Source organism: Loxodonta africana, chromosome 9 (genome assembly GCF_030014295.1).
Source record: "Loxodonta africana isolate mLoxAfr1 chromosome 9, mLoxAfr1.hap2, whole genome shotgun sequence".
NCBI classification, from domain to species: Eukaryota; Metazoa; Chordata; class Mammalia; order Proboscidea; family Elephantidae; genus Loxodonta; species Loxodonta africana.
The window spans coordinates 121,564,816-121,706,089 of NC_087350.1; the positions used below are offsets into that span (position 1 = coordinate 121,564,816).

Below are 141,274 nucleotides of genomic sequence, written 5' to 3' on the forward strand. Positions count from 1 at the left end.
GACGGCTCTGTCCCTGCCCCGTGTGCACTGTAGGCTGGCCCAGCACAGTGGCCCTGCGTGGTGGCCCTGTGTGGTGGCACAGCCACAGGCAGGCTCAGCGTGGGCCTCGGGTGGAGCCACTAATTGGAGCCAGCAAGGGACTGGAGGACACTCCGGACTGCATGGTCTCTGGAAGCCACTAGGTTATTTGGAGATGAGGGTGGGTCAAGAGTGTGGCTGGATGCCCAGAGGGTAAGACAAGACTGGGGACCGACTGTTTGGGTTTGGGGCAGTTGTGAGAACTGGTGACATCAGGGCCCTGGGATGCCTGCGCCCACCACTGTGGCAGCTTTGAGGACCATCCCCGCACCCCTCACCCTGGCCAGGCCTAGCTCTGACTCCCCACCGTGACACCCCCTTGGTACTGCCTGCCAGTCATGTCCACCTGGAGGCCCAGACCAGGGCCCAGACATGCTCAGTACTCCATGGTGGACTGTGTGCAGGGGTGCTCCTGACTTCCCCCACCCCTTGGGACCTGCCTCCAGCATCGGTCTGCATCGCTCTCAACTATCACTGGCCCCCTGGGAGTGTCCCTGGGGGTTTCCCCGTTTCCCAGTCCCCTCCCAGAAGAACACCTCAGGTCAGATGCTCCCTCACACTGGGAGACAGAGGCCACGCTGCCCCAGGCTGGCCAGCCCTGCCTGCTCTGCCCCACTGCACCCCAGCAAGCTTGGTCCGGCCCCTAGGCCACGGCATTTGCTGTCCCCGTGGCCTGGGGTTGTGTCCCTGTCTGCCCACCTCCCAGTCCACTCCCTCAAGCCCTCCTGCTTGACCCACTAAGGCATCCACACCCCCCTTGCCTAGTGGTTCTCCATCCAGCACAGCGTGCATCACTCCGGTAGTTGTTGGTTTTTGCAGTGAAATATACACGCCAAAACAGTTACCAGCACCGTGTCCCCATCTATGATCCAATGATACTGATTGCATGTTTTCAAACCTCGGGTAGTTGGTTCTTTACCGTCTGTCTCCCACTAGGAGGGAAGCCTGGGGAGCAGGACCCAGGGCGGAGCGCTGTGCCTGGTGATGGAGGGGCTGGAGGGGGTGCTGGGAGACTGCTGTCCTCGGAGGTTGTGTGCTAGCTTCTCGTCTGCAGAGGAGGAAGCCTGGCTGCAGCCCCCAGACCTGCTACCTCCTGGGCCTTTGGGCTCTGCCTTGCCGCCGGACCCTTACAGGTGTGGACTAGAACGCCTCCCCACCCCACCCTCCAGGGCCATGTCCTGCCTGCCCTCCTCTTGCCCCAGGAACGCACTGGACTCCCATATGCCACCAGGCAAAGTGTGAGTCGGGGCAGCCTCCCTGATGACCTGGCTGGAGTTCACTGCCAAAGTGGTTCCCAGACAGGCGAACCCAGGTGCAAAGGCCCAGTGGCAGGGATGCCTGGCGGGATGGGAGGGACAGGCTGGGGGCCTGTGGCTGCAGGGAGGAGGGGCAGGGGAGCACTGAGGCTGCCCAGCGGTGGAGGCAGCCACCCGGGTCCTTGGTGCCATTTTAAGGGACCCTGGTGGTGCAGTGGTTAAAGTGATCAACTGCTAACCAAAAGATGGGTGACTCCGAGGGAGAAGATGTGGCAGTCTGCTTCCATAGAGATTTACAGCCTTGGAAGCCCTATGGGGTCGCTGTGATTCAGAATGGACTCGAAGGCAGTGGGTTTGGTTTGAGTTTTTTTGCTGCTTTCTTCCAAGAGCCACCCCGGAAGTTGCCGAGACCTGGAAAGGGGGCCCCACCCTTCAACTCATTTCTCTCCCCTCCCCCCAGACTCTTGACCCACAAACACTGACATTTAGCAGCCCCATCCCTGTGGGGAAGGCCGGGGCAGAGGGGTGTGGGGAGGGCACAAAGCTGCTGCAGGACTAGCTTGGTCCTCTCCTGCATCCTCACAGTGGGAGCCCCTCTCAACTGGTTGGTGGCCAAGGCCCCTAAGAATGGAAATGGCCAAGGGTGGAGGAGGTTGGGCAGGCCGGGTCTGCCTAGGGCGAGCTGGCTTCCCAAACCCCGCCTCCCATTGTCCTCTGAGCCTCAGGGGCAGGACCCACATGGGGGAGTCAGCAGGGCCACAAGGTCCTGAAGATAGATGGGGGCAGGGGGAACCTACCAGAGATGGGTTCACCCAGGAAGGAAGCCCCTGGCTGGGCACCCCCGGGGCCATGACAGACCAGGAAAGGCGCCAGCCTGCACCTGGGTCTGGCTTTGGCCCAGGGTGCCAGGGATGGCTGGGTGGCAGCCCCAACCTGTGCCTTGACCACCGGTTCCTAAGTTCTGTGACCTCAATGTGTGATCCCCTCCAGGGGTCCTGGAGGAGGGCCCCCCTGCCCCCGTGTGCTGCAGGAGCAGTTTTGGTGTTAAAAGAGGCTGTGGCCTGGATTTGAACCCCAGGCTGGGGTCCGGGTGGGTAAACACCCAACCACTAAGGCCGGGGCCAAGTTTGAGGCTAGGACTTGGGGCAGCCTCTTGCACCTTTTCGGCACCAGGCCCCACCAGCCTGGGAGGGACTCCAGGCTCTCACCCCGCAGAGCAGCTCACCCTGTGTCTCTAAGAAAGGCACTGTGCACCTGAGCACCCAGGTCACCAGTCCACAGTTCCCTGTGACAGAAAACACCAAAGGGCGCCTGACAGGTGGGGCAGGAGGGAGGCCCAGAAGATGGGAGCTGAGGGAACATGTGGCCACAGGCAGGGGGCCCCAGACAGAGGAAGAGTGTGCCAAGGCCCATGTGTGAGTGAGGTGGGGGGAGCTGGGAGCTGGGCGGGCCCTGCTCGGGGTTAATAAGGAACTAGACAGGGCGGCAGTTACACAACGTGGTGAGTGTGCCACATATCCCTGAATCATGCACTTGAAAAGGGTTAACTTCATGTTTTGTGAATTTCACCACAATAAAAAGAGGAAGCAAAAATGAGAGCCCACCTGCATTCCATTTGAGCCCCTTCACACCTGCCAGCCCAGAGCATGCTGTCACCTGGGGAGGTCTTTCCTGTTCAAGGCACTGTGAGTCCTTAGGGGCCAGGCTCGTGGGGGTTATCGGTGACTCAGGGACGGGCCCCCTTGATGGAGTGGTGGGGAGGGTGCTCGGGAGCCCTGGGTGGCAGAGGGGCTGGGCCGAAGCCCCCACCACCATGTAGGCCCTGGTCTTCCTGGCTGGCTGAACAGGAGCAGCCATGGGACATTCCTCCTGCCTGTGGTGGATGGTCACTGAGCTTCCATGAAGCCCTGGATGTAAACCACGAAGCTGGGCCCACTGCCCGACAGCACCTGTGTCCCTGAGGCAACAGCACCCAACCTTCCTAGCTTATGCTTGGATGCTGATGTGCCTCAGGCTTGCAGGAAGCCCCCACCGGTGCAGTGAGGCCCAGGAAATCCCCACCTGGGGGCCAGCTGGGGGGATGCGGACGTGACTTCTGTGGGTCCCCCTGCCCAGTAAACTGCTCTTCAGGCAGTAAAAAGTGCCGCCTCCTGAGAAGTGCCTTTGCTGTCTGGCTCACCAGCGGCTTTGTGCTGGCAGGCAGGTGCAAAGCGGAGCAAGCGGGCAGGGAGACCTAGTGATCCCACTCCCTGGACAGGCAGCCCTCTGGAAGGAGTGGGGGGCCCGCCAGCTTCTCTGGGACCTGAGCCACACACAGGAGCCTGCTTGACCTCTCGGGGAGCGTGGCGTTCACGCTTGGTCACTAGTGATGCCCCAGGGTCTTCTTCCAGCCAGTGGTCAGCCGTGGGTCTGGGCCTGCAGAAGCACTGACCAGTGATGCCCTGGGGCTCCCATCTGTGACATCCCTCCTTGCCACCAAGCACCCAGCACTGAAGACCAGAAAGCAGGGTCAGAACTTGGGCAGGTGGGAGTGGGCTCCAGGTCCCTCTCAGCGAGGCCACAGCACCCCTCAGCAGTCTCAGAAGATGGGGCGAGGTCAGTACTGACTAGGGAACCCTTGATGGCCCCTACTCTGGGGGGACAGTGAATGTGAGGGGTGATCAGGGCTGGGTCAGGGAGGGACCCTGGCAATGGCCCATCCAGGAGGGTCAGGGAGGCCTTGAGGAACAGGAACACCTAATTGGATACCTGACCTGACAGTCAAAAACCAAACCCACTGCTGATGAGTCGATTCCGACTCATAGTGACCCTATAGGCCAGAGTAGAACTGCCCCACAGGGTTCCCAAGGCTATAATCTTTACAGAAGCAGACTGCGTTGTGGCTGGTGGGTTCGAACCGCCAACCTTTCGGTTAGCAGCCGAGTGCTTAAACCACTGTACCACCAGGGCCCTCTGACCTGAGTGCTTAAAGCACTGTGCCACGAGGGCCCACTGACCTGAGTGATGAAGAACTCCCCGGAAACATCAAGCAGGAAGGTTCAGGCAGCAGGAACAGCTGGTGCAAAGGCCCTGGGGCAGGTCCACCAAAGGAACCAGTGTGGCTGGAGCTGAATGGGCCAGGGCCTGAGCAGGGGTGAGGTGGGGGTGTGGGCAGGTCTGAGATGCGGTGCTGTTGGGGGGGACTCCGAGCACGGGTCATGACCTGACATGTTTAGAAGCACCTCTGCCTCTCTAGGGGTAGCCCAGGGTAAGGGTAAGCGGGGAGCCCAGACATGAGACTGCAGCAGGAATGAGGGAACACGGTGGTCTGGACCAGGAGGGGTCAGATGTGTCAGAGGAGCTGTCAGGACTGGGGACAGCTTGGACCTGGGGTGTGAGAGTGTTGGGGAGGACCCCAGGGTAGCTGGCCAGAGGCAGGGAGGGACTGAGCTAGGAGAGAGGGGGCCAGGAGAGAGCTGCATTTGCTGAGGGGAAGTTAGGAATAGGGAACAGCAGGTCCCGGATGTTTGGGGGCCTTGTCTGGCTGTTACATCAAAGGTGTCCAGCCCTGGAGGCGGCTGGGGCTGGGGTATGTTTGATGGGCCTGTGAGCTTCGGGTGGAGGCAGGTAGCTGCACACAGGTAGGCAGACCCACCATTTACATTCCGTTTCTGAGTATCCCTGGTCCCCAGAAGTCCACACACATAGCCCCGAGGAACCCGGCCCTTGGGGAAGAGCGCCTGATCACATGCAGCCAGAAACACTAGAGCTGGGCGAGCAATGCGTCGGCCTGTGGTGGGGGTGGTCTCTGACCGCTGTTTTATGTGGACACGGGGCCTGGTAAGAGAGGTGTCCACTCAGCTCCAGGCTCAAGGAAGCGGCTCCATCCAGTGCCTCTCCCCACAGGTCTCCCCGAGCTGTGAGGGCAGCAGGCAAGGTAAGCCAACGGCACCACCAGAGGCTTTGCCCAGGTGGGCTGGGTGAGCCCACCCGAGACCTTCCCCAATGATTCATCCGTTGGTTTTCGAATTTACCTCCTGTGACTTCCCCTCCCTCCAGCTCTCCGGATAAAAGGAAAAAAAACATCCAGCTACAGGCCTTGGAGTCCCCAGACCAGACCTGCATCAGAGGGTCTCCTGGGACCAGGGGACCTTGGTGGCAGCTCAGAGGTGCTGCGGGGCTGATTCGGACACCCAGAAAGGGATGGTGCCCTAGCCCACACATCAGCAGGCTGGCCTCATACAAAGTCTCAAGAGTCACGAGGATCAAGCACCGTGAAGGAGCCGACCACCACGTCTGAGTCCTGTCCTGCCGCGTCCCAGCTGGCGCACCTTGAGTGAGTGACCCCCCAGCTCAGCAGCACTTTTCTTCCCGAGCCTCATTTTCCTCACCAGCAAGGCAGGAACGAGACAGCTAGCCTCAGAGGTTGCTGTGAAAACCCCATTAGGTCACGCGCACGGAACACAGCACACAGCCCTGGCGTTTAGTAAGCGTTCAGTAAACAGGGGCACCAGCAGGAAGTACGCCAAAGCCCTGTTAGCCTCGGGAGGCGGGTTTCTGGATGATCTCTGTTGTCTTAGAACCTCAGTGTGATGAACAAAACGTGGCCCCTCCTTAGCACGGGGTGTTACTCAGCAATAGAAAGATACGAAGTTCTCATACCTGCCACCCCATAGGTGAACCTCGGAAACATTAAAAAAAAGAAAAGTTGCCATGGGGTTGATTTTAACTCACGGTGACCCCATGAGGTCAGAGGAAACTGTGCTCTATAGAGTTCTCAATGGCTGAGATTTCGTAAGTAGGTCACCAGGCCCTTCTTCCGAGGCACCTCCGGGTAGACTCCTGCCTCCGACGTTTTGGTCAGCAGCCAAGCACATAATAACCTTTGTGCCACCCAGGGACTTGTTGGAAACAAAGAGTGAAACAGCGAGACACGAAAGGGCAAATGATGTATGCTCCTACTGACATGAAATAGCTTGAAGAGGCAAATGCAAAGAGACAGGAAGGAGGCTAGAAGTTACTGGGGGCTGGGGGTGGGGGGGCGGGAGTTAGCACTTAAAGGTACTGACTTTGTGGTGGGGTGCGGGAGTTAGTGCTTAAAGGGTGCTGAGTTTGTGGTGGGGGCGGGAGTTAGTGCTTAAAGGGTGCTGAGTTTGTGGCGGGGGGCGGGAGTTAGTGCTTAAAGGGTGCTGAGTTTGTGGTGGGGGCGGGAGTTAGTGCTTAAAGGGTGCTGAGTTTGTGGTGGGGGCGGGAGTTAGTGCTTAAAGGGTGCTGAGTTTGTGGCGGGGGGCGGGAGTTAGTGCTTAAAGGGTGCTGAGTTTGTGGTGGGGGGGCGTGAGTTAGTGCTTAAACGGCACTGAGTTTGTTTGGATGATGAAAAAAAAAAGCACTGATATGTTTTCCAAATCCCCTTCATTAAAGAGGAATTTCTTTAATGTGTTCTTGGAAAATAAAAATGATGAAAGCAGTCAGAGTATATAAATATAAGACAGCCCCACCGGCCAGCAGGCTCCCCCAGGACCGTGCTGAATGGCCGCCCTCGCTGCCTTCATCCACTGCCCCCGAGGTGGTCACCTCCAAGCCCTTCCGGGGGTCCTTTCGCAGTGGCCCATCCTTGTGGATGGCTACTGTGGCCTGTTTCCAGGGCTGGAACTGGCTAGAGACCTCTGTGTGTGCTCACAAGTGTCATTCTTGGGTGAAGGTAAATGCCTGCTTGTAAGCCTTGGACCCCAAGGGGGTTCTGGAGCACCCTTGAATAGCCAGGACCCCGAGACTGCTGGTTCCAGCTTCTTCCTGTTCACAGGTGTCTCTCGCCCTGCACCTTGCCTAGGGCCAGGCTCATGCACCCACACGCCCATGCTCAGTATGTCTGGGTCCTAGCCTGTAGCCCCCGGAACATGCCAGGCTGCCCTGTGGTTGGGAAGTGCAGTGGGTTGGGCTGGGGGAGGATGCCCAACTTCTGATGACCTCCTAGTGATGAAGCCTCACTGGCCAGTCTCCATGGTGGGTATTGTGGTGTGTGGAGTACCAAAGCCCATCACAGGAGAGGCTTGGGGGGTGAGGGGAGGTGAGATGGATGATGGAGCCAAAGGCCAGGGCCAGTCAGGAAGAGAGAAGTTCCCTCTCCAGGTTCTGGGACCCATGTCCTCTTCCTGGCCATGGTGTGTGTGTGTGAAGGCTGGGAGAACCCAACCCTGGTGAAGGTAGGCGCAGCTCCTGAGAGCAAGGTGGGTGGGTGGCTGGGAGTCTAGGGGGGTCTGGGACTGCCCTGGGTCTGAGCAGGGTGGGGGGCCCAGAGAGTCCCTGTGGGGTTCCATACCCACCTCCACCAGGGGGCAGGGCAGGTCAGGGCAGGAGATGGGAGTGTTCCCAGCAGTTGAGGCTGCTTGGCGCAGAGCTTGGGGTTGGGGTCAAGGTCAGTCTGTGGCCAAGGTCATGGACTTGGCCTGAGGCTGGGGTTACCGGCCACTTGCCTCAAGCTTCTTATCCTTTGTGTTAGGAGTGGACGGTGGGCTGAAACGTGCCCTGGGAGCGAGTGGGCCGCCTTGCTCATGGTAACCCCTCCTGTGGATCACTGCCCGATGGCTCTCCGTTCTCCAGCCGGGATCCTCGTGGGTGTGCGGGAGCCAGGCGATCCAGGGCCTTCTGAGACCCCTCAGTGTCTGTGGCCAGCTTATTTCCAAGCGCTGGTTTAAAACCCCATCTCTGTCCACGGCAGACAGGCCTCCCACAAACGGAGCCTCGAGGGCGCGCCGGCCTCTGGGAGCGACTCATACCGCCTGGGGCATCCGGATCACGCCGGGCCTGAAGCAGCCCGGGCCGCGTCCACACGGCTCGCAGTTCCTGGGGGCCGCGCCGGGGAGCCGGGCAGCGCCCAGTGCGCGGTCCGCCCAAGGGCGGTCCCAAGGCCCGTTTTCCGAGGCCGGCGGCGCATCCCGGGGCCACACCGTGCGGGCGCGAAAGGTCGGCTCAGCCCGGCGGCCGCCGCAGAAAGGACGCGCCCAAGCCCGGGGGAGGAGGCTGGGGGGCTCCGGGGCTCCGAGGGGCCGGAGGGGGCGTGCGGCGCGGCCCCGTCCTTTCCGCACCGGCCGACCAGCCAGCGCAGCGCAAGGCCCGCAGCCCCGAGCGCCGGAAGGTGGGGCGGGGGGCGCACGGCCGCGCCCCTCCTCGCCCCAGCCCCCCGACCCCGCCCCGCTCCCGCTTGACCCCGCCCCGGCCCCCTCCCCTGGCCCCGCCCCGGCCCCCTCCCCTGGCCCCGCCCCCGGCCCGGGGCGCCCACCTGGCGGGGGCGGGGAGGGCGCCCGGGGCGGCGAGTGCGCGCGCGCGGCCGGCGCGCTGTCCCTTTAAACGGCCCGGCCCGCCCCGCCCCCGCCGCGGTGCGGCCGCCGGTGCCGAGAGGCCGGAGAAAGTCCGCGCCGGAGCGCAGGCCGCCGCTTCCTGCCCGAGCGCCGGGAGAGCGCCGCCGCCGCAGGCCGAGCCGGGCCGCAGGTCGAGCCGGGCCGGGCCGCAGGTCGAGCCGCGCCGGGCCGCAGGTCGAGCCGGGCCGGGCCGCAGGTAGGCGCCAACTTCGCCGGGCGGGCGGCCGCGCCTTGTTTACGTCCCGTCCCCGGACGTCTGTCGGTCCCGCGCCCTCCGCGGCCGCCGAGGGCCCGGCGCGCACTTCCCGCAAACTCCGCCGCGCGCCCGGCTGCCCAACTTGGCGCGGGTCGGGCCGGGCTGCGGGCGCCCTGCCGCAGTGCCCTCCGCGGGCTGGGACCGGCCCGGCGTCCGCGGCCCAAGTTGAGCACCGGCCGGGGCTCGCGCGGGGAGCCGGGCGCGGCCGCCTAGCGGAGGTGGCGGGGCGCCCCGCCCCGGGCTGCACCCTCTTCCCGCCGAACGGGACCCCGGGGGGGCGTTCTGGGGGTCCCCCTTCCGCTGGGGTTCGCTGGCTCCTCGGGACACGGCCTCTCATCCTCCCCCTCTCGGACCCTCCGAGCCCCGCCCTCGGGAGCGGGAAGCCGCGGCGTGACCCGGCCAGGGTCGAGGGGACACCCCCCTCCCGGCCGGGGTCCGAGGCCCGCAACGCGCCGCCGCATCGGCCGGCACCCAGCCGGGCCCTGCGCCTCTGTCTCCTGGCCCGGGTGGGACGTCACTGCCTCCTGGTTCTCCTTGGCGGGACCAGGAGCTGCTGCTCAACTCCAACCTGGGAGACCCGGCCTAGGCGGTACTGGGAGGGCCTTCCGTCTGGCACTCCTCGGCCCTGAGATCTTTGAACCAAAGCCCCCGCCTCCAAGACCACCCCCCTCCCCCCCAGCCCTGAGCCCGCCTCTGCGTCGGGCTAGGAAGCTAAGCTTTCCTACTGTTTCCAGAAGGTCCTGGGGGTCCGTCCTGCTGCCGACTCTGTTCTGGGGTCGCTTGGCAAACCTAGGGCTTGTCACGCACTGTCCTGCCCACTGGAGCTGTCCTGACAGCTCATTCTCGTGGAACCCCCACACCCCCTCCTCCCGTGGGGGCCTCCAGGTTTCCTGTCTGGAGAGCCTTTGCTCACACCGGAGGTTGGGCCCCATCCAGTGGCGTTGCTTGGGACCGGCAGGCACCTGGGAGGGAGTCCCTGGCCAGTATTCTCTGATGGGGTCCTGTGTGTGGCGCCGGCTCTGGGCTGGGTGAAGCAGAGCCCGGTGGTGTGCATCACTGGGCGTCTGTGAGCATGCGTTGTGGGCATAACTGTCCCCACCCCCGAGGGGCCTCCTGCCTTCCAGGTGCAGCCCCCCCCACCTTGCTCTTCTGGCCTCGGTGTCCGTCTCCGGCAGGCCTACCTCCCTCGGGGCTTCCTGTCCCGCGCCCTCCCTATTTCACTCCACTCTGTGGGCCCCTGGTCCCTCTTCCTCCCGTGTGGTCTGCTGGTGACGTTTACCCAAACCAGTGCCGTCGAGTCAATGACGTTTAGGACATCATTATTTATGGTTCTGAGCAGCACACGTGTTGTGTATTTAAACCCAACAGCACCTGCACGAGGGGTAAAAAAAACCAAAAACCAAACCCAGTGCAGTGGAGTCGATTCCGACTCATAGCGATCATATAGGACAGAGTAGAACTGCCCCATAGAGTTTCCGAGGAGCACCTGGCGGATTCGAACTGCCAACCGTTTGGTTCGCAGCTGTAGCACTTAACCACTACACCACCAGGGTTTCCATCTTTCAGATGAAGAGATGGGGCCAGCAGGCAGGAGTTAAGGTGAAGGGTCTCCCTACCCACCTTCCAAGAACCGCCTTGCCTCTTTACCCAGGCCCGCCCCAGCACCTCCTCTGGGCCTCCAAAGTGCCCTTTTCTGGCCCCTCAGCCTGAGCAAAGGAAATAAAAGGAGGTGGCCTGGGGTGGTGGGCCCCCCGTCCTTTCAGTGAGAGGTCTGGACTGACACAGAAGTAGAACAAGGTGTCACTTGTCACCGCAGTGGCCAGGCCAGGAGGCGCTGGGTCAGCCCTTCCCTTCCAGCTGTCCAGGTGTCGGTTACTGAACTGATTGTGGAAGCCCTCCTCCTGTCTGCTCCAGCTACAAGAAGTCTTCCTCTGAAGAAGGCTCCAGGACGGAAAATGCTTAGTTCTAATTAGTGAAAGGAACCCTGGTGACGCAGTGGTTAAGTGTTTGGCCGCTAACCAAAAGGTTGACAGTTTGAATCCCCCAGCAGCTCCTTGGAAACTCCGTGAGGCAGTTCTCTGTCCTATAGGGTTGCTATGAGTTGGAATCCACTCAAGGGCAATGGTTTTTGTTTTTTTAATTAGCGAAAACCCCTGCTGCTACTGGCTTGCTTGGGACTTGTTTCAGGTTCTGGACTTCGGTATGACAGGAAGGAGCACATCGGGCCCCCCCCCCCCCCGCAGAGTGGGCTGCTTCTCCAGGAGTGGGTGGCAGGCAACTTTTAAAGAGTTCTGTAAACCTCTGGGTTTTCCAGCTCAAACCTGAGCCCAGATATCCACAGAAGAGTCTCGAGCTCTGAACAGAACCTGGAGTCCTGGGTTCCCTGCAGATTGGTCTCTACTGCCTGGCGGGGCTGTTTGTGCTTCGGGGTGCGGGCCACGTGGTCTCTGGGGCCCTGCCCAGCCCTCTCTGCCCAGGGCTGGTCCTTCCCTGTGGGGTCACACCTGGCCTTCTGTTGTCCTGCGGTGCTGCAGTGGGTGGGGCAGCCAGGCTTTGGCTGGGGCCTTGTGGGGTCTGTCTGCATGGGCTACCAGCTCAGGAGTCCTCAGCCTGGATCACGCCCACGCGGGTCTCCGGAGAACAGGGGGCCTTGTCCCCCAGACTCAGTGTCATGTGCACATTGCGGAGTTTAACGGTGACAGGTGTCAGTGACCAGGTTCTCAACTCCTGAGTGGATGCCTGCCTGTGTTTTGATTGTCCATCTCTTTGGCCTCCTGCTGTGGCTGGGTTCTGGGGTAGGACAGGCTGCCTCCCAAAGCAGGGCAGTGTTAGCTGCTTCGTGGGCTGGGTCTGGCTCTTCCTGAGGCAGGGCCAGGCTCCCTGAGGGTCTGGAGGCTGGTCTTGAGCTGCCCCTGTTAAGCTGGGCTTCCAGGAGTTTGTAAAGGGACTGGATGTGCTGGGCTTCTGGCTGGGGAGTGGGCTCCATTGGTGTTCCGCACTCCCCTAGGGTGCCCTTTCCCTGGTATGCCTTCCAGCTCCATTTTCCGGCCTGCCCTGCCTGCCGGCCCTTGGGTACCTGCAGGCGGAGATGGGAAGTCTGGGGTCAGAGCTCACCTTTGTTTGTATGAGGCCCTCCACCGCACTCCTAATCAGAGCTGTGTTGGCACTTCCACCCCTCCCCTTGTTTTCCCTTCTGGATTTTCCGGAGGCACGGGGCAGAGATCCAACTGCACGTTGCATCCTTGCAGGCCCAGGGCGGCAGAGAAGGTGTCAGGACAGCCAGGCGTGGTGGCTGGGGAAGGTCCCCCTCCCTACTGCCCAGACCTCACAGGGCAGGCTCAGGGCAGGGTCGCAGGCTCTTGGTGACCTCTGTCTTCTTGCAGATCCTTGCTCTCACCAGGCCCGATGAGGTCATTTGCAAAGTATGCTTCCCGCTGGCCTGGCTCCCTCATTGTGCCACCTGCAGCTGCCTGGCCTCTGGGTGCGGCTGCTGTGGCCTTTGCCGTTCAAGCCTGTAGCCTGAGTGGCCTCCACAGGCCGATGCTGGGTGGGCCTCACTCCTGGGGCTGTAGGCCCACGGGGTTGCCTGAAGTACCGAGTCTTGTCCTTTGGGAACACGAACACTGAGAGCAGGGCGGCATCCTGGGGCGGGGGCGGGGGATCATGGCTAGTCCTGAGGACAGGCAGTCGGCCTGTCAGAGCCAATGGCCAGGAAATGGGAGGGGCAGGACATGGAGTGCTGTCACTCCCTTCTGCCCAGACCCAAGGGATTTGAGCAGGAGACCTGTGGCTTCTAAGGTCGGGGGCCTGAGTTCAAGTCCAGCCACAGGCTGTGTGACCTTGGATGGGTAAGCACCCTCTCTGAGCCTTGCCTGGGCCTGTGTGTTGCAGATGCTACAAAATAGCTTCTTTATTCCAGGCTGTCAGGCTGACAGGATCCAGACCTTGACACAGGGACTCCATGCAGGAAGCCCTTGGCCTCAGGGGCTGCTGGGATGGTGGTCCACCCTCTCCCTATGCCGCCTCCCGGGAAGTTGGGCCCAGATGGGGGAGGGTGTGTGCCTCTTTAAGGGGAGGTGGCTGTCCCTCCCTGGGAGGATGGAAGGAGGCGTGCATACTTCTTTGTGAGGTCCCCTGGGGAGCAGAGGCTGCTGGGTCTCTACAGGAATCTGCCCCCCTCAGCGCTGGGCCCAGGCATCGAGGAGGGCACGTCACCATGGAGGCCTGGAGCCCTGGACCCTTGCCCAGTGTCTGCCCGTGGGCCTGGGAAGCCGGCAAGGCCTGAGTGGAACAAAGGGGCCTGAAGGTGCCCATATATAGTCACTGGGGTGAGCAGAGCCTGCGCTGCTGGGCTGTCTCTGAGCCCAGGGCCAGCCCCCAGGCCCAGTGCCAGGCCAAGCACTGGGGGCCACTTTTAAAGAGTTCTGTAAACCCCAGTGGGCTGGCGGGGGTGGGTAGGGGCACTGGGTTTGGGACAAAGCCTCAGGTATAGCAGTAGCACAGGTCTGTGCTCCAAGAGTGTTTGTTGACTGAAAATAAAAATCTCTTGGCTCTTGGGCCCAGTGTACCTAAAGCTGATGTGGGTTTGAAAGTCACACTGTGGCCAGCCACGCTGACCAGAGCCGCCCACGCGCCTCTGTTGGGTTTAGGGCTTGATGCCTGTCCGGTAGAGACTACTCTGCAGCCTCAGCACTTGCCCCACAAAGAGCTAGTGTCCCCCCCACCCCCCACCCCCCGTGGCGACAGCCACTAACACCCCTCTCTGCCTCCACAGCACCACAAGGCTCCCAGCTCTGAAGATCCTGGCTGGAATTTTCTGGAACAGTGCCTGCTTCCCTCGCTAGGGCTGGTAGGGAGTGGGGAGGGTTGGGGGTGCTGCCCCCCTGGGTGTCCCCTGTTGACGGTAGTCCCTCTCCTGGCCCTCCACACCAGCTCCCCGTCTACCCCAGGAAGGGTAGGCAAAGCCCTTACTTGCCTTCGGAATTCTGTGCTGTTAGAAATCACAAAGTTAACAGTTTTGCTCATTTAATTTAGTTTCCATTGCTCTGCTACGCGCCTTTGTTAAGTTTTGTGTATTGATATTTTTTGTTGTTGTCAGCAGTTCTTTTTCTCTTTTTTTTTTTTGGATATAAAGCCATTAGGGTGAGAGAAGATTAAAAAGATACATTACAATTAAAATGTTAATGAAATCCGCATCATACAACTTTTGAAACCCTTTAGGCATTAATCTCGCCTGTGTCATGTCCATTAACTTGGGCTGTTCTTATTCCACACTGACCCCTGCTGAGAGATTCGTGCTATAATTGGATTTTTTTTTTTTTTTTTTAATAAAAAAGAAAGAAAAAAGCTTTTAAGAAAATAGAGGTTGAGTGGTGGGCGGCCTCCTAAATGAAGAGGATGGGAAGTGGGAAATGGAGTGACTGAGTGTTGTGGCTTGCTCCATCAGTGGCAGCCTTGGGTCTCGCTGTCCCTTCCCGGGGAGCTGGGCTGCACCCCTCCTGGGCCAGCGGCCTCCTGCCCCCTGAGCTCTGCCCAGCCTGGCTCCTCCCATTTCACTGCCAGCACTGTGATGTGGGACATAGGGGTGCTGGGGGAAGTCAGGGTGGCGGGGCCGTGAGAGCACGCTGTGCACGTGGCGGGCCGCCCCAGGGTCTGGTCTCCTGGACAGAATGCTGATTGGCTGCAAGGTGGGGGATAGTGGCAGTGGGGTTTGGGAGCAGGGGGGCTTCTGCTGGGGCTTGGGTGGCCCCATGGAGAGAGGGCGCCCAAGGGTAAGCTCCCCTCTGTGGGGAGGTGCTAGGGGAGGGCTGATGGCCTTCTGGCCCAGGGGTTGGGGAGACACAGATGGGAGCCAAAGCCAGAAGGTTTTTGTGTTCTCGGGGTTCTGCCTCCCCCAAACAAGAGGCCCAGCCTCAGTGAGCCCTGGAGTTTCTAGTGTGTGATGGGCATGGCTTTCAACCGGTTCGGTCTTATTCAACTCCCTGGTGAAAATTTGCATTTCCACCCAGATATTATAAATTTTAAGATACAATGTATACTTAAGAATCACCAGGGGATCTCGTTGAGATGTAGATATATACCTGAGTGTCACCTTGGGATCTCGTTGAGATGTAGATATATACCTGAGCGTCACCTTGGGATCTTGTTAAGATGTAGATTCTGATTCAGTTTACCTGGGATAGAGATTAAATCGTCAGCAGGGGGTTAAACCGTAAGGAACCAGTTCGAAGCCCTGGACTGTGAGGCCTGGGGGAGTGGGAGGTGGTACCCCCTTTCCTGCTTCCCAAGGTCCTTGGGACCTCAGAGGCAAGGGCAGTAGAAGGTGCTTATTGGCGCTTGAAGCTGGCCCTCAGCTTCCATGGATGGACTTGCGTACCCTTGACCTAGCGTTGGCTCGGAGGTGAGCATCCCCCTTGTGGGGAAGGGTCCCTGAGTGGTGGCTCAGATCTGGGCATCCCGCCTGCTGGGCAGGGTCCCTGGCATGGTGACTATGGGTGGTGAGGGGACAGCTGGTGGTGCAGGAGTGGTGCTGTGGCCAGGGAGCCCAGCCAGTGGGCCTCGTGTCTGCAGGCGCCACGCTGCGGCCACCCCGTCAGTGACGGGGGAGCCGGTCAGAGGGTTGGCAGTGGGGCTGTGGCAGGCGGATTCACGTCTGTGTGTTTTTGCAACACCTTTCTATAAAGGGAAACATAATTTAAACTATGATTACTTAGTGTTGTAACAGCCGCCTCAGCCCCGCGCGGCAGATCATTACCAGAGGCTGATATTAACTTGCAAAGGATATTATGCAAATTGCCGCCAGCTCTGCACAGTGCGGTTCTCCCAGGATGCGGGGTGCTGGGCCCTGGCGGGATCCCTCTGCGACGGCACCCTGGCGTCCTGGGTGCTTGAGGCCGGAGTCTGCTCTTCCTTGCTGCCAGCCCGCCCGCTTTCTGTCTGTGGTGGCGCCTTGGGGAGCAGTGCGGTAGGCTGGACCAGGTGGAGGCTTTGGAGTCAACCAGGAGCGGAAGGGTCCCCGTCTGTCACCAGCCTCAGGTGTTTGTTGATCGAATGTTGGTTGAACCAGTACACGGGGACACCTGCCCCAGGTGGTTACGTGATGCAGGAGGTGAGGGCAGTTGTGCCTGGTGGCTGTGGGTAGCTGTTACTAGCCGTGACATAGCTGAATCTGCGGACACAGGCGCTCCAAGTGCTTGGCAGGCCCCAGGAATGGAACGTGCCCTGCCCAGGCGCGGCAGCTTGTCCTTTCTGTCACCCCTGCCTTTGCTCTTCCCAGGGAGGCGACGGGAAGATGTGGACCATGGTTCACACTGTGGTTTGGACCGGGTCTTGGGGTGTGGACTATTGGCGCTGACCACCCTCCACTCACACCTGCTCTGCCCTCGGGGAGAGAGGCTGAGGGGGCGGAGCCTGAAGTGCCTCCCTTCCTTACACAGTGCCTGTCAGGATGGGGCTGCGGTCTTGGGGCTTTAGGCTCCCCTCCCCACAAATGCCTTCTCCCTCCCACTGTAAGGAAGACACAGGAACAGAGCAAGTTTGGTATAAATGCCCCGACCCCACACAGCGAAAGTGTCTGTTTATGCGTCTGGTAACTGTAAGATCTTTGTGGCGTCCTCAAAAGACTCTGAGCGTCCAGGACCGGGACTCCGCCAGCCCCTGGCCCTTGTCTATCCTCCACGTCACACCTGAGCCTCCAGTAAGGCCAGGTAAGTGGGCGCCGTTGGGAAGTGGGACCTTCTCAGGTGGACACTGCCTCCCTCTCCCAGGGCAGCAGACACCTCCTGCTGGTGGCCAGCGTGAGGCCAGGGCTGTGAGACAGCTGGGCCTTCGCAGGCCTCAGCCCCCAGTGTCCTGTCAGTGTCCAGGGGGTTCTTGGCCCAGCAGCCATGGCTATGGAGGGAGTGTCATCCAGGTGTTTGAACCTCCTTCCCCTGCTCTGCTGCTGTGGGGCCCTAGATGCCTGTGGCCGTGACCTTGCTTGGTGAAGGGTCTTTGCGGATGTCGTTAGGATCTTGAGATGAGAAAGTTGTCCTGGATTATCTGGGGTGCGGCCCTGCATCCCATGGCAAGTATGCTCATAAGAAAAGGGTGGAAGACACGTGGAGGGGACAGCCATGAGAAGATGGAGCTGCCGTGAGAGGGATGCGGCCACAAGCCTGGGGACTCTTGGTGTCTCCAGAAGCCAGGAGAGACAAAGAAGGCTCCTCCCCTAGAGCCTTAGGATGGAGCATGGCCCTGCTGACACTCTGATTTTGGACTCCGGGCTCCACGACTGTGAGAGGCTGAGTTTCTGTGGGTCTGAGCGCCCACCGTACAGTGCTGTGTGACACAGCTGAGGGTGCTGACATGGAGGCCTTAGGTGTCCCCCCACCAGCCCCTCCTGGTGAGGGTCCCGCAGACCTTACTTACTGCCCCGAGTGGCGACTGTTGTGTCCAGGAAGGCAGAGTGGCTATGGGGCAGGCGAGGCGGGCATGCTGTCGGTCCCCATGGACGCCCAGGCATGGACGTGAAAGGCCGTCATGTGGGGAAGTCTAAGGTGCTCTGTCGTCAGGAGCAAAGCCAGGAGGACGGCGGGAGGAAGTCAGGCCACCGAGGGAGCCCAAGAGCTACTCCCATGGGTTGGCTTTGGTTACGTAAGTTTGGGGGCAGGAGGCAGGGTTTGTGTTAATTGTTGTAACCCAATTCAGTTGGTGAGTCCCTGTCCCAGGGAGTGTCCCGGAAGCAAATGCATGGAGCTGCAGAAGGGTGCCCGACGATGGGACTGGGAGTGGCCGGGCCTGGGTCTCCACTCAGCACAGTCTCTGTGGCCCTGGGTTCTGGAGCCTCTTCTCTATCCATCTGCGTAGGATGAAAAGTGAACCAATAAACAGCGTGGGCCATCACAAGGACATTAAGGCACGGAAAACAAGAATGGGGGATAGCCGGGGGAGTGGGCCCCTGGGAGGGCAGCATAGGGGACAGCTGGGAGTGGGTCCCTGGGGGGGGCAGCATAGGGGACAGCTGGGGACTGGGTCCCGGGGGGGGCAGTGTAGGGGACAGCCAGGGGACTGGGTCCCTGGGGGGGCAGTGTAGGGGACAGCCGGGGGACTGGGTCCCTGGGAGGGGCAGAGAGGGAACAGCCAGGGGAGTGGATCCCTGGGGGGGGGGCAGTGTAGGGGACAGCTGGGGAGTGGGTCCCTGGGAGGGGCAGAGTAGGGGACAGCTGGGGGAGTGGGTCCCTGGGAGGGAAGCATAGGGGACAGCTGGGGGAGTGGGTCCCTGACAGGGGCAGTGTAGGGGACAGCCGGGGGAGTGGGTCCCTGGGGTGGGGGCAGCATAGGGGGCAGCGTAGGGGGCAGCTGGGAAGTGGGCCCCTGGGGGGTGGCAGAGTAGGGGACAGCCAGGGGAGTGGGTCTGGGGGTGGGGCAGAGGGGACATAGCCGGGGCGTGGGTTCCTGGCGGGGGGGGGCGAGTAGGGAACAGACTGTGGAGCTGGGCAGGGAGATGCCCTGGATGCTCTGCCGTCGCTGCTGGAAGCCCTGCAGGTTTATCTGAGGGTGGGGAGTGATGGCCACCTCCACAGGGGTGGCCCCCCTGCCCTGTTCACAGCCCAGGGGTTTTGGATGGCCCCGGGTTTTGGCTGTGGTGTGGCTGGGGGCCCCAAGGTGGAGTCCCAGGTCCCGTGTCCTCTGTCTGCTTTGAGTCCTCCTGTGGTACCAGGACAGCCATGCAGACAGCTTCTTGCCCTGTGGCCCCTTACGAGCCATGACTCCAAGCGTGTGTGTTCTGACCTTAAAAGCTTCCTCCTCCTCCGGCCCGTCTATCAACCTGCATGTTCTCCAGGGTGGACTAGCCCCCTACACCCAGACCCCCATACCTGGCACGGTCAGGGGTCCTGGCCTCTTCTGTGTGCAGGAGGGAGAGACAGATGAAGCAGCTGGAGGCCCGTCTCGTAGGCATTGCTTATTTATTAATTAATTTTTTATTGCCATGAAAATATACGCCAGGTTATTTATTTTTGAATTTAATCAGTTTGTCATGAGTGCTGGAAACATTCAGTGACCTCTCCTTGTCGTTCAGGCCTCATCACCCCAAAACATGCTCTCTGGGGGGCCACGGTGCCAACCTCATGCCTGGGGGCAGCTGTGCTCTGCTCAGGATGAGGCTGACCAGTTTGTGCCCAGTCCACCATGCCGGCAGCACCTCGGCTTTCCTTCTCTCTCGACCCCTACTCTGCCAGGCAGGCCCTTCACTGAGACCTGTATGACTGGGTCCCTGACCCCCCAGCACACCCACATTCCTCACTAATGTGTCCACGCCCCGCCATCTGTCCATGCCCCCTGTGTGTCCATGCACCTTCATGTGTCTGTGCCCCCCACATGAGTCCTTGACCCCCCATGTGTCCCAGTGTGTCCACGCCCCCCATGTGTCCTTGGTCCCCCACCAGTCCATGCCCCACAAAGTGTCCATGACCCCCTCATGTGTCCCCATCCCCCCATGTGTCCTAGCATGTTGACCCACCATGTGTCCCAGTGTGTCCACGCCCCCATGTGTCCATTACCCCCCCCCCAAGTGTCCTAGTGCATCCACGCCGTCCCCATGTGTCCGTGGCCTGTGGTGGAGAAGCCCCGTGTGCTCCCTTTTGGCCACACCTTCTGTCCCGAGCCCTTTGTCCCTTGGGGGTGATGAGGAAGCTGGTGCACGTCTACGCTGTATCACATACACCTGGTGTGACCTGGGTGAGACGGCAGCAGGGTGGTTGCAACGCAGTGATGTCCTGAGCTGGTGCCTGGCACTGAGCCAGTGCTGGGACCCGGAGCAGGGCTGGCCTACCAGGTGGCCTCGGGGGCTGCCGCCTAGCCTGTCTCCTGAGACCTGGGGTGGTGCGTTGAGTAAGCCACACCCCATCCCTGCAGCCCAGTCGGCCAGCCCTGGGCCCTCTGCACGAGGAGGTGGCTGGCTGGGGGATCCACAGCCCAGGCAGTCAGGCCCTGCACCAGACTTTGAGACAGTGACAGGGACGAGAGGGTACAGGCCCTCCTGAAGTTGGTAGCTCTTCGGGGGGCTGTTGGGAGACCCCCGCTCAGCTCCCGTCGAATCACCCAGGAGTTCTGAGATGCTTACAGGAGGGTTCTCTGCCTGGAAGCCAAGAGGCGGTGAGCCGCTGGCAGCAGACAGAGGGTGGGAGCTGCATGGTGTGGTGCTGTGAACTGTGGGGTGTGCCTTGGCACCCCAGCCAGATGAGGGTGGGTGCCCAGAGGTGGGACTCAGCACTGCACCCTAGACTAACAGCACGTGCTTTCTCAACAGCTGTGATTGAAGTCAAATTAGCAAGTTTACCTCCAGTGCTCCCACAGGGGCCCTCAGGAATCAGGAGGTGTGGCGGATGGTGGCAGCCCTGGCTCCCCAGCTGTGGGCTCCTCCCTGACGTGTTACCGCCCCCCCCCCACAGGGTCACCTGGAGAAGGAGTGGGAGGTACAGGCCCCTGAGCCCTTGGTCCCAGCAGTGGGGACGCCGCAGAGGGCTCAGCTGCAGGTGCTCAAGTAGCTGCTGGGAACCCGGACACAGGGCAGCCACCGTGCCTGCCCGCGATGGCCTAACCCCCAGCCTCGCAGATGCCCAGTGCCCTGAGCCAGGCCCCTGAGGTCTAGGAAGGCCTCCACCTGTCCCTGGCATCTGTCCGTCCATCCGTCTCTCTGGGCGGTGGGGCCCTCAGCAGGGCTGGGCCCTCGGTGTCAGCTATGCCAGTGTGTTATGCCCAGGAGCAAATACTTGGAGGCTTCACGGCAGCTCCAAGATGAGGCTCCAAGATGCAGCCTGCAGTTCCCGGGCAGGGGAGCTCCGGCAAGTTCTGTTTCCACTCTGAGCCTCAGTTTCCTCATCTATAAAATAGGATGATGGTATTTCTCCTCAGCTTGTTTTAATAATGAAATGGAAATGTCTATTTAGGAGTTCAGGAGCATTGGTGGAACAGTTAAGCGCTTGGCTGCTAACTGATAGGTTGGCGGTTTGAACCCACCCAGCTGGCTGTTCCAATAGGCGAAAGACCTGGCGATCAGCTTCCATGAAGATTAAAACAGGTAAACAAAAAACCCATACCAGTTGCCTTCGAGTCAATTCTAACTCATAGAGACCCTATAGGACGGAGTAGAACTGCCCCATGGGGTTTCCAAGGCTGTAATCTTTACAGAAGCAGGCTGCCAAATCTTTCTCCCCAGAGAGCGGCTGGTGGGTTCGAAACACCGACCTTTCTGTTAGCAGCTGAGCACTTAATCACTGCACCACCAGGGTTCCTTGGTGCACACAGGTTGTGCCTGAATGAGGATGCGTCGCTGTGGTTACCGTAGTTGTAGGTGGTTCTACTGGGGACACTTTGGCTGTTTATCCTGTTGTTGATGAAGTTGGGGGCTGTTTCCACTCTGGGACCATCGTGACGGCTGCCACTGAAACATTCCGGGTGGGCTTGCTAGGTGTACACCTAGGAGGGCAAGTGGGGGAGCTCGGCCATTAACCAAAAGGTTGCGGTTCAAATCCACCAGCAGTCCTTGGAAACCCTGTGGGGCAGTTCCACTGTAGGTTTTTGTTTTTTGGGGTATGTAGATGTTGTTGTTCCTGGCCTCCCCCTCTGTGGCCGCCCATTGTGTAGATCTTCCAGTCCTGCTGACTCAGGCGGGGTCTTTTCATATGAAGATGGCCTTTTGGAGAGTCCCCGAAGTGCTGGGCCAGGTCTTTGCCCTTCCCCCTCCTTTCTGAGTCGTGGAATTCGTCAGCGCTCTGACTGCACAGCCTTGGTGGACACTTGTATGGCATATCTCTTTCTCAACTTTTCCTTGTCTTTTTGTTCTCTTCATGCTGGGCTGAGTTCTCCATGTGAATGAAATACAATTTAGCAATGATTTCGCAGATGGTTAGTGCTGTTTGTATCCTGTTGGAGCCGGTTTTTTGCCAAAGGTCACAATGTTTCATTTCGTCCTCCAGAAGCTCTAACCTTTCACAGGTCTGATCAAAGTATACACATATTTTATTGTGGTAAAAATATATGTGATAAAACATTTGCCAATACAGCAATTCTGCATGTATGCGAAGTACAGCTTTTAAATAGTTATAAAGTGAGAAAGATTAGACAGGAAGCTTAGGGGCAGTGAGTTCATGTTAATGGGGGAGGAACAACTCAGAAAAGGAGGGTGAGAATGGCTGCACAACTCAAAGAATTAATCAGTGTCACGCAGTTGTACGTGTAGGAACTGTGGAATTGGCCTGTGTTCTGCTGTGTGTGTTCTCAACAACAACAACAAAATAAATTAATTAAAAAAAAAAAAAAGAAGTTATAGAGTGAGCCAGTGTCAAAGGCATGGGCAACGGTAGTGCGGGACTCAGCCTGACAGTGAGGCCGGGTCGGAGGGTGTCTGAGGGACTGAGAACCCCCAGTCATCGAAGAGAGAATGTTCGGTTAGTTACAAAACTGCCTCACGTCTCGCAGGACAAGAAGCAACCCCGTAACCCAGAGGTTCTCTTTTTCCACTGGACAGAAATCCTTTGTATAACTGAGACAGAAAACTAAGAGTCAACTGTTACTCACGGCCTGGGGCCTTGTCAGCATTAAGTAACAAAATCAGAGACGAACCCTTGCATGAGCTTGAAGCCACCTTTCATGGTATTTCAGGATACTTGAAGGAGCCCCTTTCCCTTGCTTCCAAGCTTTTGGTAACTGATATCAGCAGTGGCCCCTTTGTGATCATAAACATTGTTAGGTGCCGTCCAGTCTGTTCTGACTCATAGCGACCCCATGCACGACAGGACAGAGCACTGCGCTGTCCTGTGCCATCCTCACAGTCGTCGTTACGCTTGAGCCCATTGTCGCAACCACCATGTCAATCCATGTTGTGGAGGGTCTTCCTGTTTTTCTACTTTACTAAGCATAGTGTCCTTCTCCAGGGACCAGTCCCTTCTGATAACATGTCCAAGTACCTAAGTCTTACCAGCCTTCACGTCTAAGGGGCATTTTGGCTGTACTTTTTCTGAGACAGAGTTATGCCTTCTTCTGGCAGCCTGTGGTATGTTCAATATTCTTTGTCCAACACCATAATTCAAATGCATGAATTTTTCTTTGGTCTCCTTATTCATTGTCCATCTTTCGCATGCATATGAGGAGATTGAAAATACTGTGGCTTAGGTTCAGAGCCCAGGTGGTGCAGTAGTTAAGAGCTTGTTTGCCAACCAAAAGGTTGACAGTTCGAATCCACCACCCATTCCTCGGAAACCCTGTGGAGCAGTTCTACTCTGTCCTGTAGGGTTGCTAGGAGTTAAAATTGACTCAACTCTACCAGGTTTTTTTTTTTTTTTTTGGTCGTGTGCACCTTAGTCCTCAAAGTCACATCTCTGCTTTTTAACACTCTAAAGAGATCTTTTGCAGCAGATTTGCCTAATGTAACATGTGGTTTGGAAACCCTGGTGGGGTAGTGGTTAAGTTCTGCGGCTGCTAACCCAAGGGTCAGCAGTTCAAATCCACCAGGTGCTCCTTGGAAACTCCATGGGGCAGTTCTACTCTGTCCCGTAGGATCGCTAGGAGTCGGAATCGACTCGACGGCCCTGAGCTTGGTTTTTTTGAGTTTAACGTGTGGTTTGATTTCTGGGCGTCGATTGTGGATCTCAGTAAAATGAAATCCTTGACAACTTTCTCTCTCTATTGTGATGTTGCTCATTGCTCCCGTTGTGAGGATTTTTGTTTTCTTTATGCTGAGGTGTAAGCCATACTGAAGGGTGTAGCCTTTAATCTTCATCAGTAAGTTCTTCAAGTCGTCTTCACTTTGAGCAAGCAAGGTCGTGTCATCTGCATAACGCAGGGTGTTAATGACTCTTCCTGCAATCCTGAGGCCACATTCTTCTTCGTGTAGGCCAGCTTCTTGGATTCTTTGTTCAGCATACAGACAGGGTAAGCACAGTGAGAGGATAGGACCTTGACACACACCTTTCCTGCCTTTAAACCGTGCAGTATCCTCTTGTTCTTTTCAAACACTGCCTCTTGATCTATGTAGAGGTTCCGCATGAGCACAATTAAACGTTCTGGAATTCCCATTCTTCTCGGTGTTATCCGTAATTTGTTATGATCCACACAGTCGAATGCCTTTGCATAGTCAATAAAACACAGGTAAACATCCTTCTGGTATTCTCTTTTTTCAGCCAGGATCCATCTGACATCAGCAGTGATGTGACTCGTTCCGCGTCCTCTTCTGAATCTGGCTTGAATTTCTGACCGCTCCCTGTAGATGTACTGCTGCAGCGGCTTTTGAATGATCTTCAGCAAAATTTTACCTGTGTGTGATGTTAATGATATTGTTGGATAATCTCCACATTCTGTTGGATCACCTTTCTTTAGAATGGGCACAAATATGGATCTCTTGCAGTTGGTTGGCCAGTCAGCTGTCTTCCAGATTCCTCGGTGTAGACGAGTGAGCACCTCCAGTGCTGCATCCGTTCGTGGAAACATCTCAGCTGGTATTCCGTCGGTTCCTGGAGCCTTGTTTTTCCCAGTGCCTTCAGAGCAGCTTGGACTTCTTCCTTCAGGACCATCGGTTCCTGATCACGTGCCACCTCCAGAAAGGGCTGCACACTAAGCAGATCTTTTTGGTGTGTGACTCTGTGTATTCCTTCTAACCTCTTGATGCTTCCTGCGTCGTTTAATATTTTGCCCATAGAATCCTTCAGTATTGCAACTTGAGGCTTGAATTTTTTCTTTAAGTCCTTCAGCTTGAGAAACGCTGAGCGTGTTTTTGGTTTTCTAACTGCAGGTCTTTGCACATGTCATTGTGCTGCTTTACTTTGTCTTCTCAAGTTACCCTTTGAAATCTGCCGTTCAGCTCTTTTATTTCATCACCTCTTCTGTTTGCTTTAGCTACTCTTCATTCAAGAGCAAGTTTTGGAGTTTCTTCTGACATCCATTTTGGTCTTTTCTTTCTTTTTGATGACCTTTTGCTTTCTTCCTATATGATATTCTTGATGTCATCCAATAGCTCCATCTGGTCTTTAGTCATCAGTGTTCAGTTCATCATATCTCTTCTTGAGTTGGTCTCTAAATTCAGGTGGGATATTCTCAAGGTTGTATTTCGGTTCTTGTGGACTTGTTTTAATTTTCTTCAGCTTCGGCTTGAACTTGCATGTGAGTAATTAATGGTCAGTTGCCCAGTTGGAGCATTGCCTTGTTCTGAGTGGTGGTATTAAGCTTCTCTGTCGTCTCTTTCCATGGTTGCAGTCAGTTTGATTCCCATGTATTCCATCTTGCACGTACATAGTTCCTGTTTATGTTGTTGAAAAATGATATTCCCAGTAAATAGGTTTTTGGTCTTGCAAAATTCTATCATGTGATCTCCTGTGTCATTTCTGTCACCAAGAACATATTTTCCAACTACCGATCCTTCTTTTGGAAACCCTGGTGGCGTAGTGGTTAAGTGCTACGGCTGCAAACCAAAGGGTCGGCAGTTCAAATCCACCAGGTGCTCCTTGGAATCTCCATGGGCCAGTTCTACTCTGTCCTATAGGGTCGCTATGAGTCAGAATCGACTCGACGGCACTGGGTTTTTGGGGGATCCTTCTTTGTTTCCAACTTCAGCATTCCAGTCACAAGCAATCATCAGTGCACTGTGCACATTTGACCAATTTAGACTGTAGAAGTTGGTAAAAGTCCTCAGATTTTTCATCTTTGCATTCATTAGTTGAATAATAATAACAATTTGAAATAATAGTCTTACTTACTAGTCTTCGTTGTAGGCATATGGGCATTATCCTATCACTGACAGCGTTGTACTTCAGTATAGATCTGAAAAACATTTCTTATGATGAATGCAATGCCATTGCTCTTCGATTTGTCATTCTCGGCATAAAAAATAGTAGACCATAAAAAAAAAGAGTGTTTAATTCAAAATGACCACTACCAGTCCATCTCAGGCCACTAACACCTAGGATGTCTGTCTTCAAGCTTTCCATTTAATTTTTGACAACTTTCAATTTTCCTAGATTCATACGTCATAAATTCTACTTTCTGAGCATTAGTGGATGTTTGCAGGTGTTTCTTCTCATCTTGAGTTGTGCCACCTCAGCAGAGGAAGGCCCCTAAAGCTTTATTCCACCCGTGTTACTAAAGTCAACTCTACTTGGAGGGGGCAGCCTTCCGCAGTCATATTTTTAGCACCTTCTCTACCTGAGGGGGTATCATCTGGATGTTCTGGCGCTTTTCATAAAGTTTTCGCTGGCCAGTTTTTAAGAACTAGACTGCCAGGTCTTTCTTCCTAGTCCATCTGAGTCTGGAAGTGCTGTGGAAACCTGTCTACCATGGTCACCCTGCTGGTATTTGACATACCGGTGGCACAGCTTCCAGCATCACGCTGTGATTGTTAAGTTTGTCATTTTGGCTGGGCCATGGGTGTCGTTGGTCTGGCAGTTATGACGTAGTTTGGCAGTCGTATAGTGATGTGGTCATCTCCATGATGAAATTTGACGTAATGTCATCACTTCCGTGATGGGATCTGCTCTGAGCAGCCGTTCAGTTGAAGAGGAGTTTCCTTGTGGGTGTGGCCTGCATCCAGTGTGAGTTTGCTTTCTGGCAAGGCTTGCAGGCTTTTGCTCACAGTGGATCCTGCAGCTGGCTCCTATTCGCCTGACCTCCATTTTTTAGGACTTGAGCTAGCAGCTTACCTGCTGTCTTGTCTGCCAGTCTTGGGATTCGTGGATCTTCGCAGCCTGTGAGCAAGAGCACTGCTGTCTGACCTGCTGACCTTGGGTTTGCCAGCCCCTGTGGCTACGTGAATCAGGAGATACCTCCATCCTCCCCCATGGACTTGGGATATTCCAGCCTCTACAACTGTGTGAGCCTTTTTTTTTTTATATAAATCTTTATATATTTTTATACTTGTTTTGCTTCTCTAGAGAACCCAGCCTAAGACAACAGCAGTAGGCAAGCCACCACAGTACGACAAACGGACAGACAAGTGTGATCCTAAACCCACTTTTTTCCATGTATTTGAAGATTTTTTATGTGATCATACATAATCTCCAAATACATGAAAACAGTGGGTTTCATTGTGTTTTGTCTGATTCGTTTACTTGTTGCAGCAAGAGTACGGGATAGTTAACCACACGCCTGTGGGTGCAGCCAGCAGTTCTAGGCCCACAACCCGAGAGCTGCCAGTGCTGGGCGACCCTGAGGTGCAGAGGCAGCTTCTCAGGACCTTTCGCGAGGAAGCTCGGCTTCCGTTTCAGCGGCCTCTAGCGCTTCACAGGTCGTTTTTATTGCTCTTATTGGCTGACTGTTCTCAGGTTCCAAGGGTTTCACCTGCAGCACCAATAACTGTGGGTGAGCTCCCCGCTCCTGAGGCTCAGCTCAGCTAAGGGCGTTGTGTTCCCGGCTGTGGGTGCTGTGGGTGCCGTGGGCCTCGGAACAGCTTCTGGACCAGGTTCCTGGAGGGCTTTGCAGGCGTTGGCTCCTCACCAGAAGTACAACCCTGGCTCCTTGATGGTGGGCTTGTGGTGCTGCTGTTAGTTGCTGTCAGATCAGCTCTGACTTAAGGCGACCCCGTGTATGACAGAATGAAGCACTACCCTGGTTCTGAGCCATCTTCGTGATCATTGATGCAGCTCCTGTGTATTCTGAGCTCCTTCCAATCTAGGGGGCTCATCTTCTAGCACTATACCAGCGAATATTCTGTTGTGATCCATAGTGCTTTCACTGGCTAATTTTTGGAAGCGGACCCTCAGGCCTTTCTTCCTAGTCTGTCTTATTCTGGAAGCTCTGCTGAAACCTGTCCACCATGGGTGACCCTGCTGGCATTCGAAGTACCGGTGGCCTAGCTTCCTGCATCGTGCGACAGCAAGCCCCCATGGTGGGACACGCTGACGGACGGGCAGTGGCATACCGGCTCACAGAAGGCTTATTCTCAGTTGCGATGCCCAGGCTTGGTGTGGACATACAGTCAGTTTGCCCAGCCACATCCTAGGAGAAGGGAGGACAGATTCTCCTGAACCATTGCAGATGGCCACGTTGCCACAAAGGCAGTGACTCCATGCAAGTATTTGTTTCCGAGGTCCTGGGGAGGACAGGAGATGAGGTAAAGAATGTTGTATGTGGTTTGCAGAAGTGAAGGCTCCTATGTGAAGGGCAGAGATGGATCCAGAAGGTATGCCAGACCAGTAACCACAATTCCTGGCGGCACAGTGGTTAAGAGCTCGGCTGCTAACCAAAAGGTCGGCGGTTCAAATCCACCAGCCGCTCCTTGGAAGCCCTATGAGGCAGTTCTACTCTGTCCTATAGGGTCACTATGAGTGGGAAATGGTTCTGTGGCAGCGGGTTGAACCGCAGTTCTGTGTCCCTGTCATGGTCCTCTTCACGCTCAGGCTGTGTGTCTGTCGCAACCGGGAGGTGTCTGCCTCCAGACCTGAGGCGTCCGGAAGCCTGGCCCCGTTCCCTGGTGTGGGGTGACAGTCGTCTCAGAGTGAGCCTGTGCATGTGGTTCATGGGGACTGGTTCTTGGGACGAACATGGGGTGCAGGCAGCTCCACTGAGCCAGGGAGGCCTTCTTTATGACAACCAGTGGGTAGCCCGCAGCTTAGAGGGAGTCTCCTGGCAGGCTTCGAAGGAAGCAGAAGCCACTTGTTGATGACGAGACAGGGGTTTCTCCTTCTGTAGGAATTTGTTCATGTTTTACTGAACGGTCCTCCTGGAGCAGGGCACCTAACTATTTCATAAGGGTGCTGTTGCTGTTTGCCCTGAAGGGAGAGCTCAGGCCAGGCACGGGCACCCGTGAAGGCTATGGCTGGAGAAGTCAATTCCTGGTAGTAGCATTTCAAAAGAGGCTGTTGTGGTGAGAGGTATAGATAACATGAAATTTGCTGTTTTTACCATTTTTAAGTGTACAATTCGGGGGCATTAATTACAGTCTCCGTATTATGCAATTTGCATTTCCAGAATTTTCCATTTTTACCAGCTAGACACTCTGTGCCCGTTGAGCAGTGACTCCCCACTGCACCCTCCCCCAGCCTCAGGTGAGCACTAATCCCCTTCCTTATCTCTGAGTTTGCCTGTTCTAGAGAGCCCACCTTTGTGGAATTATGTAGTGTTTGTCTTTCTGTGTCTGGTTCATTTCACTTACTGTTTTCAAGGTTCATCCCTGTTGTAGCATGAAGCAGACCCCTGTTTCTCTTTACGGCCGCATGCCATTCCATTGTGTGGCCATAGCACGTCTGGTTTATCCATTCACCTGCTGATTGACACTCGGGTTCTTCCCACCTTCGGCTGCCGTGGAAAGTGCTAGTGTACGAGTACCTGTATGCGTCCCTGCTTTCAGGGTGTGTATACCTTAGAGTGGGGTTGCTGGGCCATACGGTGTCTTAGTCACCAAGTTCTGCTGTAACAGAAATACCACAAGTGGATGGCTTCACCGGGCACAAGTTGATCCTCTCACAGCCTAGTAGGCCGGAAGTCTAAACTGAGGGCGCCAGCTCCAGGGAAAGGCTTTCTCTCTCTGTCAGCTCTGGAGGAAGGTCCTTGTCATCAATCTTCCCCTGGTCTAGAAGCTTCTCTGTGCAGTAACCCCGGGTCCAAAGGAGACGCTCTGTTCCGGGGGCTGCTTTCTTGGTGGTGAGAGAGTCCCCTGACTCTGCTGCCTTCTCTCTTTTATATCTCAAAAGAGATTGATTTAAGGCAGAACCTAATCTTGTAGATTGAGTTCTGGCTCATTAATATAACAGTCTTTAATCTCGCATCATTAACATCATAAAGGTAGGATTTACAACACATGAAAATCACATGAGATGACAAAATGGTGGACAGTCACACAATCCAGGGAATCATGGCCTAGCCGAATTGATACACATTTTTGGGGGACACAACTCTATAACGTGGTAATTCTGTTTCACTTGTTGATGAACCCCAAACCCGCAGCGGCTGCACCATCTTACTGTGTAGGACGAACCTGGAAAGTCTAAGCTTCCGTGAGCTGATGCCTCTTCCTAGCAGCTCTTAACAGTGGTGGTGAGAAATCTAGAACAGATCAAACTAACCAAACATCCCTGTTTGTAAGTTGAAAATAGGCTTTTATTATCGCCCAGAGCCCTCTGGGAAACTACAGAGGATGAACTGTCTGCATTTGTAAAGTTTAGGGTCTGTTTTTGGGGGGAGCAAATTCAGTATCACTGAGAAGAGATGTCGCTTGGCCAGGATAGTGTCGTCATGCCTGAGGGCGGTGAGTGTCCCGGCCCCGCTGACTAGTAAAGAAGGGTCCATAGGATATTTTAAAGAGACTTAGAAATCAGGAACACCTTTGGAAGGAACCTTAGCTCTTTCAGAGGGGAAAATTTTAAATGTATTTTTTTAATAGTCAAGGGCATGACAAAGTCAGCACAAAGCACAGAAAGGTACTCTCGGGTGAGATTGGGTCTGCTTTCAGGGTAGATCACCCCAAAGATGAAGAATAACTCGTTACTGTCCGCATTTGGGGTCAAGTCTGTGCACTCAGTGGGGCCTCAGGGCAGACTCCATGCCCCAAGGGCAGTCCTCCCCATCTTAACAGAGAAACCAAACTCCAGTTTACAGAACGAATACTGTAAACTAAAGGGAATGCAGTTCACTTCCTGCAAGCCTTCTACATTTTTCCATATCCATTTGGGTTTTTTAAAAATCTGCCCCTATCCTCTTTCACATTCTGGAATAATCAGACATTTTGTTTTAGGATAAAATGGCTCCTTTTTTCCCTGAATGAACTGGAATGTTGCCCTTGATAGACTTCGATCCAAGGTGACGCCTCTCTGCCACTGCTGCTCCTGACAGCGTCCACGTTCTGTGAATCACACCTTTTGCCCACTCTCCCCATCTTCCCTCGCACAGAGTGCTGGGGGAAGGTGATCGGGGGCTGCTGGTCTCACATAAGCACGTCACACACCTGGCATAATGCCCTACAGTGTGTGCACACACATGCACACCACACACACCTCATGCACGCCACACACAATGCATACAACCACACACAACGCAGACACACCACACACAATGCAAACACACCACAGGCACACAGTATATGCGCACACACACACACACACCACACATGCATATATACACACCTCACACACCCACACTCTCACACACACCCCCACACATTCACACACACACCGTTTTTACACCTTGTTAAAATGGCCAGAAGGAGCGTGGTCATTAACACAACCCACGGGCTCAGCCGGTCCGTGATGAATAAGAAGCACATGTATATGTTTTAAAGCTCTGCTTATTGACCAATATTTTGATCGTCTAAAAAACGAACAAATTACCCAGATGTTTAAACATTATCCATTCATTAATTCATTTCAGTGTTAGTGTAGGGTGTGAAAGTTAACAAAGACTGTGGAAATTTTAAGCTGACGTACCACAGAGCAACATAATGGCTTTTTTGTTGTTTTTAAAACTTTATTTTGGGTTAATAATAGAATCCCCTGCAGTTATGAGAAATAATGCAGAATGAATGGATAGACAGAAAGTGGTATGTCCATACAGGGGAATGTTATTTATCTTAACAAGGAATCAAGTACGCTCAGTGGGCGAGTTTCACGCTGTGTGGATTATATCTCAGTAAAGCTGTTGTCAAAAATAATAATACTGGGAGATCCAGTGTCCCCTTCATGGGGGCCCCTTAAGTTAGCCTTTCGTAGTCCCTCACCACTGCCTTCCCCCACCCCACCCCTGGCAGCCACTAATCTGTTTCGGTTCTATACGGGATCCAGTTGTCCCACATCCGTGAAAGCGTCTGGTGTCATTTTAGCCATTCTGACTGGCGTGTAGGGGTGCTGCGTTGTGGTTGTGAGTTGCCTTCCCTGATGGCTAATGTTGTTGAGCATCTTTTGGCGGGCTTATTTACCTTCTGTAACTTCTTTCATGAAACGTCTCTTTGTATCTTTTGCCAATTTTCTAATTGGAGTCTTTTTTTTGTTTTTTAACTGTTGGGTTCTTCATGTAGTCTCAATACTGGTCCTTTGTCAGATAGGTGGTTTGCAAATGCCTCCTCCCGATGGGTAGCTTGTCTTTTCATGCCCATAACAGGGTCTTTTGCAGAGCAAGGGTTTTCCACTGAGATAAATTTCAGGTTATCAGTTTTCCTTCGATGGATCACACTTTGGTGTTAGTCTGAAGAACTGTTTGTCCAGTTCTAAATCTCACAGACTTTCCTCCCACATTTTTATCTAGTTTTCCATTTAAGTCTGTGGTCCATTTCGAGTTGATCTTTGTATAAGGTGTGAGACTTGGATCAAGGTGGTTTCTTTTGATTCATGTTTGCATGACGTATCTTTTTTCATCCTTTTATTTTCAGCCTTTTAATGTCATTGTACTGGAAGTTTCTTACCTTGCTTTTGATGTTGAGAGAAAGCATTAAATTTTTTCACCATGAGGTGTGATAATTAACTAAAAAACCAAACCAGGTGCCATCGACTCTGACTCATGATGACCCCATATATTTCAGAGTGGAACTGCCCTCCGTAGGGTTTTCATGGCTGTGACCTTTTGGATGAAGATTACCAGGCCTCTCTTCAGAGTTCCTGTGGGTAGGTTCAGACTGCCAACCTTTCTGTTAGCTGTCATGTAGCCAGTGCTTAACTCTTTGTGCCACCCAGGGGCAGTGTGATGTTGCCGGTGGATTTCTCCTATGGCCTTTTACCGGGTTGAAGAAGTTCCCTCCTATTCCTAGTCTGTTGAATGTTTTTATCACGAATGGGTCTTGAGTTTTTTGAAATACCTTTTCTGCATCTATTGAGATGCATGTAGTTCTTGTTTCTTACTCTTTTGATACGGTGTGCATTACATTAATTGGTTTTTGGGTGTTGAACCAATCTTGCCTTCCTGAGATGAAGTCTGTTTGTCATGGCGTCTAACCCTTTTTTAATGTGTTGGCTGGATTCAAGTTTGGTAGATTTTTGTTGAGGATTTTTTGTGTCTATGTTCATAAATGACATTCTTCTGTCGTTTTTTTTTTTCCTTGTGATGTCTTTTTCTGGTGTTGGTATCAGGATAATAGTGGTCTCATAGAATGAGTTGGGAGGTGTTCCCTCCTTTTCTATTTTTGGGAAAATTTGTGTGGAATTGGTGTTAATTCTTCTTTAAACATTTGGTGGAATTTACCAGTGAAGCCATCTGGGCATGGGCTTTTCTTTGTTTTTTGTTTTAAATTTGCTAATTGCTTTCCTCTGCTTGCTTCGGGTTTAGTTTTGCAGTGCAAGGGATCACTTTTGTATGGCCTTTCTAGCCATGATCTTGTAACTCCCACCAGATAATTGGGTGGGACTATGCAAATATGTTGCTTGTGGCCCACCAAAAGGATCGAATAGCTTGGTGATAATGTAAATAAGGTGTATGGAACCCTCGTGGAGGTGGGACCTTGCAAAGAAGGTGCATGGAACCCTCATGTGGGGATTGGTCGGTTTTGCCGTCCTGCTAGGCTTCTTCCCAGAGGCAGAAAGGGGGGACCTCACTACACTAAGAAATAAGAGCTAGGAGTGGAGCTCATCCTTTGGACTGGGATTCCTGCACTGAGAACTTCCTACACCCAGGAGAGAGAGAGAGAGAGCTGTAACACCAGAGACAGAGACAGTGAGAAGCAGCACCAGAGAAATGGCTGCAGCGGAGGCAACAGAACGAGGAGATCAGCCAGAGACAGCACGGTGGGCTTCGCAATCCAAGGAGAGAGAAAGCTAAGTGCCTTCGGGCCAAGGCTTACTGGCAGAGCAGGGTGCCTCCAAGGACTTAGCAGCTGAGCTAGAAGAGCTTTATAACACTTGTTGGAGCAGGCAGGGGCCGGATTGGCCTGCGGGGCCGAGGGGCCGAGGGCCAGGGAGAGGCCTGCCTGTGGGCATAGCCAAGAAGGCCAGCCTGTGGGCATAGCCAAGAAGCTGTCCTGATGGAAGAACTGTATCCTGAATGTTCCTGAACCAGAATTGTAACCTGTTACTTCCCTAATGAACCCCATAACGGTGTGGCCTGTGAGTTCTGTGTGGCCACTGTAACGAATTGTCTAACGCAGAGGAGAGGTAGAGAGTGCCGTGAGAGGGACGGCTGGTGTCAGAACTGATAAAGAGGTGGGGAGAGGAGGTGTGTGTGACTCCACCTCAGAGGAATTACTAGCCTCGTGCTGATGCTGCTGACGGTGGTTCTCATCTCTCGTGAACGCAGTGGAGGTCAGATGCCCCCGCCATCCCAATCTTACGTCTGCTTTTCTTCTTCCAGGATCTTAAGCTGAAAGTTTAGGTTATGTATTTGAGATATTTCTTCTTTTTAAACACAGGTATTTATAGCTATCAGTTCCTCCATATCCACTGCTTTAGCAGATCCCCTAAATTCATTTTTTTTTTTCACTTTCATTTAAAAGTATTTCCTAATTTCCCCTGTGATTTCTTCTCGGACCCCTTGGTTATTTAGGAGTGTGTTGCTTAATTTCCAAATATTTGTGAATTTCCCAAATTTATCTTTTTTATTGATTTCTAATTTCATTCCGTTGTGGTTGGAGAATGTACTTTGTATGACTTATCTTAAACTCGTTGCGGCTTGTTTTATGGCTTGGCATAGTGTCAGCCCTACGGAATGTTCCATGTGCATTTGAGAAGACTCTGTACTCTGCTGTTGTTGGGTGGAGTGTTCCGTAGACGTCTGTTAGATCTAGTTGGTTTATTGGGTTGTTCAGGTCTTCTACATCCTTGTTGATCTCCCGCCTAGGTGTTCTATCATTTTTGAAGGTGGGACATAGGAGTTTCCAACTGTGACACTGTTGAATGTCTCTGTCTCCCTTCAGTTCCATCAGTTTTGCTTCATGTACTTTGGGTCTCTTTTGTTAACTACATGTTGTTGTTAGGTGCTGTCGAGTCAGTTCTGACTCATAGCAGCCCCGTGCACAGCAGAATGAAACGCTGCCCGGCCCTGCGCTATCCTCAGAATCATTGCTATGTTTGAGCCCATTGTTGCAGCCGCTGTGTCAATCCATCTCATTGAGGGTCTTCCTCTGTTTCACTGACCCTCTATTTTACCAAGCGTGATGTCCTTCTCCAGGGACTGGGCCCTCTTGATAACATGTCAGGAACACTTGAGACAAAGTCTCGTCATCCTTGCTTCCAAGAAGCACTCTGGCTGTACTTACTTCTTCCAAGACAAACTTGTTCCTTCTTCCGGCAGTCAACACCGTAATTCAAAGGCATCAATTCTTCAGTCTTCCTTATTCATTGTCCAGCTTTCACATGCATATGAGGCAATTGAAAAAACTATGGCTCGAGTCAGGCTGACCTTAGTGCTTATTCCTCATGGATTGACCCTGTTATCCTTACAAAGTGTGCCTCTTTATGTTTAGTACCATTTTTTGTTTTAAAGTTTGTTTTGGCTAATGTCATTGTAGCCATTCCAGCTTTCTATGGTTGCTGTTTGCATGGTTATTATCTTTTTTCCATCCTTTTACTTTCAACCCGTTTGTGTCTTTCAGTCTAGATGTTTGTCTCCTGTAGATATTGTATAGTTGGATTTTTTTTTTTTTTAAATCCATTCTGAAAATCTCTGCCTTTTGATTGGAGTGTTTAATACATTCATATTTAATGTTATCATTGATATATATGGATTTATATATTGCTGTTGGATTTGTATCTGCCATTTTACTTCTTGTTTTCTATAGTTCCATGTCTTCTTTGTTTCTTTCTCTTTTACTGCTTTCTTTGCATTAAGTAAATATTTTCTAGTTTGTCATTTTAATTCCTTGAAACATTTGTTCCACTATATTTTTATTATTTTCTTAGTTGTGGTTTTAGGGTTTACCCTATCTAATAAGGAACCCTGGTGGTACAGTGGTTAATGTGTTTGGCGGCTAAATGAAAGATTGGTGGTTCGAACCCACCACTCACTCCATGGGAGAAAGATGTGGCCATCTGCTTCTGTAGAGATTACAGCCTTGGAAACTCTACGGGGCAGTTCTGCTGTGTCCTATAGGGTCACTGTGAGTCAGAATCAACTTGATGGCACACAACAACATATCTTAGCAGAATCTACTTCTGGTGTGCAGTAACTTCATTCTAGTGAGGTAAACAAGCAGTATTCCGAAAAGCTTTATTTCCACCTCACTTTTTTTGTACTACTATTATTATTACGCGTTTATATGTGTTTATAAGAATGGCATGGGGGTGGCACCTGACCCCTAACTTCCTGAGGGAGAAGGAGAGTCGTTATCAGCATCAGCCGCCCAAGGCCGACTCCTGTGAGGTGAAGGACAGACATACCTCCTCTCTTTTCACCATTTCTGACACCAGCTTTCCCTCCCACAGTGCTCTCTACTTCTCTGCTGGGTCCGATAATTCATTGCAGTGGCCACACACAACTCACAGACCGTATTCACAGTTAGGGGATTTATTAGGGAAGTAACAGGTTGCAGCTCACGTTCAGGAATGCTCAGGATGCAGTTCTTTGATCAGGACAGCCTCAGCCTTGCCTGCAGGTCGGTCTCTGTCTGGGTCTCGGCCACTTGGCCTACCTCTGCCCTGCTCGGGCAAGTGTTACAAAGTTCTTTTAGCTCTGCCGTAAGTGCCCAGAGGCACCTCACTCCGCCAGTAAGCCTCAGCTCTAGCGCTCTGGGTTGGCAAACCTAGCTCCACCAAGTGCCCAGAGGCACCCTGTACTCTGTCAGCAAGCCTCCTGCCTGAAGGCACTCGGCTTTCTCCCTCCGTGGGCCCACCGTGCTGTCTCCTGCTGGTCTCCTTGTTCTGTACCCTCTGCTGCTGCCATTTCTCTGCTACTGCTTCTTACCATCTCTTGCTGTCTCAGGTGTTACAGCTCGCTCTCTGTCTCCTGGGTCAAGGTAGTTCTCAGCACAAAGATCCCGGGTCCAAAGGACACGGTCCGTTCACATCTGTCCTTTCTTGGTGGTTGTGAGGGCCCCTCTGTCTGCCTCAGAGATGGCTCATTTTAAGCCTAGTAACCTAACCAGTCCCGTTGTTAGGGTTCCATACACCTCATTTGCATAGTCCCACGCATTTGGTGGGAGTTATAAAGACTGTGGCTAGAAAGGCCGTATGAAGTAATTCACTGCACTGCAGTGTTACAAACTTGGTAATACATTGTTAAAATCGTCATAGAGGTCAGAGAGCAAGTATATATGTTCCAGGTTTGTTATGTTAACTTCCTCATTTACCGCTTCTGGTTCCCTATTAGTGTAAGTTTGAATTATCTGGTGTCCTTTCCTTAGTCCGGTACAACTTTGCTCCCATCCACTTCATTTGTACCATTATTGTCAAATATATTTCTATATGTTATGGGCCCAATAATATAATTTTATTGCATTACCTTTACTGGTGCTCTTTGGGGTTTGTTTGTTTCTTGGTGTGGATTTTTATTACTGCCTTCTATGTTTTTGAGTCTCTATTTACCTCTTTTCATGGTTGTTCTAGCTTTTCCTTTATACACATAATGTACCATTGTCTATTGGTGTCTTCATTTCACTGGTTTGGTGATGTGTACCTTCCTTTAGGTTCCTTTACCCTCCCCTTTTATAGTATAATTGTCCCAAATATTTACCCTACATACATTTAGGACCACATCAGACAGTGATGTAATTGTTACTTCCGCCATCAAGTATAATTTAGAAAATTCAAGAGCAGAAGGAAAGTGTTTTATTGTATTTGCCCATATTTTTTGTTTACTGTGTTTGTTCTTTCCTAATGTTCCAAGCAAGAGTCCTTTTATCCCTTCTTGTATCGTTTCACTCCTGTTTAGCACCCTCTGATCGTTCGTGGAGTATCAGTCTGGTGGTGACAGATTCTCTTAGCTTTCCTTCATCTGAAGATGTCTTGACTTCTCCTTCATTCTTGAAGGATATTTTCTCTGGATTTAGAATTCTGAGTTGACAGTTTTTTTCCCTTCCCCACTTGAAAAATGTTGTGCCACTTCCTTCTGGCCTCCATGGTTTCTGATGAAAAATCTGTTGTCATCGATATCATTTTTCCCCCATAGCTAATGTGTCATTCTCTCTGATTGCTTTTAAGATTAATTCTTTGTCTTTAGGCTTCAGACGTTTGACAAACTGAATAAAAGACCATCAGTAGATGCCAAAACCTAGATGACAGAGGTGCTGGAATTACCTGACTAAAGATTTTAAAGCAGTAATCCCGGTCTTCTAAACTTCATTATTCCCAGAATTGTAAATCCAGCACGATTACCTTTTTAAAAAATTTACTTTATTCTTTTTGTTATTGTTGAGAAATAGACACAGCAAAATATACTCCAGTTTAATTATTTATTTTTCATAATCTTGGACATAATATGAAAGTAATCCTGGCTTTTCTGATTGATTAAATGGTATAAGAGTTTTGGAATTTCAGATTCGCTGTGTTCCTAATGAGAAAACAGATCTAAATCTTGAAACTTAATTGATTTATGCTCCATACTGGCAAATTAGGGGGAAGGTTTTTTTTTTTTTTTCCTTTAAACCAAAGTACCAGAGCAGTTTGATTTGTCCAGGGATTCCCTTTGATTACAGGAATTGAGATTCTTCTATAAAAATGTTTTCCAGCTAGTAGTTTTTCTGGAAGGGATTTTTCTTCCCCCTTAAATTCTAACTGACTTAAAGTATTAAGTTCAATTTCTTTATTTTCTGGGAATTCTGAAAGTGTTGGACTTATATAATTGCCTCTTGTTTCTATAAAGCAGTGAGGACACATCTTCTATAGAGATTTTGTAATTAATTTACAAATACCCTTTGGAGATAGGGAACAAGTCCATACTCTGCAAGGTAAGGGCTACTCTCAGTTACACACTCAAAGCACCTGCAGCCTCAGTTCTGTAGCCTCAGCCTCAGATCAAAAGTAGATACAGAGACAGCTTACCTGTCCATGTCTCAGAGGGAAGTGTTCTCCTTTCTGGTGGACCTGGACTATTTTCTTAATTGGTTTGAGCTCCCAGAGGGACAGACAACATTGACCAACATGACGGAACTAGATCCTCATCAGCCACCTTAGAGAGGCTACCAAGTTGTCAGACCATTGCTGCCCCCAGTGGGTAATTCATTGGCTCACAGATTACTGGGCGCTCGGGACAGTGTTGTGGTCCTGGTAATCGCTAGTCCTTGGTTCTAACCACACAAAGACACATGGCCCAAACTACAAGTTGTAGAGGATATAGATGGACTGACAAGACTTGGCCAAGAACCATTAACTCATTAATGACAGAAACCGTAGAGTGGTGAAGATGGCTCAAAGAACACTTGAGCAACAGAGTACATAAGGCCTTGAAGAAGGAACATGGAGTAAGATTGCTGGACTAGGTAGAAAACTAGTTAATGTCCTGCAGGGCAAAAATCATCACCTTGAGGGTTAGCTTTCCTACTGGAGATAAATCTTCGCATCTCTACTGGACAAAAATTGATGGCTTTACATGTAACTTGGCAGAATCTGGGCACCTTCTCCGGGATGCCCCTGCTGGGCAGAGCTTCCACATGGCAAAAGCATGGGCAGTCATCTTTTTCTGCTTAATTTCCAAGTTTTTGGTAGTTTTTCTTAGTAGTCTACCTTCCATTTGGTACTGATTTTTGAGTATTTCATGAGCTTGCTCCCTCTGTCCAGCCTGCCTTCTTTCATGCTTGCTTTTTACCAGCCTAGTGGACCCTCCTTCTTGCACCCTTTTCTGGTCAGGAGAGTGTGGCAACCTGATGGTATCAGGGTGGGGGCTGGGCAGAGCGGCCTGTGGGTCCGGGTGCTGCTCGTGCCCTACATCTGAGCACGAACACCCTCCATACTGTGAGCAGCTCTCCCATCATCCACCTTTCCCTGTCCTCCTGCCTGGAATGGCTCGTTCTTCCTCTTCCGTCTTCAGAGTGGGCTCTGCCCTTCTCCCTCTGCCCCGGCCGCTGCCAGGCTGAAGGGGAGAGTAGCAGGAGCCAAGCAGCCAGCTCCTCATTCTATATGTGGGAGATCATCTGAGTGAAGCACGTGGATACAGTGAGTGCCCCCATAAGCGGGAGCTGCTGGTATTTGCAGTGGTGGTTGTGGGTCCAAGTGGCTGGAGGCTGGAACAGCATGTGCTTCATGACTCAACCGATGCACCAGGGTACCCTCAGCCTGTGTCCTCTCTCAACCTAGGCCCTCCTGACCTCGATGGAATTCTGGGCCAGCCAAGGAGGAGGGGGCCCCTTGGATGGAGGGGACTAGGGCTGGGGAGGAGCTGAGTGGCCCGTCTGGCACTGTTCCCTCTCCCCCAGCCCCTGAGGGGAGGGTTTGTTCCAATCTCTGGAATGTGGTAGTACCAGTGGGCCCTGTCCCCACCCTGTAACGGTCCCCAATAAGCAATGTCACCTCCCCCCTCTTGCTCACCACCCACCTGGGGAGACACTGAAGTCCATCCCCTACCCAGGGCTGCCTTGGTCCAGGAGAGCATCTGGGTACGAGAGTGGGGGGAGGCTGTGGTGAAGGGGGTGGCCAGATACCTGGGTACCTGGTGTTGTGGATGGAATCGTGTCCCCCAAAAAGACATGTTCAAGTCCTAACCGTGTACCTGAGAATGGCACCTGGCTTGGAAATAAACCAGAAACCCACTTCCGCCAAGTCGATTCTGACTCATAGCGACCATATAGGCCAGAATAGAAGTGCCCCTTAGGGTTCCCAGGGCTGTAATCTCTACGGAAGCAGACTGCCACATCTTTCTCTAGCAGAGCTGCTAGTGGGTTCCAACCAACAACCTTTCAGTTAGCAGCTGAGTGCTTTATCTGCCTCACCAAGTTACCTGTTAGGTTAACATGAGGGTGTACCTAAATAGGGCAAGCCCTGGCCCTGACTTGTGTGCATCCAGGAGCGCCTGGGGCATTGGAAGCTGGTAGATGAGAAAGGCTCTTCCCCCGGAGCTGGGGGAGCACCCTGAGTTGGATGTCTGGCCTGCAGAAGGGCAAGACAGTGCGTTTCAGTACGTTCTGTGCTCCCCTAGCTTGTGGTATTTGTTCCTGTAGCCCTAGTGCACCTGGACACCTGGTGGGTGGGGCCAGGTACACCAGGGCGGGGGCCCTGGAGGCAAAGGGTGCCCCAGCACCTCACTCTGGAGGGATGAGGTCCCTCACTTGTTCTCTGGCTCTTCATTCTTTCGGCCACCGCTTTCAACTGTGAGACCCTGTGTGACCGTGAAGTCATGGTGGCGGGTCCTTGGCCTGGGGAACCCCACATTAGGCTGGCCAGCTTGTCCTGGTTTTCCTGGGACTTCCCTGGGTTTCACACAGAAAGTATCTCATCCTGGGACGCCCCTCGGCCCTGGGCAGTCAGGAGGGTGGCCCTCTTGCCGACTCCTCTGTTTTGTCATTGTTATTTGCGAAGTGTGGGTCTTGGCTAGTCCTGCCTCCTAAGTGGTGGTGGGTCCTGTGTGGAATAATGGAGTGTATTTGTTTCCTGGGGCCGCTGCAAAAAAAGTACCACATACTGTGTGGCTTGTTGTTGTTATTAGGTGCCACTGAGTCGGCTCCAGCTCAGCAACCCTGCCTGGGTCTGTGCCATCCTCACAATCATTGCTGTGTTTGAGTCTGTTGTTGCAGCCACTGTGTTCATCCATTTCATTGTGTGGCTCAAAATATAGAAATTTATTCTCAGTTCTGGAGACCAGAAGTCTGAAATCAAGCCTGACGGGCTTGGCTCCCTTTGGAGGCTCTGAGGGAGAATCTCTTCCCTACCTCTTCCAGCTTCTGGTGGCCATCGGCGTTCCTTGGCTCACGGCCACATCACTGCAGTCTCTGCCTCTGTCTTCACCTGGCTGCCTTCCCTTTTCTCTCTGCCTCTCTGGCCCTCTCTTCTTAAAAAGACACCAGTCATTGGCTTTTGGGCCATCTTGAGAGCCTAAACTAATTACATCTTCAAAAACTCTTTTTTCCAAAGCAAGTCCTTTCACAGGTTCTGGGTGGACACATCTTTTGGGGGCCACGATTCACCCTATTCCAGGGGTGAAGGACCTGCTCCATGGCACTCTTGGAGCAATCTGAACTGTGATGTCTACTCCATGAGGGACTCAGCCAGGCTGCTGGTGAGGGGAATTGATGGGGGCTGTCAACCCTGGTGGCACAACGTTGAGTGCTTGGCTACTAACAGGAAGGTTGGTGGTTCGAACCTACCCTGTGGCCCCGTGGGAGAGAGACCTGGTGACCTGCTCCCACAAAGGTTGCTGTTGCTGTGATAAGTGCCAGTGAGTCTGTTCCAACTCATAGCAACCCCACGTATAACACCGCCCTGTCCTGTGCCGTCCCCACAACTGCTGTTATGTTTGAGCCCATTGTTGCAGCCACTGTGTCAATCCATTTTGTTGAGGGTCTTCCTCTTATTCACTGACCCTCTACTTTACCAAGCATGATGCCCTTCTCCAGGCACTGGTCCCTCCCTGATCCAAACATGTAAGACAAAGTTTCGCCATCCTCACTTCGAAGGAGCATTCGGTTTGTACTTCTAAGCTCATCGCCCAGGAAACCCACGGGGCAGTTTTACTCTGTCATACAGGGTTGCTGTGAGTAGGTACCTAACTAGTCATCGGCCCTGAGGGCGGGGTTGATGTCCCTAGCCCTGCCCCCCAGTGGAGCCGGCCCGCTGGGCCGTGAGGGGGCCCTGCCCACAGCCTATGCCTTCCACAATGAGCCGCTGCCTCCTGCTTCGGTCGTCTTTTCCTTCACAGGCTGTAAAAGTCGGGGTTTGTGTTTATGGCTTTTATTCTTCATATCAGTAATTACCTTTTATGGCCCCGACTGGACTGGGAGGCAGCCCAGGCTCACCCGGCCCTGAGCAGGCACCGTCTGGGATCCCGGAGCTGGAGGACTTCCCTCCCCCACCTCCCTTCCTTTATTTTCTTTCTCCTTTACACAGCGAGCTTCTTTCTTTGCTGTAGAGGAGCTTTGGAGAATCTGGGTTTGTGGTTAAGATCCTTACACTGGAGCACGAGGAAAATTATGTGTAGCTTTTATTTGGCCCCAAGGATTCTTACTGCATTATCCGTATTTCCTTTAATTTGTGGGATTTCTAGTAAATGCGCTTAAAAATAGGTCTGGGCATGATGCCAGAGTGGATGCGGGCAGCAGGCATCTCTGCCTCTCATTCTCTTCAAAAGCAGCATGGGGTAACCCCAGTGTCACCTGGGCCTGGTGCCCCCACGGTCCCTGCTGTACCCTGGCCAGGGTACCCCAAGGAGGGGCTGAGGGGTGTGCTAGCTCCAGGTGCCCCCGACCCTGGACAGATGGTCACGTTGAGTCTTGGCTGAATTGTGGGGCTGGGACCAGGGTGGGCCTGGGGTGTGGACGGAGCGCCTGGGCCCAGTGCTGGCCTGGAGGGCATGTGGCCGGAGGCTCTAAGGGGAAGGAGGCCGGTGCACGCAGCAAACTCTGATGGAGACCCCGCAGCGTAGGGCTGGAGGAAGCAGGTCACCTGGTGTGGGCCGGTGCCCTCTCCCAGAGTTCTCTGAGGAGGCTAGAGCCTGAGCAGGGATGGGTGGTCCCTGGGGCCAGTCCTGGTGTAGGGCAGTCCCCTGGTGAGGGGAGGCAGGCAGCGTGGAGCCAGGCGCTGTGGGAGGAGTGGAAGCAGGGTTGTTGTCCACAGCAGCCCAGTCCAGACTCTACCTCTGAGGGCCTCCGGGCGCCATTGACCTGAGGACCCGCCTGTTGTCCTCGCTTTGGCAGGAGGCGCTCCACTACCGATCAGAGCTGTACGTCACGACCCCTGACTTGCCTCCCTCGGCAACCTCTCAGTGGCTACATCACGGTTTCGGGGTCTTTTGCTGCTTGAAAAAGGAGGGACTCACGGGCTTTTGCATCCCTGGCCTGGCCACTGCCCACACAGTCACTTGGCTGTCTGGGTCTGGCTGCAGTACCCAGCACCCTTGGGGGCGTGGCCTGGGACCCTTTTGGAGCCCTGGACCTTCTGTGGCAGCACCTGGGCTCCGGGTGGCCTTTGCTCTTACAGCAGATGGCCTTATGCACCTCGGGTGTTGGGGATCCCTTTCCGGATGTCAGGATCCCCTTTCCGGGTGTCAGGAACCCCTCTCTGCACGTCCAGGACCCCTCTCCTGGGTATGGGGACCCCCCGCTGGATGTCGGGGACCCCTCTCTGGAAGTCAGGTATCAGACCCAGGAGAGGGTCTGGAGGAACCAGGACTTTTGGAACCAGCAGAGCGGTTCTTCCAAACAGAACGTTATCTCGAGAGCCTCACGTACACACACTTGGAAGCCGGTGAGTGGCTTGGGAACAGCTGCGTGTCGGGGTCTGCTGGTAGCGCCAGTGGACGTCACCGGGTGGTACTGGGGTGGACGCCTGGCTGGCTCGCCTCTGAGTCCTCCTCCTCCCCCCTCACAGGACTTGGCCCCTGTGTGGCCGGCTGCTTGCCTCCTCCTCTGGCTGCTCTCAGAGATCCTGACCAACTGTCTGGAGGCATCCCGGTGGGCAGGCGAGGAGGCCTGGCGGTGGGCGGCCTCCTCATTTGTTGCTGGGTCTGTTAGCGCCCTCTCTTCTGTTAGACAGGAGATCTGTCACGTGTTGAACGTCCAGCGGATGCAAACACACCCCAGTGCTCCGCACGGGGCCTGGACCACACACCACACACACGATCAGGAAGAAATCCAAGGCGCCTGTGCAGACCCTAAAGCCCCATGCTGTGTTTCTTAACCAAATTACCACTTGCTGTCAAGTTGACCCCGACTCCCATCCAACCCGGGTGGGCCAGAGTAGAGCTGTGCTCCATGGGGTTTTCAGTGTCTGATTTCCTGGAAGTAGATGTCCAGGCCTTTCTTCCGAGGTGCCTCTGGGTGGAGGTGGACTCGAACCTCCAATTTTTAAGTTCGCAGCGGAGCATGTTAACTGTTTGTGCTACCCAGGGACTAGGTCACAGCGGCCTCTTTCTCTTCCTTCCTTCTAGGAAAATCTCCAGGTCTGGCCTCTGCCGCCTCCTTTGCATAACCCCTGGGCCCGGTTCTCTGTGCAGGTGCTGACATGAGGTGTCTTCCAGGCCCTGGTTCGTGGCAGAGGATATGTGTGGACCCCTGAGTGCTGCTGCGGCCCCTTGCCCTAACCGTAACCCTAACCCTCGCCTTGCTCTCTGGAGCTGTGGAAGGACAGCATCCTTGTATCCCCACCCTGTGTCCAGCGGAAACTGTGCCAGTGGTGACCCTCCAGTTGAGGCTTCAGTGCCACCGTGGGGATGCCAGAGGCTCCTTGGGTGCCAGCCGCGGGGTGGGTGCTGACATGGATCCCTCTCCCTGCCCCACCCCTCTGTTCTGTAGGCTCCCCCACACAGCTCCTTGCAGACAGTGGGATGGAGCACGTCCTCCATGGGGGAGCAGGGGCCCCGACATCCCGCCCTGTCCTGGCAGCCTCAGCTCCGTGGCCAAGAGGGCCCTGTGGGCCACGTGGGGTGGGTCGTGCTCAGGCCTGGGGATCCTTTCAGCGCAGTAAGCACATGGCCCACCCCTTCCCCAGGAGGTCTTGGGCTGCCTCGTGGAGCTGATTTAATATTTCTGTATGGGAGCCGTGTTGTGATTTACATTTAATTTTTAAGCATAATTAGAGATGCAGGGAGCTGTGTCTTACCTCGGTCGACTATTTATGGCATGCCATGCAAATGAGGGGGTTATGAATATAAACATGGGGGAGGTGGCAAAGTCTCCCGTCTAATGAGTTGGGGGATCAGCCAGCCACACCGGGACCCCCTCACTGTGCCAGCCTTAGTACCCCAGCTCCCCAAAGTGGTGGTGGCTGAGTTCATGACTGCCTCGGGACCTCCCCCGGGTCAGCCCTTCTGTCCCCCTGCAGCCCCGGATACAGGTGGGGAGGGGAGATGGAAGCCAGCCCCGAAGCCTTCCAGGTGCTGGTGGGCCAAGGAAGGGCCTTTAACTCCTTTCAGACCTGGGAGACTGTCCCCCACTGCCTCGCCTGCCAGCTCAGCTCCAGCCCATGTGCCCTGGGGCACCCCAGGCCTTGGAGTCCAAGGGGGGGCCCTGCTCAGCTGACGAGGAGGAGGCAGGAGCCTTTGCAGGCGCGGAGTCGGCTGCCTTTTTAAGTTATTAAACGATGCCCGAGGGAGGCACTCTTCAAGCTTACGTTATTTAAATTACAAATACGGGTGAGGGAGATTGTCGGCTCTATTCAAAACACTGTTTAATTCTTTGGAAACCTCCTGGAACCCTTTCCTTGCTGCTGGGAGTGTTGCAGGAGGGGCATGGACTAGGGGGTGGGGGCTATTGCTGTCCCTGTGGGTCGGTGCTGAGTTCTGTCCACCGCTGCCCCCCCCCCCACTCCCCCAACCACAGAGTCAGAATATTCTGGGAGCGGGGGATGAGCCACTGTCGCTTTGGGGTGGGCAAGCGAGCTTCAGATGAGCAGGGCGTGTTTTGGGGTGGCACTACTTGCTGGGCCTCCTGCCTGTGCCCTGGGTCCTGGTCCCAGTCTGGGGGCTGGTCCTGGTCCCAGTCTGGGAGTGAAGCTGCTGGGCTACGTGGCTGAGCCTCCTGCCTGTGCCCTCTCCCAGGGCAGCACAGTCTCTTCCCGCCTCCCAGGCTGGGGCAACTACAGGTAGGGTGAGGGGTGCTCCCTGGAGGGGTGCACAGCTGTAGGGTGCACCAGCAGGTGGAGCGGGAGCTCTGAGGGGCCCAGGCCCTGCCCTGCTCAGGGCACACGCTCTACCTAAGAAGCCAGTGACTGCACCCCGTGTGGCCCCTGAAGCTCGGAGCTCAGGTCCTCAGTGCTACAGGGACGCCATGCGCAGTCCCCTGCAAAGCTGAGGTGGCGGTCTCATTCCTGCAGCGGAGGTCCTGGGGGACCCCAGGCCAGTGCAGGCCTCAGTGGACCCCTCTGGGGGGCAGTCCTTGCCTCTCTCTCCTGTCACTTGATGACCTAAAGACCACCCAACACAGTGGGTGTCAGCCGTGGGTGCCTGGCCCAGGAGTGAGCAGCCTGGTTTTGAGTCCCGGGGCCTTGGGGGCTGGAGATGCACCCTCTCTGGACCTTAATCTGTCATCTGCCCCTCCCTGGAGGGAGTGGGGTACCACGGTGGCTGTGGCCCTGACTTGGGACAAAGGGAATGGATTGTTGGGAGTGTCTAGGGGGGCTGCAGGAGGGGCTTCTGACAGCCGAGACCCTTCCCTGCAGCCCCATCCCCAGGAGGCTGGGGGGATACCCAGGGGGCAGCTTTGCTTCATGGTGAATTCAAAGTTTGCTGCTAGCCAGGGTGTGGGCAGGTCCAAGCACTGCCACTGTGGGAGAGGTCAACCAACCTCTGGGCCACGCTGCCCACTCTGAGGGGAAGTCGTGCAGCTGAAGCTGAAGCCGAAGCCATTAAGTGAGGATGTAAGCAGACGCCCCGCTCCTGGAAACCCGTAGCCAGTGCTGTAATTGAAAAGTACAGGCGACTGCCTAGCAGGCTGCTGGCCAGAGCCGCACCCGCCTGCTTGTAACAGCCTCCCTGTATCGGAACAGGCGGCATCCCTGCACCCTGCAGCTCATGTGTGTGCTGCTGACTCACGGGTACCGTGCCCGTCGTGTGCTGCCCGTCCACTGTCAGGGTGAGGGGCCACCCGGAGCACCTCCCTTGACCTTCCTGGAGGCTGCCTGCTCTGTGCTGTGGCTGGGCGCGGCTGGGCAGCCCACGGGATGGCCCTGCAGTGGGGGCAGGGGCGCAGGGTGGGAGCGAGGGGTTCTCCTCTGCTCTTCTGGAAGGTTTCCTGAGCGCCTGCCTCCCCAGCCTCTGCCGTGTGTGTTTAATCACTATGCGTTTGCTGAGGTCCAGAACGTCTTATTAGATTGGTGAAATTAAATCCTGCAAAATAATTTAATTTAATTTAATTTCTCTGGCCTCCCGTTCCTTGCTGGTGGCGATACCGCAGAAATTAAGCACTGCATTCCTCTGGATGGCCACGCCCCCTGCAGGAAGCCTGGGGAGGGGTAGTACAAGGAACTGGGAGATATGTAATTAAGGAAAACTGGCATCTCTATCTGCCCTGGCTGCATATCTGGGGCGTCCTGGCAAGGACCCCTGAGCACCGGGGTCACACCTTTTGGACCGCCTGGCCCGTCCCTGTCCTCTGGACCCTGGGGCCCCCTTGGCCTCTCATGCTTGGTGCCTAGGAGCCCCTGGAGGGGAGAAAGGCCTGACCCTGGTCTGGCTCCAGCCTCTGTCTGGGCCCTGGGATGAACTTGTGCCCAGCCTTCTCCAAACTTGCATCTTGTTGGCTTCAGCACACGTGCAGCTGTTGGGGGCCCCCCACCCTGTCCCCACTCCGTTAGGGGTGCTGTCGTTCTTGGCCAGCCCTGGGGCCCATAGGCACTGGGGCTTGATTCCAATGCCAGCCCTGCTCAGCCACTCTGTTACCCCAGGACAGATTGGGATGGGACCCCAGCTTTCCAGAGAGGGGGTCTGGAAAGAAGAGACGGCTTCACCGCCATTTTCTTGCCTGGGGTGGGGAGGTCTTGGGACCTGCGGGCCCAAAGGAGCCGGCTTCTCCTGTTTGTGTCTGTGGGGGTGGGTGGCATGTAAAGACTGGCCTCGACGTCACCAGAGGGTTGTCAGCAGGGGTTTCCCAAGTGGATTCCATCCTGAAGGGTGTTGGGAGGGCGAGGGTTCCACAATGCAGTGGCTTTGAGAAAGGCCAGGGTAAACAAAGTTATACCATATACCAGTTGCCGGTGAGTCAATTCCGACTTGTGGCGACCCCACGTGTGCAGAGTAGAACCATTCCATAGGGTCTTCAAGGCTGTGACCTTTCCAAAGCGGATTGCCAGGCCTATCTTCTGAGGCATCACTGGTGGCTTTGAACCGCTGACCTTTCAGCTGGTAGTTGAGTGCTTAACTGTTCTTACCACTTAGGTACTCCAGAACAAATTTGGAGGTCTCAGGTTTACTGCCTGACTGGAGGGAAACGGGATAGGGGTTTCGTTGCAGGGAAAGTAAGAGGCTAGGTCAGTCAGCCTTATGTTATAGCTGGAGAAACTGAGGCACGGATGGGGCAGGCGATCACAGAGCCACTGTATAGGGAGAAAGGAGGAGGCCCTGGCGTCCAGGGGTTGGGCTTGATCCCGCTGTCCCTGCCCCCTCGGCCCCACTGCCCTTGCTTCTCCAGCCCTTGCTCCCCAGCCTTGATGTGGCCTGCTTTCACAGGCGGTGCGCGGAAGACAAGCCCACATTTCTTTCTTTCTGCTAAAGGTCAGCTTTGTTTTTGTCCCTGTCAAGGCTTCTAAGAAAGCAACTTAAAACCAGCTCCCGACTTGCTCCCGCGGGTGTGGGCCGCCTTGCCCTCCCAAGGGGCCTGAGGACAGGCAGCAAGAGCAGCGGTTGTCCGTGTTTCCTGGAGACCCCAGTGGACTCGTCACCTTCCAGGGGAATAATGGCCCCTTCTGGGCCAGCTGGTCTGGCCCCTACCCTGGACACAGGCCTTGAGATGAGCACTGAGGGCTTTGCGGCTGGACCAGCTCAGGGCCGCCTCTCTGCCCAGGCCCCAGTGCAGCGACCACCAGGAGTGGAAGGGCCTGTGCCTGTGCCAGGCTGGGTGCAGGGCTTCCACGTGTCCCGCCAAGGGTGTGGGGGGCCTTCGAGGGATGCTGTGGTCCCCTCTTACAGACTAGGATCCAGTGTCACTTGCCCGAGGTCACAGGACGAGGACGGGAAGTGACTGGTCCCTGGCCTGCTGGGTGGCGCCGGGGGAGCCCCAGGCTAGAGCCTCCAGTGGACCCATGAACAACATTGTCCTGTGCTGAGACCTCACGTGGGTGGCTGAGGCCTGAGGGACCCTGCTGGCCTCTGCCCGCCTGGCCAGGCTGGGTCGGGGTGTTCCCCCGTTGAGGGCGTCTGCCCCACCCCCATTGCTGGTGCGAGAGCTCCCATTTGGACACCTGACTCTGGACTCTGTATCCCGCACCCACCACCAGGGGACTACTGTCCTCCGGCTGCTACGCCCAGCTCTGCCTGCGCCCCAACTATCCTGACTGCTATGCTGTGGCTGGGTGGGCCCGTGGACATTGTGGTGTGCCCCCACTCATGCTCCAGCCCCTTTGTTCTGGGGGCACTGGGGATCTGCTGGGACACCACAGTCTCCTACGGGGTCTGATGAGACTTCTGGCAGGGTCTCCGAGGGCTGGGTGAGGCTGTGCAGGGAGGGGGCTTGCAGGCACTGCATCAGCCTGCTACTGGGCCAGGGTGGCCGATGCGTGGTACATGCAGCAGGGACGGTGACATGGCTCCATGGCCCAGTGACACCAGGACTTCCTCAGGGAGGTGGTCCCTGTAGGAGTGGAGTAGATAAGACATCCCGTGCAGGCAGCCTGGCCTGAGGGTGCTACTGGGGAGGGGCACACCTGGGGTGGGAGTGGGGCTGGGGTGTTGGGGCTCTCCGCTGACCTTGAGTGAGAGTGCCAGGCCCTTCCCAAGCTGCCCCTTCTTCCAGGCCCTTCCCAAGCTGCCACTTGTTCCAGGAAATCCTCTGGGCTGGGCTCTGTCAGCCAGGGCAACGCCCCTCCCCACTGCCTGTCTCATCCCCCAGCACTGGGCGGTGGTGCTGCGGCCACGGCTCACCCGCTCAAGTGGGGACCCGGAGGCCCGGGCCAGGTCTCGTGGCCAAGCCAGGTTTGAACCCTGGCCAGCAGGAAGGTAACCGCTGTGTGTACTGGGATCCCAGCATCTTTCTTCCCGGCCAGGGCGTGGGGGAGTCCCAAGTCTCCCTGCCTCAAGGGACTCCCCTCCCAGGGGCCCCAGCTCTTGGAGACAGGTTTTGTGGCCCTTCCGTCACCCAGCTCTCCTTTGGGCTCCAGGTTGGAGGCTCAGTGCCGCCACCTCCAGAGGTGCTGTGCCTGCCGCTCACCTGGCCAGTGGGTCGCCATACCTGGTCTCCTCCTGCGCTCCATGCAGTGGCTTTTTATCTGGGGTAGTGGAGCCCGCAGTGTGAATAGGAGACACCAGATGGCTCTTTCTTTCCTCTCTAGTTGCTGGGAGGGACGCTAGGAGTTTAGGGGGTTGCAGCCTCAGCTCCCTTCCCCCAGGCTTGTTGTCCCCAGGGGTTAATGCACAGGAGTTGGGGGCTACCTCTCTTCCTACGCATGTGGTGCTACACCTGCTTATCCAGGAGCTTCAGGAGGTGGTGACGGGGAAACCGAGGCAGGGCAGTCCAGCAGTTTTCCCCAGGGCCCTGGGCGTGTCCGCGGGAGGTGGTAGTTGAGCCCAGCCACGTGCTGCTCAGCCCGGTGGGTACGCACACACCACTGGTTCCCAGCAGGAGATCCGTAAGTGTCAGATGCTGCGGAACTTCACGGCCAGCAGGCGGGCGGTGGATTTCATTACTTAGCAAATGGCTCTGCCCGGAGACGGAATAGCCACAACTGAGAGTGGGGGGCTGTGGCGGTGGGTGGGGGGCACCTTTGCCTGGGCCGCTGCCAGGGTGGGGTGTTCAGGGCCTGGTCCTTTGGGCTCCCCATCATTTGGCTGCTCTTTTTCTAAGGAGTTGGGCTGGGGCGGTGAGGGACAGCATAAGAAGTGAGGGCGGCTGCCCTGGGAGAGGGGACAGGGAGGGGCGTTGAGGCAGGACCAGCTAGGCCGCTGCTCTGGGACCAGTGTCCGGGGCAGGACATGTGGTTGTGGGTCCCCACGGGGAAGGGGAGACAGTTGGTGCTGAGGGGCCACTCCCCTTCCCTACCTCCTCTGTGTCTCTCTCTCCTCACAAACGCCTTATTCTTGTTCCTTCTTCTCTCCTTTTTCCCTCCCCCTCACCTTTTCCCCCTCCCTCCCGTCCCCCTCTTCTCCCCCCCCCCCGGCCGCCTCTTCTCCTCCTCTCCACCCCCCTCTCCCCCGTCCCCCTCTCCGTCCCCCCTCCTCTGTCCCCTCTCTCTCTGTCCCCCCCTTTCCCCTCTCCCTCTGTCCTCCTTCCCCTGTCCCCTCTCCCTCATCCCCCTGTCCCTCCATCCCAGGCTGTGCCCCCCAGCTTCTCCCCATCTGACCCCCGCCTGGTCCCCGCAGGCTGCCAGCCCCAGAGGAGTTGCATGGGGCTGCCCGCCCTGTAGACTGTTTGGAATTGTTTAAATGCTTTGACACTCGCTGTGCTGGGTGGCAGGGGAGGCCGCTCTGGAGTAATTCATATGCAAAGCTGCACTATAAATCTCCAGGCTGGCTGGGCTGCCGGGCCCACGAAGCATTTCCCCGAGTACAGTACAGTATTTCTGCCATCTTTGTTTGCATTGCAGTGAGTCATCAAAAGTCTGTCTTGTACCAACACCCGAGCTGCGCGGGCCTCTGGCACCGCCACTCTGCTGTTTTGAAAGCCGGGCTGGGAGCTGGCATTTGCTCCGGCGCCCGAATCAAAGGCAGCTATTCATCCGCGAGCGCAGCCTGGATGTTCGTCCGCATCCGGCCTCTTCATTTGGATGCTGTGCGCTGCCCGGGCGAGCCGGGCTGGTGCAGCTGAGCGGCGCCCGCGCGGGACTGGCCTTCCTCCGCCCTCCCGCCCCGCGAGCCCTCTCGTTTGCTGCAGTCGGAGCAGCCCGTGGTGGCCGGCGGGCGGGCGGGCGGGCGGGCGGGTGGCCACGGTGCGGGACGGAGCGACCCCGCAGGCTGGCGGGCAGTGTCGTGCAGGCAGCAGTGGCCAAAGGTAGGTCCCTCGCCAGCTGCAGGCACCCACTGGGCCGGCAACTTCTCCGCAGGGCCCCAGTGGGCCCTCCCCGGGTGTGCGCCCACCTGCCCACCCCCTGTCCCGCACCAAGGACCCTGCCCTCTGTGCCTCCCCACCCGCTACTGCCCTCGGCCACTTGCTCCGCAGGACAGAGCGGCCCTTTGTGAGGGCCACCGGCTGGCCTGCCCAGAGTTGGGCAGGCGCCCTCTCCAGCCCGTCCCCTCCCCTCCCCCGCCCCTTCCTAGACTGGGATCAGATCAACAGCACCGGACCCCGGAGGACCAGGCAGGCCAGCCCACCCCCTCTGCACTGCCCTGTGTCTCCCCCCCCGCCCCGTGACCCCTTCAGTCACCTGGGCTTGCAGCGAGCCTGCCAGGATTGGATTGGCCGTTGTCGGGGGGCGGGGGGGTGGGGACGAGCGGGAGCAGCGAGCGTGCTTCTGCGACAGGCTTCCAACTCCTTGCTGTGGCTCAGGGACCTGGCTGAATCCGAGCTGCTGGGCCCCCAAGACGGTCCAGGCGCGGCTCAGAGCCCCCCTCAGGCTCCGGGACTTCTTGCGGGGTGGGGGACAGGGGTGGCAGAGCCCTTGGGGAGCCTGGTTGGGGTTTCCTGCTTCAGCCTACTTCCCTGGGTGCCCCCGTCCCACCCTACCTTCTCCTCAGCAGGGACGCAGCTGTCAGCTGGTGTCCCCGCGGGGCAGAATCCTGCCCCCCACCTCTGCCTAGAGAGAAAAAGGAAAAACAAACCGGAAACCCAACTCCATGGCTGCGCCCTGCCCACCAGCCCGCTGAGGGCAGCAGCAGTATGGGGTCCTTTGCAAGCCATAACTTTTTCCTGGGGAGCAGAGTGGCTCCCTGCTGCCCCTCCCCCGTCCATGTCCTCGTGCGGGTCACAGCTCTATCATTGGTCTTCTGTGCTGCAAGCAGGGCTTGTAGCCCCCCATAGACTCGGGGAAGGGCTTTTGCAGCATCCCAGGGGCAGGGGGAGTTTGGGGAGCCTCTGGGGGGCAGGCTGGGAGTGAGGCTCTTGTCTTCTGGTGTCTTCTGATGCAGATCTGCTTTGCTCTGTCTTGTCTCAGCCTCAAGACCTGGAGCGGGGGAGCCTTCTCTGGGGGCGGGTCTGGCCAGGGAGGGGCCAGGGGAACAGGCAGTAAAAGCGGGAAAGGGGCACTTGGGGGACAGAGCTTTTGAGGTTGGCACTTGAGGGTGGGCCAGTGGGGGGCACTTCCAGGAGCACCCAGCGGGACTCTGACCTTGTGTCCTACGCCTTCTCCGCAGATGAGCCCCGTCGGGCTGCTCCCGCGCTGAGAGTCTGAGGCGCGCCTGCCAGCGCCCGCCGCCCGCCATGTCCCAGATGCTGCATATCGAGATCCCCAACTTTGGGAACACTGTGCTGGGCTGCCTGAACGAGCAGCGCCTCCTGGGCCTCTACTGCGATGTGTCCATCGTGGTCAAGGGCCAGGCCTTCAAGGCCCACCGAGCCGTGCTGGCCGCCAGCAGCCTCTACTTCCGCGACCTGTTCAGTGGCAACAGCAAGAGCGCCTTCGAGCTGCCAGGCACGGTGCCACCAGCCTGCTTCCAGCAGATCCTGTCTTTCTGCTACACGGGCAAGCTGACCATGGCAGCCAGCGAGCAGCTCGTGGTCATGTACACGGCCGGCTTCCTGCAGATCCAGCACATTGTGGAGCGTGGCACTGACCTCATGTTCAAGGTCAGCTCACCCCACTGCGACTCACAGACCGCCATGATTGAGGACGCCAGCTCTGCACCCCAGAGCCCCTGCAACCAGCTGCAGCCTGCCGCTGCCACGCCCTATGTCGTGTCCCCCTCGGTGCCCATCCCGCTGCTGACCCGCGTGAAGCACGAAGCCATGGAGCTGCCGCCAGCTGCTGGCCCTAGCCTAGCCCACAAGCGCCCCCTGGAGACGGGGCCCCGGGACAGCGTGGCGGTGGCAGCAGGCGCCACGGTGGCAGCTGGTGCAGCCCCCCTCAAATTGCCCCGTGTTTCCTACTATGGGGTGCCCAGCCTGGCCACCCTCATCCCCAGCATCCAGCCGGTGCCCTACACCCAGGGCGAGAGGACCAGTCCGGGGGCCAGCAGCCTGCCTACCACTGACAGCCCCACCTCCTACCACAACGAGGAGGACGAGGAGGAGGATGAGGCCTACGACACAATGGTGGAGGAGCAGTATGGCCAGATGTACATCAAGTCAACTGGCAGCTATGCAGGTAAGGGCGGGCCACCCTGGGCCCAGCCATCCGGAGGTGGACACCAGGCCAGTGTGGGCTTTGGGGCACATAGCCCTGATGTCCAGCTCAGGGGCCAGGATAGCTGGGGAGGTTGCAGGGCTGGCGGAGGGTGCAGGGGAGAGCCTGCAACCCAGGCTCAAGGAAGTAGCAGGAGCCAAGACCTGGGGGCAAGCAGGGCCTAGAACGCCGAGTCGAGGTGTTCAGGCTCAGTCCTGGATGAGGTGAGGGGTGTGGGAAAGTGTAGAGGGGGCATCAAAACCCACTAGAAGGTGCTGAGAAGCACATGGGACACAGTCCTTGTTTCCACAGGACAGATGAAGAGACAGAGGGTCTCAGTGGTCCAGGGACCTGCCCGAGGGCTCTTAGGGCCCTGTGTGGCTCCAGGGGAGTCACTTGCCTGCTCTAGGCCTCAATCTCCCTGTCACCCAGCACCCTGTGCACCACCACAGCTCCTGGCTTCTTAGCCTCATCGCTCCCCTACTGGTGCCGGTTTGGCTTTCTGACTTGATGGCTGAGGTGCCATCTCAGGGAAGCCACAGTATCCCCTAGACCTGTCCCATTCACTGCCACATCCCTGGGCCCAGCACAGGGGACAGACTCAGAAAGTGCCCGTTGAGCTCAATGAAGCCCCCAGGAACATCTGCCCCGAGTTGTTCTTCATTTGGGGGATTCCCTCATTTGGGACCTATAAGTTCAGGATACCTTACTTGGGTCTCTCATCATTACAGACTGAGTTCATCCTGTAGTCAGCTCAGGATTTGTTGGCTAGAAGGTCCTGCAGTGGGGGCCTAGGCCTGGGTCCCCCCACGGTCCCTGTGAGCATGTGGGCCACAGCCCTCCCTTAGTTTGTATGTGGGGCCCACACTGCTGCCCAGGGATTGGTGTTTCCATGAGACAAGGGCAGAGAGTGGGGTGGGAGCAATGCCCAGAGCTGGGGGCTCTGCTCACCTGCGTCCCACATGCCCTGGGACTTGATGGGGCGGAAGCCTTGGTCTGGCATCCTCCTCCCCCCTGGTCTCCTCCATCTCTGGCAGGGGCAGCTGCCTCAGGACAGGGGAGCAGACTGATCGCTGGGGCTGGGCCCCACCTGACCCATCCTCCTGGCTCTGGGCGAGCACAGCTGCCCTCCAGTGCCCTGGCTCAATGGTTCTTTGCCTCTGGAGCTCAGAAACTTAGTTAACTGGTGGTGGTGGGGTGCTGGTGCTGGTGTGCCAGAGTCAATTCTGACTCAAAGCGACCCTATAGGACCCATAGGGTCTCGGAGGCTGTGATCTTGTAAGGAAGCTGATTGCTGTTGTCCCGTATGCATGAATTCCAGAGTGCTAGTGGCAGACGCCTCAGTCTGGGCTGGACTTCTTTGGGGGGTGGGAGGTGAGAAGGCTTGGTTTTCCTGACACCAAGAAAGCTGCAGCGATGCCGGGCCTCCCCAGCAGGCCCACAGGGCTCAGGCCGTGCCGCTGAGAGCTGCAGACGGCCCAACCCCGGCCTTGGAATTTGCTGGCGTGCAGTTTCCTCTGCCCCCTGCTGACCGCTGCCCCAGGGGGCCAGTGGGCCAGCCCAGGCCACAGGGGGCTAGTGGAGCTCCTCAGCCTCATACCAAGGGAGCCCCGGGACGGGGGCTCCTCTGGGTTCTAATCCCAGGGCAGAGCTGATGGGCCACTGGGCAGTCCCTGACGGTTCCACCCCACCCTAGTGCCAGGCTGAGCAGATGCCCAGGGCCTAGGGGTGAATGGGGAGCCAGGACTGGACCTCAAGTCCTCCCTGTGGAGCTGCCCTCTTGTTGGAGTGCTGATCACAGGCAGCACGTGGGCGGGCACCTGCCGCAGCGCTGGCTGAGCCAGGAGCGCTGTGTGTACCTGGACACCTGCCTCACCTGCCTCAATGATTGCTCTGAGCACTGACTGAGACAGTGGCCAGGAGGGGGCTTTGCAGAGCACAGGTTGCAGCGCAGGTGGGTCCAGGGGTGTGCTGCCCTGAGCCCCACCTCACGAAGGTCATTCTCAACAGCATTCCCCCGCTCATACCCAGACAAGGCACAGCCTCTTAGGAGGGGCATGGGGGAGCCGTGAGACCACCGGAGTCTTCTGCCTTGCCCGTTCTGGCCCAGGCCCTTCCCAGGGGTAAGAGGCCGTGGGTCTGGGGGTCGTCAAGGAGGCGTGTGGTACATGGGCACTCTGCATTCAGTGGCCTGGTCTGCGGGTGAGCTCGGGGTGGCCTGTTGTCTTTCTTGCCAAGGTTCTTGTGTTTGGCTCCTAACTGGGGCAGAGAAGGGGGTGCTACTTCTTGGTTCAAATCTGGGTTACCAGCAGTGACGTCGCTGCCATCGCTGGTGCTGGGGAGAGGTTTGGGGGAGGGAGGCCGGCCACAGGGCGAGGAGGCAGGGGAGGGTGCATCCCCCAATGCTGCCCCCACCCCCCAGTTCCTGAGGCCCCTTCTGCAGCCTAGCCTGGCCTAGCCTCTCTTTGGGGAACATGCTCACGCTCACCAGCCTGCCGGCTCCCCTCCGTGGCCCAGGGGCCTGTGTAAGCATTGGGCAGGGCAGCTCTGTGAACTGGTAGAATCCAGGTGTTCTAAGGTGCCCTGTGTGATGCTGAGCCATGTGGTAGCTTTGGCTGAGTCCTGTCTTTCTGCCTCAGTTTCCCTACCTTTCAAGTAAGAGGTTGGCCTGGGTGATCCCCAAGTGTCTTATTATCGGGGCTCACCGTGTGCAGAAAAGTTAACACAGTAGCAGTGATTGCACCCCACCCCCATCAGGAGCCGTGAGGGGCCTGTCCTGTGTGGTCAGCACTGGTTTTGTGACATAGAGGAATTGTTGGGTTAAGGTTTTTGACCACCACCCCACCCCGATCCTGGCCCTGGCCCACCCCCTCCCAGCACCGTGGCTGTGGTTGCAGGCCGTTTTCTCCTGTTTATTTCTGTAGGCGCCCCTCACTCATTCTGTCCCAGCCCCCTATCATCGCCCCACCAGGAGATACCACTTGCGATTTATTCAGCCCCCCATCGAAGGATGTTCTGGTTGTTTCCAGTTTGTTGTGTTATGGAATGATGCCATCGAGAAGGCAATGAATGAGGATGGTACGCCTGTGGGCCCGAGTCCAGAGCCTTCCCCACCCTGTGTCCTCCATGGGGCTTCTCCTGGGGTCCCAGGCAGGGTGTGGTGCCGCTGAGCTGGCACTGGGCTGTGGGCGCTCTGCTGCCACTGGCATCTGCCTCTCACCCACTTAGGCCTGACCCATCATCACTTCCTGTGGCCAGTGAGGCACCTTTCTCAGGTTCAGGGAGGAGCATTCAGGATGACATAAAATGACCTTCTCTGGCCCAGAAATGGAGGAGCTGGTGCAGTTACCTCGGGCTGATGCTGAAATCTTCCAGGAGCGAGGCACTGGTGTGCACGTCTTGTGGGGGCTCGGGGTGGGGGCCCTGGGTCCGACTGGAGGCTGTGGATACCTGCCTCTGACCCACATGGGGCACCTTCCATCCATCCTCCTGCACCACCTCTCCTGGCTGCTCCCCTCAGGTGCTTCAGGCGCCCACGCCCCAGCTCCTAAGGGCTTGGGGGCCGGGTGGGAGTCTGCCAGTACAGGTGTCCTGCCAGATTCGAGGGCCCCGCGTGGGCCAAGGCAGTGGGCTGAGTGGGCAGGGCACGTGCAGAGGGAGGTGCCCTGGCCACATTGAGGGTCTCTGCTCGCGGTCTCCATTTGTCTCCGTGTTCATTGGGCGCCTCTGTACCAAGCTCGGTGGTCCTGGTCCTGATGGGTTAAGCCCTGCCACCCCTGCCGTCGCATCCATGAGTGACATTTTATCGTTGTTGAGAATGTACACAGCAGCACATACACTGATTCAATAGTTTCTACATGTACAATTCAGTGACAAGTGATTACATTCTCTGCTAGTTAAGGTAAGCTGTTGTTTGGTCTTAAGAAGACTTCAGAGGATATTTTTGGTTTAAGGTTTAAAGATTATTTCAGGGCAGTAGTTTTGTGGGTTCCCTGAGGTATTTTAATCACGGTTGGGTCACCATCGTGACCCGTCAGGGAGAGCCTCGTGGTGGAAGCCCCTCAGAATGAGGCTTGCGAGATGAGAGAGGAGCTGCGCCCATAGGTGGCCCTCTTGTTCCCTAGATGGGGCTGGAGCGGCCTGGACACTTGCAGCACCGGCCCCTGGCCCCTGCAACCTGTGGACAGATGTTTGATCTAGGCCGGCAGATGTTGCTCCCTGGAGGACCGAGACACAGGCACTCCACCATCTTTATACTCTAGCTGTGCCTCCAAATTAACCCTTTCCCTGAAGGACAAATTGAATGGGGCAGGGGGCGGCGTGAGGCTGTCCTGACACACTAGGACCCCACTGCCCACCAGCCAGGGCCAGGTATCTGTGGTGGTCACCATCCCTGCTGGGCGTCACAGAGCACAGGGTGATAGGGGCGGGGTGGTGAGCCTGCGGGTGGCTGGCTGGTACTTGGGGGTCAGGTGCTTTGGGCGGGGTCAGGTGCTTGGCGGTCAGGTGCTTTGGCCACACAGGGCTGTACAGCCCCGATCCAGCCCGACCATCCAGACCCCCAGCACTAGATGCTATGATGCTCAGGACCTGCTCACAGTAGCACCCTTGTCACAGGTGTGGCCCGCTCTGAGCACAGGCTGCAGACGGGCTCTGTGTTCCTGGAGACGGCTGTGGCACCAGAAGGAGAGGAGGTGGCCAGGGAGCTGCTGGGCCCCGTTCATCATGACATATGACCTGTGAGGTCCGCGCTGCATGGTTTGGCCTTACAGACGACGTCCGGGGCTCAGCAGCTGCTCCTGGCACAGGAGCAGAGTGTATCTGCAGCTCCCCCCATTACCACAGTGGGGCCCCCGCCCGTTGGGCCTCCTGCCCAGGGAGCCAGCAAGATGCCTGACAGGCCTCTCCAGCCAGCACCTCAGCAGCTGGGTGAGGGTCTTCCTCCCTTGTGATAGCCAGGCAAGGAAGGGACCAGCCCTGGCTGTGTCTTGCTGGGTCCCCGGCTGCTCAAAGGTTCTGGTCCCTACCAGGGGTGGTCTTTGCGATTGCCCAGAGGTGAAGCCCACCCCTTTCTTTGTCCTGAGCTTCTGCTGGGCAAGTACAGGGCAGGATGTATCTTTGCAGCCTCACGGTTAACCACCCCATGTAGAGCACCCCAAGATTGCGTCATCTATGTTGAGGTGTCATTTATATGCAATACAGTGTCCTCACAAGTCTGTACAAATAGGGACACCCCTGGAGCCACCACCACAGCCGAGATGTAGGGCGTTTCCATCATCCAGAGAGGACTCTCCCTCTGCCTCTCTGCAGGCAGCCCCTCACTCACCCCTAACCTCCCCCCATCAACTCTCAGCCATGGGCTGGCTTGCTGCCACCCGGGGTATGTTTAGCTGTTCTAGAACTTCACCTAAATGGAACCATACCTTACTAGTCTTCGGCTTCTTCCACTCAAGGTAGAATGCATTCGAGACTTTTCCATGTGGTTACATTGTTGTTACATGTATCAGTTCTATTCCTTCCTGCTGTGTTTATTAAAAGTGTTGATACATAAAGTATGTACTTTGCCAGGTTCCAGCGTGCACTCTGGGGATTCTGTACGATCAGTTACCCACCGTCGTGATCTGGGGCCGGTCACCCGCCCTCAGATGTTCCCCAGGGTCTTTGAACTGGATCCTCCCCTCCCCGCTCTGGGCCCAGACAGCCACAGACCTGCTTTCTATCACAATAGTTTTGCCTTTTCTAGAATGTCTATAAATGGGATCATACAGTATGTAGTTTTTTATATTTGACTTTTTCTCACGGAACACTTTTTGAGAGTCCCGCTGTGGTCTTGTGTGTAACTGCCTCACTCCTTTTCATTGCTAAGTGTTCTGTGTGGTGGGTTTACGTTGGGTGGCTTCCGGTTTGGGGCCGTTACAAGTTCTGTTGCTGTGAACATTTGTGTACAAGCATTCGTGCGGATTTGTTTTCACTTCTGTTGGGTAAGTAACTAGGAGAGGAATCGCTGGGTCACGTGGTAAGCACGCGGCAGTTAAACAGTTCTCAGGAGCCCTCGTGTGACTTTACGTTCCCGCCTGCAGTGCGTCAAAATTCCAATCGGTCCACATCTTCCAAGCTGTCACCAGCCCTTGGTATTGTCAGTCTTGTAAATTTTAGCCACTCTAGTGGGTGTACAAGGAGCCATGGTTGTGCAGTGGTTAAAGTGCCCGGCTGCTAATCAAAAGGTCAAAGGTTCGAACCCACCAGCTGCTCAATGGGAGAAGGATTTTGCAGTCTGCTTCTGTAAAGATTTGTAGCCTTGGAAACCCTGTGGGGCAGTGCTACTCTGTTGTATAAGGTTGCTGAGTTGGGATCGGCTCCATGGCAATGGGTTTGGTTTGGGTTTTGGTTTGAAATGGCTGTACAGTGGGAATTCTATTGTAGTTTTAATTCGCATTTCCCTAATGGCCTGTGATGCTGAGTGCCTTTTCATGTGCTAAATAACCGTACTTTACCTCTTTTATTGTGACTTGCCTTTTCAAATCTTGTGCTCATTTTTTAAATGGGTTGTAGTCTGCATACAAGTTCTGTGTCAAATATAGGTATTGTGAATATTTTTCTCCTCTACTGACCTGCCTTTTTATTATCTTAATGGTGCCTTTCAAAGACCTTAACTTTTAAATTTTGATGAAGCCTAATTTACCGATGTTTAATTTTATGCCCAGTGCTTTTTGTGGCCTGTTTAAGAAATCTTTACCTACCCAAAGGCCACAAAGATGGGTGTTTTCTTGCAGAAATTTTATACTTTTTGACCTTAGGTTTTGAGTGAATTTTTGTGTGGGGCGTGAGGCTCGTTTTTCCCATGTGAATGTCCAGTTGTTTCAGCACACTTCCGCACTGAATGTCCTTCGCGCCTTCAACGAGCATCAGGTGACTGTGTGTGTGCAGGCCCGTTTCTGGCCCTGTTCTCTGCCATCCACCTGTGGGTCCCTGCTTACGCCAACCCCTCCCCCACTGTCTGAATCACTTCAGCTTTAAAAAGTCTTGACATGGATTGGACTGGACAGTGGGTTGGAGAGGGATGCTGGTGAGGAGTGAGCTTCTTGGATCAGGCGGACACTTGAGACTATGTTGGCAACTCCTGTCTGGAGGGTAGATGAGAAGGTAGAGCGGATTAGAAGCTGACGAAATGGACATGAATAGAGAGAGTGGAGGGAGGGAGTGGGCTGTCTCATTAGGGGGAGAGCAATTGGGAGCTGAAATGGACATGAAAAGAGAGAGTAGAAGGAGGGAGTGGGCTGTCTCATTGGGGGAGAGCAATTGGGAGCTGAAATGACCATGAAAAGAGAGAGTGGAGGGAGGGAGTGGGCTGTCTCATTAGGGGGAGAGCAATTGGGAGTATGTAGCAAGGTGTATATAAGTTTTTGTGTGAGAGACTGACTTGATTTGTAAACTTTCACTTAAAGCACAATAAAAATTATATTAAAAAAAAGGCTTGAAATCAGGTAGTATAAATCTTCCAACTTTGTGTTTCTTACTCAGAGTTGTTTTGACTCTTCTGGTCATTTGCAGCTGGTTGACTTCCACCTAAAAGGTTGCTAAGGTGTTGATGGAGATTGCAGTCCCTCTGAGGAGCCTTCTCATCTGTGTAACTCTGTGTAGGTCTTCTTTAGTTTCTCTCAGATGATGTCTAGTTTCTGGTTTTTAGTACAGGACTGTCATACGGCACATATATGCCATACAGCTTACTCATTTCAAGTGTATAATTCCGTGATTTTTTAGTGTGTTCACAGAGCTGTGCAGCCATCATCACAACCAATTCTAGCCCATTTCCACCTCCCCAAAAGGCAGTCCGTGGCCAGTAGCTGTCACTCCCCATTTCTTCTCAGTGTTCTAGCCCCCCGCCCCCCGCCAAAAAAGAAAAAAGCTAGCTGCCGTTTAGTCGAATCCGATTCATAGCAACCCTATAGGACAGAGTAGAACTGCCCCATAGGGGTTCCAAGGAGCCACTGATGGATTCCAACTGCCAGCCTTTTGGTGCAGCTGAGCTCTTAACCATTGCCACCAGGGCTGCTCCCCTAGCCTTAGGTAGCCACTGATCATTTGTCGCTGTAAAGTTGCCTCTTCTGGAATCCTACGCAGTGTGACCTTCTGCGCCTGGCTTCTTTCATTCAGCAGCATGTTAAGGTTCGTCTGTGTTGTACAAAGTATCAGTGCATCATTTCTTTTTATTGACAAGTAATCTTCCATTGTATTGGATTTACCACATCTTATTTATCCATTTATCGCTGATGGGCATTTGGGTTGTTTCTGCTTTCTGGCTTTTATGAGTCATGCTGCTGTGAACACTCGTGTGAGTTCCTTTGTGGGCCTGTGTTTGTATTAATCTTGGCTGTATAGTGAGGGGTGGAATTGCTGGTGTACATACTTTTTTAATGCACGTATTTCGTTTTCTGTAGCGATATTGTGAATTACTCTGTTTTGTAATTTCATTTTCCGGTTTTTGTTAGCATATAGAAATAAAATTGATTTTCATATATTGACCTTCTATAATCTTGCAAAACTTATGTAGTTCTAGTAGTTTTGTATAAATTCCTTACAATTTTCTACATACACAGTCTCACGTTTTTATGAATAAAGATCCTTCTCCTTCTTTCCCTTCTATCTGTATTCTTTTACTTCTCTTTCTGGCTTCCTTGCACTGCTTAAGATCTTTAGTGCAACTTGGAACAGGGGTGCTGAGAGCAGACAGACCTTTCTGCTTTGTTCTCGGTCTTGGGAAGAAAGTATTCCTTTTTTGATCCTTAAGAATGGTGTTAGGTGTATTTTTGCATAGATGCCTTTTATCAGGTTGAGGAAGTTTTCTCCCATCACTAGTTTTCTGCGAGTTTTTATCATGAATGAGGTTTTTCTGCATCTATAGAGATGATAACGCCAGTCCTCTGTCAGCGTGTCATGGTATGGGGGCTTGTGTGTTGCGGTGAGGCTGGAAACTATGGCACCAGTATTTCAAATACTGGCAGGGTCATCCATGGAGGACAGGTTTCAGCGGAGCTTCTAGACTAAGACAGACTAAGAAGAAGGACCTGGTGATCTACTTCTTAAAAAAAAATGGTCCAGTGGAAACCTTATGAATAGCGGCGGAACTTTGTCTGATATAGTGCCGGAAGATAAGCCCCCCAGGTTGGAAGACACTCAAAATACAAATGGGGAAGAGCTGCCTCCTCAAAGTAGAGTCGACCTTAATGACATGGATGGAGTCAAGCTTTTGGGACCTTCCTTTGCTGATATGGCATGACTCAAAATGAGAAGAAACAGCTGCAAACATCCATTAATAATCAGAACATGGAATGTATGAAGTATGAATCTAGGAAAACTGGAATCATCAGAACTGAAATGGAACACATAAAGATCAACGTCCCAGGTATTGGTGAGCTGAAATGGACTGGTATTGGCCATTTTGAATCAGACAATCATATGGTCTACTATGCCGGGAATGACTTGAAGAGGAATGGTGTTGCATTCATCATCAAAAAGAATGTTTCAAGATCTATCCTGAAGTACAGCACTGTCAGTGATAGGATAATATCCATATGCCTACAAGGAAGACCAGTTAATATGACTATTATTCAAATTTACGCACCAACCACTAAGGCCAAAGATGGGGAAATTGGAGATTTTTCCCAACTTCTGAAGTGTGAAATTGATCAAACATTGAGTCAAGATGCATTGATAATTATTGGTGATTGAAATGCAAAAGCTGGAAACAAAGAAGAAGAGTCGGTAGTTGGAAAATAGGGCTTTGGTGATAGAAACTGTGTCAGAGATTGAGTGATAGAGTTTTGCAAGACCAACCACTTATTCATTAGAAATACCTTTTTTTGACAACATAGATGGTGACTCTACACATGAACCTCACCAGAGTGAATGCGCAGGAATGAGATTGGCTACATCTGTGGAAAGAGACAATGAAAATGCTCAATATCATCAGTCAGAACAAGACCAGAGGCAACTAGAGATCAGACCATCAAGTGCTCATGTGGAAGCCCAAGTTGAAGCTGAAGAAAATTAAAGCAAGTCCCTGAGAGCCAAAGTAGAACCTCGAGTATATCCCACCTGACTTTGGAGATCATCTCAAGAATAGATTTGGCGTACTGAACACTAATGACCGAAGATCGGACGAGTTGTGGAATGACATCAGAGTCATCATACATGAAGGAATGACAGGAAAAAGAGAAAAGACCAAAATGGATGTCAGAAGACATTCTGAAACTTGCTCTCGAATGTAGAGTGGCTAAAGCAAATGGAAGAAATGATGACGTAAAAGAGCTGAACAGAAGATTTCAAAGGGCAACTCGAGAAAACAAAGTTAAGCATTATAATGAAATGTGCAAAGACCTGGAGTTAGAAAACCAAAAGGGAAGAATGCTTTCAGCATTTCTCAAGATAAAAGGACTGAAGAAAAAGTTTAAGCCTCAAGTTGTAATATTGAAGGATTCCATGGGCAAAATATTGAACAACGCAGGAAACGTCAAAAGAAGATGGAAGGAGTACACAAAGTCACCGTACCAGAAAGAACTGGTTGACATTCAACCATTTCAGAAGGTGTATCGCATATGACCGAGCACCAGAGCTACTGAAGGAAGAAGTCCAGGTTGCACTGGAGGTATTGACAGAGAACAAGGCTCCAGGAATTGACAGAATACCAATGGAGATGTTTCAAGAAATGGGTGCAACACTGGAAGCATTTACTTGTTAATGCCAAGAAATTTGGAGGACAGCTACTTGGCCAGCCAACTGGAAGAGATCCATATTTGTGCTCATTCTAAAGAAAGGTGATCCAACAGAATGTGGAAATTATCAAATAATATGAATATCACATGCAAGTAAAATTTTGCTGAAGATAATTCTAAAACGGTTGCAGCAGTACTTCTACAGGGAACTGCCAGAAATTCAGGCCGAATTCAGAAGAAGATGGGGAATGAGTGATATTGCTGATGTCAGATGGATCTGGGCTGAAAGTAGAGAATACCAGAAAGGTGTTTACCTGAGTTTTATTGACTATGCAAAGGCATTCGACTGTGTGGATCATAACAGATTATGGATAACACTGAGAAGAGTGGGAATTCCAGAACACTTAATTATGTTGGTGTGGAGCCTATACATAGACCAAGAGTCAGTCGTCCAAGGAGGACGAGGGAATACTGTATGGTTTGAAATCAAGAAAGGCATGCGTACCGGTGTATCCTTTCACCGTACTTAATCTGTATGCTGAGCAAATAGTTTGAGAAGCTGGACTATATGAAGAACAGTGGAGCATAAGGGCTGGAGGAAGACTCATCAACAGCCTGCGTTGTGCAGATGACACAGCCTTGCTTGCTGAAAGTGAAGAGGACTTGAAGCACTTACTGATGAAGATCAAAGACCACAGCCTTCGGTATGGATCACACCTCAACATAAAGAAACAAAAATCCTCACAGCTGGACCAATAAGCAACATCATGATAAATGGAAAAAATATTGAAGTTGTCAAGGATTTCATTTTATTTGGATCTACATTCAATGCCCATGGAAGCAGCAGTCAAGAAATCAAAAGACCTCTTTAAAGTGTTCAAAAGCAAAGGTATCACTTAAAGGACTAAGGTACGCCTGACCCAATCATGGTATTTTCAGTTGCCTCATATGCATGTGAAAGCTGGACAATGAATAAGGAAGACTGAAAAATAATTGCTGCATTTGAGTTATGGTGCTGATGAAGAATATTAAATATACCATGGACTGCCAGAAGGAAGGAAAAACACGTCTTGGGAGCAGTACAGCCAGAATGTGCTTTAGAAGCAAGGATGGCTAGACTTCATCTCCTATGCTTTGGACATGTTATCAGGAGGGACCAGTCCCTGGAGAAGGACATCATGCTTGGTAAAGGAGAGGGTCAGCGAAAAAGAGGCAGACCCTCAACGAAATAGATTGACACGGTGGCTGCAACAATGCACTCAAACATATCAACGACTGTGAGCATGGCGCAGGTCCTGGCAGTGTTGTATGTAGGGTCGGTATGAGTCGGAACCGACTTGACGGGACCTAGCAGCAACAACAACAGAGATGGTAATGTGGGTTTTCTCCCTAATTTTATTAATGCGGAGTATTCCATTGATTAATTTTCAAATATTAAACCAACTTTGCAAACTGGGGATAAACCCCCAGAATGACGCGTCGTAGTTTTTATGTATTGTTAGACTCAATTTGCTGATATTTTCTTAAGGAATTTTGCATGTATGTTCATGAGGAATATTATAGTTTTGTTGTACTATTTTTGTTTGGTTTTGGTACTTGATGACAACTACCAACAACCTCAACAATGCCAACCTTATCCTCCCTCCTCTATTTTTTGGAAGAGTTTATATTATGTAAGTTTGATGTTATTTCTTTCCAAAGTGTTTCATGGAATTCCTTCACTGGGGCAGCCATTTGGGCCTGGTGTTGCCGTTAGTTTTTTTCTGGTCTGGTAATCCATCCAGAATTACATGTTGCATATTGTTGTTACTTTCTTTTGTTCCTTTAATCTAGAATAATTTCTCAGCCTTTATCTTTCATGACACTGGCTTTGAAGAGCATTGGTCTGTCATCTTGTGGAATGCTTCTCTGTGTGTGTTTGTCAGATGTCTTCTCGCAGTTGGTTCAGGCTGTGCATTTTGGTGCGAACACCACAGGAGCAACGTTGTGTCCTTTGCAGGCATCCTACTGGTGATGTTAACATTGATCGTTTGGTTACGGTGGCCTCTGCCAGTTGTGTTCTCCTTCGTAATTAATAATAGTGAGAAGGTACTTCAGGGCTGTGTAAATATCCTGTGCACCGTCAACCTTTCACCTGTTAACTTCGGGTTTATTGGTTTTTCCTGTCTGAATTATGCCGATAATGATAAAAATGGCAGTTTCTAACTCCACAACTCCTGCGTTTATTAGTTGACATTCCATTGTAGAGAAGAGCTTCTCCATCTCCCCATGTCATGGACTGAGGTGTATGTTCTCCCTCCCCCCACCAGGTATGTCAACTTGGTGGGGCCGTGATTCCCAGTATTGTCTGATCGTCTACCATTTTGTCACGATGTGATTTTCCTATATGTTGTAATCCTGTCTCTATGATGTTGATGACATCGGATTACCGGCGGTTACGTTAATGAGGCAGGACTCAATCTAGAAGATTAGGTTGTGTCTTGAGCCAATCTCTTTTGAGATATAAAAGAGAGATGTGAGCAGAGTCAGGAGGACCTCATACCACTAAGAAGGCAGTCCCGGGAGCAGACCATGTCCTTTGGACTTGGGGTCCCTGCACTGAGAAGCTCCTGGACCAAGGGAAGATTGATGACAAGGACCTTCCTCCAGAGCCGACAGAGAGAGAAAGCCCTAAATTTAGACTTCTAGCCTACTAGACTGTGAGAGGACAAATTTCTCTTTATTAAGAAATACTTGTGGTATTTCTGTTACAGCAGCACTAGATGACTGAAACCCCATTTACTTATCTAACATTTGATTTATTCATTCTTTTATTTCTTTGGTATCAGAATGGTCTTTCCCTCTCTCTCATTTTTTTATTGTCTTGGATAGCAAAACATTCCAGGCTTATCTTGTACATTGTGTGATCCAGCTCTGGAATCTGCCATTTTTCCTGTGTGTGGGACATGGTACTTAGAATCCAAGCTCTGGGTGCTAGGGTGCTCATTGTTCCTGGAGTGTCATTGTTTTTACACCCTGTAAGCAACCAGAGCTAGAAATGTGTATATTTTGTAAAAAGTGTGGGTTCATACTAGTACCTCCAATACCAATTCAACACGCTGGGGTTCTTCCTAGCTCTCTTCTTTTTCTGTGTATCTTTATCTTCTGAGTCTACTCTTTTTCTTACAGATTGCTTTATAAGATCTGTAGTCCATCTGGAATTGATTTTTGCATGTAGTGGGATATAGTGGCAATTTTTTTTCCCATGTGAGTTTCCTATTGACCTACCACTTTTTTTTTAATTAATTTATTGTGCTTTAAGTGAAAGTTTACAAATCAAGTCAGTCTCTCATACAAAAATTTATACAAATTTTCTAGGTAGTCCCAGCTGCTCTTCATCTGATAAGACAGCACACTCCTCCTCTCCACCCTGTACTCCCCGTGTCCATTCAACCAGCTCCTGTCCCCCTCTTGCTGCTTATCTCACCTCCAGACAGGAGCTGCCCACATTGTCTCATGTGTCTACTTGAGCCAAGAAGCTCACTCCTCACCAGCATCATTATCTATCTTATTGTCCAGTCCAATCCCTGTCTAGAGAGTTGGCTTCGGGAATGGTTCCAATCCTGGGCTAACAAAGAGTCCAGGGACCATGACCTCCAGGGTCCCTCTAGTCTCGGTCAGACCATTCAGCCTGGTCTTTTTACGAGAATTTGAGATCTGCATCCCACTGTTCTCCTGCTCCATCGGGGATTCTCTGTTGTGTTCCCTGTCAGGGAAGTCATTGGTTGTAGTCAGGCACCATCTAGTTCTTCTGGTTTCAGGCTGATGGAGTCTCTGGTTTATGTGGGCCTTTCTGTCTCTTGGGCTCATAATTACCTTGTGTCTTTGGTGTTCTTCATTCTCCTTTGCTCCAGGTGGGTTGAAACCAATTGATACATCTTAGATGGCTGCTTGCTAGCGTTTAAGACCCTAGATGCCTTTCACCAAAGCTAACACCACTTTTTGTTAAGATTCTCTTCTCCCCATGCCCTGCAGTACCTCCTTTGTTATCTGTCAGGTGCCTGTAAAATATATGAATTTATTTCTGAACTCTATTCTATTCCATTGGTCTGTTTGTTTAGCCCTGTACTAGCACAGTTTTATACTTGGTTTTCATATCTGGAAATGTAAGTCCTTCAGGAGTTTTGTTCCTTACAATTGCTTTGGCCCTTTTTCACTCTGCATTTTCCTGTGTCTTTTAGAATCAGCTTGTGAAATTCCACATTGGCCACAATTTGTTTTCAGTTACACTGACTCTATGGATCAATATTGGAGAATGGACATCTTTACAATATTGGGTTTTCCAATCCACGAACATGGTACACCTTCCATTTAGCCACATCTTTTTTCCATTTTTCCTGGGAACGTTCTGTAGCTCTCCACACATCTTTTGTTAGATTTAGTCCTAGAAATTTATCTTTTCTCTTAATCTTCATAGTATTTATTGCGCGTTAGGTGAAAGTTTACAGAGCAAATTAGATTCCCATTTGATAGTTTGTACAAGAAGTATTTCATGGCTTCATTGCCCACAATGTGTCAGCACTCTGCCCATTTCACCCTGGCTTCCCTGGTTCCTTTTGTCCTGCTCTACAACTTCCTGCCTTCTTACCTTTGCTTTTTAGCAAATATTGCATTTTTGATCTCTTATAATTGATTATTCTAAGGAGCACATTCCTCTCAGGTGTTACTGTTTACTTTATGGGCTTGTCTGTTGTTTGGCTGGAAGCTGGTCTATGGGAACAGCTTCATTTCCAGGTCAGAAGGGTGTTTTAGGGCCATAGTCTCAGGGGTTCCTCCATTCTCTGTTAGACCAATGAGTCTCATCTTTTTTTGTGAATTCCGTCTTTTGTTCTACATTTTTCTTCTGCTGTGTACCCTTTGTTTTAATCCCAGTCAAGTGCGTTTGTTAGTGGTAGCTGGGCACCATCTAGTTCTTCTGGTCTCAGGGTCTTGTAGGCTGTGGTTCCTGTGATCCATTAGTCCTTTGGACTAACTACTCCCTTGAGTTTTTGGGTTTTTTCACTCTCCTTTGCTCTGGACTGGAAGAGACCAATAATTGTTTCTTAGATGGCCACTCACAAGCTTTTAAGACCCTAGATGCTACTCACCAAAATAGAATGTAGAGCATTGTCTTTAAGAACTGTGTTGTACCACTTGACGTAGATGTCTCCCGAGCTCTACGGTCCTTTGCCTTCAAGCCTAGGAATTTCATCGTGTGAAGTGTTTAGTTATGTCTGAGAGGCTTCCCTGACTCTGCCGCTTGTGTGCTCTGTTGTCTATATTAATATATGAGGGGTACCTACAGTCATGTATTTAGAAATTTCCACCACCAAACCTGTATCTGCCAGTGGGTGTGTTCCCGTACACCTTCCCTCACCTCTCGGCGTTATCTATTTATCTGTGTGTCCATTCATAAATTATTGTTTGTTAATGGTATCGTTACAGGACTGTCTGTGTTATATGGCTACTGTAGTTCCTTTATTGCTGCATTCTTCTCAGTGTCCTCTTGCTTGGTCATGTTGTGCTGACTTCATCCATATTATGTGTTGCCTTTCCCTTCACCAGTGTTAACATGTGTTTACTATCTATTTGGTAAATTTTTCTTCTTTCCGCTCCCATCCCCGGTAACAAAGAATTTTTTTTTCCTATGTGTAAATCTTATGTTGTTACTTTATAATAGTGGTCTCATACAATATTTGTCCTTTTGCAATTGACTTATTTCACTCAGCGTAATGTCTTTCAAATTCACCCATGTTTTGAGATGTTTCACGGATTCGTCATTATTCTTTATCATTGTATAGTATTCCATGATGTATATGAACCATAGATTGTTAATTCAGTCATCTGTTGATGGGCACTTAGGTTGCTGCCATCTTTTTGCTATTGTGAATAATGCTGCAATGAACATGGGTGTGCGTATGTCGATTCATGTCGTGGCTCTTCTTTCTTTTTTTTTTGTACCACAGAGGGGAATTTTTATGATCTAGTAGCAGGGTTTTTTTTTTTTTTTTTGGTTTAGTAGCAGGAAGCAAGGTGGAATTCACCTTAATGATACATTTTATTTAATCCAATAGATTCAAGGATTTTGAGAATGGTGGAGGACCAGGCAGTGTTTCCTTCTGTTGTACGTCGGGTCGCTATGAGTCAGAACCGATTTGATGGCACCTAACAACAATAGATCCAAAATATTATTTCAGCAGGTAGTCAATGCAAAAGTTAGTAATAAGATATTTCTTACTTTTGGGCTAATCTTTGAGAGCCAGTGTAAAACCCAAAAAAACCCATTGCCATCGAATCGGTTCCGACTCATAATGACCCTATAAGACAGAATAGAAATGCCCCCATAGAGTTCCCAAGGAGTGCCTGGTGGGTTTGAACTGCTGTCCTTTTGGTTAGCAGCCATAGAACTTAACCACTAGACCACCAGGGTTTCCAAGACGCAGTGTACAGCAGCTTCATTTCAATCTGGTATTGGGGGTCAGGCCACACACTCTGGTGGAACAAGGCTGTGGCCAGGGAAGACACCTGCACTCTCTCTGCCTTGGTAGGGAAGTCTTACTTTCTTTCCTTTTTTTTTTTTTTAATTTTTATTGTGCTTTTTTTTTTATGTACTCCTAGTTGATCTCCCCCTAATGATACAGCACACTCCTTCTCTCCACTCTATTTTCATGTCCATTCATCCAGTTTCTGACCCTCTCTGCCCTCTCATTTCCCCTCCTCCAGACAGGAGCTGCTCACGTAGTCTCGTGTGTCTACTTGATCCAAGAAGCTCACTCTTCACCAGTATCGTTTTCTACCCCATAGTCCAGCCTGTCCCCTGTCTGAAGGTCTTATTTCTTTAAGATACATACCTAGAAGTGAGATTACTGGATCATATAGTATTTTGATTTCTAGCTTTTTGAGAAATTAACTGTCCAGTATAATACCTGGCATATAATAACCCATTGCTGTCAAGTCAGTTCCGACTCATAGCGACCCTATAGGACAGAATACAACTGCCCCACAGGGTTTCCAAGGAGCGGCTGGTGGATTTGAGCTGTCGATCTTTTGGTTAGCAGCCAAGCTCATAACCACTGTGCCACCAGGGCTCCTGGCATATAATAGAACAAAAAAACCAAACCCGTTGCCGCCGAGTCGATTCCAACTCATAGAGACCCTACAGGACAGAGTAGAACTGCCCCATTGAGTTCCCAGGGAGCACCTGGTGAATTTGAACTACCAAACCTTTTGATTAGCAGCCGTAGCACCTAACTGCTATGCCACCAGGGTTTCTTGGCATATAATAGGTACACTGATACTTTTTGGAGCTCTGGTGGTACAGTGGTTAAGAGCTTGGCTGCTAAGCAAAAGGTTGGCAGTTCAAATCCACCAGCCACTCGTTGGAAACCCTATGGAGTGAAACTATTCTGTTCTATGGGGTCGCTATGAGATGGAATCGACTCCATGGCAGTGGGTGTTTGATTCCTTTTTTTACTATATTAAACTAACCTTGTGTTTCTGGAATAAATCCAACCTGGTTGTGATGATAGCATCCTTTTTACATATCTCTGGATTCAGTTTGCTAGTATGTCTTTTCTGTGTGTGTCCTGAGGTGTGAACTCCTCCTCTGTGTTCATTTCTTAGAAGGGGCGCACTCAGGCAGGAAAGACAAGTGAAATGCTTCATTTGCTAAATCAAAGGGAACCAGCCCATTTGTCTGGCCCTTGTCCTTGCCAACAAGGAAAACCACCTCCCCGACCTGAGCACCACCAGAGGCACCGTCAAGGCTGATATTCCCCCACCACCCCGCACAATGCAGACAACTGTGGGTGCTGGTCTAGATTCTAGGAACCAGCATCAGAGGAGGTGGGAATGATTGAAGTCAGAACCAGGGCCTGCCGACAGCAGTAACAGCTGAGCGGGTGAAGGTGGCTCAGTGAGAGGCCGCTGGCTGCATGGAACAAGCTCCTGTGTTTGCTAATAACGTGCTTAGGACTTTTGCCGCTGTGTTCATGACGGTGATTGCTCTGTGAGTGTCTTTGAAGGTGATCTGCCATGTTTTTATGTCAAGGATATGTGGCCTCATAAAGTGAATTAAAAATTCTTTTTTTTTTTTTTTTTTACTGTAGAAGTTTGTATAAAATTGTGCTATTTCTTTTAAATGTTTGAAGTATTCATAGGTAAAGCCATGTGGGTCTAGAGTTCTTTGTAGGAAGGTATTTAGCTGCATTTCCTTTAACTCTAGGACAGATTCATGTTTTCTGTTTCTTCTTGTGTCAGTTTTGGTAAGTTGTACTTTTCTAGAAGTTTGTCTGCCTCATCTAATTTTCAGATTTATTGGCATGAAATTGTTGGTAATAAATACCCTTTTACGATCGTCTTAATGTCTTTAGCAAGGGTTGGCAAACTATGACCAGTGGGCCAAATCTACCCCATGACTGCTTTTGTTCATACAGCCCACGAACTAAGAATGGTGTTTATTATATTTTTAAAGTGTTATTTTTTTAAAAACAAAAACAAAAAAAGGATGAGTGACAGAGACCATATGTGACCCACAAAATATTTACTATTTGGTACTTTACAGTAAAAGTTTGCCCATCTTTGCTCTGTAGAAGCTATTGTGTAGTGGTCTTTTTAATTCCTATATTGTTTATTTGTGTCTTTTCTCTTTCTTGATTCAAATTTGCTGGACATTTTTTACTATATTAGTCTTTTCAAAGAATCAACCTTTGAATTTTTTAAAATGTATGCATGTATGTATTTTATTTCAATTTGTTTCTACTTTCTTTGAGTGTAATTTGCTGCTCCTTTCTTAGTTTTTGAGATGGATCTTTAGATCATTGTTTTTGGATTTTCCCCAGTCTGGTGAGTACTGCTTTAATTCTGTCTCACACATTTTATATGTCACAGTTTCATCATCATTCAGTTAAAAATATTTTCCAATTCATTGTGATTTTTCTTTCCCCCCCCTGGGCTTTTGAATTATCTTGAAGTGTGTTGTATAGCTTAGTTTCCAAACCATTTTGGATTTTCTGGTTATTTTTATGTTAGTTTTTTGTACCTTAAATTCCCTGTGGTCATGGGATATACTCAGACTACGTCATTGCTCTGAAATTTGTTGAGACTCACCTTATGCCCCAGCATGTGTTCTGTAGGCACTGAGAAGTTCGTATGGTCGGGCCAGTTCAGTAGTGAACTCAAGTCTTGTATGTCCTTTCAGATTTGTGTTCTCTTCTTATGTTGTGTTTTTATCTATGTTGTCACTGTGCCCATTTCTCTTTTTAGTTCTGACAGCTAGTGTGAGACTTTGATAATTGGGTGCATATGAATTTTAGGTTTGTTTTGTCTTCTTGTTGAATTGATCCTTCTTATCATTATGAGATATCCTTTATCATTAGTAATATTTCTTGCTTTAAAGTGGTGTTGGTCTGATATTAGCCTACCTACTCTAGCTTTCTTTTGTTCAGTATTCACATGCTCTGTCTTTTCCCATTTTTTACTTTCAACCTGTCTTTGTCCTTTTGATTAAGGTTGTCTCTTGGGTTTTTTTTTTTTTTTTAATCCAGTCTTACAAACTTTAGTTTTTAATTGGAGTATTTAGTCCTTTTGTGTTTCATGTAATTACTGATTTCTTTGGGTTTAATTTACCATCTTACTAATTATTTTCCATTTGTCTCATCTGCTCGTGTTTTTTTTTTCCACCCCCCCCCCCCCGCTTTTGGATTAATCAAGTATTTTATTCTGTTTTTTCCCTCCATATGCTTATGTAAGTTTTTATACCATTGTTTAGGGATTAGGGATTTCTTTGTTCATCTTGACTTAAGTTTTTTTTTTTAATTGAGTGCTTTGCCACTCCCCTCAAAATAGAAAGGCCGCCTTCTGTCAGTCACTTCAGCTCCACTTACCTCCTCAACCTATTACGCGATTGCTCTTGTGTATTTTAATTCTATCTACATTTTAAGTTCCACTAGACATTTTTTGTTGTTTTTACATAGTTGTATTTGTATTTTTCTGAATTACTGCGCTCCCTTCTAGCTGGAATGACTTTCTTCATGTGACTTTATGTCTTTTATCAGTTTGGAAAGGTTTAGCCATTATTTACTCATCCTCTTTCTTCTCTCCCTTTGGAGGTTCCAATTACACATATATTATCTTTTCACCAAGTCCCATATATTCTGTTTTCTATCTTTTCTATTTCTTTTTTCCGGATATTTTCTGTTGAATTGTCTTCTAGTTCATGAATCATTTTATCTGCCATGTTGAATTTGTTGTTGAACCAATCTACTGGGTTATTAATTTAAACTATTATATTTCTATTGTTTGAATTTTTTATTGATTCAGTTTTTGATGAAGTTCTCCATCTTGCTAACTATATTTCTTGACCATATTAAGAGTAGTGAAATTCCATATCTATTAATGTCTGATTCGGATTATCTATGAATCTGTATCTATTGTCATTTTAAAATTTGGTTTCGATCATTTAGTTCTGTTTTCTGGCATTCCTGGTTATTTTTTGTTGATTGCCAGACATTGCTTGAAAACATTTCAGAAACTCTAAGGACCGCTACTTGAAGGAGAGTCTATGAACTGATGTTAAAAGGTCTGCAATGAGCAGGAGTTCAGTTTTTCTTAGCTGTCAAGTAGAGTCCCATGAACTCCTCGGCTAAGTCCTGGCTGGGATGTTTCTGGTTAACCCATAGTCACAGGCTTTCAGTTGAAAGCCTGGGTGTTCCCCAGAGCTGCTCCTCCTTGGCAGACCCTGAAATTAATTTTTGTCTTTCCAATATGTGAGACAACAAATTCTAGACTTAATTTTTTTCTTTTAGTCTTTTAACATTTGCTTTAGTCGCAAAATTGTACCCAAAATGTTAATTCACAGGATCTTGGCCACTCAGGTCCTGGGCAACTTTTTATGTATAAATCTAAAACTTTCATAGTTACTCTTGATCAGAGGTTAGTCTAATGTTGGTTAGTCCCTCATAACCAAAAGTGGAAGTCTATGGGGGTGTTTTCCAAGTTAAAAGTATTTATTTTTATATAGCTAAAAAAAAAAAAAAAAGTTTTTTTTTAGTTCATTATTTTAAAGCATGTAAAAAGACCATACAGTGAAGAATGAAATTCTCCCGTGCCAGTCCCTCTACCATCCACTGTCTCTCCCAAAGGTGATCACAGCTGGTATCATATCCTAGGGGCTTCATAGCATGTGTGTGTGCATGCGTGCATATGTTCTACATAAAAGGCGGTATCGAGACAGTTTTGAACCTTGCGTTTTGTTTGCTTGAAAGTATCTTGGTGGTCATTCTCAGGCACGTACAGAGCTCTGCTTGCATCTTTTCCTAGGGGCTAACGTTATTTCATGGAGTAGAACTGTGATTTGTTTAACCTGTCCCCACGCATGGATGCACAGGCTGCTTCCAGCCTCAGGCGAATCCAGCACTACCCATGTGTCTTGTGGCTATCACTGGACATGTGTGATAAGCTTGTGGAGGAAAATAGAGCAGTAAAGTGGTGTGGTCAGATTTTCAATGAGAAAAATTGCTAGGGTTGCCGAGGGAAGGTTGGGAGGACAGTTAGGGGAGTCTCCAGGGTCAGACATAGGTGGAGGCCAGGGTAGGGTGGAGACCTATGTGGAGGCAGGGGTAGAGACCAAGGTGGAGACTTAGGTGGAGGTATCCAGGAAATAAATCAACCAAGCCAGCTGGATCCAGAGGGTGCCTCAGATCTGAGGAAGGGGACTAGCCAGGAGTTTGGGTTGGCGGTAGTAGCAGCCAGGTTTGCTTTGGACAGGGTGGGTTTGAGATAGACATGCCCAGCAGGTGGGTGGCTCTGTAGGGCCAAGGCACAGCCAGAGCAGAGTCCTGGTGCCCTGGCCATTTGCCCTGTCAGACCTAGCACTTAGCCCTCCAGACCTCCATCCTGACACCCCAAATGGATGTCTCCAGGCCTATCTCTGTGGCCCGACAGACCTCCTGGTGTGCTCTCCACGTTTCGAGAGCCGCCCTGGGCTCTTCCCCTTCCCCTCCTCATCACCAAGGCAGCTCCAAGCCTGTGAGCTCAAGAGAGGTTGAACCACGTCTTTTTCCACTAACTTTCTCTCCGCTGTCTCTTGAACCTCTCATGGCGGCTTGCACATGAAGGTGCCCAGACAGTACTTGGACAACTTGAGGAATGGTCTTGGTGGGAGAAGGTGGAGTCCTAGCTGTCCCAGGGCACATGGATGAAGCATACAGGAAGGACCCCCTGCTCACCCTGCTTCCCAGGGGTCCTCAGGGCAGGCCCACATGTGGGCTGCTTTGCCATCCATGATGCTCCCCTCACAGCCCCTCTCCTGTTGATGATGTCCCTTCCCTGCCCTGCCCCGTCCCTCCCATCCTTGGCCCACATGCACCTGGAAAATTCCCACCTGCTCTGTTCTCCTGAAACCCAACAAGCTTGTTTTTCACATGGAGTTCTTCAAGAGTGTGGCCCTTCAGAACTGCCATGGGCTGGTTTGAGCTGGGCTGGCAGCTGCAGAAATGGGCAAGGGTGTGTGCAGGACTGCAGACCAGGTGTGCACGGGGCTGCAGATTGGGTGTGCTTTTGTGTTCGAGGTAAGCCCCATCTGGAGCTAAGCAGAAGTGGGTAGGGCAGGACTGGGCATCATTCTGGACAGGTGTGTTGCGACACCTGTTTTTCCTACTTCTGTCTCACGGTGGAGGGCAGTGGAGTCACAGTGACGCTCGGGGGTAGCAGGAAGTGATGGGGGTACCCGCCAGCACTAGCAGGGAGAATGCACAGACATGGGTGCTAGGTGCTGGCTGCTGAGGAAAGCACCATGGCCAGATTTCAGGATCCTGGGGGCTCAGAAAAACTGAACCGTGAGAGGAAGACTAGTTTCTGGAAAGCGTTTTAGCTGCCTGGGAAGGGAGCTGGTTGAAGAGCACCGGGCTTCCCGAGGCTGTGGCGTGGTGAGCAGCAGGGCTTGGTGGGGCCAGTGCTCGACTTCCCTGATGGCATTTTCTTTTATTATTTGTTCTAAGACTTTCAACACATGTATGGATTTAGGAAGCCGCCACCCCTGTCAGGATACAGAGCAGAATGGCTCCATCACCCCAAAACTCCCTTGTGCTGCCCCCTTAGAGTCACACCCTTGCTCCTTGCACCCCTGGCAGCCAGCGATGGGTTCTGTATCACTGTAGCTAAATCTTTTAGAGAATGTCACACAAATGGAGGCTTCTTGTATGGAACTCTTTGAGACGGCCTTCTTCCACCTGGGGCCGAATTTGAGATTCATCCAGGTTGTGTCTCAATAGTTTGTTCTTTTTATTGCTGAGTAATAATCCATCAGATGGATGGAGCACGGTTTGTGGATCCGTTCACCTCTTACAGGACATTGGGGTTGTTAAGTTGAACATTTGTGAAATGGAGCTGCTGTGAACTTGACTGCTAACTGAAATGCTGGTGGTTCGCACCCTCCCAGCGGCTTGTGGGAGAAAGACCTGACAATCTGGTTCTGTGAAGGTTACAGCCAAGAAAACCCTATGGAGCAGTTCTGCTCTGTCCCATGGGATCACTCTGAGTGAGAATTGACTCGGGGGCACCCAACAACAACAGATCTTTCTTGTCCAGGTTTCTGTGTGAACATTTTGGGGGATAACACCGAGACGTGGAATTGTTGGGTCGTATTTTTTTTTTTATGCTATGTGTACGTTTAAATCGCTCAGGAGCTGCCAAGCCATATTCAAGAACGGTTGTACCATCTTTGGAGTCTTGTCAGCTGGGCAAGCGTTCCAGTCGCTTCTCATTCTGGTCAGCACTTAGTATTGTCAGTATTTTTAAGTTTAGCCATTCTGATAGGTGCGGAGTCGTATCTCCTCACTCTTTCGATTTGCATTTTCTAATGGCTAAGGATCTTGAGTATCTTTTCACGTGCTAATTTACCACCTGTATATTCTCTCTGGTGAAGTGTTTGTTCAAATCTTTCCCCATTTATTAAATTGGTTTGTTTTCTTACCATTGAGTTTTGAGAGTTCTTTTTATATTTTAGATACAGGTCTTTAGTCAGATATGTGGTTTGCAAATACTTCTCCCCCATCTGTAGCTTTTCTTTTCTTCCTCTAAACAGGGTCTTTCACATGACAGAAATTCTAAATTTTGATGAAATCCACTTTGTCAGTTATTTCTTTTATGGATCTTGCAGTTTGTGTCATGGCCAAGCTTTTAGCTTTAACCCAAGGTCATGAAGATTTTCTTCTGTTTTCTTCTAGGACTTTTGTAGTTTCGTGTTGACATTTATTGGGGTTGGTTTTGTTTGCATTTAGATGACCAATTTAATTGTTCAAGCACCATTTGTTAAAAAGATCATCCTTTTATGCACCTTTGTCAGAAGTTAGTTGGCCACATTTTTGAGGGTGCTTTTCTAGACCCTCTGTTCTGTTCCGTGAATCTACGCATCTATCCATCTACCAGTACCACACCCTCTGGATTACTGTACCTTTACATCCATTGCCACTGAGTCAATTCCAACTCATAGCGACCCTGTAGGGCAGAGTGGAACTGCCGCATAGGGTTTCCAAGGCTATAATCTTTACAGAAGTAGACTGTCACATCTTCTTCCCATGGAGCGACTGGTGAGTTCAAACCTCCAACCTTTCGCTTAGTAGCTGAGCGCTTAACCACCGCGCCACCAGGGCGCCTTCTGTGCCTTTCAAGCAAGTCTTAAAATCCAGTAGTATGGTTCAGCATTTTTCTTTAAATTTGGTTTTAAGTTGTATTTTCCTGTGTAATTAAGAACTTCTTGTTAGTGGTGGGTGAGTCGATTCCAACTTATGGCGACCTCGTGTGTGCACAGCTCCACAGGGTGTTCAAGGCTGTGACCTCAGGGTTCATACAGTTTTTCTGCCATTTTAACAAATGTTATGAGTTTTATAAGAGGGTGTCGCCTTCTCCCTCCCTGTCCTGCCCTCCCTGCTCAACCTCAGCAGGGGCCTTCCGCCACCATAACAGAGCGGCATGGTCACCTACCAGGAGCTGCTCACCTTGGAGGTGTGTTATGTGGGGGAAAACCTGGGCATGCCCTGGCCAGGGCTCCTGACCCACGGGTGGTTGGTCCAAGGGTAGTGGCACTGTCCCTGTGTCTCTGGTGGTGTCACTTGGGTAGGTCATCTCTCATGACCTCAGTGGTCCCCTAGGACCAGGCCCCAGGGGCTGTCCCAGGCTGGAAACATTTGATGCAACTGGGGACAGGAAGGAAACCCTGGCGGCCCAGTGGTTAAGAGCTACAGCTGGTAACCAAGAGGTCGGCGGTTCGAGTCCACCAGGCACTTCCTGGATACCCTACGGGGCAGTTCTGCTCCATCCTATAGGGTTGCTGTGAGTCAGAATTAACTTGATGGCAAAGGGTTGTTTCGGGTTTTTGGGGACAGGGACAGGCTTCATCATTTGGGAATTCCTGAAGTGACCATGGGTAGGGGTCTTGGTGTATTTTCCTCTGAGGAAGGGTCTGGAGCTTTGGTCAGATTCTGAGTCAGTGACCCAGAGGAGGTCAAGGTCAAGGCCAAGGCGACCCTCTCAGCCACCCACTCAGCTCATCGTTTGACTCATGAGCCACCGCAACCAGGAAGCAGCAGGGCCTCGGAGGCATAGCTGGGCTTCATTCTCAACCCCAAAGTGGTGAGCCGTGGTGGGGGGACACCAGGGTGCCCAAGATGACCTGCCGTGAGTCTGCTCTGACCCGTGTAACCTGAGGGAAACTCCTTGCCAGCCCTTGGTTTGCCCAGCTTAGCTCCTGTCCCAGGTCATTCCATCATGACCTCTGCGATCCCGACTCTCCTTTCCTGGGCTGAGAACTATGACTCACTGCAGAAAACACGATTCGCCTTTATGGAGCTTTTCTCCAAATCTCATGGCGCCAAAATATCTGGCAATCCTGGAAACCAAGGTTGTGTGGCTGGTTAAAAGCTTAGCCATCGATGTGATGGCAGCAGGCCCCCCACAGCAGCCAGTCCAGGTGTGCAGGAGGGCCCAGGCCCCTGGGTACCCGAGATGCAGATGCAGGAGGGCCTTGGTAACGAGGGGCCTTCCTGCTGCCTTGGAATCACGTCCTGGTCCTGACACTTGTCCTGAGCGACCTGTCCAAAGACCACCAGGGACTAAGGAGGCCCCCGGCACTGTCTCACAGTGCAGCCCTCCCTGAGTCAGCTCTGGGGGTGATCTGAGCGTGTGCGGTATGTAGGGGGGTGATTTGGGGCCTATTTCTGTTTCTTGGGCTGAGGAAGGGGTGGGTGCGCAGAGACGCCTGGAGCACCTTCCCAGATGAGCTACAACTCAGTGGAGTATTTTTAGCCGCACATCCAGCACATGGCAGAGCAGAAATAGCAGATTTTTTCGGTTGTTCTGGATCCCATGTCTCTGGGTGCCGGGGAGGGGCGGGGCGGGGGATGGGGGGACAACACAAACAACTTGTGCTGTTTAGAAGAACCTCCCCAGACGAGGTGGTTGTGGATGGGGGTGCTCCCTGTTGGTGACACTCTCTGTAAATGCCAGCCCCGTAGAGGGCAGCTCCTCTGCGTGTGTAATCGCCGGCTGTGTGGGGAGGGGCGGTAATTATGTTTTAAAATATCATCCTGATTGTTTTTCCTGTGTTCCCTGAGCCCCTGGGTAATTCCAGGTTGTGGAGCTCCCCCACTGCTCGTCTGTCCCCTCCACACCTTCCAAACAGGCCTGATGGGAATGCCAGCCCCCCACCCCACCCCCACCAGCACGGCCAGGGTGGGAGCACTGCACTCACCTGAGCGGTCTCTGGCCTTCAGCTTGGCTCCCTTCTGACCCATGCTGCAGCCTCTGCTCAGCCGCTAACCGAAAGTTCAGCAGCTGGAACCCACCCAGACCTGGTGATCTGCTCCCGTAAAGATCACAGCCTAATGAGCCCTTTGGGGCAGTTCTGCTCTGTCATGTGGGGTCACTGTGAGTTGAAATTGACTCGGACAAACAACTTTTGAAAGCTCCCCTCCTGCCCTTGAGCCCTGGACAGTCACCTGGGATGGCACAGGGGGGCGCCATGATCCTTGATGAGCTGCTTCACAAACTGGCGATGTGATCCCAGAACATCTTGGTGCAGGGTGGGAGGGCAGGCTGTCCCCCACTCAGGGCCCTTCCCTGGACCTGTAGGTCCTGAGCACAGGGAGTTGGGGCCAACTCTGGGGAGCTGGGGAGCTGGCTGGAGCTGCAGGTGGTCTCTGCTCCCCTGGTTCCCTGCCATGTGGTCTCTTGCTGTGGTTTATGGAATGCTGACCCCATAGGGTCTGACTGGCCCCTCACCCCACGGGGGTTCAGTGCAGAGATAACTTGGAGTAATTCATGCTCTCCAGGTCTGAGAGGTAGGGAGAGCCCCTCCCCATGAGACCCCTCTGTAGCAGTCCCCATATGGCTTCTCCAAGTCCTTGTCCCTGCCCCAGCCATGCCCCCCCCCACTCCCAGACTTTGGAGTGAACCTCAGACCCCCTTTGCTTAGGCATCTGCCTGTGAAACCCAAAAGGAGGGGTCACAGTGTGGGCGGCGACACGGGGATGGCCAGCCTGAGTAACCAGACGCACCTGCCTCTGGCCATCTTGGGGCGGCGAGCCTCCCAGGCAGGACCTGCGCCTGAGCCACCTGCCCTGCACCTGTGGAACGAGCCCAGCTATCTAGGTGTTGGAAGGTTCTACAAGCTGTCCTCCATCCCAGGAACTTCTGGTCCCACTAAAATGCTGACAGTGCCACAGGCCAGGCCAGCCAGACCCACCCCAAGTGGCCTCAATAGCCCGGGGGCTTTTCCAGCACCTGGACCTCCAGACACCACCCCGGCTGTGATCCCTATGGGTCAGGGAGGACAGTTCTGCTGCTCAGCCTGGTGTGTGTGTCCTAGAGGTGACCACCGCCGAGCAGGTGCAGTTTCCAGCAACCGCAGCTGGCTGGGGAGCGGCCCTGGTTCCAAAGATGGTGACTGGGCTCTCCCAAAGCTGGGGACCCGGGGTGGGGGTGTCTCTGCCGTTGTGTGGGCCCGGAGGACTGTGCACGCGTCGCCAGGTATGTCTACAGGTATGCCATGAAGAGTGCTAGACTGGCGGTGGAGGTGTGTCCAAGAACCAGGGAGGTGGTACCACAGGGGAGGGGCCTGAGGGGTCTGGGGTGAGGAATGGAGGGGCTGGTTCTCCCGCCCCTGAAAGCCTCCCCATGGAGGCTGGTACCCACTGGCCTGGTACCCGCCTGGGCTGGGAGCTCCATGAGGCCAGGGTGCGTGGCCTGCTTAGCAAATGGACATTAGGCAAGCGGTTGCATCCCTTGCCCCCTGGCACTGGAGGAGCTGCAGGGACCCTGAGAGGGCCCGGGTAAGGCAGGGTCAGGGTCAGGAAGCTGGGGGGCACCTGGCCAGCAAGGTGGCCTAACCACAAGCGTGCCAGCAGGGAGCCCTGCTGTTGGGCACCCCTTCCTGTCCCACTGCAAGTTCTGAGCATGTTGTCTCCCCGATCCCTAGCAGTGGTCTGTCTGAATGTTCTAGATGGGAGACACCCACAGGAGACATCGTTTGCCTGTCCTATCTACCACTGACTGCTCTGTCCACTGACAGACACCTTCTGGGCTCTTCTGCTTGTGGCCACCATGGCAGAGGGGCTGTGTCCTCACTGGGTGGCCAGTCTTGTGTGTCCCCTCATCGTGAAATGGGCCTCTGAGGAGATAGGCTGGGGAGGGGCAGGCCTGAGGGGGTCACTGGTCTGGGTGGCTGCAGAGGCCCTGCCTGCCTGCCGAGTGGCTCCTGGAGCCGGCCCCCACCCCTGCCCTGGGCACATGCCGCACCCTCTGTCACTTCCTGAGCCCGAGCCTGCTGGCCTCTGCCTGATGGACACCTCTCGGGAGCTGTCTGGGACAGGCACCACTCGCCTCAGTCTCACCCCCGACCCCACTCTGCAGGGAGGGGTGTGGAACAGGCCTGACCCGGCTCTGGCGTACGGTACGGGGCTCCAGGCCGTGTGGTCTGCACCCCTTCACCCTGGACCGGCTCTGTACCCACAGTACAAGAGAAGCCGGAGCCGGTGCCGCTGGAGAGCCGCTCCTGCGTCCTCATCCGCCGCGACCTGGTGGCCCTGCCTGCCAGCCTCATCAGCCAGATCGGGTACCGCTGCCACCCCAAGCTCTACTCGGAGGGGGACCCTGGCGAGAAGCTGGAGCTGGTGGCAGGTAAGCCCCCACCATCTACTGTATGCAAATGTCCTCCCTTCCTTCTTTCCTCGCTGAACAACGTGCTCATCACCAATCAGTCAAGAGAGAGACGTCTCAGGTCTCCTCTCATTTCCTCTTGGAAGAATGTGTCATTAAGGGCAGTTGTTCAATTGAATTAATTTTGCATTTTAATTGAATCCCCTGGGTGGGGGGCCCCGATTGGGACTCCAAAATCATGACGATGTTGTAATTTAGGTCACAAGAGAAAAGCGGGCTGTGTGTGTTTCACTGGTGCCCCCTCTGAGCCCCCAAAATGCACCCTTTGTGCGTATGTTCGAGGTTCCTAGTAGTGGCTCACAGTCCTTCTGGAGGAGACACCTACAGTCTGGACCAAATGCCCATTAGGACCATGTGCCTTTGTCAGGACATTTGTCCTTCCAGCGCTGGGATTTGTTCTGTCCTCAGCTACTTGTAGGTTTTAAGGCTTTTCAATGAAGAGATGAAAACACATGGCCTTGTCACTTGTGTGTGGGTACGAGCCGTTGCCAGCAATCTCTTCCCTCCGTGCCCCGTGTGAGTCCCAGACATGGGCTGGGCAGGCCCGTGGGCACTCTCTGCCCCACAGGGCACCCCCAAGCATCTAGACCTGTAGCTGGTCCCTCAGCCCGGTGTGGTCAGGCAGCATTTGACTTTCCCTGTAAGCTAGAATGTTCTAAAATGTTCTCTTCTGTAAATAACACTTGTGGCATGGATGTCCCAGTGAGATCCGTGCCAGCCAGCAGGGCATCTGGCGTTCTAAAGGGGAGCCGCTCCTTAGATTGCATGTGGGGATCTAGAGTTGTTTGGCCAGTGGGCTGTGATGAACGGGGTCCCAGGAGATCCTGGGGCTGGGGGCAGGGTTGCCCAGTGCCCGCTAGGTGGCCATGGTCCCAGGCTAAGCCTTGGAGAAGTGGTGTGCCTACGGCCTGTAACCTCTCAGCAGTATCCTGTCTGGGGTTAGGGAGGAGGAGGAAGGCTAGAGTGCCTTCTGCCCTACCCCAGAGCTGACTGTCAGTGGTCAAATGCCCGCCTTGGCCCCAGGCCCACGCTAAGCCTCATTTTACAGATCTCTCTACCAGGGGGTCTGCGTGGCTCCTGCAGTGCAGGGTGGCCTGCCCTCACTGTGGGCCTGTGGGGCTGGGTAGAGGCGGGGCCTCAGGGACCCTGGGCACAGCATGGCAGAGGCTGTACAGCTGCCGGCAGGGGAGGCTGAGAGGCCAGCTCTGGGAATGAGAGGGTGCAGCCGGTGGGTGGAGATAGGTCTGCTGCATGGAGTCTGCGCCTGCCCCTGGGAGGGGGTGGGGTGGGAACATTAGGATAGGGGTACTGAGGCAGGCGGCGGGGGGAAACGCTTTGGGGGTGTGGGGACTGGGCTGGGCTGGAGGGGTCCAGGCAGGTGGGAGGAGGAGTTGTGGTTGGGGGGTGGTAAGAGAGAGCTGACTGTCCCCGGGGAAGCTCTGCGGCCCGGCCAGGGGAGGAGGCGAGGGGTGCAGGAAGCTGAGCAGAAACGTGTGGACACGTGACCCTTCAGGGTGTGGAGTCAACGGTCCTTGAGATGGGCCATACCCAGAACAGGTCCTGCGGGAGCTGAGAAGGTGCTCTGAGGCCCGGGTGACAGTCTTTATGGGGCAGGGGCAACGCCAGCCCTTCAGGCCACCAAGCCGAGGGTCCAGCAAGAGGGGCTCGTGTCTTCCTTCCACCCTGACCCCAAAGAAAGGAGCCCTAGTTGCTCTTTTCCTTGATATTAAGACACAATATGTGCTGTGTGAAACAGACTGCGAAGTGCGGTGCCAGTAAGAGTGCGGAAACCCCTAGAGCCCCCTCAGCCTGGAGAGCATCTCCTGTGTTTCCACATTTTCCACGTTTTACAAAAGCGGGCTGCACCCTCCTGACTCCCACCCCGTGTGGCCCTGGGTCCAGTGCAGACAGGGCCCACCGCCATTGTTCCTGGCCGCAGAGCTCCCCCGTTGTTCCTGGAGGCAGAGCTCCCCCACCATTGTTCCTGGCAGCAGAGCCCCACCTGTTATTCCTGGGGGCAGACAGAGCTCCCCCACTGTTGTTCCTGGGAGTAGACAGAGCCCCCCCGCCGCCCCGCCACCACATTGTTCCTGGGGCCAGGGTCTGCAGTTGATTTGGTTACCTCGCCCTGGAATGGCCCCAGTATGGCTCTAGGATCCTGACCACACCCTCCGCCGTGTGCTGGGGATCCCAATGTAGCAAAGAGGGAGCTGGATCCGGTGACATCAGCCTGACCCTAACCCTGACCCTGACCCTTGGGGTGACCAGTCATTCGCCCCATCGCTGCTCCAGGCTCTGGCAGGTTGGAGGGGTGGCGAGGCAGACACAGGCCCCCGGGAGAATTGCTGAGGCTTTGGATCTTGTTCCCATGGAAGGGGGTGAGGCAGGGTCGCCGGGTCCTCGTGACAGGTCTTTGCAGTGTACGTGGCATTGAGGTGGGTGGCCACGGCCTCCCCACGCCCTGCTGAACCCCCACAGACCCTCAGGTGGAGTGGTCCGGGGCTTGGGGAGGGTGGCCTTGGCTGGGGCATGTCCTGGGGACCCAGCGAGGTGGGGGGTGAGGTTGCAGGGTCCGGGGGCAGGGCTGAGGGTGTCCCTTGTCCCTGCTGGCTGCAGGCTCCGGGGTGTACATCACGCGGGGCCAGCTGATGAATTGCCACCTGTGCGCGGGGGTGAAACACAAGGTCCTGCTGCGGAGGCTCCTGGCCACCTTCTTTGACAGGTGAGTCCGGGGAGCGTGGGAGGTGGCCGGCCCCGGAGGTACCACACTTCCCTGACTGTGTGGCAGTTTGCGGGGACTGAGCTGTATGTAGCCTGGGCTGCTCGCCCCTCCTCCCCCCGCCCCAGAGCAAGCCTCCGAGGTGCAGGTGGGGAGGGCTGACTTTGCTAACATTTTTCAAAGAGCTTGTGGTTGCCCCAGCCCATTTTCCTGCATGGCGTGTCCTACACAGGGGTCCACCGAGCTCCCCCAGGCTGGGGGTTCCTGGCAGGGTGGGGCTCCGGGCAAACCCGTGTGTTCAGCCCCCACGGCCTCGTGGCCTGCTCAGCCAGGGAGGGCCTTTGCTCTTCTGCCGCTCGGAGAGGGGCTTGCTCCTGCCCCTCGCCATGGGCCCCAGGACATCCAAACCAGAAGAAGGGCCTTCCTGCAGGGGGCGGGGGGCTTCAATGTGCAGGGCAAGAATGCCCCTTCCTGCCGGCCACCAGGGCCCAGCCTGCATGGCCACCGCCTCAGTCTCCCTCTCTGTCCCCACCAGGAACACGCTGGCCAACAGCTGCGGCACCGGCATCCGCTCCTCCACCAGCGACCCCAGCCGCAAGCCTCTCGACAGCCGTGTCCTGAATGCTGTGAAACGTAAGGGCCCAGTCCTGGGGCCGGGGTCTCAGGGGTCGGGGTCTCAGGCTCTCCACAGCCCCTCCCGTGTCACACCAGGGAGCACTCAAGCCGGGTTTGAGGGGACGAGAGAGAAAAGAGCAGCTCTCAAAATCCAGGTCTCGAGGTGTTAATGTTTTTGGTAGGTTTCCAAGCATGATGAATTCAGCTGTGAAACTATTTTAATATGTGAAATAGATCTAATTTTCCTTTTTGAACAAACCCCTTATTTACATTTTGAGGTTATTTTGAGCCTTTGCCATCTGCTCGGCCGCTCTGCCTCCCGCTCCTGGGCGCGTGGGGGCGGAACGTCCATCTCCGTGGCAGACCGCTGCCTCGGGCCGCCAGATGTGGACGAAGCAGGACCGTGTCGTCGCAGGCCCAGCTGGCCAGTGCATGTCCCCTGTGGCCATTGGGACACGAGATGCTATCTTACTTTCTTGCTTGCTTAAGAACTTCACTTATAAGTTCTAACTCTGTGTTCTAGCAGTGAGGGGAGTTGTGTGCTTGTTAATTACAGGCCTGCATGCTGGGTGGCGGTGGTGGGAGGCTGAATGTGGCGGGGCTCACTGGGGCGCGGGGCTCACTGCAGAGCGTGTGTCCCAGGAATCCAGGAATTGACGGTGTCAAGACCGGGCTCTGGCCTGTGGCTCCTGGTGGAGAAAGATGGGGTTTGATTAATGGTGCTGGCCTCAGTGGCCTTCATTTGTGGCTCTTCCCCTGGGCTGGGGCCTGGGCCGAGTAAAGGCCTTGACCGTCCTCATCGCCCCCGTGAGGAAGCGCTTGTGATCACACCCAATTTGCAGATAGACATGGATGGCAGCCTGGCCCCCACAGCTGGCAGCAGGGCTCCACCTTGCCTCCCCACTCTGGGCCCCCAGATCCACCCAGGAGGTGGGCGGAACGGTAGGACAGAGTGATTAAGGGAGGCCCAGCGTGTCAAGGCCTGTTCAGCCAGTGGTCGGGGGCAGCCTGAAGCCCTGCCACATCAGAGCCTTGACCTGGAATGTCTGCCCTGAGCTCGGAGCCCTCATGTGGAGACCTTCTCAAAGGAAAGTGGGGTCTCAGGGCCCCGGGCATCAGGGGGCTGGCAGAACCTCGAACCTCTGGCCAAGTGGCTACAGCCAGGCAAGTCCCATGCCTGTGAGGATTAGGATGGGGGGTGGTCCTAAGAGGTCCCTGGTCCCCACTAGCCCTGAGAGTGGACACTTCAGCTCATGAACCGTCCTACCCCAGGCTTGCCCGGGCATCATGGCTCTGTGGCCTCTGAACCCTGGCAGCCTTTGGGAGGTGGTGGGACCAGCAGTCATGGCATTCCTGTTGGGCAGGCTGGGCCTGGGGAGGCAAGTACCTTTGTTCAAGGTCACGGGTGGGCCCTGGGGTCGGGCTGGCGCTCAGGCCTGTGGCCGCCCTCTTGTTGCAGTGTACTGCCAGAACTTCGCCCCAAGCTTCAAGGAGAGTGAGATGAACGTGATTGCTGCCGACATGTGCACCAACGCCCGCCGCGTCCGCAAGCGTTGGCTGCCCAAGATCAAGTCCATGCTGCCCGAGGGCGTGGAGATGTACCGCACGGTCATGGGCTCCTCGGCTGCCAGTGTGTCCCTCGACCCCGACTTCCAGCCCGCCGCCGCTGCTGCCCAGGTGTTCGAGCAGCGCATCTTCGCAGAACGCCGGGGCGACGCAGCTGCCATCGTGGCTCTGAGAACGGACACCGTGAATGTAGACCTGGGTGCTGCCGCCACCGCCAACCCCGCCTTCGAGGCCGGCGAGGAGGCCGATGGGGCTGGCTCAGTCATCCAGGAGGTGGCTGCATCTGAGCCACTGCCCGCCGATGGCCAGAGCCCTCCCCAGCCCTTCGAGCAGGGCAGTGCCAGCTCCAGCCGGCCCGAGACGCCGGCTCGGAGACCGGAGGTGGGCAGCTACCCTGGGACTTTGTAAGAGCGAGCGAGCGAGTGAGCGAGTGGAGGAAGGTGTGGCCGCGGACCGTAGGGGTCTCAGCACTAGAGCTGCTTGCATGCATTACTAATACAGACCAGTGTGGCCAGCCACCCCCACTGAACTGCTACTGTTGCCTGAAAACAATGTGACTTTATCCTGCTTGTATCGAAAACTTATGAAGGAAACTATTGCATTCGTTATACTGTAAGCGATTAGGTCACTGGCGACCTAGTTGCAAGAAGGTCCCAGGGCTCCTTTTGATATTCCCCAGGTTAGTCTCCAAGTGGTAGCTTTTCCTCCCCTGGGGGTGGGGCCCTGGTACCCAGCCCTGCCCTCCTCCCCTCCCTCCCTTCTTGCCCTTCTGCCCAGGAAGACGAAGCCAGCTGCCACCAGCAGCCTGTGGTGTGGGGGGACGTCCATCATGTGACCCTCCATTCCTTACCCATGGAGACCCCAGCTGCTCCTCTGGGGCCGTGGGGCTGGGCTGGGCCTTCAGGGGACAAACTCCTCTTGTTTTTCTTTTTTTTTTCTGAGATCCTGGGGGTCAGGCCCACCCAGGTCCACTGCACACGTGTGTATGTGTGAGCACGTGTGTGTGCACGCATGTTCGTGCAGGGAACGGTGTGGACGGACAGCAGCAGGGGTGTTGCGAGTCCCTGTGGTGAGGAAGGGTCCTTGGCTGCTCCTTGTCCCCCCTGCCCCATGCTGTGTCCCCATTCAGCCTGGTCCCCCTGAGCCACCCAGGGACAAGCTGCCCACTGTCCTGGGCTGGGGGCATCTGTGCTCTTCAGGGGAGGGGTGCTCTAGCAGCAGCCCGCTGCCTCCTCTGCCACGTAGGGATTCTGCCTGTTTGATTTTTGTTTTTATTTTAATTGAGGTCTGTTTCATATGTTTTGGACCCAAAAGAGCAAAAATTGAGGAGGAATGGGTGTCCCTGCCCCCAGCCACTTGTGCTTGGGGGCGGTCATCTGTGGTGGTCAGGGGACATTCCCCTGCCCTGTCACCCCAAGCTGGGTCCCACTCACCTCCCACCAGGGGCAGAGGGGACCTTGGGTGGGGGCAACTTCTGGGGCCAGGCCCTGCCAGGCGGGAAGCACAGCCTGGGCTTGGCCGGGGGCTGCCTTGGGGCCCCTCTTACACGTGCCTTGGGGCACCACCCTCCCTGATGGTGCTGAGGCTGTGATGGGAGGTGGTGGGCACGGGCACCCAGACAACTAGGAGGGGGGCCCGGAGCAGGGTAGGGGGCAGTGAGGAAGGGCCCCAGGAGGCTGACCTGCCCCTTTGAGAGTCAGTCTCTCTTTTGGGCTGGGCGTAGATGCACAGGGCTTGAAGGGCTGTGGCTGCCTGGCTAGGGACTCCCAGGCAGGGCCATCTGCTGCTTCCTCCCAGCCCTTGGCACCCTGTCCCTCCATTGCTGAGTGGACCACCCTCTGTCCTTCTGTCCGTCCGTTGCTCTGACCCCACGGCCTCCCATCCTTTCTGCCCACAGCCCTCTCCCTCCCCCTGCCCACCAAACGCTGAGGCCCTCCCTCAACTGGAGGGTCGGGGGCTTGGCCCTGCCACAGGGGGCTTGGTGAGGGGACAGATAGAGGGCTTTTGGACCTTCTCTGGCTCTTCAGCCATGCTCCCCTCCCTCCAGGGAGAGGTGGTATGGAGGAAGGCTCCTTCCTGACTGAGCTCTCCGCTCTTGGACCTCCTCTAGCTGGGCCAAGCACATGCCTGCCTTCCAGAAAGATCTGGTAGTTCCAGAAAGAGGATTGGAATAGAGGCAGACAGTGTGGGTACTTATCTCGCCCTTCCACCCACTCCCCAGCCAAGCCCAGCAGGCCCAGGCCCTACGTCTCCCTAAGCGTGGCTGCAGGGAGCAAGCAGGCTTCCGCTGTGGCTGACACCCCTGGTCCCAGGGGCCCCTGCCTCCTCCTGCCAAGGAACCAACCAGGGGCCAGGATGGGTCTTCCTGGAGTTGGGAGGGGCCTTGGGTGCGTCTCCACTCTCCTGTGACCATGGGCAGTGGAGGTGACAGTGCCATGAAGCCACACCACCTCCCTCTGGAGGTTTCCTTCATCTGCTCCCCCCCCCCCAATTTGCACTTTAGTTTGACCATCACTGGGGACGTTTGGGAGATGGGCTGCCTGTCGTGGCTGTTGACTGAAGGACTCTTTCTCCTCCACTCCAAAGTGGGTACACCTCTGGTCCCTGTGGCCTGGGCAGGAGGGCCCCGCGGCCGGGGCTGTGGCCGCACAGACAGGATGCCTGGCTCAGGCTAGCACAATGCCCCGAGACCTCTGTCCCTGAATCGTGTCTAGCCGCCATCTGTTTTGTTGTTCTGGGTAAGGAAGGCAAGAGCTGTGGGTAAAGCTGAAAAGATACTGCTACTCATTAATGTGAATGGTTTGTGCTCCCCGAGCCCTGGGCGGGCCGGGCTGAGCGTTTTGCACTAACGTGCCCCGCGGACGGACATGGGTCGTGAGCACCTGCAGACGCACGTGGCTGATGATTGTACCTGCGCTGGGCTCCCTCCACGTCCTGAATGTACCGCGCGCGGGCGGGCGGCGGTGGGCCGGCTCAGAAGGGCCTTCCAGAGTGCCTTAGCATATTTTGACCATTTTTCCCAAGGAAACCCAATTCCGGACCCGGACCCTCCCCTCCTTTGTTTACAAGATGACCAGTTCCAGAGCTGGGGCTGCCCTGTCCCGTGAGGTGACCCTGGCTCACCCAGACCCTGTAGCCCGAGAGACGAGCCACTCAGTATTTATGATGTGTCTGCACCTTATCCCTAAGCCTGACTTTAGCAATACGCATATCATATATAGAGTCTATTATAGAGCTAAGTTACAGCAGCGCCTTTTTGGGAGGAGAGAGGACAGGACTGCAGCGGAGCCGGCGCGGAGCCGGGGTGGCGGGTGGCTGCGAGGGAGCCAGCAGCCAGCCGCTCCTGCCCTCTCCTGCCCTCCCCGGAGGGGGGACGTGGCGGAGGAGGCAGCTGGGGCAGAGTGCAAAAAGTCCAGAGAAGGGACAGGAGATGTGGCAGATACTGTGAGCCTGGCGGCCCGCCTGGCCGGCGCCTGGTACTTGAATTCTGTCTTGTTCTGCACTGTGTCTGGTCTCACCCAGAGTTCTCTGTGGTTGCTCACCTTCACATTTGGTTGTTTGTCTCATTTTGCCCTGAATGTGGGTGAAGCTGTGGATGAGAGGCCGGGAAGGAGACGGGCCTGTGGAGGGCTGTGTGAGTGTCTAAGCAGACCCTCAGCACCGTCTCGGGGGGGTTCCCCATGTGGGACAGCTGCCTGGCTGGGGCTTGAGGAAGTAAGAGCTAGCTGTCTGGTTTTCTTTGTCCTCCGTGGAGGCTCATTCAGTGTTTGTGTTTAGAGCTGGGAGGAGGTGGCAGAAGTGGAATTGCGGGTCTTGCGATGGGCAGGGTGGCAACAGAACTTGTCCCCTCCATGGGGACCCCATGGCTACACCAAGATGGGGGCTGACCTAGCCCAGCCTCTCTGATGTGGCTGCCCGCGACCTCTCCCTGTTTAGCATGAGCCTAAATGGCTGGAACCTTATCTGTCTGGAGCAGACTGGCCCAGCACTACCCCTCAGCTGTTTTCTGCTTGGGTTCCCCGCAGACAGGTTATTTTTATGGAAATATCCTGCTGCAAGCGGAAAAAGGCCTATGGCCCATTAACCAACTGAGAACTCCGAGGGAACCTCTGCCTCTGCCAGCGGTAAATCCCGAACGCGAGATGGAGCGTTCGCAGTTGTCTCGAGCTTTAACTACTCTTCCAGAGGGTCGCCGCTGCGTAAACTCTTCATGGAGTCGGCCCCTCGATGCTGCTCCTGAGCCCGAGGTGGCCAGAGCTTGGTACCAGATGTTTCAAAAACAGCGAGGTTGCTTGTTTCTGTTTGTTTGTTTGTGTTTTTGAGGAAAAAAAAAAAAAAGAAAATTTTGCAGAATCTGAGGCATTCGAATTGGACAACCTGCTTGTATTCTGATCAATTGCTTCCATGGTTAGCATTTTGCACATGGCCGTGATTTCTATGTCAAAAGAAGCCAAAACTTGCAATACTATTTTTAGCAGACAAAAAAAAAAAAAAAAAGAACTAAGTATAAATATTTTTGACTTGAACATTTGGGTGGCACTTGATACAAATAGAACATTAATCCTTAGGACGGAATGTTTGGAAAAAAGAGACTTTAAAAAAGGGGATGTTGTGAGGTGTTTTTTTTTTTTTTGGAAGTGTCTGTTAGGGGTTAAAGTAGTACTGTAACTCATGACTGTTAGTAAATAAATAAAATGAGATAAACCGTTGTGTGCTGTCTGGGAGGCCCGCAGGTACCCCTGAGCTAGGCTTCAACCACAAAAGATGCTTCCAGCCTTTTTTTAGGAGGACCCTTTGTTTTATTCTTCTGTGTCCTCGGCTTCTGTTCTGTGCTGTTACTCAGTTTACTCAGTAGAGTGAAGACTGTTACTTTTTAGCCATGGCTGACATTGTGTCAATAACTAAAACAACAGAGACATCCAAAACCATCGCAAACCCGGGCTCCAGTGTGCACCGAGCCGTTCCCAAGGGGGGACGCCATCACCCACAAAAAAGGATGTGATCTTTCGTTGTAAAGCGCTTTGTAAAATTCACATTTACAAGATAATAAAGTCAGTTCAAACCCAAGTTCCTGGCCTTAGTTTGACCACTGGGGTTTGGGGGGCGCAGGGAGATGGGACCTGGAGAAGCTGGGATGGGTTGGGCTGTCAGGAGCTGGGGGACCAGGTGTCCCAGAATTCCATTGATCTTGAGGACCCAGGGCTGCTGGAGCCCATCTGGCTGTAGGGTGGGATTTGGGGCCATGTGCCCCACAAACCACCCGCCCTCACAGTGTCAGTGAGGTATTCAGGTACCTGTCAGCCAGGCCCTGCCCCGATTCTCAGGGCTGTCTCTCCCTCTGGGCCTCAAGGTCTTTGTTGTATTTTTTACTATTTGTGAGTCGGAATTGATGGCAACAGGTTTTAAGTATTGATAGCTCTCTGGGCCTCAGTTTTGTTGTCTGAAAAGTGGGCAGCTGGGGCAGTGGTGATTCAGTGGTAAATTTTCACCTTTCACACAGGAGGCCCGGGCAGGCCCACGTACGTCGTGCGCAGTCACCACCCTTCTGGCTGCGTGTTGCTGTGATGCTGGACAGGTTTCAGCGGTGCTTCCAGACTAATGTAGACTAGGAAGAAAGGCCTGGCAACCTACTTCCAAAAAATCAGCCAGTGAAAACCCTGTGGGTCACAACAGCCTGATCAGCAACTGATGATGGGAATGGTGGAGGACAGGGTAGCATTTCATCCGCTGTGCACAGGGTGGTCGTGAGGTGGCCTGCTCATGGTGTGCTGGCCCCTGCCCCACCTCCTGGCCAGGCCTGCCCTCTGGTGGACAGAGGGGACCCTGGGGCTAGCCGGGTCCTGACCTGGCGGTGGACTCTGCCCTTTGCTGGTGCTGCCATGAGCCCAGAAGGACACCTGGGTGGTACATCTGTGGTTGGCTCTTCATCTCTCTTAGCCCTGCAAGGGGGTCCAGGGAGCCCTGCCCCAGCACTCTTCTTCCCTTCACCTGCCACACCCGAGGGACAGGATGGCTTTGCTGGACCACTTGTTTATGGCTCCCCTGGGGTGGGTGCCCCTGCTCTGCAGGTTGCCTTCACTCAGCTCGTGTCTAGACGGGCCCCCTGGGACAGTGGTCAGCACAGAGGTGGCACTGAAGCCTTAAACGAGTGAATGTGGCCTCCAGTGGGTCCTCTGGGCTGAGGAACCCCTACAGGGATGTGTGCATGAGTTTGGGGTCACCCCGAACCTCGCCAGCCACGGGGGCACAGCCTTCAGAAACGCTCAAGGGGCGTGGCCCCAGGCAGGGATGGGGAGGACGCTCATGCTCACACCCAGCCCAGCCCCAGCCACATGGGGTCTTCCCTCGGGAGCTGCTGCTGTGGCCACATTTCTGCGGCCACCTTTTTTTCCAGAACCCTCCCCCTGCCACCCCAGCCCTGCTCCACAGGGACAAGCAAGCCCCCACAGCTGTAAGGGCAAGGGCCACCCAGCTGTGGAGGGGCCTTCTGGCTGCCTGGCTCAAGTGCCTCAACGGAGGAGAGGAGGCTCCCAGATCCGATGTCTGCTGGCCCCCTTGTCGGGAAGGGTGGGATCCGGCAGCAGGGTTGTGTTTGGAAGAGTGCAGATGGGTTGGGGGTCCAGAGCCCCAAGTCTCCCCAGTGCGGCACAGGCTGCGCTGAACTGAGAGGAGGCTGCGGGGAGTTGGCCCAGCTTCTAGAACCTGACTGCCTGACAGGTCCAGACAGACGGCGGGCACGATGGGGCAGAGGACCCGATCCAGGACCAGCAGCTGGTCTCCAGGCCCCAGCCAGCCACACTGGGCCTCAGTATCCCCTGCTGCACAGGTTAGGGCCTGGCTCAGGCAACCCCGAAACATGTGGCTCTATCCTGGCTCTATCAGGGAAGCATGGTAACCCCGGGGAAGAGCCAGCAATGAAGGCCCACCGGGCTGTTGCCCTCCCTGTGGTCAGGAAGGTTCCAGAATGGGACTTACCCAGTGACTGCACTGGGCAGCTCACACAGGTCTGCTTGGGGATCAAAAGAAGCTCTCCCTGGCATGGGAAGTCCCAGGATTACCCAAACAACTGAACAACTTGCATGTAAGCCATCCCTCGCGGCACCCTGTTTCCTGGCCCTCAGGCCCCTGGCCTCTTGGCCAGCCCTACCCTACGAGTGGTGGCAGGGAGAGGCACCCTCTGGAGGCTGGTTGCGGAGGAGGGAGCAAAGGGAAGTCACACCCACCAACAAGATGTTTAAAACCAGGTTCCTGGTGGGGGGGGGCGGGCAGGGGGCAGGGGCGCGGCCTGCTCTGTCAGCAGCTGGGAGTTCCTGAAGACAGTCCCCAAAGCAGCGGATGGGAAGTTACCTCCAGAGGCCCCGCAGCCTGGTGGTCCAGCAGTCCGAGTCTCTACCCGGCCCCTTTTGGCCCTCCTGCTCACAGGGGCTGGGAAATAGTGCGGGCTGGGGAGCCTTTCTGGTCTGGAATCCCTCTACCTGCAGGCCCAGTGGTGCCAGGCCCAGTGGTGAGCTCCTGTGTGGCTCTCTGCACCCGGGACTTGCTCCCTCAGCTCTCTCTCCCCTCCTTCCTCAAACCAACCAGCATTTCACCACCGGTGACTTAGCATCAAATGGTCCGGCTGTGCCCTGAGAGCTGGGTGGGGGGCACCCCATGCCCCTCTGGGCCTCGACTTCCCCCTCTGGCAGAAGTCTTTGGGGGTCTCGGGGTGCCCTTACCACCTGTTTGCCAGGTGAGGACTGCCATGCTTGGGCTTCCATGGTCAGAAACTGCTTTGGCTGAGGGGAAATTAGGCCATTAAGCTACTAATGACCACGGTGGCACAAAGAGCTGGGTGACCAGGATCTGGCATCGGGGGTCTCTTGGGGTGCACTGGGGTGGACAGCAGGAAGGATCGCCATCTCTGACCCTTCTCCACATCCCCTGGTCTCCCCCTTCTCTTGCAGGCAAGGGACCCCCTCAGGTCTTACGAGGGGGGCTCTGACGATCGCTCCAATATTTCAGATGGGAAAACTGAGGCTCGGGTAAGTTTAAGAAGCTCTCAGGGATAGCTAGAAGTGACAGAGCCAGGATTTGGACCAGGTTCCTCTGTCAGCTTCTCTGCTCTTGGCACTGACTAACGTGAGGATAAAGACACCACCCACCCGCCGGGCTGCTGAGAGGGTTCGGTGGGACCAGGTGTTTAGGGCATGTGGTCCAGGACAAGGCTTGGTCCCCAGCCATTGGGGAGAGCTTGTTCTGGGGTGGACTGGGACCCCTGGGTGCAGGGGGCATCTCCCCAGGGTGTTTGATGTTTTCCAATAGTTGTCAACTCATTCAGGGTCCACGTGAACAAGGGGCTTCACTGGGGTGCTATGTTAGCCATCTAGTGCTGCTGTAAGAGAAATACAGTGAGTGAATGACTTTAACAAAGAGAAATTTATTCTCTCACAGTCTGGAAGGCTAAACCCCAAAAAAACCCCATTGCCGTCAAGTCAATTCCAACTCATAGTGACCCTATAGGATAGAGAACTGCCCTGTAGAGTTTCCAAGGAGCACCTGGTGGATTTGAACTGCTGACCTTTTGGTTAGCAGCCGTAGCACTTAACCACTACACCACCAGGGTTTCTAGAAGTCCTAATTTAGGGTGCCAAGGGAAGGCTTTCTCTGTCGGCTCTGGAGCAAGGTCCTTGTCATCAATCTTCCCCCGGACTAGGAGCTTCTCAGCGCAGTGACCCTGGGTCCAAAGGATGCGCTCTGCTCCCAGCACTGCTTTATTGGTGGTGTGAGGCCCCCCACTCTTTGCTTGCTTCCCTTTCCTTTTCTCTCTTGTAAGATAAAAGGCGGTGCAGGCCACACCCCAGGGAAACTCCCTTTACATTGGATCAGGGATGTGACCTTAGGAAGGGTGTTACAATCCCACCTTAACCCTCTTTAACATAAATTTACAATCACAAAGCGGAGGACAACCACACAGTACTGGGAATCGTGGCCTAACCAAGTTGACACATACTTTTGGGGGACACAGTTCAACTCATGATAGGTGCCCTCGGCCATACCCAGCAGGTGGGGATGCCCGCCCAGACTGGCCTAAACCACCTGGCCTCTAGGGCCGGGCCGCTGTGGCAGCAGAAAGCAGAGGCTGTGTGCTGCTGTTCCTGGTCCCCGTGGCTGTCTGCTCGGGTGGTGGTGACCTGTGGCAGCTTCACTGCCACCTTTGCTCGTCCGGTGCTCATTCTCTGTCCAAGGCGGCAGATTCTCACTGGCATTTTCGCCAGGCTCCGGCCCCCCAGGGAGCAGGGATGAGGGGCTGTGTGCCCTGTGGCCTACCTGCTCCCATCAACGTGCTGCACACTGCCCCTCGGGGCCCGTGTTTGGGGGCCAAACTGGTAAGTGCTGACGTGGTTACCAAACTCTGGTGGGGCAGGGGGAGGAGAGGGGCCTGGACAGTCGCAGGGAGGACCGCCAGTAGGGGCCAACATCCTGCAGGGCCCTCACACCACTGCCCTGGCCACAGGGCTCCACAGGATGGGACATCGGGCCTTTGGGGGGCTCCTGTCTTACGCTGGATCCTCTGCTTGTCTACCTAGATGGACCAGAGATAAGTGCCCGGCGTTGGGGGACAGCTGGATGGGAGGGAGGCAGGGCATGCAGGAGCAGAACCCCCATCCTGGGCACGCAGCAGGAGGCTGAGGGAGCCTGGGCAAAGGGGTCCTGGGAGCCATGAGGGGGATGGGGCAAATGTAGGGGGACCCTGGGGTCACTTAGCTTCAGCCCCCACTGCATCTGCCCCTTCTGTGAGCTCCCAGGCCAGGGTCCTGTCCAGACCAGGGCCAGCCTGGGTTCAGCCACATGGGGCTTCCAGGGATGGAGGCCCAAGTCCAGCCCCCGTCCCCGACATGCAGGGGGACATGGACAGCTCTGCGGTAAGCAGTGGTCCCACCAGACAGGGAGCAGCAGGGCCCTCCTGGGAGGAAGGCTGGGACTGGGGTGTGGGCCAGACGCCTTGGGCCGGCCTCAGGCTGGGAAAGGACTTTGGCCATCCGACCTGACACAGACTCTCCCACTACCTGCGGACAGCAGACAACCAGGCCTGGGGGTGCAGGCCACGTGGGGACCCACCTGAGGGAAGTAGATAGCGTAACTGATTGGGCCTAGACACTCAGGCCATCTAGCTTTGATTCAGCTGGTGGTGAGGCCTGGGCGACCCCCGTGTCGACGTTTGATTCTACATCTCACTGGCCCCGTCTGCTCAAAATTCCATTCCTGGAATAAAGATGGCGCAGAACTCATGGAATGGAAATCAATTTGATTAGAGAGCACTAAATTACCGAGAGTGCTTGGCCACTGTCTGGGTGGAAAATTGGCTCTGCAAAATATGCAAACCCTTCCGAGGGTGCACTTCCGGCAACAGGGGGCTGTGGCCGAGGGACAACGATGGCTGGCAGGGCCGCTTGTGGCCAGTGGGCACACTGACCCACGTCAAGAGGGCTGGGCCTCTCACAGGGTGTCCCCAGCGCCCGTCCATGACCCGGCACAGGCTGGCAGAAAAGAAGTCGGCCGACCACTTGCTGGGGCTCCACCCAGCCTGGCCTGGACTTAGTTCTCCGAAGCCTCAGTTCCTCCTCCGCACTGTGGGCTGTGCTGAGGCCGCCGCTCAGGCTTCAGCAGGGAGGACATCAGTGTCTGTGCAGGCAAACAGTCTCTAAGCGCTGGCTGCCTGCCGGCTGTGCTCAGGCGGGGTGAAAGCTCAGCCCCCCACTCCACACACATACACAGGCCCCTGATGGATCCTGGCCGGTACCAGGAATCAAAGGAAAGCTGCACCCAGCAACCTCAGCCCATTACCTGTGAGACAGAAGGAGGAGGAGCAGAGACAGCCCTATGCAGGGGGAGGGTTTGGCCTAGTCACTCTGAACCTCGGGCCCCTCTTCTGTAAATAGAGCCATAGCCCTCACCTTGCAAGTGGTCGAAGGAGGAATAGTAACATGTATCAGATGCTGCATGCGGCAGGACCACAAGCAGCCAGCCACCTCCCCTCTGCCCCACCCTGGATGAGGTCTGGCTCTCTCCCTTGCACCGACGTGGGAGCTGGGGCCATTTTGTGTGGTGCTGACCCACAAGCTGTTTCTCTCAGCGTCCTCTCCAGGGGAGGCAGGTCTGGACACCGTGATAGCCCTGGTCTGGAGGCCGGCTTCTGTCCTGCAGCACGGGCAAGCGTGCCCATGGCCTCAGACCTCCCTGGGCCTGGCTCAGAGTGGGCCATGGTTGACCGTGTGCCTGCCTCCACCCGCCAGCTCTGCACCTCCGTGCAGGTTACAAGCCAACCTGGGGAAAGGCAGCTCCTGAGCACACGGCCAGAGGCAGGATGGGGGCTGGAATTTTAACCTTCTCACCATCACCTGGGCACTGTGGTACAGAGTACAATCTGCACACTCGTGCACGGTGGCCCCAAACCCAGGAGCCAGCCAGACCCAAGCCTGGTGGCTCTGAGTCGAGGAGTGGGGTGGGTGGGGGAGCCGGACCCACATGCATCGAGTTCACAAGGACAGAACTCCAGGGTTGCAGGGCAGAGCTGGCATATGCCAGATGACTGGACACTTACGATGGGCCCATGGTCAGGGTGGTCACGGTCAACTTCCTGGTGGAGGTGCCCATAGCAGGCCCTGATGTACAGGAAGAGGGAGCTACAGTAAGCCAGGGGGAGGGGATGCCAGAGCACAGGGCCACCCTCAGCGGGTGGGCAGGCAGGGCTGGCTGGGCCTGGGGAGCTGCTGCAGGCCTTGAACACCCAGCCAAGAGGGCGGAAGTAGCATCAGGAGCTGCAACTGCCCCACGTGTGCCTCCTGGGGAGATGGCCGCGCCCAGCCTGGGCCAGAAGAGAGGACCAGATGGCAGCCTGTGAGCAAAGACAGTTGTGCCTTTGGATCCCAGTACCTTGGTTTTACGATGCCGCTGAGGGACGCGCTTGCCGCTTTTGTATTTAGAGAGCGGAGCAGATGGCGCGTGCGGTAACACTTTAAATTAAGGATTCCAAATACACATTAAATTTAGATTTAATAAGACAGTTATTGTATGGAAATTAAAGACCCACTGATGATTGTTTTAATATCGAGGTCCAGCAGCGGCCCGTCCGATCACTTGCTACATTAATAACACAGAGTGTGCACGCATGTGCCTCGTGGAGCAGGTCTCTGCTGCTCCCCTTAAGCCCCCTTGGTCCACCTTGCTTGGCTTTCCAAGTTTCTAAAGTCCTGCACCTCTGCTTCAGCTCTGGGGGCGGAGCTGGGGAGATATCACAACCCTAGCAGCTCTGGAGGCTGAGTCCACACGGGCCAGGTGCTGTCCTGAGGCTGGCCTGGTTGATGCCGTGGGACCGTCTGGAAGCAGCTCTTATCTTCCCCATTTTGCAGAAAGGGAAATGGGGGGGGGGCGGGGACAAGGACATGGCCAAGGCTGGCCTCCTTGGGCTGGGCAGGGGACCCAGTGGTGCTGGGGAAGGCCAGTGGGAGGAAGGCGGCTGGGCCAGGGAAGGGAGCCTGTGGCGGGGGGCTCCCCCGGGCACCTGGGCTGCAGGGACCACCTCATGGCTGGAATTTCTACTGTACCTCTAGGAGAAAGGCTTTGCTCTTTGCTGAGCTGGGGGCAGTGATGGGGGTGGCAATTCCTGGCCACCATCCTACCCCCCATCACCAGCCTCCCCAATGTCCCCAAGCCCCCATGGTCTTGCTCATTCATTGGGTGATACCGGGAGCTGGTGCCCCCACTCTGTGGCCAGCCCACCCAGCGCCACCCGCACTTCCCCCTCAGGCCCAGGCTGGAAGCTGCTAAGTGCGTGGTGCATCTCTTATAGCTGCAATTAATCTGATCACTTTGTCCTTCCTGAAAAGAGGGGAGTTCCCTGGTGTCTAGGCTGGACCAGCCGAGAGGGTCAGTGCCCCCTGCAGTTCCTGTAACTGGCTGCTGATGATCGATCCGTGGGCCCCGAGAGCGGACGTTCGACACCCCTGGGAGGAGTGGGCGGCCTTGCGGGGCGGGGTCTGAGGCACACAGGAAGAGGCAGTGCTGGGTTTGTCTGTGGCTGCAGAGTGCCGCTGGCCAGTGGGCTGGGGGGACAAAGGGGAGGCCATGCTTACTCTGTGAAAGGGGCTGATTGGCATGCTGCCAGGTCAGTGCTCTCCCTTGCTCCTCTTCGTCACCTTAGGGCCAAAGGGCTGGGAGAGTCAGCAGGGGGTGGCAGCCATTGGGGAGGGCAGTGGGACCCCCTGGGCAGGGGCAGATGTGAGCAGCCCAGGTGAGTGTCCCCAAGCACCTGTCACCCCAGCCAAGGAGGCCAGATTTAACAAATAAAGACACAGAGCACCCAGTTAAGCTTGAATTTCGCACAAACGGTGGAAGAATGTTCAGAGTAAGTGTATCCTGTGCACCATCGGGGACAGACCTGGGTGTGTTTGGAATTCAGACGAGGCAGGTATTCTGTATGTGCTCTGGCAGCCCTCCCTGCCAGGGGCTGGCTCCTCAGCTGCCCAGGTCCCTGGCTGCCCCAGCCGGCCCTCGATCCCTCTCCTTGCCCTTCTGGCCTTCGCTGTTCCCTGCCCCAGGCCCTTTGCCTCGATGGTCTCTCTGTAAGAACAGCCTTCCCCTTTGCCCTGGCCGCCCCTCAGCCAGCAGGGCCAGGGCCCCATGTCGGTCCTCCCTGGCAAGGTGTGTAAGGCTGGGCGAACCGGCCACAGGTGATGATGTATTCACCTGCACACCTCTCTCGCAGCTCTCCCCACAGCTGTGCCCTGACAGGAACCGTATCTGCCAATCAGCGTCTTCCCCACTAGGCTTGAGCACATGAGCATGGGACGGCCTGCTCCTGTCCCACCCCAGGTGGGGACAGCCCTGCTCCTGAAAGCCCTCTGCCCATCATGTCCGAGGACTAGATGCCACTCAGCCTCTCTGGGCCTCAGTTTCCTCATTTGTAAGTGGGGACAGTGCTCACCCAAGGAATCTGGCTCCTGGTGGCCATGCCTGTTTCCTCCGAGGATCGTGGGGGTCCACAGTCACGGGGGAGACGGGGAAGGGCCAAGCAGCTGCAGACACCGGCAGAGAGGGGGGCAGGCCCGGGAATACCTACGTGAAAGTACAGGGTGGAGTGGTCTGGCTGTCCAGGCTGCACTGAGCTGGCCTTGGGCTCAGAGTGGCTGCAGGCTCCGCCTCCAGCCAGATGCACGCAGTGGAGAGGTCCCCAACATAGAGAGGGCACCCCGAAACTGGGAGGCCTAGGAGTAGGGCAGGTGCCCAGCATGTGATGTCTCTGGTTCATTGAAGCAGGGGTGTGGTGTGATCACCTGAACTTGAGGGAGGCTGCTGGAAGCTGCAGGTAAGGCCTGAGCCTGGCCCCCAGCTCTCCGCAGATCAAAATATAATAAAATCGACAAATAATAACATTTCTTGGGCATTCTGTGTGCCTGGCACTGTGCCAAGTGTTCTGACCCTGGTCTTGTAAAGCCTCCTGGGAACCCCCCAGTGCTGCCTCTGTGGCAGGTGCTCCTCAGTCTCCCCCTGGCACCCCGCCCCCATGCCACCGCCCATCTCCCCACATTGCGCACCCTCCCACACCGCCCATCCCCCCACAGTCTCTAATTCCCCCTGAGATGGTCAGAGCCTTGGGGCGGGAATGTCCGGATTCCTCCTCCATCTACAGGGACTCAGACTTCGGAGGCGCCTAGTGGGGCAAGGCTCAGAGACGCAGCACTTTACAGAATTTTGACCCTGTAACTGTCCCTTTCTGAGAATGGTGACTTGAGTCACAGGTGAGGGTGCGGCCTGGGTAGGGGGCAGGGACCACTGTACTAGTTTGCAGTTCAGGAACCTGAGACCAGCTGAAGCCCAGGGTCCCCACGCCCCACCCTTCCTCTCTCCCTCTTCTCTGCCCCATTGGTGCCCCCTTTCTGCACTCTCTACTCTCAAGGTTTGGGGGTGTCGTCCCTACTCCCAGCTCCTTCTGCCATACCCTGAGGAGGCCGCACCCCAGCATCCAGCCGCAGAGCTCCCCTGAGTGCTAAGCCTGTGCCCACCTCTCCTCCCGGGTCTGCCAGTCGGTCACGCAGAAGTGAACATACCTGTCGGCTTGGTGCCCACCCCTGGGCTCCCCTTACCGAGCCTCTGTTGGGGGCTGGGGGGCTGGGGGAGGGTTCCTTAGAAAGTGCTGCCTGGGCAGAAGCTGGGAGGCCAAGAAGGAACAACACGATAGGGGGCGACGTGGCACACTGCCCTTCAGGCTCCTGCCCTCCCACCCAGCATGTCGGCAGACAGGGGACCCAGTAGAGGGGACCAAAGCCCCCTCCCCAATGTGGCCCTGAGGGTGGTGATGCTCACTCTCCAGAGCATGGAGACAGCTGGACACCAGCCTCGGACAGAGCAGAGTGGGGTGGGAGGACGATGGGGGGCCAGAGGGTGGAGGGCAGGCACCAGAGGGAGGCCCCTCTGTGCCCCCGCCTTCTGCCTTCCCGCCGTCTGCACACGCTGCTCACTTGGGGTGTTTAATCGGGGAGGCTTGGGGAAGCTGTCGGCGGCAGTCTGCAAACATCCCCCCTGCGGCGCCTGCCAGCACCGTGACAGCTTGCCTTGCAGTTGGTGCAGGCAAGCTGCCCGCCTGGCGCCGCTCTCTGGCCCTCCCAACAGTGGGCGGCTCATCCCCAGCCCCCCACATCCCCATTCTGTAAGGACCGCACCCCCTCCTCAGGGCCTTCAGCCACCTGACGGTGGACATCCATTGAATGGCCCCCAGATGGGTGGTGGCCCTGGGTGTCATCGGTGATCTCCAAGCACGCTGGAGTGGTCCACCCTGGGGCCCCCCGTGTCCCTGGTGCTGATGAGGGTGGTGCCTGCATGTGGACCTCTGGTACCCCTATCTGTGCAGGACAGATTCTGGCCTCACTCACCCATTCTGACCAGAGGGACGCTTGTGAGGTGAAGGACCCTGCCCCCCACAGGAAGTTGTTGGCACAGTCAGAATACCAAGTGTTGGCCTGGCCAACTCAAAGCAACCCCTCACCCTGCAGATGCCAGCTGGCTCCCCATCCAGGGAAGGCTGTCAGGGATCCTGCTGGGGAGACGGTGACCTGGGCCCACCTGGTGCCCCTCAGCTGCTGGGACCGCTCAAGGTCTGCAGACCCTGTCTCCCTGGGCCCTCTCCTGGCAGGGAAGGGGAGGTTTGGAACTCCCTGGTGCTACCCAGTCCCAGAGCCTAGAGTCCCCACAGACCTGGGAGCCCCCAACATCCAGGTGTCTGGAGCCCCTTGACCTGGGAACCCGTGCCACTCTTGTGTCCAGAGATCTCCCCAGTTTCTGCACCCAGACCCCCCAGACCCCACACCCAGACCCCTAGTTCCCACACGCAGGGCCCCCAGTCTCCATACCCAGGGCCCCCAGTCCTTGCACTCAGGGCTCCCAGCCTCCACACCCAGGTGGAACCTGAACTCTGCTGGCCCTGCATCTGGCCCACTGGTGGCCCTCCCCACCCTCCCCCAGCCTCTTGCTGACTCTCCAGGCTCAGCCTTCAGCCCGGGCTGCGCAATTTAAAATTAATAATGGTGCTGCCTCGTGGCCTCCTAATTAAGTGTCTGCTCATCACCGTTATCGTCAGAGATGATTTGTTGTTCGCTGGGCAACAAAACCAACCTGCTTAAGGAGGGGCGCTGCTGGGGACTCCACCTGCCGCCCAGAGCCCCGGAAGGACCTCTCCCTCAGCATTTGGGGGCCCGCAGGTGGGGTGGGCACTGCTGACTGGACCCAATGCTGCCCCCGTCCAGCTGGCTGGGCTGACCCTGGGCTCATGGGACTCAGAGAAGAGGATGACCTGGTGTGCAGTGTCCCCACCTGTACCTCTAACGCACACACACCTGTACCTCCAACACACACGCACCACACATACACACTCCTGTACCTTCAACACACACACACACCTGTACCTCAAACACACACATGCCACACATACACACTCCTGTACCTTCAACACACACACACACCTGTACCTCAAACACACACATGCCACACACACACACTCCTGTACCTTCAACACACACACACACCTGTACCTCAAACACACACACACACCTGTACCTCAAACACACACACACACCTGTACCCCAACATACACATACAACCCACACTCCACATTACACACCACACACACTCCACACACACACCACACGTACTGCCACCCACACACACATCACACACACGCGCATACACACACACACACACACACACACATGCACAGCTGGAGCGGCAGCTCCTGCAGAACAGGAGATATTAGGACTGGAAGCTGCCTCTCCAGAGCTGGGGACAAACCTGTGGCAGAGCTGCCATAGGGGGTCTTCGAGCCCGGCTTAGTCTGGCTCTTCCATTCAGACCCCCATTCATCCCTGTGGCTCCTGCAGCACCCCCTTCCATGTCTGGACCCCACCTGCCCTGGAGGCAAACACCATCCGCAGGACAAAGCTGGGCCGGGCTGGCAGCCCAGTGGCCCAAGGGTCCCGGCGCTGTGAGCCCACCCTAGGGTCTCGGGGGGCGCTGTCTGCCACCTAGCAGCTCGGTGCTTTTCCATTTTGCAGCAAGGCCCTGGAAGCTGGGTACATGCTTGGCGACCCCAGCCTGCCCGGATACCAGAGCCCTGGCTCTACAGCCTGGCCTGGTGGCTGGAGAATGGGGCTGTGACCACAACCCAGGAGCAGTGAGCTGCCATCACAGGGTCACCAGGGGCCAGGCCTCACTGTCCCCGTGGACTCCAAGGGACCCCCACCTGGGGGATGATTGTTCTTGTGAGCCCCTGACTGCAGGGCCCCACCTGCCACCCTCACGCCCTCCCCTGTGGCCAAGCAGCCTGCAGAGGTCCAAGCTGTGGGGCTGGAGATCCCTGCATACAGGCATCCCAAGCCCCGGGAGCAAGTGCCGGGCAAGGGATGGCCCTGCCTTCACGTGGGCGTTTCAAACACGAGACCAAAGTTTACCTGACGGAGACTTCCACGAGGGAGGAGCACCTGGAATACTGAGCTCACGGGGAGATGGTCAGACACAATCTCCTAACAGGAATCGACTTTAAAATCGTGGGTTAAAAAAAACCAAACCCAGTGCTGTCAAGTCGATTCTGACTCATAGCGACCCTATAGGACAGAGTAGAACTGCCCCATAGAGTTTCCAAGGAGCGCCTGGCGGGTTCAAACTGCCAACCTTTTGGTTCGCAGCCGTAGCACTTAACCACTAGGCCACCAGGGTTTCCAAAATCGTGGGTATCAGCCATATTTCCTTCCAGGAGCAGTTAAAGATGAGACAGGAGGTGAGCCAATTAGTGTTGGAGGTTATATTACACATTATAGCTCAGCGGGCCTGCTGCGCCATTAACGAGCTCCACGTGAACCTGATGGTTGGTGGGCACTCCTGGGACATGCCCGGCTGGACTCCCAGTGGGGTGGGTGGTCTCAGCCCGGCCGGGAGGGCAGAAGGGGCAGGTGGCCAAGGCCACTGGGGGTGGTGGAGGAGGGTGCCCACCCCAGGGAAGGAGGGTCAGACGTGGGCACTAAGCCAGGTCTTCTGCAGCAGGTGGTCTGCTTTAGAGCTTGTTGCAGGTGAGAGTTCATCTGCCTATGGGTGGGGTCAGAGGTCTGGGGTCAGTTTGGGTGGGCTTAGAGGTTCCCTGCTGGCTCCAGGAAAGAGGAGGGACAGGAAAAGCCTAGGGCCTGGAAATATAGGCAGGCGCAGCCCTGGGGTACGGCCCCTCTCAGCACTGGGCTCCACCAGGGAGAAGAAGGGGAAGCCCCCCAGCACCTGGGATCTCCTATCCCTCTGGGGACACCACCAGATTCCAGGCCATTCCACCCCCGGGTCTTGAGGCTGAAGCTGCCCCTCCCACAGGGACGCCCCACCCCTCCAGGTCCCCAGCTGTCTGCACAGGTGGGGAGGGAGGGCAGCAGCCCAGAGGAGCTGGCGCTGGAGCCGGAGGATGGGGAGAAAGAGAACATCAATCCATCCACTCATTCATTCATTCATGGGTGCCAGTCAATAGCACGGACAAGGGCAGAGAGGCCAGGCCCCCAGACCAGCAAATCTGAAGGCCCAGGTGCTGCCAGGTGGGTGGGGCTGGGGGAGGCGAAGGGGCTCCCCACAGCTCTTGGGGTCCCACCCCATTCCCAGATGTTGACCTCAGGCCCCTCATGTCCCTAATGGGGCCTCTGCTTGCTCCTCTGAAAACAGTAGTAGTGGTAGTGCCCATCTGTCAGGGCCTGTCAGGTGTCATTACCTGTGTGTGGACAGTACTTGGCTGACTGTGCTTGGCTCCCACCTCCGCCCACCTGGTTCTCCCTAGAGGCACTGTTTATCTAGGTCGCTGGGCTGGAGAAAGCCACGCAAGTTGTGGGTTAGTGAGTTTCATGAACTTTGCTCCTTTAAGTGCTAAAACCTGGTAAACCACTTTTTGGAAATTTAAAAAAAATTCGCCTCCCAGCACCAGACTTTCTCAGGAGAGCACCCACAGTGGGGTCTACTTTTGGTGGCAAGGGTCACCGTCAGGGCTGCGCAGGGGCGGGGGGAGGGCTGCAAGCCTGGGCCCCGGCTCTGCGTCCCTCCATCTGTCCCCTCCAGTCCCTCCCTGCTTCTCAGCCACCTCCAGGCCCAGAGTGGGCACCAAAGCTCCGGGCTGCTAGTCCAAGGGGAGAGAATTGCATGGGCTCAGGCCACTCTTGACCGTCTCCAGAACTTTCTGGCTGGAGGCGAGCTCAGCACCTCCTGCAATAGTTGGTATCCTTGTCCCTTCTCGGGGCCTGGCTTCACCTGCCCGCCTCCCCACGCCATGGCGCCTACCCCGAGGCCTGGGCCCAACACTCGACTTCCGCCATGGGCTGCCACCAACAAGACTCAGATGGATCTGAGGTGAGTCTGCAAAGTCTCACACATATAACTTTAAATTTAAAAAGCCATGTGCCGTTTATGGGCTCCTCGGCAGCATCGCGCAGCAGCCCCATAAAGATCATATTCTAGTACGAGCCATTATGCCCGAGTTTACTGTACATACATTTCTAAATGGCTCAGCAAACAGCAGCCTACTGATGGGCAGGGAAGGAGAACCGGTTCGTCTGGGGTAACAAATGATCCTTGATTTGATTTTAAATGCAACGACAGCCACATTTATTTCTTATTTAATCACTTCCCTGCACTGTTGAGGACAGGGCGATATTAAACTCCACGACACGGAGCCGGCTCTGGAATCCGCTGAAAGAGGCAGAGGAATATATTATGTTTATAGGGTGGCGTGCAATCGTGGAGCAAGGACATAACCAGAATGGGTACTTTTGTCATTTATACAGTAGCTTATATCATTATTTCTTCCTGCTTCCAATTTTTCAGTAATAAAAATATAGGCAATGTGATTCTCTTTGCCTTACAGATAAACCATCTTGATTCTTTATTAAATATTTTTATTAAGCTGAAGTGCTACAAAGCACTTGCGTCAATAAATCAGGCTCGGAGTGGTCGTTTTCCCTCTGCTGGCGCTCCATAAAGCGGCTTCATTTATGAGCGAGCGACACCAAAGAGAAGGCTTCCATGTTCATTACCGGCTCCCGGGTCCCGCCGTACCACCCCGTACTCAGCAGAAGTGGCGCTAACGGGACATTTGTTCTTCAAAATCCGGTCGGCTTGTGCTATGGCTCCAACATCCCCTGTTTCGTCTTCTGTTTAATTAGAAATTGCTGTTCTGGCTTTGCTCACTTGTGCCAGCTGGGAAACACGGCCTGTCTCGGCCGGGCGTGATACGGGACGCTGGAGCCCAGGGGTCAGCCCGGTCTTCTCCCTGGGCGGCGGTTGTGTGTTTGGTGCCTGGAGACCACGCAGAGGCAGGAGGCCACCCGGGCGGGAACCGAGGAGGAGAGACAGAGCCAGCCTGCAGCTGGAGCCCTGGACAGTGGGAGGTGGGTGTTGGGGGTGGCAGCTGGGGTTGGCCTGGGGAGAGCCCATCTGTCCTTGCCAGGGTGGAGGGCATGTGGGTGACAGGGGACAGGCTGGGATCATGGGAGGGGGGGTGAAGCTTCTTGTTGGAAAGTTCTTCTTTCCCAGCCTCTTTCAGAGATGGAAGGAGAAAGGAGGGCCCATCTCCCTGCAGGGTGCCATAGCCAGCTGTGCCCCACGGTCCTCCTGTTTGCACCCGTGGAGTGTGTCAGAGCTGCCTCAGGCTCCAAGGTGCCAGCCAGTCAGTGGGGACCCTGGTCTCCTACTCCTGGCTGGTGGGTCACCCCACCTGATGGTCCTGCTAGCTCCCAGGGTATCTGAGGGGAGCTGCCCCATGCTCAGGGAGGTGGGCTGGTGGGCTCCAAGGGCCCATCATGAGGGGTGGGGTGATGTGTACCTGCCCCAGACTGTCCATGACTCTGTGGGCAGCCCCTCCCTCGTATCTCCCATTTCATCCTGATGTTGAAGGAGACCCCCCCATGGCCATTTCCTCGAAGACCTGGGTGCCCCTCCGTGTCCAGGCCACCTGCCCTCCATACCTCCCACCCTCCAACCAGCCCTGCAAATGGCCCCATCATCCCTCCACCCTCTGGGACCTGTCTCAGGTGTTGGCCCAACCTGCCTGGGGAGGTCAGAGATCCAGACCTGTGAGCCTCATGGCCACTCCCCATCCATCCCTGTGGCTTCTGCCCCACACCCTGCTTCTCTTCTCCCAGGCCCACCGTCGGAGCCCCAGGCTGCAAACAAGGTCTGGCTCCAAGCTGAGCCAGAAGATAAATTAAGACCTGTTGTCCTTGGTGGTTAATATTTTATGCTCATTTCCAACCATCAAATGGTGCCATTGTGCCAAAGCAGAGAGTCAGGCCAGCCTTCTAGGGAGCGGTGCAGGTTGTTCCCACAGCAAAGATGGCGGCCCTGGCAGGTGCTGGCCCAGGGCAGGGGGCCCCAGCACACATGCACACACCCACAGGTGCACACACACTTACTCACATGTTCACATTCACACGTGCACGCACGCACTCATGCACACACCCACATGTGCACACACATGAGCAGAGAGCCTCTGCCCCGCTGTCCTGTTCCTAAGGACAACTCCACGCTGTCAGGGGACCACCACTCTGTCTCCCCTGGCCCCGGGGCTCAATGTGGTAGCTTTACCGCCTGGAGAGTCCTCCCTGTGAGCGGAGGCCACCTGCCACCAGAGGGCGCCGTGAGGAATGCCCGGCACAGGAACGTCGTTTCCACACTGCAGGCAGTTGTCACACTGCTCACCAGGTGCCGTCCCTCGGGGTGTCCTATGTCCTGTGCTGTGGTCTGCCAGAACACCTTCCCAGAGGTCACCACCAGCACTGGCAGGCTGCACCTGAGCTGGTCTGGCGCCCTCCGAGGCCCCAGCTGGTGTCTTCCAGCTACACTCACCTTGTGGGGCAGGGCCCTGGTGTGGCTGCATACCCCCGCTACAGGGCCAGGCCAGGGGTGAGGCTCAGGTGGGAGGGTCAGGGGAGCCTCCCCATGCCACTGGGGTTTCCCATCTGCTCTCCTCCCCTCCTCCCAGCAGCCCTCAGAGTGCCAGTCCCAGTGCCTGGAGCCCCCCAGGGGTCCCTGGCCCAATATGAGGGCTGGGCTGGGCCTTTTTGCAGCTTTGTGGTTACGTTGTGAGATGTCCTACTCTCTATAAAATGCATCTGCGACCGCCCTCTCCTGGGCTCCTCCCAGCGCATTGTCTGAGAGGCAGGGTGACTTTAAAGATGGGGAAACTGAGGCTGGGGAGAGAAGTGGTTTGAGCAAGGACACCTGGCTCATGAGGGCCCCGGCAGGGAGCTGACACTGGGCCCACCCTCAATGCACCCTAGACCCAGCGGCTCATACCAGTATGGCGCTGGGGTCTCAGAAGACTTTGCCAGGGCCTGGGAGCCAGAGGAAACCCTGGTGGCATAGTGGTTAACAGCTCAGCTGCCAACAAAAAGCTCAGCAGTTCAAATCCACCGGGTGCCTCTTGGAAACCCTATGGGGTGGAATTGACTTGATGGCAATGGGTTTGGTTTGGTTTTGGGGACCCAGAGGAGCAGGGACCACAAATGTCAGCCGGGCGTGGTCTGGGAGGCAGGGCCCAGGGCATGCATCAGCCTCTCAAGGGCAAAGGGTCTGGGGGGGCCGGGGGGAGCTGTGCGTGGCACGCAGGCGACAAAGAAGAAGCACAAGTCTCATTACACCAGCTTCTCGTCTCCTAGGGAAAGTGGGGGTGAGCTGTGAGCGCCCAGTGTGTTTGGGGCCAGGCTGGGATAGAGGTGGGGTGTGTCTGGGCACCCCGGGCAGCTGACAGGGTTGGCTCGCTCCCCAGGTGGGCGACAGTCACAGCGTTAGGGCACAGAGGATGGAGCAAGCTGCAGGCTGAGTGAGGTAAAGGAGTCCAGAGGGAAGCTGAGCCCCTGAGCAGACGGGCAGGTTGGGGGCCCAGGGACAGTGATGTGCAGGCCAGGAGGTACTGTCCAACTGCCTGCAACATGCCAGGTCCCCAGGGGTCTAGAGGTGGACAGGGTAGGAGGCTGAAGCCTGGGGAGGGATGAGGGGCTGGTGGAGGCAGGGGCCAAAGTGGAGGTGTCCTGACCCAGGGTGAGTGGGGGTGGGGGATGGGAGAGTTCTGACCCAGGGTGGGTGGGGGTGGGGGATGGGGGTATCCCAGAGCAGATGGGGACCACGGTGGGTTGTCTCAGGCTGCTCTCCACAGCCAGCCATTGGCTCCTTGGCCTCAGGGTGACAAGGAGCAGCCAAGTGCCAGCAGGGTCAGCCCGATGGAGGGGCTGGGGGGTGCTGGGGGCAGGGCTCTGGTGCCTTGGGCTGCTCCTGGTGAGTGACTTTGGGCTAAGCCACTTAACAGCCCGTGCCTCAGTTTCCCCACCTGAAAACCACAGATAGTAACGGTTCTGTCAGGACTGAGTCAGTCTGTGTGTAAAACCTCAGGCCAGCACCTTCCCACAATAGAGGTTAAGGCTCACCAGCTGCCTGCAGAGAGAGGATGATGGCAGGGCTGGAGAGGGCACGTTGCGGGTGCCGAAATAAAGGGACTCTCGAAGGCGGAGAACTCACAAAAGACCCCTGGAGTCAGATGCTGGCAGCTGCATGGATGGCATTGCCCCTCACTCAAGTGGGAACCCCAGGGTGCAGGGCCTCCTCTGGGGGGAGGGGAGCCTCTTTGGGGCCCATGGAGGCCCTCAGGGAGCAGAGCTCAGCAGAGGAGGCCTGGGCCTGGTGCTCAGGGAAGAGTTTCCAGAGAGAGCGCCGGAATAACCACATTTTAACCCAGCATCATGTGGACAGTTTTGTTATGAAAAACACCAGAAAGCCATTAATGTAAATCATGAAATATTCAGCAAGGAAGTCACTTAAATGCCTCGCGTTCCCAGAAACAGTGCCGATCACTTCCTGCATCGCGGCCCCAGCACCAGCTATTTGTGCCTCTTCAAGGCTGTTGTCACAGGGCTGGAAGATTAGATCACTGCTATGGGGGGTGGGGGGGAGGGTGCCCTTGTGGTTGAGTGAGGGAGTGGGGGTGAGACAGAGACAGACAGACAGAGAGGTACTTCTAAGGGGCAGCGGTCCCCACCTCCCCTCTCTACATTGAGAATGGCGCCTGGTTTGGGGGGCAGTGGGGATCACCCCTGCTCCCTCACTCACCCTGTTAGGACTGGTGGCACGAAATCTGATTTCACCAGAGGCTCAATGTCACCAGCTTTGGAGTCACACGGACCCAGGGTCAAGTCCTGGCTCCACCCCCACTGGCTTGTGAGTTTGGAAGGGTTACCTAATGTCCCTGAGCCTCGGCTCCTGAGGATGAAGTGAGGAACATGGGCAGATCTCGCTGGGACCAGCTCACAGAAGTGCTCAGAGCTGGCTCCCCAGGGCAGGGGTGGAAGGCGAGACTGTGTAGACTCAGGGGCTGAGTCCACTCCCCACTGTTACATCCACAAACCCAGTCTTGTGGTCTGTTCACTGGGTCTTGGCACACTGGAGCATGTCTGGGCATCAGTGATGGACAGAGTCTGGGGCAGCCAGGGGACCTGGCCCCCAGCCACCACCCAGGTGGGTGACCTTGGGGACGGCCACTTCGCTGCCCTGGCCTTCTTCACCTGGTCAGCAGGGGGCTTGCACCCAATCATTTGCAGCTTCCCTCCCTTCGAGGTGGGCAAAGGGGTGGGCCCCCAACCCCAGCCACCTGGACACTCTCCCCTGTACCTCAGGCCTGGCTTGGGCCACCAGTGGGCGGCCTTCTCCTTTGTTGGGGAGAGTCCAAAGGGTCCCTCTCCCCTCGATTTCTCCCCAGTTCTGGGGGACTGGGGGCAGAGCGTGTGCAGGTGTCTAAAGGTCTGTCTGCAGGGGGCGTGGTGCGGGGAGGTCTCCATCACCCAGTCAGTGGGCTTGAGCCATTTGCTGCCCATGCTCCCAGGAGCCCACGGGGCCGGGCTGCCTGCCCTACATGGAGAGAGGAGATGGCTGGGGGTCCAGAAGCCTGGTGGGGCGTGGGGCTGACATGTTCCCTCAGCCCCAGGGTACCCCCCAAGTGTTAGAGGACCCAGGGCTCCCAGGAGGACACCTCACCTCCAAAGCCTCTCTGGTCTTCTGGGCTCGTCTGGGGAGTTCCATGGGGCCATGTGCCCCCTGTGCCCAGAGCTCTAGGGCCTCCTTCCTCTGGGCTGCACCAATAGCAACTGGGGGTGGGGCCTAGGTGTCTCAGCAGCGTCTCTCTGTGCCCTGGCTCCCACTGGTCCCCCGCTGTGGCTCTGGCTCACAGCAGATGTTCCAGCCCTGGCCTGGTGTACTCATCGTCAGCAGATAGCAGTGATGGTCCTGCTGCCCACAGTGCCACTGTCCAGGGGCCTCCTGGAGCTTCAGTCCCAGTGGGAGCCTTCCCTTCTTGAAGCACCAGACCCTCCGTAAATGCTGGTGGTGGTGACGACAGCTGCCAGGTGTCACATTCACCATTAACTCCACCTGGAAACTTCCTTCTGAAGCCCTCACAGCAGTCTGGGGAACAGACAAGGCCAGGATTTGCACCTGAGGCTACTGGGTGGCTAAGTCACACTCTCCACACCAGCCTGCCTGGCCTCATGTAACCTCCTGCAAAACCACACAAAACAAGCTAAAAAGCTCCAGTTTTGAAGACGAGGACGGTGACATGTGTTGGCAGGGGCCAGGCATGTCCGGGAGTGGCCCTTAGACAGGAATATGCAGGAAGCTGGGAGTTGAAGGGGTGACTCCGGCCAGGGCCCAGAGGGTGTTTCAGCACTGTGGAGAGAGACCTGGTGTCCCTGGTTGGACCCAGTCCCCAGGAGGCCCAGGACCTATCTGAGGTTCACTGACAAGGGCAAACACTAGGCCGGACTGCCCAGAAATCTCTGGCCAACTGGGTGCTCAACATGGCCCCCTGGCTGGAAGACACTCTTCCCTGGGCCGTGCATCCTGGGGACTCCCCAGCCCTGTGGAGGGAAGAGTGGTTGTGGAAGACCCTGGCAGGGTAGGTGGCACCAGAACAGAGCCCAAGGGGCTTGGGTCCCGCCCTGCCCCTCTCTGAGCCTCTTCACTCCACTCCATCAATGTTCCCTGAGCTTCCTGGAACGTGGGGTTTCCATCCCCTCCGCATGCAGGACGGGACCCAGTGTGGCCCTCACGGGGGCAGGAACGTCCAGTTTCTCTTCTCTTTGCCCTAATCTCAGTCTCACCTGGGGAGGTGGACCTCCTGGTGATGCCACCACCCTCTGCGATGGGTCATTTTATGTGTCCACTAGACTCTCTGGCATCTGCTGTTTGGTCAAATACTGGTCTAGAGTCTGTTACCACAGAGTTACATGTGAGTAAATTGGCCTTAAGTACATCACCTTCTGAAATGTGGGGGGGCCTCAGCCAATCAGTTGAAGCCTTAAGAGTTTTCCAAGACTGGTTCTGCCTTCAGACTAGAAATAGACACTTGGCCAGAATTCCTTCACTTCTCTCTTTCTGCCTGCCACCTGACCTAGGGCTTAGGGACTTGCCCACCCCACAACTACGTGAACCAATCCCTTAAAATAAATCTCTCTATATTTCCCCCACACATCTGTCAGTTTGTCATACCGTGGGGGCTTCCAGACTAAGACAGACTAGAAAGAAGGACCCGAAGGTCTACTTCTGAAAAGAATTAGCCAGTGAAAACCTTATGCACAGCAACAGAACATTGATATAGTGCCGGAAGATGAGCCCCCCAGGTTGGAAGGCACTCAGAAGATGACTGGGGAAGAGCTGCCTCCTCAAAGTAGAGTCGACCCTAATGATGTGAATGGAGTCAAGCTTTTGGGACCTTCATTTGCTGACGTGGCGTGACTCAAAAGGAGAAGAAACAGCTGCAAACATCCATTAATAATCAGAGTGTCGAATGTATGAAGTATGAACCGAGGAAAATAGGAAATCGTAAAAAATGAAATGGAACCCATGAAGATTGATATCCTAGGCATTAGTGAGCTGAAATTTGACTGGTATTGGCCATTTTGAATTTGATCATCATATAGTCAGGAAACCCTGGTGGTGTAGTGGTTAAGAGCTACGGCTGCTAACCCAAAGGTTGGCAGTTTGAATCTGCCAGGCACTCCTTGGAAACTCTATGGGGCTGTTCTACTCTGTCCTATAGGGTTGCTATGAGTGAGAATCAACTTGACTGCAACAGGTTTGGTTTTTTGGTTTTATCACATGGTCTACTATGCTGGGAATGACAACTTGAAGAGGAATGGTATTGCATTCATCATCAAAAAGAATATTTCAAGATCTATCCTGAAGTACATCATTGTCAGTGACAGGGTAATATCCATACACCTACAAAGAAGACCAGTTAATACGACTATTATTCAAATTTACACACCACCCACTAAGGCCAAAGATGAAGACATTGAAATTTTCACCAACTTCTGCAGTCTGAAGTTGATCGAACATGCAATCAGGGTGCACTGATAATTACTGGCAATTGGAGTGTGAAATCTGGAAACAAACAAGAAGGATCAGTAGCTGGAAGATACGGTGTTGGTGATAGAAATGATGGCAGAGATTGCATGATTGAATTTTGCAAGACTAACGACTTCTTCATTGCCCATACCTTCTTTCACCAACATAAACAGCGACTATACACATGGACCTGGCCAGATGGAACACACAGGAATCAAATAGACTACATCTGTGGAAAGAGATGATGGAAAAGCTCAACATCGTCAGTCGGAACAAGGCCTGCGGCCGACTGCAGAACAGACCATCAATTGCTCATATGCAAGTTCAAGTTGAAACTGAGGAAAAGTAGAACAAGTCCATGAGAGCCAAAGTAGAACCTCGAGTATATCCCACCTGAATTTAGAGACCATCTCAAGAATAGATTTGATGCAGTGAACACTAGTGACCGAAGACCAGACAAGTTGTGGAATGACAACAAAGACATCATACATGGAGAAAGCAAGAGGTCATTGAAAAGACAAGAAAGAAAGAAAAGACCAAGATGGATGTCAGAAGAGACTCTGAAACTTGCTGTTGAATGTCCAGTAGCTAAACCAAAAGGAAGAAACGATGAAGCAAAAGAGCTGAACAAAAGATTTCAAATGGTGGCTTGAAACGACAAAGTATTCTGATGACATGTGCGAAATCCTGGAGATGGAAAACCAAAAGAGGAGAACACACTCAGCATTTCTCAAGATGAAAGAACTGAAGAAAATTTCATGCCTTGGTTTGCAATACTGAAGGATTCTATGGGGAAAATAATAAACAACATAGAAAGCATCAAAAGAAGGTGGAAGGAATACACAGAGTCATTGTACCAGAAAGAATTGGCAGTTATTCAACAGTTTCAGGAAGTAACACACGGTCAGGAACCGATGGCACTGAAGGAAGAAGTCCGAGCTGCCCTGAAGGCATTGGTGGAAAACAAGGCCCCAGGATTTGATGAAATACCAATTGAGATGTTCCAACAAACGCATGCAGTGCTGGAGGTGCTCACTCGTCTATGCCAAGAAATTTGGAAGAGAGCTTCCGGGCCAACCAACTGGAAGAGATCCATATATGTGCCCCTTGCAAAGCAAGGTGATCCAACTGAATGCAGAAATTATCAAACAATATCATTAATATCACCCGCAAGCAAAATTTTGCTGAAGATCATTCAGAAGCGGCCGCAGCAGCGTATCGACAGGGAACTGCCAGAAAGTGCATTTTCAGGACAGGAGCCTTGGGAAGCTCTGGTGGCTGAGTTTCTCTGAGACAAGCTGCCCAAGGATGGCCGAAGATGTCGGTGGCAGTAAAGCTCCTCCCGTCCTGATCCAGTTGTCTTCACCGTGGGGACAGACGCCTCACGTGTGCACCGCCTGCCCACGCTGGCTGTGTTCTATATGGGGAACTAAGGGGAGTGTTTTTGGAGCACGTGGGTACCCCATCTCATAAACGAGGGCACCCCTGAAGTCTCCGGCTAGTCAAAGGTGAACACGCTCGGCTGCTCACTGAAGGGTTGGCCGTTCGAGTCCACCCAGAGGCACCTCAGAAAAAAAGCCTGGTGGTCTACTTCTGAAAAATCAGCTGTTGGAGACTCTATGGGGCGGAGTTCTGCTCTGACACACGTGGGGTTGCCACGAGTCGGGGTCCTCAGCGGCTGCTGGTTGAGGTTGGCTCTGGCAGCAAGCTCTTGGCCCTGCCTGGCGGTGCTGAGGTCTCCAGCAGGAGGCGCTGCGCCGAAAGACGAAGCCTGTTTCTTTATGAAATCTGTCTAATTGCTCTGGAAGGGAGGGGCGTGGTGGTATCCGCCAAATGAAAACATCACTCACCGTGAATGATCTCTCGGCGGGTGACATTTAGTGAATACCCAGGATTCACAACACAGGATTTTCACATCAGGTCACAATATTATCTTCAGGGTGATCCCATGTCAAGGGCCCCTCCGCGGTATGAGTTCTCCTGTTCATTCGTCCATTTATTCAACAAGCAACAAGCACCCTTAGCTGCTGACAGCTCTCCCAGTGTCTAAGACTGGGGATGCAGGAAGGAACGGCGACTGGGCCTGCGTTCAAGGGCAGTTGGGGCAGAAGTAAGCAGGAGAGGAGATAGGCTGGTCCACGCTACCATCCCGGAAGGACCTGCATGTGGGAAGCCCACAGAGGGACCCGTGGTTTGAGCCTGGTAGGGGCCTTGCTGCAGAGGGTGCTTGAGCTGAGTCTCAGGAGCAAGGGGGTGTTATAGATTGGAGTGTGTCCCCCCAACATGTGTGTCAACTGGCTAGGCCATGATTCCCAGTATTGTGTGGTTGTCTTTCACTTTGTGATCTGATGTGATTATCCTATGTGTTGTAAATCCTAACCTCTATTATGTTAATTCGAGCCCTAGTGGCACAGTGGTTAAGAGCTCAGGCTGCTAATCCAAAGGTTGGCAGTTCAAACCTACCAGCTGCTCCTTGGAAGCCCTGTGAGTCAGTTCTACTCTGCCCTACAGGGTCGCTATGAGTTGGAATAAACTCAATAGCAACCAGTTATAGGTTATGATGTTAATGAGGCAGGATTAGAGGCAGTTATGTTAATGAGGCAAGACTCAACCTACAGGATTAGATTATATCTTGAGTCAATCTCTTTTGAGATATAAAAGAGAGAAGTGAGCAGAGAGGAGAGGGAACTCATACCACCACTAAAGAAGAGCCAGGAGTGGACCATGTCCTTTGGACCCAGGGTCCCTGTGCTGAGAAGCTCCTAGACCATGGGAAGATTGATGACAAGGACCTTGCCCAGAGCTGACAGAGAGAGAAAGCCTTCCCCTGGAGCTGGTGCCCTGAAATCGGACTTCTAGCCTCCTAGACTGTGAGAGAATAGGTTTCTGTTTGTTGAAGCCGCCCACTTGTGGTGCTCCTGTGATAGCCGCACAAGAGAACTGACATGGGGCCATCTGCGAAAGCCCGGGGTGGGGCTGCAAGGGTGTGGAGGGTGGGAAAGCACAGGGCAGCCCCCAAAACACGTGTTGGAAAAGTAACCTTTGTGCCTGTTGATGTGGCCCTATTAGGAATTGGTCTTTTTTGTCATGTTGGTCAGGTCATGCTGGAGTAGAGTGAGCGCTAAACGTAGTCACTTCTGAGTTACAGAAAGAGCAGATCAGACGCAGAGATAGTGGGGCAGGGGACAGATGTCTTCTGATGACAGCCCAGCCAGGATTGCCTACAAGCCCAGGAGCCTCAAGGATTGCCGGCGGCTACCAGAGGCTGAAATGGACAAGGAAGGACCACGCTCTAAAGCCACTCCCTGAATTCAGATATCTAGCCTCCAAAGCTGTGGGAAAATAAGTTTCTGTTCCCTAAAGCCACTCACTTGTGGTGTTTCCATCACAGCATCCCCGGGTGACTAACACTCCAGCCTCCCTGGTAGCTGGCCTGGAGACCAGGCTGAGGAGCGCACTCCATCCTGGGGGGGCGGGGTAGGAGTCACTGGGGTTTCAGCCAGGGAGGTCCCACCAATGACAGGCTGGAGGCTGGGAAGTCTCTGATGGAGATGGCACCAAGTGCCCGGGGGGAAGGACGGGCAGTTGCAGAGCGGCCCCGCCTCTGAAGGTCACCTGATTCTGAAAAGGAGGCATTTCAGGGAGGCTAGGCCCGAGCCCTTCCCACGGAAACCATCACGGCGGGTGATGTGAACCTGACCTCCCACTTCATACGTGTTTAGTGAATTGCCATGGTTAGTCAGACACTTGGAAAAGCCTGTCATTGCGTTAAAGATAGAGCTGGCCCTGGGCAGGCTCCAGGGACACCACTCCTCCCCCCCGCCAGCTCTGGGGGCCTCATTTCTGCCCCATCTAACGCACCTGAACTCCGTGTGCTGGGGCCCAGTGCCTTTGCCTCCCCAGACGAGCTAGTACCAGTTGCCACTGAGTCAAGTCTGACTGTGACTCATGGGGAGCCCATGTGTGTCAGAGTAGAACTGTGCTCCATAGGGTTTTCAGTGGCTGATTTTTTGGAAGTAGATCTCGGCCCTTCTTCTGAGATGTCTCTGGGAGGACTCAAACCTCCAACCTTTCAGTTAGCCGCCCAGTACTTTAGCTATTTGCACCACCCAGGGAGTCCGCCTGGAAACTAGAGCAGGGCACAAGAACACGAGCTCTGGCATTGGACAAGCCTGGCGTCAAATCCCAGCTTGGTACTCCCATTTTGAAGATGAGGAAGTGGGGGCTCAGAGAGGTTAAGCAATTTTCGTAAGATCACACAGTGAACAAACGGCAGCGTCAGTGTTCGAACTTGGCACCATCTGACTCCCAGCTAGTGTTTCCCACCATGTTGCCTCAGTCACAGATGGTGACAATGTTGTAACCGTGCTTGTAAACTGTGAAGTGCTGAGAGGATGGGCAGGGCAATGGAGACACCCACCATTCACTGCTCACCCAGCAGCCATCTCCCTGGGCTGACTGAGTGCCAAGCACAAGTGTCAGGAAGGCTGGCAACTGTCCCCTCCAGGGCAGGGACCTGCTCCATGGAGTCGAGTTTCTAGCTCCCCGTCCGCCTGGCTGACCAAAACAGCCACTGCAGTTCCATTATTTTAGGGGCTGGAAAATTACTATTCATGACAGCAAACTTAAAAATGAAATAATAGGCCTGTCCTTTTTAAAAGCAAATTGTGATGCCTGAATATTCATGAGCTGTGACTTGATGGGAATGGCGGCGCAGCGAGACCATCACGGGTGAAACCAGCAGTGGGGGATTTAGGGAAATGTGCTTGTCATTGGAAGGAAGCAGGAGATTAATACTTTCCTGTTTGCGGCCCCCGAATGGGCGCATTTTAATGTAATAATTAATTAAGCTGGTGTTCACTTGTACTTCACAGGCTCCCTCCCACCCCCAGCACTGAGGCTCCCTGAAGTGACCTGCACTCTCAGTGAGCAGGGACAGCGTGGCTGAGCCTTCTGGGAAGCTGGTCAGGGGTGAGCTCTGGGTGCAGGGAGGGCTGGCTGAGGCTGGGCAGGGGGCACACGGACTCTGCGCCCACCACCGCTGGGTGGTGATTGTTGGGCCGGGGTGCCTAGAAGGTCTGGGAATGCAGGGGTGGGGGCCGCCCCTGGAGAGCTGGGCTCTCACTGAGGACCTGGCAGAGAGGGGCCAATGCTGGGTCAGTCCTCCTGTCCCTCAGGCCTTCCACTGAAAGAAGTTGGATTAGAGCTGTGTCTTTAAACCGAGTTCCCCAGAGCACCCACACTGCCATGGGTTGCCTCAGTTTCCCACACCACTGTCTCCCTTGGCTGCCTAAAGAACTCTTGGTTCCAAGGCCCTCCTCCGGGCTGCCCCGCGGACCACTGTGCTCCCCGCCATGGCTCCTGACACCAGGGGATGAGTGTATGGGGGGGACCAGGCGGTGCCCAGCCACGCCCCTCACACCCACCTCCTCTGACAGGACTACGGCTCCCATGCACCCTCTGGTGGCCACCTCAGGCACCGCTGCCGGGCGTCGCGGTCTTGGAGGGTCTTGGGCTTGGCCGGGGCTACCCTGGGCCCAGAGGGGGAGCAGTGGGACCCTGCAACGCCTGTGCCAGGAGAGCCTCCCTGGCCTTCCTGGGGCCTGCAATGCCCACCAGACACCATGGGGGTGGGGGCCCAGCAGGCCCAGGCCCATGGCCCGTGGGGACAGAGCCCTGGTTGAAAGAAGAGGAAGAGGGCCCGGGAGCTGCCAGGTGGGAAGGAGGAGGACACGCTCAGCTTTTCTTCTTCCATAACAGTGGCCACTCCCCTCCCGAGGCTCAGGATGAAGTCCAAATGCTTCGTCCTGCGGCCTGTCTTCACCTGTTCTCTCCAACGTCCTTCCGTGCCTCTGCCCACCTGAGTTCCAGCCACTCTGTGTTATTTGGTCCTTCCTTTACATTTTTTTTTTTTTTTTACATGCTGCACCGGTCCGTCCCCCTAGGGCTCTGCTCCTCCTCCTGGCCCTTCACGTGCAATTTTGTCCAGCAGCTTCCCTGACACTCTGGCCTGCTTGCGGGTCCCCCCTCTGTCCCCTCTGGGAATCTCAGCCCTGCACTGAAATGCCTGTCTCCAGAGCTGCCTCCCTGGGCCCTGGTCTCCACCATCGCTGGACTGTTGCTGAGGGGCAGAGGGTCCGGCTTGTGGGAGGCAGTCAGTGTGTGCTGCCGGGACAAAGAGAATTCAGATGTGGTTGGAATTGTCACAGAAGGAAAGGCAGGGAAGTGTGGGCAGATGATGTGGAGGGACTAGAAAGCCGAGGCTGAAGGTGCTGGGACCACCTGCCCCTGTGGACTGCCAGCTCCCAGGTCAAGGACTGTGTCTTTTCTAAAAATTTAATTATTTTTCTCATACAAAAATTTATACACATATTGTTTTGTGACATTAGTTGCAGTCCCCACAATGTGACAGCACACTCCCCCTTTCCACCCAGAGTTCCCTGTGTCCATTCAGCCAGTTCCTGACCCTGCCTGCTCATCCTGCCTCCTGACAGGAGCTGCCCATTTGGTCTCATGTATCTGATTGAACAAAGAAGCACACTCCTCATGTGTACTATTTTTTGTTTTATAGTCCTGTCTAATGTTTGAGAGTGGGCTTCGGGGATGGTTTCAGTCCTGGGTGAGCAGGTCATTTGGGGACCATAGTTTGGGGGTTCCTCCAGTCTCAGTCAGACCATTAAGTCTGGTCTTTTTACGTGAATTTGAATTCTGCTCCACCCTTTTCTCCCGCTCCTTCTGGGACTCTCTGTTGTGTCCCCTGTCAGGGTGGTCTTTGGTGGTACCCAGGCACCACCTAGTTCTTCCAGTTTCAGTCGAGAAAATGCACAGCAGAGGATACAATTTCTACACGTACAATTCAGCGACATTGATTATATTCTTCAAGTTGTGTAACCTTTCTCACCCTCCTTTTCCAAATTGTTCCTCTCCCATTAACATAGACTCACTGTCCCTACGCTTCCTATCTAATCTTTCAAGTTTCTGTTGTCCATTTGGCCCCCTATAGGCAGATCTTAAAAAAGCACGGTGCTCAAGGTAGACATTCTTTACAAGTTAAGCTAAATTATTGCTTGGTCTAAAGAAGACTTCAGGGGATATTTGGTTTAAGGTTTAAAGGTTACCTCAGGGCAAGTTTTGGGGTTCACCCAGGCTCCACGGCAAGGACCGTGTCTTATTAATCTTTGCTTAGTAAGGGTGTTTGAGTGCATGAAATGAGTGAGTCCGGATCAGTGGATTGGCCCAGGCCTGGCCCAAATGGCAGCACTCATACTTGCCACCCCACAGAATATGAGTCAGTGGGCACCACCTGCACCACATGGGAAGCTCCCTCCCCTAATAGGCGCCCACAAACCCCAGCTAGTCTAGCCCAGTGGTTCCTCAGCCTGAGCAGATATTCTGAGTATGCTGGTGCTGCTGGCCTGGGGATCCCGTTTTGAGAACCACTCACATGACAGAATATCAATCGAGATGTTTCAACAAACAGATTCAGCGCTGGAGGTACTCACTCATCTATGCCAAGAAATATGGAAGACAGCTTCCTGGCCAACTGACTGGAAGAGATCCATATTTATGCCTATTCCCAAGAAAGGTGATCCAACCGAATGCAGAAATTATAGAACAATATTATTAATATCACACGCAAGCAAAATTTTGCTGAAGATCATTCAAAAACGGCTGCAGCAGTATATCGACAGGGAACTGCCAGAAATTCAGGCTGGTTTCAGAAGAGGACGTGGAACCAGGGATATCATTGCTGATGTCAGATGGATTCTGGCTGAAAGCAGAGAATACCAGAAGGATGTTTACGTGTGTTTTATTGACTATGCAAAGGCATTCGACTATGTGGATCATAACAAACTATGGATAACATTGTGAAGAATGCGAATTCCAGAGTACTTAGTTGTGCTCATGAGGAATCTTTACATAGATAAAGAGGCAGGTGTTCGGACAGAACAAGGGGATACTGATTGGTTTAAAGTCAGGAAAGGTGTGTTCCAGGGTTGTGTTCTTTCGCCATACCTATTCAATCTGTATGCTGTGCTGAGCAAATAATCCGAGAAGCTGGACCATATGAAGAAGAACGGGGCATCAGGATTGGAGGAAGACTCATTAACAGCCTGCGTTATGTAGATGACACAACCTTGGTTGCTGAAAGTGAAGAGGACTTGAAGCACTTAGTAACGAAGATCAAAGACCACAGCCTTCAGTATGGATTGCACCTCAACGTAAAGGAAACAAAAATCCTCACAACTGGACCAATGAGCAACATCATGATAAATGGAGAAAAGATTGAAGTTCTCGAGGATTTCATTTTACTTGGATCCACAACCAACAGCCACGGAAGCAGCAGTCAAGAAATCAAAAGTCGCATTGCATTGGGTAAATCTGCTGCAAAGGACCTCTTTCAAGTGTTGAAAAGCAAATATGTCACCTTGAAGACTAAGGTGCGCCTGACCCAAGCCGTGGTGTTTTCTATCACATCATATGCATGTGAAAGCTGGACAATGAATAAGGAGGAATGAAGAGGAATTGATGCCTTTGAATTGTGGTGTTGGCGAAGAATATTGAATATACTATGGGCTGCCAAGAGAATGAACAAATCTGTCTTAGAAGAAGTACAGCCAGAATGCTCCTTAGAGGCAAGGATGGCGAGACTGCGTCTTACATACTTTGGACATGTTGTCAGGAGGGATCAGTCCCTGGAGAAGAACATCATGCTTGGCAGAGTACAGGGTCGGCAGAAAAGAGGAAGACCCTCAACGAGGTGGATTGACACAGTGGCTGCAAAAATGAGCTCAAGCATAACAAGGATTGTAAGCATGGCACAGGACCGGGCAGTGTTTCGTTCTGTTGTGCACAGGGTCGCCATGGGTTGGAACCGACTCAACAACACCTAACAACAACACCATCATCAGAGAGAGATTCCTCTCTAACCTACTGAAGAGACTGAGGTGGGGAGCTTCAGTGCTGGTTGAGGAGCTGATTCTGGAACTCAGGATTGTAGGGCTCCCAGGTAGAAATAGGAGGGTGCTGCTACCAGGCACGTGCACATAAATGAGGCCCCAGTTTACTTTACATGGTCTTCTTCCTTAAAGTCCATTTGGCCCTCCCATGTGAAAGGAGAAAAGCTATTCCAGGTCATCGTGGGGTCTGGAGACTGAGTGGATCTTAGTAGCCACATCAAGAGGTTGTCAATTGGCTGGCTTGGAATGTGGCGACCCAACCAAGACAGGGGGCCTTGGGTGACAGAGACAAGACCCTCCTCTGCTGCTTAAGGGAGTTCTGGCTTTTCGTAGTCAGGCTACCTCCTTCCCCACCTCAGGGAGGTAGATGATGGCTCTCTGGAGAAGGGCAAGGAGACGCCCTGTGAGACTAGGGCAGGGAAGGAGGGAAACTTAGGGGAGGAGCTTCCCACAGGCAGGAGGAAGGAAAAGCAGCTGTACCCTGGATGGAGATGGACGAGGGGTCTCCACAGTGGGGTCAGTGCCTGGACGCCAAGACAGTCCACTGAGGTGAGGGAAGAAACTATTACAACATCTGTAAAATGTGTCAATGTGAGTCCTCCCTCAGTCACATCTGACGGCCACGTGTCACGTGTGGTGCTAGTGAGAAGCCCAGACGGCATGGGGGTCCCACACCTCAAGAGGGTCAGCAGGGACTCCTCGCCAAGCCTGTGGAGCATGTCCTGGGCACTGCAGTGCTGGGTGGTTGCTGGGAGCCTGGCTCTGCAGATGGACAGATCTCTCTCTCAAGTTTACCTAGACGGCCCCCACCCAGTGGACACCAGGGTGAAACATTCTTGCAGGAAAGCACACAGGGAAGACTCTTCAAACCATTCTGCCTCCAGTGAACACAAAGAAAATAGCAGCGCTAGGTTGCTCCTGGTCCTTCTATGGGCATTTGGCCCACATGTGAGGAAAGTCCTTCCCTCCTCTGGACCTCTTTTTAGCCTCCATAAAATGAACTGGGGCTCAGGAATGTTGTGTGTGTGTGCGAGGGGGTGGCAAGTAGCTTCCACCACTTCACCTGCTATTCTTGGATGGGTAGATCGGGCTCCATCCAGACTTCAAGACTTGTGTTGCGGTGCCCTGCCTGTGAAGAACACAGTGAATACATTTCTATACGGGGTTCCCTCTGCAGCTTCACCCTGGAATCCCTTTTCTTTTTTAAATCCACCCCAAGAAACCACTCCATAAGTGGTGATAACTTAGTGTCCTGAAACTAAATATGTGAGACGTCATACCCCTGAGGAGTCCTGACTGAAATGTATGAGCAGCCCACTAAACAGAAGGCTTTTGAATTATGGATTTGCATCCACTCTTATTCGTCGTCCACCTTGCGCCACGAGAATATTTTACCTCGGATGTTAGCTTAGGAGACAGAACCATCACTGTTAGTGTCCAGAGCGTGTTCACGAATCTCTATGTTTTTAATGATGTGTTTACTGTCATGCTCTTTTCAACCATGATTTGAACAATTTTTCTAACTTTAAGTATATTTTAGAAGCCCCTCTTAAGGATGCAAGGATTCTTGCACATACAGACACACACACGTACACACACACACATTTAGTTTCAGGGCACTAAGTTATCACCACTTATGGAGTGGTTTCTTGGGGTGGATTTAAAAAAGAAAAGGGATTCCAGGGTGAAGCTGCAGAGGAGATCCTGTATAGAAATGTATTCACTGTGTTCTTCACGGGCAGGACACCGCAACACAAGTCTTGAAGTCTGGATGGAGCCCGATCTACCCATCCAAGAATAGCAGGTGAAGTGGTGGAAGCTACTTGCCACCCCCTCGCACACACACACAACAGCCCTGAGTCAAAGTTCATTTTATGGAGGCTAAAAAGAGGCCCAGAGAAGGGAAGGAGTTTCCTCAGGACACAGAGACTGCAGTAGGTTAGGGAGGAATCTCTCTCTGATGATGGTGTTGTTGTTGTTGTTAGGTGCTGTTGAGTCGGTTCCGACTCATAGCAACACTACGCACAACAGAACGAAACACTGCCCGGTCCTGAGCCATCCTTTCAATCGTTGTTATGCTTGAGCTCATCGTTGTAGACACTGTGTCAATCCACCTCGTTGAGGGTCTTCCCTTCCTCCTTTCACTGACCCTGTACTCTGCCAAGCATGATGTCCTTCTCCAGGGACTGACCCCTCCTAACAACATGTCCAAAGTATGTAAGATGCAGTCTCGCCATCCTTGCTTCTAAGGAGCATTCTGGCTGTACTTCTTCTAAGACAGATTTGTTCGTTCTTTTGGCAGTCCACAGTATATTCAATATTCTTCTCCAACACCACAATTCAAAGGCGTCAACTCTTCTTCCGTCTTCCTTATTCATTGTTCAGCTCTCACATGCATGTGATATGATTGAAAATACCATGGCTTGGGTCAGGCGCACTTAGTCTTCAGGGTGACATCTTTTCTCTTCAACACTTGAAAGAGGTCCTTTGCAGCAGATTTACCCAATGCAATGCCTCTTTTGATTTCTTGACTGCTGCTTCCATGGCTGTTGGTTGTGGATCCAAGTAAAATGAAATCCTTGACAACTTCAATCTTTTCTCCATTTATCATGATGTTGCTCATTGGTCCAGTTGTGAGGATTTTTGTTTTCTTTATGTTGAGATGTAATCCATACTAAAGGCTGTGGTCTTTGATCTTCGTTACTAAGTGCTTCAAGTCCTCTTCACTTTCAGCAACGAAGGTTGTGTCATCTACATAACGCAGGCTGTTAATGAGTCTTCCTCCAATCCTGATGCCCCATTCTTCTTCCTATAGTCCAGCTTCTCGTATTATTTGCTCAGCAGACAGATTGAATAGGTATGGTGAAAGAATACAACCCTGGAACACACCTTTCCTGACTTTAAACCAATCAGTATCCCCACATGTCTGTCAGTTTGTCATACTGTGGGGGCTTGCGTGTTGTTGTGATGCTGGAAGCTATGCCACCGGTATTCAGATACCAGCAGGGTCATCCATGGAGGACAGGTTTCAGGTGAGATTCCAGACTACCAGCAGTCTACTTCTGAAAAGCATTAGCCAGTGAAAACCTTATGAATAGCAGCGGAACATTGTCTGATGATGATGGTAGTGGGGGTAAAATGGGAGCTGCTGGGATGTTTTAGGTGGGAGTGTAACTTGACCTGGTTTCAGTGTTTAGAAGCTTCAGGGTGGAACAGTCCAGAGCCCAGCAATGGAGTCCTACTAGAGAACCATTGTGAGGAACAGCCTAGGGACTGCTGTGCTCCGTGGTCCAGGCGGTAGAAGGTGATGAGGACGAGAGTGGAGAGAAGGGATGGGTAGAGGCAAAGCCAAGAAGCCCATTAGTGCCGTGAGTGTTAGGGATGAGGGAAGAGGAGACGTTAAGGCTGATGCCGTGGTTTGGGCTTGGAAAGTGGATGATGCATGGAGAAGTGTGTGTGTATTTGTGTGTGCGTGTGTGTTTAGTCAGAGAAGAGAAAGAGACAAGGAAAGAGGAACAAGCAGAGATAGAGAGAGAAAGAGAGACACAGAGAGACAGGCAGGGAGACAGAGAGAGGGACAGAGAAAAAGAGAGACAGGGAGAAATAGAACACCGTGGGTACTGGTTGGACGTGTTTGTCTACTGAGGAGTAAATGTCAGGGACCACGTGAGTGACCTTCAGTGCCTTCCTGCCCAAGGCCTCAGTCCCTCCATGTGATGGCAGGGAGGGTTAATCTACAAGTTTCCTGAGTCTCTGCCCCAGGTCCCGCTGCCCTGGCACCCAGACCCTCACCTCTATTCAAGTCCAGGTGTGTGCATGTGCTCTGCCCCCTGGTGGGACCCCGTGGTAGGGCAGAAAGACAGGGGTGGGGGCTGGTCATGGCCCAAGGGACCTTCTCTGAGGAACATGGGGTCGGCTCCCCAGGGGGAATGATCAACTTCCAAAAGAGAAGAAACGTGCCCAGATTTGGTGCTGTTTGAGGGAGTGGGGTGGGAAAGCGACCCCCTCCCTGGGCAGGAGCCTTCCTCTTAGAATTATGGGGAGAGCTGATGCACAGAGGCAGGGAGACCTGCCTCACTGGAGGTGGAGATGGGGGTGGAATCCAGGGCAACTTCCTGGAGGAGGGGCTGTTTGCTCACACCTCTGAGAGCAGTCAGGGCCTGGATGGGAGTGGGGGGAGGGCCTCTCACAGGAGCATAGACTCTGCTCCTGGACCCTGCCCCACGCGGTACCCCACCCAGGCTCTCAGCACTCTGCCCTCCCTGTGGCCCAGGACTGGAGGTGATCCTGAGACCCAGCTGATCCAGTTGGCCTGTGACAATGACAGCGTCACCCCAGGAGCACTTTGGGGCCTAGTCCTGGTCCATGGAGGGGCTCAGGGGGACTGAGAGGTGAGACCCAGGCAGGAGGTGGGGAATAACATGGGTGGGGCTCCTGGTGCCACTCCAGAGAGCAGACACGGGTGGTGGGGATACTTGGTGTCTCCAAAGTCCCCAGGCTCTCCAGGCCCACCTGGCCCAGTTCCCTGTGGCCCTCCTGTGTAGGAGGGGGGATGGGCCCAGGACACAGATCCCATGGGGGTGGGAGGCACAGAGCTGGTAGAGTTAGTGGTGGGCCCACATGGGACCCCCCATGAGCAGATCAATTTGTGTGGACACGCACTGGAGGCAGGTCACTCTACACACACTGCCCCAGACCATGCAGGCACTGTTAGCACAGAGCTGTGGACATCGGCCTGGCTGCCCTGGGCAGTGTCCACCCACATCTGTTACGCTAAGGAGGTCCCATGCTGTAGTCGTCCCCAAGCTGCTCACCCCAGTGTGGGGGTTCTGGCCCCGCATCCTCGTGAGCAATCACTGAAACAGTTCCCTGTCCAGACCCTCAGTGCACAATTGGGAAACTGAGACCAAGAGAAAGGCAGGGACGGCTCAGGACACAGAAGTGGGCAGAGTCCAGAGGATGAGGAAGTTTCTGGTCCCCTCGGCCAGGGCTCAGCTTCTCTCATGGGATGTGCTTTGGGAATGAAAGCCCTAAGATGTGGGGAACCCTGATCAACCTCTTCCCTTGTGGGGCTGTTTCCCTCTCACCACACCCACATAAGCATTGGTGCACGCATGCACGCACACACACACACACTGACTTCACAGGTGGGGCCGTGCAGGTGGGGTCAGAGGAGGAGAGGACAGCAGGGAGGTTAGAGAGAGGGTGGAGGCAGTTCTGTTTTGGGACAGTGGCCTCCAGGTTCCTACCAACATGCCCACCGCCCATAGCAAGGGTGGGGGGCTGCCCAAATAAAGGGAGGGGGACCCCAAGGTTCCCAGGGACCTGCCAGGCCCAGCCATCCCCAGGGCGACCCAGAGAGGACAAGGCCTGGTCCTGCAGTCACTGCTCTGGGCCTCTGGAGCTAGGATGGGCTCCTCCTAGAGTGGAGGGGGCTACAGGAAAGAAAACCTCTGTTTCCTCCTCTGTAAGTTGGGGTGCTTGGAGTGGGTGTCCCCCAGGGTCCCAAGGCTAAGAACAGTTTCTGCTGACCTTGATTCTCTGTCCATGACCCACTGTGCTCTGAGGTCCTAGGAAAATGTTTTCTACTTCCTGGAATAGAATATTCACCCAGCAAGAGTGTTGGGGTGTGGGAGCAGGGGCCTGGGGTCAGGCAGGGCAGGACAGAGCCATGGACCGTGAGGCCAGGTCCAGGGTCAGGACTAGTCCTTGGCAGAGCCTCAGGGGTCCTCCTGAGGAAGTGGGATCTTTACCCTGAATGTGGGAAGGATGCCTCGTGAGTGAGCTGGACACCCCAGGGCCTGTGGGGGCAAAGAGGGGGCTAGAGAGTCTCCTGAGGTCCCCAACACCACCTGCGGACCTGCAGACCCTGCTCTTTCTCCTCCTGGGATCCAGGAGAGCTGCTGCTTCCAGGAGCTTGAACACAGGTGTGCATTTGTGGTGAATTGACCTGCCTGGGGCTGAGTGCTAATGCTGACCACCAGAGGGTGGCAGACTCCTCAGTCAGTGGTCCCCTCTGGGCTTTGCTGGAGCAGCTGGACCAGGGGACAGTCACCCCAAGGTCATTCTGGCTGCTTGCCTGTCTCAGAGATACACCTCCTAATGTTACCATCCACGCCCCCAGTCATAGCTAGTCAGAGGCAGGGAGTGAATCAGATCCTGCCATTTATTCACTCAGCAATGGCGCCCAAGCTCTCTCCGTGGGCAGGTCTGTGTTAGGTCCTGGGTGGGAGCCGAAAACCACCCACGTGGTTCCTGCCCCAAGAGCGCACAGTGGAGGGGAGAGGGACAAGAGCGTGAAGACAAATACATGAGAGAGAAAAGAGCATATTCCATAGAGAAAATAAAGCAGCCTGCAGCCAGCGAGAGAGGGCTGGGGTCACTGGGTGGGGGTCCAGAGCCCTCACTGAGGTGACACTTATGTGTGACCAGAGTGACAGGAGGGGCCTGCCCTGCACGAATTGGGGGACAATGTGCCAGGGAGAAGGCACAGCTGGTACAGGGACTGGGAGGCAGATGTGAGTTTGTCTAGAGAGGGAGTTGGAAAGCAGCCAGTGTGGCTGGAGGGAACTGGGGAGGAGAGGAGGGAGGCAGGAGGAGGGCAGGTCCAGGTCCCAGGACCTGGGGGGCTGAAGGAGCTGTCTCTTGCCCTGTGACACCATCACCCCAGACCTCATGACTCACAACAGGACACACTGATGATCTCACAGTATCTGTGGACCAGGAATGAGGCATGTCTTAGTTGATGACTCTGCCCCAAGATCTCTCACAAGGCTGGGGCTGCGGTCTCAACGGAGGCTCGACTGGGGAGGATCCGCTCCCTGCTCACTCTGAGTTGTGGGCAGGACCTTGTGAGCTGTTGGACTGGGGGCCTCAGTTCCTCTGTGCCTGTTGATTAGGGCCTTGGGTCATTCTCATGTCAGCCTCATAGGGCAGGTCGTACATCACAGCTCCTTCCTGGGGTGTGCAGGGTGGGGGGCGATGACAGAGCGAGAGGGAGCGTAAGAGAGAGCCGGGAGACATTGCCCAAATGGGGTGACTGTGAGTAGAAATCACTCGACGGCACCAAACAACAACATTCTTGAGAATCAAGTCCGTGACTCCCGCTCACACTAGGGAAAGGGGTCACGCAGGATGTGGAGGCCAGCAGGCGGGATAGCTGGGGGCCATTGTGCAGGCTGCCCATCCCCTAGTCCGAGATGAGACACTGGGTCAGATTCTAAATAATGGAAGTTATTGGAGGGTTTTATGCCAGACAGAGGGTAGCAATATCTGATGTTTATTTAATTCCAAACCCTTCTGGTGCAGACATGGAAGTGACTTTCCCAAGCTCACACCACCAGAACCCAGCCCTGTTTTGAGGTATCCTCCATGCTGCTTCCCACCCCTGCTTGAAATTCTCCCATCTCTGAATTTGCGTGTTAGCTACGTGTGACACCAGCCCATGGGTTCATGGGTGGTATCTCACATACACCTGCTGACTTCCCTAGGAAGAAGATGCTAGGATGATCCCCATTGTGTGATGGGGAGACTGAGGAGGCTCTGAGAAGCACAAAGACTTGTCCAGGATCACAAACAGGTTAAGAGGGACAAGCAGTGTCTGAACCCCGCTCTGTCTGCTCAAAGCTGGGGCCTTGGCTCACCCAGGCCTGCCCTAGGTTCTGTGGGGGACTGTGTTGGTGTCACTATGTACAGTTATGGAGATGGCAAGGGGAGAGGTGGGCATTCAACAGCCCAGAAGGGACTTGGGAGAGGTTTTATCGGAGATCAGGCCCAGGTCAGGGGACCCAGGATATGACCTCACTTCCTTGGTAATGAAGTACATAGAACTTGGAACCCTGGTAACCAGGCACCCACATTCTAGAGATAGCCCCTACCAGCTCACTTGAGTGGAGACACTGGAGCTGGAAACATGTTTTCCTGTTGTCTGCCTTCTTCGATTACCCCAGAATTTAAGAAATCCAGCAGTTTGACCCTTTCTCGAAGGCTGAGGCATGCTTTCAGTTCCCGCTCTAGAAAGATCCTGCCATTTACTGAAAAGACCCTAAAGGTAACACAGGGTGGCCCAGGGCTGCCAATTCAGACCAGGCCACCACTGTGATCCCACCTGGGCAGCCCTACGCCCCTCCCCCAGGTCACACCAGCCCCCAGGCCACACCAGCCCTTGTCCCCGTGGGGTCCCTGGCAATGGGGGCAGCGAGGAGGTGAGGACAGAACTGATGAAGCAGAAAGTTGTTGGAAGAGGCAGGATCGAAATGGGAGGGCAGAGGGTGGGGTCAGGGAAGGAGGGGTCACGTGATCTGGGGAGATTTGGGAGGGGAAAGGTGAGGAGGAGGAAGATGAAAATGGTGCTTCTGCTCCCTCAGGACTAGTACTCACTGAGGGCTCCTAGCTCCGTCCCCATAGCCCCTCACCATCACTGGATTCATAAGCCTTGGACTGATCTGGAATGGGGTGGTGGGTGGCCTGGTCCATCAGATTGGGTGTCTCGGAGACTAGGGCCTGGCGTGGCAAAGGTGGAGACCCACTTCACGTTCCTGCCCCAACCCCCTGATCACATAGGATGTGCAACCTAAGCTCCTACCCGGGGGCCTCACTTCACACCAGGGCTTTAGGGAGGGATGGTCAGGGGGTCACAAACCGAGTTGGTACTCTCACGGGGGCCTTCTCTGAGCTCCAGCTCGCCCTGTGTGGGCCAGGCACCCTGCAGTCCTAGCTTCTGGCATTGACCCCCCACTGCTGACCTTGTGCCAGCCCAGCTCCTCCCAGATCCTGCTGCAATACTCAGAGGTTGCCATTTCTATCTCTGGTCAGTGAACTTGGACGGGCTGGATGGTGCAGCCTCAGGTCGACCCTCCCAGCACATGGTGTAGACAGGGGGAACTAGGAGCTCCTCTGAGGCCCAGGGAGCACGAGGGCGTAAAGGGGCAGAGAGGGAAGGAGATGGCTGGGAGGGGACATTGATGCCTCCCGGGTCACTACTGGGCTCTGTCTCTGCAGAACCCCCTGAAGGAGATCTGTAAGGAAAAAGAAGATGGCACCATCGAATCCACTGACCCCAAGAAAGGGACCAGGAAGGGCTGGTGCAGATTCTGTGTGAGTGCGGGGTGTGGGGTCCTGAGAGGGACTAGAGGGAGCCCAGGACCCAGGCCCTGCCCCAGAGACCCCTATCTCCCTCCCAGGGCTTTCCCTCTCAAGGGGCTCCAGTCCCCTCCCAGAAGAATCTGCCACCATCCTTCCTTCCCTGCCCCCACTGTTCTCCCTGCCCTGGCCAGGTGCAGGAATATCAGAAATGAGTCTTTTATGCTGTTTGCACTGCACATCAGCCCCGGCATCTTTCTGCAGGTTGCTCCTGTTTCAGAGTTTAACTTTCGGCCCAGGGCCCCGGGCAGCAGTCAGCTGGACTGTTCTTCCACACCTTCTCCCAGCCTCACACATCCTCAGGCTTAGCAGGCTCCTTTTCCCCTAAAGCACGGGGCTCAGGCTATGATATACCTTTTTCTACAAACTCCAATGTCGAGGAACACATCACCTTGACCCCTTTAGGTCAGAAGCTGTGCCCTGACTCTGCCGCAGAACATTCCAGACGGGAGGAGGTTTCCCATGGTAATTGAGCCTCTCACTGCTGCTGGCCCTGGACTGATTCCTTCTCTGCCCTTTCAGCAGGGCTGCAGGAGCCTTCTGTGTGTCCTCATCCACTGACCCACAGCAGGGCTGCAGGAGCCTTCTGTGTGTCCTCATCCACTGACCCACAGTAGGGCTGCAGGAGCCTCACATGTATCCTCACACACGGACCCACAGTAGGGCTGCAGGAGCCTCACGTGTGTCCTCACAACTGACCCACAGCAGGGCTGCAGGAGACTCACATGTATCCTCACACACTGACCCACAGTAGGACTGCAGGAGCATCACGTGTGTCCTTATGCACTGACCCACAGCAGGGCTGCAGGAGCCTCACGTGTGTCCTCATCCACTGACCCACAGCATGGCTGCAGGAGCCTCACGTGCGTCCTCATCCACTGACCCACAGTAGGGCTGCAGGAGCCTCACGTGTGTCCTCATACGCTGACCCACCTAATCTACTGTGTTCTGCTGGGGCACTCTTGTCCCACCTCCTGCCACTGGTCACAGAGGTCCTGGACCCTGCCCTCCTGGTGGCCCACGGGGCTGCCTCTGATGGTATGTCCCTCCTCTGTCCCACCCCAGTGTCTTTGTGGGTCGGACCAGTACATGGAGGAGGCCTGTGAGGTGGAGACTGTCCAGCCACTCTCACTGGAGCAGCAGGTGGAGCGACTGGTGCCTGCCTTCATGGAAGGTGAAACATCTTTCGTCAACAAGTTCCTGGAAACATATAGAACCTACGCCACCACCCAGCAGGTTCTGGAACTATTGTTCCAAAGGTGAGCACCCCACCCTCCACAGCCCAGTGGGAACTCAGCCACCTACCAGCTGTGAGTCTGGGAAAAGTCACTCACCTCTCTGCCTCAGTTTGCTCCTCTGAAAAGGGTGTGGTAAAGGATCAACCTGCTGGAGCAACTGTCAGGACCACATGGGACAAGCCATGGGAAGTGTGTACCTGGAGCCCAGCTCCGTGGAAAAGGCTGCTGGAGGGGCTGGATGTTCACATTTGTTGGTTTCCTCTCCTCCATGAAGAAGCTGCTGCCTCAGGCCTCACTGACCGTGTGCCCTTGAGCAAACCTATTTCCCATTTGTAAAGGGGATTGAGACGCGTCTAGTGGGTCCTTGTCCTTGGTGTAGGTAGAACAGTATGCCTTGGGGTGGGCAGAGGGGCCCAGGACCCTCAGATATCAGGGAAGGTGCTGGTTGGGTTCATTCGTTCAACAATCATCTATGGGTCCCCTAGTGCTGCAGACACTGTCCTAGGCACTTAGCACTGTTCAATGAACAAAGCAGACAGGAAGCCCTGCCCTCCTGGGCCTCCATTCTAGCTGGGGACTCACACAGGAACAGCAGATGTTGGAAGCAGGTAGTGGCCACAGTGCATTAGATATAATGCCCCATGTCTCCTCTAGGTATGGACGCGACTCCCCCTATCCTGTCCCGGATGGCGGAACCCAGGAGGACCTGATAGAGTGAGCGGACTTTGGATGGAGAAGGAGGGACTGCTGCCTCCACAGAAGGGTGGGGGTAGGGGGTGTGTCTGGATTGGGGCTGGTCACACCCTGGGTCCCACACATCTAGTTCCCCCTGGAGGGATGAGTTCAGCGTTGCCCCCTGCAGGAGGAAAGCGGTTCACACAGATCTGAGTTGGAGCCCTGGAGTCCTGGGGAGCAGAGGGGAGGCTGGGGGCTCAGAGTGTCCCCTGAAGGAACCCTTCCCCCTGACAATCCCCTCCATTTCTGGTTGTCTTCTCCCCATCCCAGGACCAGGCCAGGAGGTGGGGAGAAACCAGCTCCTGAATCCTGCACCCCTGTCATGTGGGCTCATTTGCATATGGGGTCCCTGTCCCTGGGAGAACAGTGACCGTGGGAGAGGAGACCCTCATGTGCATGCAGAGAACCAGGCAGCACGCTGGTGCCCACCCTCTAGGTGGAGGGGCGCGAGGGCCTGGGCAGGCAGACTGAGGATACACACAGTCTGTCCTCAGCCTCAGATATTCCTGGAGCACTACTGTGTGCCAGGCTGTGAGGTGAACATTCAGACACAACCTCTCTGCCCTCGGAGGTTTACTGTCCATTGGGGAGGGGGCCAAGAGACAGAAGGGGACGTAAGTCAGGCCTTCTGAGGAGGGAGAGTTGGTCAGATCATTGGTGGGCTGCTCCCTGAGACTGAGGCTCTGTGCTAGCCCCCTGAACAGTGACCAGGTCTCCCACTGCCAAGACAGCCAGAGGGTGGGGTGCAGGATGGGGCTGGCCTTTGCAAGAACAGGGCAGACAGAGGGTCCCGGGCCCTTGCACGGGTGCCCTGGAGGGCAGTGTGGTGGGAAAGGCCAGGCCTCTGACCCTGTTCTTCACCACTCATCCCCAGAGCCATGTCTTTCATCCTGAAAATGTGGTTATACGAGTACTCCAATGACTTTAACCAGCCCCCCAACTTCCCCTGCCTGGATCTCCTGGTGGAGTACGTGCTGAAGAACATGCCCCAGTCGGAATTGAAATATTGCGCTTATGCACTCTGTGCCATCCTGGGTCACCAGGAGCCCATTAAGGCCGCAATAGCGGGTGAGGAGGACTGGGCACGCCTGCATGTGAGCTTGCGAGGGGGACAAAGGGCGGGTCCCACAGGGAGGACCCCCAGAGGCGCAGATTGGACCAGAGCTCAGAGTGACCTCAGACCCTCCTCCCGTGGACCAAATTCTGGGAAGACTTCTAGGGTAGAAAACTTGGGCTTCTCTTCATAGCAGTGGGATGTTTTCCTTTGTTGGAAGGGTGAGAGGAAAGGCAGTCATGTTGGTAAACATTTCTCTTCTTGCACGTCCAATGTCAGCACTAGAAAAAGCTCGCGGTGCATGGCTACCTCCAGAAGAAACCCCAGGACCACCTCCTCAGGCAGACGTTGTTCTGACACCTGTACTGGAGCTCGGTAGTGCATCAAGTCCTCCAGCACCAGCACCAACACCAGACAGAGAGCCTGCCGGAGGGGTTGAGTCTCCTCCTGGGCCACCTCCACAACTGTCTGCTGTACTACCTGGTCAGGTAGATCCTGCTCCTGAACCAACACCGGAGCTGGATAGGACACCAGGTCCTCCACCACCAGCTCTGTCATTAGGTGGAGAGCCTGCCGGAGGGGCTGAGTCTCTTCCTGGGTCACCTCCACAACTGTCTACTGTACTACCTGGTCAGGTAGGTCCTGCTCCTGAGCCAACACCAGAGCAGGATAGAACACCAGGTTCTCCATAAAGAGGTCCATCAACAGCTCCATCCCTGGCACCAAATGGAGAGCTGACTAGAGGGCTGGCTTCCTGTTGACGACCACCTCCAGAACGGCTCCGTGACCACCTGCAGGTGTGAAGTCAGCTTCCCCACTAACGCAGGAGCTCTGTAGACCACTGGCTATTTCATCACCAGTTCCGGCACTGGCGCTAAGAGAAGAGCCTGCTGGAGGCCTGGCATCGGAACACGGGCCACCTCTAGAACCAACTCCCAGGCCGCTGGCTGACGTTGGTCCTTGTCCTGCACCAACACTGGGCCTCAATGCAGCCCCAGACCCTCCATCTCCACATCTGGCTGAGGCACCGAACCAGAAGACTGCTGGAAAGCCAGGTTCTTACCCTGGGCCACCTCCAGAACTGACTCCAGGACCACTGGCTGACATCCATCCTGGCCCTGCAACAACACCAGAGATCAACACATCCCCGGGTCCTCCAAATCCAGCTCTGTCCCAGGCACCAGGCTCTTTGTCAGAGCTGGAGATGAAGGACCTGGGGCTACATGAAGCCCTGGTGTTGGTGCAGGAGCAGGTTCCACATCAGCCTGTTGTCTGAGAGCCTGTTCAGGAAGTGGCCCAGGGTAAGAAGCTGGCTTTCCAGCAAGCTCTTCGCCTACTGCCTGGGCCAGAGACGGAGACAGAGGACCCGGAGCTACATTGAGACCCATCGTTGGTGCAGAAGAAGGACCAACATCAGCCAGTAGTCTGCGAGCTGCTGGAAAGCTGTGTTCTTGTCCTGGGCCACCTCCAGAACCGGATCCCAGACCACCTGGTGATGCCAACCATGCTCCTGCACCAACACCAGGGCTCGATGTAGCCCCAGGTATTCCATCTCCAGCTGTGACCCAGGCATCACACCCAGAGCTTGCAGAGAAGCTGGATTCTTATCCCAGGTCATCTCCAGAAACAGCTCCCAGACCACCAGCTGATGTGGACCCTCTGCCTCAAGGAACACGGGAGCTTGATGCAGCCCCAGGTCTGGCATCTCCAGCTCTGGCCCAGGCACCAGAGGCTGAGCCAGTTGTCCCACCTCTCTCACAGCAGCTCCTCAACCAAGCCAGGGAGTGTTGGCCTCAGAACGAGATCCTTTCTCAGCCTTACCTGATTCAGTATTTCTGTGGTTTATTTGTAGTCTTTTTCCAGCTCACATTATAGTTGATACTATTTTAACTGATAGATTTCTCATTTAATAAAGTTTTGTTTTAATAGCTTAAATGTGTATAATATAGTGTCTTTATGTATGCCCTAGCGGCATAGTGGTTAAGAGCTTGGCTGCTAATCAAAAGGTCTGCTGTTGAAATCCACCAGCCACTCCTTGGAAACCCGATGGGGCAGTTCTAGTCTGTCCTGTACGGTCGCTATGAGTTGGAACCAACTCGATGGCACTTAACAACAACAAATGTACTTTCACAATTCTGTTCAGCCATCACCAGTATCTACATACCTCAGAACATTGTCATCACCAAAAACAGAGACCCTGTTCCCATTGAGCAGTCCCTCATGGCCCCTCCCCTGTGCCCATGGCCATCAGTGATTGGTTTTCTGTGTCTATGGGTTTACCTGATCTGGATTTCTTATCTCAATGGAAATATGTGGCCTTTTTTACCCACACTTTCACTTAGCTTCGTGTGTTTGAGCCTCATCCACATTGTAGACTTGTCAGTTTCTAATTCCTTTAAAGGCCCAGTGGCATCCCATTGTGTGGATGGCCCACACTTTGTTCATACAGTCCTCTGTTGCTAGACTTTGGGTTGTATCCACCTTTTGACTGATGGGAGAGAGTAGTGCTGCTGTGAGAATTTGTGGACAGGTATTTGTGTGAGAGTCTGTCTACAGGATAAATCCCAGGGGTGGGGAAAGTGGAGGTGGGAAG

The 141,274-nt window shown here is 54.3% G+C and overlaps 1 protein-coding gene across 1 annotated transcript; it reads left to right on the forward strand.

Moving 5' to 3' along the window:
- The first annotated feature begins 8,832 nt into the window (after nt 1–8,832).
- NACC2 (NACC family member 2) lies at nt 8,833–94,123 on the forward strand. Its single transcript, XM_064290689.1, has 6 exons — nt 8,833–8,867; nt 53,814–54,763; nt 84,520–84,684; nt 87,340–87,445; nt 87,978–88,075; nt 89,517–94,123. Exons 2-6 carry the CDS (start codon nt 53,881–53,883, stop codon nt 90,029–90,031), a joined length of 1,767 nt encoding a protein of 588 aa, XP_064146759.1. The 5' UTR covers nt 8,833–8,867; nt 53,814–53,880; the 3' UTR covers nt 90,032–94,123.
- The last annotated feature ends 47,151 nt before the right edge of the window (nt 94,124–141,274 follow it).

Excerpts from the sequence above, each read along its gene's own strand:
- NACC2 (XM_064290689.1), top strand. The coding sequence starts at position 53,881 with ATGTCCCAGATGCTGCATATCGAGATCCCCAACTTTGGGAACACTGTG. Across the intron at positions 84,685-87,339 it reads GAAGCTGGAGCTGGTGGCAG|GCTCCGGGGTGTACATCACG; the intron begins GTAAGCCCCCAC and ends TGCTGGCTGCAG. Across the intron at positions 88,076-89,516 it reads TGTCCTGAATGCTGTGAAAC|TGTACTGCCAGAACTTCGCC; the intron begins GTAAGGGCCCAG and ends CTCTTGTTGCAG.